The sequence below is a fragment of the Hypanus sabinus genome, chromosome 9 (assembly GCF_030144855.1).
Source record: "Hypanus sabinus isolate sHypSab1 chromosome 9, sHypSab1.hap1, whole genome shotgun sequence".
Lineage (NCBI taxonomy): Eukaryota > Metazoa > Chordata > Chondrichthyes > Myliobatiformes > Dasyatidae > Hypanus > Hypanus sabinus.
Window position 1 is genome coordinate 30582965 of NC_082714.1, and position 144179 is coordinate 30727143.

The 144179-nt window shown below is 41.4% G+C and overlaps 1 protein-coding gene across 1 annotated transcript; it reads right to left on the bottom strand.

The window, feature by feature from the left end:
• Positions 1-28145: 28145 nt before the first annotated feature.
• Positions 28146-97186, bottom strand: gpr139 (G protein-coupled receptor 139). The gene is made up of 2 exons (XM_059978646.1): positions 97060-97186; positions 28146-29080 (listed from the first exon to the last, which is right to left on the bottom strand). Exons 1-2 carry the CDS (start codon positions 97184-97186, stop codon positions 28146-28148), a joined length of 1062 nt encoding a protein of 353 aa, XP_059834629.1.
• Positions 97187-144179: the final 46993 nt, after the last annotated feature.

Sequence of the window (144179 nt, forward strand, 5' to 3'; positions counted from 1 at the left end):
CAGCTATGACAACCTGAAGGAACCAATTTTGATTTTATTTGATGCATAATTCAATTAATTATACATTGTGAAATGGAACTCAATAAAACCTAAATTTATGGTCATGATAATGCATATCACCAGTTAAAGTTTATCATTTTGGGGGAATGTTGGTCTTGAAGAGGTGGGAAAGTAATTAGTGACAAAAAGAACAATTTAAATTTTGAAATCCTTCGACCTGCTGAATTTGAGTTGTATTTTGACCTAAATGATTATCCATTGCTCTGAAGAGGTATGAAGTGGGTGTCTGTCGGATCCTGCCCCATTATGGATACAGTAGGCCTTTCTTCTGACCACTCATTTAATGCCTTATACAAACAAATGCAAACTTTTCCTTTGTTAAGTTTTGGTAACTTTTTCTGATTGACTCATGCTGACACAAAGATTTTGTATTCCCTTGCACTGATCTGGTTTTGAGACGAGCACTTTGGTATGAATAGATAAACCAATGCTTAGAGGAAAACATTTCTATTATTCAGAATATTGATTATACTAATAAAGCTGAATATCTATTACAGAAGTGTACGAATTGCCACCTGGATTATCATGTGCAATAATAGTTATAACATACACATGGCCTCAGAATGTCACCCCGTCACTTTTGTTCCTATTATAACTTTCCTCACTTTACAGTCCAGTTACCTTAGGTATCCTACTTGCATCTTCTCTCACCGATCAAATACTATTGCCCTTTATTGCTCTCAGAACAAGATCATTCACCACATTAGAGAGCAATCATCTCCAGGAGCTGATCCAGTAAATATCCCTGCACTACCTTCATTCGAAGATATAGTTTGTCGGAACTTTGTCAGAAGTATGGTATCGGCGGAGGTTGGAGGATAGGCTTGCAAGTTTCCCTCCTTTCAATTTCTCATTTAAATGTCAAACTCAATGACATGCATGACAGATTGTTTCTGCTTTCAGACACCAACCATCTATCTCGGCTTAGACATATGGTCAAATGCCAGCTCTTCCTCTTTACTCTTACATGTGTCAGGACAGCTGAACTCCAGTTCATCACTTGGACAGGAAAGCATGGAGTCACCTTGGTCATTTCAGTGGAAGTGGTTTTCCATCTCCCGGGTTGTTACACTGTAGGAAAGGTAAATCAGGATGCAAACACTGTAGGCTTGTGCAAATGGCAGCTGTAGATAAATGATAGGGTGTAACCATTTGTGACATAAAGTCTGCGGGAAACATAAATGTTCTGTTTTAGATTGCTGTCTGTAGTAGGCAGGTGTCGATCCCAGGGGATCATGGATTTACGCCTCTGGTGGACTGTGTCCTCTCCAGGGCTCAAGCCTGGGGGTGGTGGGGGGAGGCTTTTGAAGGACCGGCTGTTGCCCATGCAGGTGGCTCCCCTTCTCCATGTCACTGATGTAGTCCAAGGGAAGGGCAAGCACTGATATAGCTTGGCACCAGTGTCATTGCAGAGGTTACCAGGGTGAAGTTGTAAATGATATCAAACTGCCTTAGGGACCCCACCTTCGGCAATCTTCTTCAGGGTTTACTATTGAAGCCTTTCCCATGGGTGGATATGGCTGCAAGGCAGCAGAGGTTTAAAATCAGAGCTTTCCTTTTCCTAGGCGGACTGCCATCCAAGGCTGACTAGCCCCATCTGCCCAAAGCAACTGGTTTTGAGGTGCTAATGGTCCACCTTTGCCCCTTCTCTTGTCAGTAGAAACAGTTCCGCTGGGCCCAGTAGCTAAACCAAACATGAAGGCCAAGAGTTGGACTTGGTTGTCAGAAGCTGTTAGAGTTGCACTCTTGTTAGATTCTGTTAGATTGCTGTCCAGGAAGACCTTCTTCATTGCTGCTGCTGTGAGGTCCGGGACTCTGCTGGGAAGAACAGGCCCCCAGTCCTCGGGGTCGCATTGCCAATGGCCGTTGGTGGCCGTTGGTCTTAATACGCTCGGCAGAGGATGGTGCTCGGAGAAGCTGTGCTGGAGGGGATGGTCGTCGGCTCGGAGGTTCGACGGACTCAGAGTCCGCTGCGGTCAGGTTGCTTTCATTGTGTGCTGCGTCTGCGAGGCTGGGTTTGACGGAGTTTTCGGTGTGTGCTGCGTCTGCGAGGATGAGTTTGATGGAGCTTTTATTGTGTGCTAAGTCTGCGAGGCTGGGTTCGACGGAGCTTTCGGTGTGTGCTGCGTCTGTGAGGATGAGTTTGTCGGAACTTTCATTGTGTGCTACAGGCGGTGCTGTGGAAGCCCATAGCGGGGGTATTCCCTTCTGCTGCCGGTGTGGGATGGCAAGTCTGTCGGGACCCTGGGGACTTGCAGAAACTGTGTGGTGATTTCATTTGAACTTATAGTCCTTTAACATCTTTGGACTATTTTTACTGTGCCCATAGTCTGGTTTTTTTTATCAATTATGCTATTGTTTGCACTGTTGTAACTATATGTTGTAACTGTGTGGTTTTGTGCAGGTCTTGTAGCTTTGGTTTTTGTTCTTGTTTGTCTGGTGGATTTGGAGCTTCTTTCTGGGGAACGCGCTAAGATGGTAGCGCGATATTAATGCACAGCAGCCTCTCCGGACTCTGGATTTGGGGATTGCCAAATGTTATGTGGATTTTCTAGTGTAGTCCGTTTTGTCATATGCTTTTGTGATATCATTCTGGAGGAACGTTGTCTCATTTTTTAACTGCATTGCATTTGTGGTTTCTAAATTACAATAATCTGAATCTGAATCTGAATCTGTAGTTCATATAAATCATTTAAATTAGTGTGGTCTCGCTGTAGGACATTTGATTGCATTTTATTCTGTGCAATTTCTGAAGAACTGGAACAAAATAAGACACATCTTTGAGAGCTACCTCTCTTCCTTATGTATTATTCTGTATGTTACTTCAATACAGGTTATGGATACACAATATGTCATGCTGGTGACCAGGATGGGATGGCAAAGAATTGAAACTGCATGAAGTACAAACTGGACAAATGTTGAAATTGTATAAAATGCTGCTAAGGCCGAATCTGGAGTACTCTGTGCAGTTCTGGTTACCTGCCTTACTACAGGAAGGATCTAAATAAGGTTGATAGAGCAAATGATGTTGCTGGGCCTTGAATTATAAGGAGAGGTTGAATAGATTAGGAGTTTATTCCCCGGAGCAGAGGAGAATGAGGTGTGATTTGTTAGAAGTGTACAACATTATGAAGGGTATTGATGGGTAAATACCAACAGGCATTTTCCACCTAGGTTAGGTGAGACTAAAACTAAAGGTAATGGGTTCAGTGTGAAATGCGAAATATTTAAAGGGAATCTGAGGGGGAGCTTCTACACTCGGAGGGAGGTGAGAGTGTGAATTGAGCTACCAGTGAAAGTGGTGCATGCAGCTTCGATTTCAGCATTTGGATGAGTACATGGTTGGAAGGGCACGGAAGACTATGGTTCAGGTGCAGATTGATGGGATGAGGCAGAGTAATAGTTCAGTACAGACCAGATGGGCTGAAAGGCCTACTTCTGTGCTGTAGTGCTCTGTGACTGTATGTATACTTTGATGGTGGGAGGAGTCTGAAATTCCAACAAGCAGATGTGAGGCAGTGGCATTTCCAACAAGGACAAGAGAGCGAAAGTGCATTGCATGCTGATGAGCAACTTTAAGCCTGTAAATTAAGAAGGATGCAAAAGCGTAGCATCTGAGTTGTTGGGTGGTTGTGTAGAACAGACGGGAATTTTCTACAGGATAAACAATGATTAAAACTGTGGATAAGGATGAATGTGTGTCTGTTAAAGCTGAAGCTAGAAAAGAGTGTGCAAAAACATTTTCTCTTAGAGCAAGGATCGGATACTTATGCTATTTGAAAATATGTTACATAATACAATACAAAGATATTTAGATATTTCATTTGATGAAATGATAGAGAGATTGCAGAGTTGACTTTAATTTGGTACCTGCAAGGAATTTACAGGTGCCTTATGCTCAGAATTTGAAATCAGATGAGACCATTAATGATTAAATAGCAATTCTGATGACACCTTAACACTTTAATTTTGACACTTTCCTGAATAAAGCATTGTAAAACAAGTTTGCGTGCAGATTAACAGATAAGTAAATTCAGTCTAAATAATACTTTCATAAGATTAACATTTGACCTTTGATGCACCATCAATAACTCTTGGAGACGTGAGGCAAGATATAGGCTTTTATTGGTTGGAAGAAAGAACAAGCAGCAATTGACCACCACACTACATCCTGGAGACTGAGGGCAGGGCTCAGGCCTCAATCGCCTTTATATTGGGGTCTGTGGGAGGAGTCACAGGAGCAGTCAGCGGCAGGGGGCGGGGGGGCGAGTCCAGACAGGTATATGTAGTTCACCACAACCTTGTATGTAAAATCCCACTTTGATGGGGAGTGGCTTCCAAAACTACAAAATACTTCTGGTGAATGTCTAATATCAATATTAATGTTGTATACGGGAAAATGGCAGGAGCCAAAGATGGGAACTCTGATGTTAACCCTTAATGACATGAATGACGTTGGTACAAAAAGGGAGGCTGGCAGGAAAAGTCTACTTGTTCATTTGGCAGTCAACACATTTCACTGGTATGTCTGTGTAGGTATGATCTCTGTTAAAACCGTAATATTTTCAGTGCATAATAATTACAAGCCAGTATAAAGACAGCCAAGTAAATTCATAATCTAAGGGTATTATTTAAGATGGGGAATATAAATTGCACAATTTTGAAACTGATGAGCGATGAGAAGAGAAAGGTTTAGTTAACATAAATATCACATGCGGTAATAATGGAAAAGTAGTGATTTTAAAATCAAAGTGAAAGAAGCACTAATTCAGCTGATAACTGCTGGGTTTTGAGCATGAGTATGTACATCAAGCTAAGCCCGATTAATGTAAAGCAGACTGAATCTGAAGACACATTCTAGAAGTCAACAAAATTCCCACAGATATGTAGTACCTCATAATGGTAAATAAAATGAAATTAACCATCATAGTAACTGACCAAATAAAGAAATTGAACCCATTAGGAAAAGATTGGCTCGCAGAATCAAAATTAGATTAGAAGAATGTGCATAGCGGAGCTCTTTACAAACTTGTGTAGACAAATTTGCAGGATGTTAAACGGATATATTCAAGTGTTTGTATGCAAGAACCGGAAGTCTACATTCACATTAATCTAAATGTCAATCTAGTTTACTATAGATCAGACCATACAAGGTCTTTGTATGGTACTTTGTCTAAGCTGTTTGTCTACTAGAGGAGGAGTGAAACAGGTCCAAGCAACACTGTTTTGTTCAAAGCTGCACATGGGGAATTAGACTGCACCTAATGTTGAATTTTGAGCATATGAATTGCATGACACAGCAGATGCAGTATCAGGCTTACCTTAAGAAGACACGTATCAAATGTAGAAAAAGTAATTATCACCCTAAAGATAATAGAGGATGTTATTCCTGTACACAGTAATGCAAATAATAGAAATTATGCAGGAAAATCCAGTATTGAGGCTGACATTGATTTTCAGTTTCACATTTGGATAGAAGTGGAAAGACTTGCCATTACAGATGTCCACAAATCAAGACCACATCATAAAGGACCATGAAGTAGGATAATGGGGCTACATACCTCTCATTATGTAGGCATATTAGCATGATAGCAGTGGCTGGTGGCTTTATCTAGTTTATAGCATTGACAAAGATCTTGAAGAGCTAGCCTGCGAGTACAACTTCTTCCAGAATCGCGGATCAGAGATACTTAGCACATCTTTTCAACTGCGAATGTCTCCCATAAGACCATTTGCCTTGTGGATCAACTTAATTCCATTCCACATGGAGCAAGGTCTAGAAAGCACTTGTGGATCAGTTAATACAGTAAGTGGCAAGTATTGTTTGTGTGACAAAACTTTCAAGCAATGACCTTTTGCCACAAAGAGATTCTAATCTCTTGACATTACCATTACTGAGTTCCCCAATGTGAACATTTTGGGATTCACAATTGCTCAGAAACTTAACTGGACCTGCCATATAACTATCACATGGTAACAAGAATAGGTTTGGCTATCCTATGGTAAATGACTCAACCTGTGAGGCCCCAAGTCTTTTCATCATCTCAGACACAAGTAGGGATTGCGAGGGAATTGCCTGGATGAGTGTAATTCCCTCAACTCTGAAGAAGCTCAACATCATCTCAGTCAAAGTAATCCACGATTGGTACCCCAATCACCAGCCTAAACATTTATCTCATTCACCATCAAAATACTGTGGTCACATTAGATGTCACTGACAAGACACATGACAGTTACTTAGACTAAGCCGACACCATCTCCTAAAGTCATTCCTCTCACCACCAAGAAGGGTGAGGTAAACAGGTGCAGTGTCAGACAACAACCTGCATGTTCCCCTCCAGGTCACACATCATCCTGATTTAGAGACATATGATAAATTGGTCTTTTATCATCTCTGTGTCTAAGTCCTGCTGCAGTTCAAGGTAAAGGCTCACCACTACCGTCTCAGAACATTTAGGATTAGAACATCCAGATCCCATAAAATGAATAAACTGGAAAATAAGTTTTGTTCTAGGTGAAGTTGTGGTGTGACAGATTGAGAGATGCATTGTAACAATGTGCTGACACCAGGATGCAGTGACTCATATGTGGGCCATTTGGTTAAAATCATAGCATAGTTTAACATTTATCGAAGTATCAATGACATAGTCAAACATTTTTGTGATATCAAGACAAGCCAGTCGTAGTGGTGGATTGCCATTCAGTGAAGTTCACATCTAGTGTGCCACTAGTTGGAAAGAGATCACACTGTGATTGCAGCCCTCTGCTTCTGAGGAGGACTCAGGTGATGACATTCCATGTAACAGACATCAAACAGATCTCTGCTATTTCATAATCTTATATGTGTCCTTCCCTGAAGATGGCATGATTACAATATGTCTGCGATCTCCTCTTGTCAGGAATGGGGAAGGAGGTAGTGGCAGTATTTTCTCTCAAGCAAGCTATGAACCTTCAACAAACATAATGCTTGCTACCATAGCTTTGTTGTTTTTCAGTTCAGGAACTTTTTCAACTTCTTGCTGCTTGCGATGTTGCTAAGCATGAACTAGATAGCCTGCTGCAGAATGGAGTGAAGAGCCATGGCTGGGAACTTCTTCGAGATGTTCTTTCCAGACAACATTGGCTATTTTTCAGTCACTAATTAGTTCACCTGTATTCTTGACTCTCAGTGGAGTGGCCCTTGGCTCGTCCCTTATATCTCATTTTTTTTTCCAATTTAAAGGGAGACCATTCAGTCCATTGAGAGATTATTGGCACTTCGATATTCCCACTAATTGATCTGAGGGCAAGATACCCAAAAGCAAAATGAGATAGTGAGCTTGAAGTTGCTTCCAAACTAAATCCTAGGGTTTTTGAAGATAAAGCACAGGACTGAAGAAAGTGGAGAGGTGACACCCACATCAACGTCATCCGTTGAGTCTCCAAAATCCACACAAATAACTCCAGCCAATTTATGAAAACTGAAGAGATTTAAAAGCACTGTGAATTGGCTAAACTTGTAAACTTGTGAATGTTGCCAAGCTAATTTTATTATTTCTATTCTTTTAAAGGGGAAAGCATTGTAGCATATGAGAATCTCATGACGTATCAGACTATGTATTGCCTGTAGTCGGAGAAGGATTTTGAGTAAGCATCTATAGTTCTAATTGTTTTTGCATAATACTCTGCATAATCTACTTCATTGTGGATCATAGGCTCCGAAGAGGCACTGCTGAATTTCATAATGTGATAGAGGAATATAATGGATTATGTGGAAAGGATGGAACGTAGGTGGTTTGGGTAAGAAAAGTTTTGCTTGGGAGATTGACTCTCTTTACAGTCTTCTGCTTTCCAGTTCCAACATAGTGTTCCACAGATTCTTCCTCATCTTCAGCTTTCACTTTCTTTTTATTTTCCTGCTCAAGCTATTCCACCTCAGGCAACTTTCATTTGATTGGGAAACTGTTGGCCATGCAGATAAACAACATCAAATTTAATTCTTTGCTTCATTTACAGAGTAGCTCAGGCAACAGATCAGTTGCTCCAGGACATTTATGTTATATTTAATCAGAGCGTTTGTTGTTGCCTGTCACTCAGAATTTTGTTACTCCACATTTGTGCCCATGGTTTTGACAGGGTGAGGGTTAATGAGGACATGCCTTGCGATCGGATGTGTGTTGATCTGAGTGGAGCACAAGGCTGTATGTGGTTTGGTACTCTGTGAGAGCCTCATTGCCTTCTGGAGACACAATCTAGACAAGCATTCAGTAAATGGAAGCTACTTGTGTTGCAAAGCAGAGCTGGTTCAGGATTAGTAACCTATTACCACCCAGTTTCTTGGAATCAGAATCAGAATCAGGTTTATTATCACTGACATACAGGTAGGTCGTGAAATTTGTTGTTTTGTGGCAGAAGCAGAGTGCAACACATATAAAAAAATTACTATAAGTTACAATAAGAAATACAGTAGATTCTGGTTAATTCGGCCATTGATTAATCAGGGCATCTGCGTATTTGGGACAACACTTAAAGATCCCAAGCCAGTCGAGGAAGTAGATGAGATTCCATTCGTTTATTTGGGATATAATGCTGCTTAATTGGGACAGTGGACTGTTGCAGAACAGTTTCTAAATAATGTCACTTGTGTGGTTGTTAGATACTACATCCTGCTTAGAGCGAACTGTTTTTCAATTGCATCAGTTGTATAGATTTGGTTCAAAAAAGCAGTGAATTTTGTCACTGATAGCTGGTGAGAAATAATCAATAAGACAATTCAGAACTGTTTTGTTCACTGCAGTGTCAAACATTCAGGCTGGAGATGTCAGAAATGCCCAGGAGTGAAAATGAAACCATTTCAGTACTTCAACAAGTTAGGAACTATGGAGAATTTGAAAGTATCTTGAATATTACAACAAAAATGAAGATTTGGAGGATGCAATCATTGAAAGTATCGTATGAAGCAGTCCATTATCTGCACTAGGTGTCTGTGCTGATTTTGGTCATTTTAGAATTTTAGAATTTATCTAAATCTTACATCCATTCCACAGCATGAGTGAGTAAAAATCTTTGTGTTATGACACCATTGCAATGTACAGATATGTGAATTTAAAAGTCTAATGGCTTCTAGAAAGAAGATCCAGACAATGCAAAGAACATGGCAGCACACACTCGATGGGTTCCTCTGTTGATAGCTATTAGGAACTAATACACAGTTTTATAGTGCATTTGTAGTATTGCTAGTGTTCTAGTTTGTTATGCATTTCATTTCATTTGTTGCTCAGTTAAATAGTTCTTTGTCTTTCTTTTATAACTTTTTCACTATTTCCATGAAACTTTGGCCAATTGGAGCAGCTGCTTAATTGGCCAAAATGTACAGCCCCCGATGTGTCCCAATTTATTGGAATCCATTGTACATGTATATAAAAAATAAAGAAGCAATATAAAAAGAGAGCAAAAGGGTAAGTAGTGTTTGTTCATGGTCTGTTCAGAAATCTAAATGTTGAGTGTGTACCTTCAGGCTCCTGTACCTCCTCCCTGACAGTAGCGATGAGAAGAGGGCATTATCCTGGATAATGAGGATCCTTAACTATGGATGCAGATTCATTCTCCCCACTTCCCCTACCTACCCACCTCCCCCTTCACTTGGTTTCCCCTATCATCTCAACACACACAAAATGCTGGAGGAGAATGAGGAGGTACCTGGTGTCCCTATCCCAGTTGCTTCCACAACCATGAAACACTCTCTCCACTGCCTCCAATGGACCTATCTGACTCGTCCAGCATTTTCTGTAGGTTACTTTGATTTCCAGCATCTGCAGACTAGCTTGTGTTTGTGGTTTACAAGATCACAAGACAAAGGAGCAGAAGTAGGCCATTCGGCCCATCGAGTTTGCTCTGCCACTCCACCATGAGCTAAACTATTCTCCCGTCTAGTTCCAATTTCCAGCTTTTTTTCCCGTCTCCCTTGATAACCTGACTAATCAGATACCTGTCTACCTCCTCCTTAAAACCATCAATGACTGGGCGTCACAGCTGTATGTGGCAACAAATTCCATAAATCCACAACCCTCTGGCTAAAAAAATTCCTCCTCATCTCTGTTTTAAATGGGTACCCTTTAATTCTAAGACTGTGACCTTTTGTCTTGGACTCACCCACCAAGGGAAGCAGCCTTTCCACATCTACTCTGTCCAACCCTTTCAACATTCGAAATGTTTCTATTAGATCCCCTCTCATTCTTCTATACTCTAATGAATTGTGGTGAACTATGTGCCTGTCTGGACACGCCCCCTGCTGACTGCTCCTGTGGCTCCTCCCACAGGCCCCTGTATAAAGGCGATCTGAGGCCTGACGCTCGGCCTCAGTCTCCAGGACATGGTATGATGGACACTCATTCCTGGTTCCTTCTTCCAGTCAATAAAAGCCGATATCTCGCCTTACGTCTCAGTGTGAGTTATTGATGGTGCATCATGAATACAATCCAAGAGCTGATAAACGCTCCTCATATGTTAGTCCCTGCGTTCCAGGAATACTTACAATCATACCTACAGTATGATCTGCTTACTTGTACTCTTCCCCTCCCCACCTCATCTTGCTTCCTCCTCCTTCCTTTCCAGTCCCGATGAAGAGTTTCGGCCTGAAATATCTACTGTTTATTCCTCTCCATTGATGCTCTCTCACCTGCTGAGCTCTTGCAGTATTTAGTGTGTGTGTGTGTGTGTGTGTGTGTGTGTGTGTGTGTGTGTGTGTGTGTGTGTTTGACTGCCATTGACTTTTTTTTAAATTGACTTTTGTTTTTAATGCTCTTGTGTTAGAAAGCCTAATTTATTTTCCTTTTGTGGTGAACTACGTGTGCCTGTCTGGACACGCCCCCTGCTGACTGCTTCTGTGGCTCCTCCCACAGACCCCTGTATAAAGGCGATCGAGGCCTGGGGCCGGCCTCTCAGTCTCCAGGATGTAGTATGGTGGTCACTCACTGCTGGTTCCTTCTTCCAGTCAATAAAAGCCGATATCTCGCCTTCACATCTCAGAGTGAGTTATTGATGGTGCATCACCTTTCATTCAAAACATTGAGGGCCTTTGCTGCAGCAATGTTCCTAATTTTCGAGTTTCAGTGGTAAGTACTGCAAAATTTAGTGACTCAGAAAGAAAAGTCCATGAAACAAGCATGGTACCACACAAACTCTTAATACAAATGTGTTAACTGAACAGTTGATGAAGCAATGCCAAAGGTGGATCAAACATTCCTTATGGATATACCTTAAAGGTGAGAGCATTCTGTTAAATACCCCTCGTGAAATTGCTTGCTAATTGTTCCCATCATTATTTCTCTGTCTGCATTTCTCCTGCTTGAACACTTGTATCTAAATAACTCGGAGAGGGAACATACAACATCAGTTGGATAAGAGCTCACTCAACTGGAGTGCATTGTTGAACTTGGACAACCTTGTGATGTGATTTCACTTTTCCTTTCAAAATTCTTATATACATTTGAGTTGATTTAAAGAAGATCATTCAATCAAATAGAAAATATGAGAACATAATGGTCATATATTTCAAAAAGAGAACAGACAGTTTCTCCATGAAATTAAGAATTGTGAGGCAAGTCTTAGAAAGAGATTATTGAAATGCACATACGTAGGTATGAAGTTAATGCCTTTTTAATTGTAGTGCAAGGATCTTATTATCAGATATAAATAACATTTCTGATTTCTGTTAGTAACTATTGCAGGTGCCTACCAAGAAATGATGTCTGGCTGTGGGGTATTCATTTTATACTCACTGTGATCCAACCTCGTGTTCCTCAAGTATATTGATGTGAGAGAAAAAGAAAATAAAAATATTAAAAGTGACTGATTCTTATCACTAAAATTTCCAAATATGCTATTTACCTATTGAAAATATTGTTGTCAGATAGATTGAAATGTAATTTTGTGTAAAATTTGATAATTTGTTTGGCACGGACTAGAAGGGCTGAGATGGCCTGTTTCCATGCTGTAATCTGCCTGGCACTTCCTCTCAGCTAATTTCTGGCCTTCAGCTATTTAACTTCTGCATCTGGTCAAGGTTCATTGAATCAACAGATTCATTTTCAAAGACCTGCGAGATGTCCAATGTTCCTAAAAGAGGTCAAATTTTAAATATTGTCATGGTACCACCATGCCTTGCAGAGGTTCTTACTCAGACTGTGACAGCAGTTTGGTCACGTAGCTGGTGGAGAAAATTGGCAGTTTACCAAATGTAAATGAACATTCATGTTTATTGTTACTGTAATTAATTGTGACTGAATATTTTACAAATGAAGTAGATCAGGAGTGATTGTGTGGCAAAAGCATTTTTCTTCAAGATGAAAATGACATTAGTATATTTACTCAAAATTGCAATCATAGGTGTGTGATAATAAGACTTAAATGACTATGTTACTATTTTATTCCGAGAATGTAAATATAGAATTAGGTACCCTTCTGCTAAGATGTTTCATTTGACTTTCATAATTTAGCTGAGACCTTTCTAAAGTTTCCAGAAGGTGTTTTGTGAAGCCAGCCCACTTAGTGATATTATAATGGAGGAAGAAACAGGTCAGTGTACTTCTTTGTGCAGAATGATCTACGGGTCCTTTGCTACCCTGCTGCGAAGATTGTCGTTAAAAGTCTTAGCTTCTGCATTGGGCTTGACTATGTAGCAAGGAGGTCAGTGAAAAGGTTTAGTCTACTTTCCAGGGAACTATGTGGAGCTCTCTACAACTTAAGAACGAGATCAGGAAAGGTCTGCACACATGAGATCACCGACGACAGAAGGACCCACAATATTAAGCTTTTAGCCAAACTGCAGCATTTAAGACAGGTGATATGATGGCTTAATAGATTTTCAAAAGATTCAGTTATGTCCTCAATGGCTTCTATGACTCCAAAGAAGTGAGCACATAGGTCCTTCTCAACCATGTGAACAGAAAGGGATCTTATTCTATGCAGATGCTATTGTGACACCACTCAGAAGATTGGTGCACCTTTGAACTTTTTTATTATATTTAAGAGATTATTAAACTAGAAAGAGTGCTGAGAAGATGTATGAGGATACTGCCAGGAGTCGAGGTCCTGAATTACAGGGAAAGGTTGGGCAGGTTAAGACTCTTTTATGTGAAATATATGAGACTGAAGGGTGACAATTTAGAAATGTATAAAATGGTGATGGTTGTATATCAAGTGGACACTTTTATTGAATACCTTGTTGATATCAAAGCAGAATATTAAACAAATGCAGAGATACCTGCCTAGGTGAAGTGGTTAAGGGGAACATGAGGGGAAACTTCTTCACTCAGAGGATGGTGAGAGGGTGGAACAAGCTGAGAGCGTAAGTGGAGGATACGGGTTCATTTTCAACATTTAAGAGAAGCTTGGATAGGTACATGGATGAGAGGGGTTTGGAGGGCTACGGTCCAGGTGCCCAGGTTGATGGGACTGGGCAGAATAATAGTCTGGCATGGACTTGCAGGGCTGAAGATCCTTTTTCTATGCTGTAGTACTTTATGACTCTATTACACACATGTTCCTTTTTCACAGAGAATGGAAGGATTTAAGAGGGGTTTGAGGAGAAACCTCTTCACACAGAGAACAGTGCATGTATAGAATATTGTGAGCAGGTTTGAATCCTTTATCTAAGAAAAGCTGTGCTGACTTCAGAGGGAGTCCAGAAGAGGTTCAAAAGAATGATTCTGGAATGAAAGGGTGAATGTATAAAGATAATTTGACACCTCTGGGCCTGTACCTGCTGGAATTTAGAAGAATGACAGGGGGATCTCTTTGAAACTTATCGAATATTTGAAGTCCTAAATAGAGTGGATGTGGAGAGGGTGTTTTCTAAAATGGGGGATGGGGTTTGGGACAAGAGGGCACAGACTCAGAATAGAAAGACATACCTTTAGAACAGAGATGAAGAGACATTTCTTTAGCCAGAGGGTTGTCAATCTGTGGAATTCATTGCTGCTGGCACCTGTGGAGGCCAAGCCATTGAGTATATTTAAAGCAGAGGTTGATAGGTTCTTGATTAGTCAGGACATCAAAGATTTCAGGGAGAAGGTAGGAGAATGGGGTTGAGATATATAATAAACCAGCCATGATGGAATGATGGAGCGTACTCAATGGACCAAATTGAGTAATTCCCTCCTATGTCTTATGGTCTTACATGTGTAATGAGCATCTAGGGAAAGTGATTTTCAGTGATTAGAATATTTTAAAGATATTTGGATAAATACATGAATAGGTGTTTTGAGAGATATGGACCAACCATAAGCAATGGAATGGCTTGATATGCAACATGGATTGGCACTGACAATCTCCTTTTCTCCATTTTTGTATGTTTACATCAATGGTAGAAATATGTTTGGAGAATGGACAAGCTTCTCTCCCATGCCCTCTTCCCTTTCCCCCGTTTTCCTCTTTCTATCTCATCTGAAATCATCCAGAGTCTTTGTCTAGTGGCATCTGCTGATCCAAACCTCAGCTGGCAGGGCTTTGGCAATGATGTTGGATTTCAGCGGCACAAGCTAAGTTTGTGACGCTGTTGAAGATTAAAGAGACTGCAGAACAAAAATGGAATGCTGGAAAAAACCAGGAGATCAAACATCAGCTGAGGAGGCAAAAGGTGCAGGGTGACATTTCATGTCGTGTCCTTGCCTCAGGATTAGATGTGTTGTCTTGACCTGAAACATAAACTTATACAGCTGCTGCCTCATCCGCTGAGTTCTTTTTTTGTGTTTGATATCTAACTCTTGTTGTCCAGCAGTCATTTTTCTATATATGCTTTCTAGTTCAAAGAGATCGGGGGACTGGACAGAGGCATTACCTGCCCAGGACTCTCATGCACAGCTACATAAAGAGTCTTATGGCTGTACAGCAGATGTACATTAAAAGTTTGTAAGCCCTTGCAGTTGAGGAATATCCTTATTATTCTGAGGTTGCCTGGCCTGGCTTATATATGGGGTCAATGACACCCTATGGAAAGCCATCTTAAGGGCCCATTTATTCTAACTTGCATGTTTACAGGTACCAATCACCTGTCAGATTAGTTCTGTACATTGACAAGTATATTGTAGATAAGTCGGTCAGAATCCTCAGAGGTTCTGAAGCTGCAAGCTGATAGGTGGGTGAATCTTCACATTCAATCATCAAAATTTGTCAATTCAACTCTAATAGTTCTTTTCATTGTTGTTATCCTACAGATTACATAGAAAGACTAATGCGCACCAAGCTCTCTAACTTCAGCCACAACTCACACACTCATCGTTTGTTTTGTGCCTTGTTGATTTCAAACACTGCTCACTCTGGTGATCACTTGCAGAAGTCTGTTTCCATGTCAAACAGATGATCATTCCATCCACATTTCCCTTGCAGTTGCTGAGGTTTAATTCTTCAAAAATCTCTACCTTGGAGGCAATGCTCACTGGAGGTATTTGTAACGGAATATATTAACTTTTGAAGGATTGGAGAATTGAGGGATATGCAGAATTGGCATGGAACAGGAATTAGAGCAAGGGCACGATGACATTGAATGGGGCATGACAAGGATAGTGTGGATGGTGTTGGTACAGGTGGTACTGGCTTGGTCTAGGTATCCTACTTCTGCTTTTCTTTTCTTGGGCATACTCTGAACCTTTGTAATTTATTTTCCCACAATAATATAAGGCCATAAGATATAGGACCAGTATTAGACCATTTGGCCCATCGAGTCTGCACTGCCATTTCATCATGGCTGATCCATCTTTCCACTCAGCCCCAGTCTCCTGCCTCTCTCCCATATCCCCTCATGCCCTAACTAATCAAGGATCTATCAACCTCTGACTTAAATATACATGAAGACTTGGCCTCCACAGCAAAATGTGACAAGGAATTCCCCAGATTCACCACTCTTTGGCTAAAGAAATTCCACCTCATCTCTGTTCTGAAAGGACACCCCTCTATTCTGTGGCTGTCTCTTCTGGTCTTAGACTCTCTCACCACTCTATCTAGCCCTTTCACCATTCCATAGGTTTCCATTAGGTCACCTCTTATTCTTCTGAATTCTAGTGGATGCTGGCCTAGAGCTCTTCATATGACAAGGCATTCAATCTTGGAATTGTTTTCGTGAACCTCCTTTGAACCCTCTTCAGTTTTAATACATCCTTTCTAAGATAATGGGCCAGAAACTGCTCACAATACTCCAAGTGAGGCCTCACCAGTGCTTTATAAAGTCTCAACATTACGTCCTTGCTTTTATATTTTTGTTCTCCTGAAATGGATGCTAACATTGCATTTGCTTTCCTCACCACAGACTTAACCTGCAAATTAATATTTAAGAAATCCTGCACAAGGATTCCCAAGTCTCTTTGTGCCTCAGATTTTTGTATTTTCTCTCCATTTAGGAAATAGTTCACCCTTTCATTTCTTCTACCAAAGTGCATGACAATACACTTCCAAAACTGTGTTCCATCTGTCACTTCTTTTCCCATTCTTCTAATCTAAGTCCTCTGTAGCCTCTCTACCTCCTCAAAACTACCTGCCCCTCCACCTATCTTCATACTGTCTGCAAACTTTGCAACAATGCCATTAATTCCATCATCCAAGTTGTTGACATATAACATAAAAAGAATCAGTCCCAACACAGACTGCTGTGGAACATCACTAGTCACTAATAGAAAAGGCTCCCTTTATTCCCACTCTTTTCCTCCAGCCAATCAGCCACTGCTTTATCCATGCTAGAATCTTTTCTGTAATACCGTGGGCTTGTAACTTGTTAAGCAGCTTCATGTGTGACACCTTGTCAAAGGCAAAGTGCACAACATCAACTGATTCTCTTTTGTCTATCCTGCTTGTTATTTCTTCAAAGAATTCCAACAGATTTGTCAGGCAAGGTTTTCTTTTGCAGAAACCATGCTGACTACTGCCTATTTTATCATGTGCCTCCAAGTACGCCAAGATCACATCCTTAATAATCAACTCAAATATCTTCCCAATTACTGAGGTCGGACAAACTGGCCTCTATAATTTCCTTTCTTTTGCCTCTCTCTCTTTTTGCAGAGCAGACTGACATTTGCAATTTTACAGTCTTCTGGAACCATTCTAGAATCTAGTGATTCTTGAAAAGTCATTACTAATGCCTCCACAATCTCTTTAGCCACCTCTTTCAGAACCCTGGGGTGTACACCATCTGGTCCAGGTGACTTATCTACCTTCAGACCTTTCAGTTTCCCAAGAACCTTCTCTCAAGTAGTGGTAACATCACACATTTCATGAGCCCTGACATTTGGAACTTCCACCATACTGCTAGTGTCTTCCATAGTGAAGACTGATTTATTCCATTCATCCTCCATTTCATCATCCCCCATTATTACCTTTTCAGCATTGTTGAAAAACTAAGATATATGTCAGAGTTACTTTTCACAGAGAGTGATAACTCTTCAGAAATCTCTACCTTGGAGGTAATGTTTACAGGAGGTATTTATATTGGAGTAGACTAATTTTTGAAGGGTGAGGGCTATGCAGAATTGCTATTGAGGAGAGATTGGACCTAAGGTAGACCAGTTGCGATGATATTGAATACGGGATGACAGGGATAGTGGGGATGGTGGTAGAAGCTTGAAGGTCCAGGTGGCCTGCTTCTGCTTCTGTTTTCTTGGGTGTTCCCTGAGCCTTTGTAGTTAATTTTCCCATAATAATATAATAATAATAGTGGTGGTAAAAATGCTGTCATGTAATCCTTAATTGTCATCACTTTCACGAAAGAGGCTGATATCTGCATTGATGCATGATTTTCTTTTCCTTTTTGACAATAGATCTGTGTTTGGAACTGTTTTAAAGTGCTGTTAGTCTCATCAATAATAGGTAACTCACTGTCCTCTAAAACAGTTCCCAGGGCTCCATTCCAATTCTCCAATTTGCAATATGGTTTATCTCGAAGGAAAAGATGAGAAACAACCTGAAGTCCCCTAAGTTGATGCTGAAGTTAGGTTTTGGCCACTAACATCTCTTTTCTTCCTATAGAATAGGAATCTGCATTCTCCCAACCTCTCCATCACTGCATCCCATCTGAAATAATCAAAGAAAGTTGAAGAGTAGATTTACCTATTTCTATATTTATTCACTCTGTTGTTCCAAAGCATGCTTTGAACTATAGAATCTGCTGTGCTCTGATTTCTGTTCCAGAGCTCAGAGAGAAATCAACATATACAAACAAGCTGGATGAACTCAGCAGGTCGGGCAGCATCCGTTGAAATGTGCAGTTAACGTTTCGGGACGAGACCCTTCGTCAGGACTCTTGGCCTCTTGTTTGTATGTGTTGATTTGACCACAGCATCTGCAGTATACTTTTTGTTCAGAGAGAAATAATGTGAGCCTTTAGTGTCAATACTTCACGATCACATTTTTCTTATATACTAGAGTAACCTATAGGGAATAAGAAGAAACAGAAGAAAATATCTGAATTAGAGGCAGTTTAAAAGTTCAGAAAACTGAGGATTTTGAACACCAGGATGAACAGCCAGGGCAAGAAATTTTTTTAATGTAACCTATTGAATCACTGAAAACATTTTCCAAAAACTGTTGTCGTCATTTTTTTTTCTCAGCAACTGTCAATTACACTATTTGCAATACCATTTTAATGTTCACTAAAATTATTGATTTGCTCATTAAAAACTCTGCCTGTTATATCATTGTTTGCTTTATCCATATTGTATGTAATGCATTTTTTTATTTCAGAGTATCATATTAAAGCAGCAGGCTATGTTGTACTTCATGCAAATCAATGTCTTTTTCACTGGTTTGTGGAAAGATTAAATTAAAGTTAAGTGAGAAGTAAAACTTGGTTGCCATGGGAGATGGTCTTCCCATTGTAATTAAGTTCACAGCTTTTATCTTGAATGCATTTCCCCATCAGCAATCATCAATTAATGTAATACACTTTTTAGAGTCATAGAAAAGTACTGTACAGAAACAGGCTCTTTGGCTAATCTAGTCCATACCAAGCCATTTAAATTGCTTACTTCCATTGACCTGAGCCCGGACTATAGCCCTTCAGACCCTTGCCATCCATGTACCCATCCAAACTTCCCTTAAATGTTGAAATTGAGCTCACATGCACCACTTGCACTGGCAGCTCATTCCACATTTTTACCACCCTCCGAGTCAGCCATTCTCAACGGGGTGTCCTGGCACATTTGAAGGGGGCCACCAACTGAAAACTGTGAGAAGGGGAGCCACAAGTGTTTATGGGGGCCCTGGTAACTGAACCGATGAAATACTCAAGCAGCAACCTTCATTGGAGTCAATAGTTTCCCTCCTATTTATAATATCTTTCCAATACACCTGGTAAACTCATTGCTTAAGCTTCTAATATCATGAAACTTGCAGAAAAGCAACAAGCTCAAGGATTGCATTAGGCCTGATAGATACTTAATTTCATACAGTCTTTTTTAAAGTTTTGTCCAGTATGTAGGAAAGTTCAAGTTTTCTTGGTGCTCAATAATAAAAGATTTTCTGTCTATCTGCTCGAGTTGTATCCCTGTTTGAAAGGGGTGCCCTGGAACCTGAGAAGAGCTCCTAAGAGGGCTGTGGCCAAAAAACGGTTGAGAATCACTGCTCTAAGTGATGAAGTTTCCCCTCATGTTCCCCTTAAACTTTTCATCTTTCACCCTTAACCCATGACCTCTAGTTGTGGTTCCACCCACCTTAGTGGGAAATGCCTGCTTGCATTTACCCTAATTGTATCCCTCATAATTTTGTATACCTCTATCAGATCTCCTTTCAATTTTCTACATTCCCAGGAATAAAATCCCAACCTATTCTATCTTTCCTTCTAATTCAGGTCCTCCAGTCCTAGCAACATGCTTGTAAATTTTCTCTGTACTCTTTCAACCTTATTTACATCCTTCCTCTAGGAAGGTGATGAAAACTGCACACAAAATTTCAAATTAGGCCTCATAAATGTTTTATACTACTCCAACATAACATCCCATTTCCTGTACTCAATATTTCTATTTATGAAGACCAACATAGCAAAAGCTTTCTTTACAACCCTATCTACCTGTGCCACTACTTTCAATGAATTGTGGATTACTAATCCCGGATACTCAGGGCCCTACTGTTTACTGTGTAAGACCTATCCTGGTTGGTCCTATTGAAGGGCAAAACCTTGCACTTGTCTGCATTAAGTTCCATCTCCAGTGTTTCAGTTTATTGTTCCAACTGGTGGAAATCCTGCTGCAAGCTTTGATACTTCCTTGCTGACAACTACACCGAGTCTTGGTGTCATCCACAAATTTACAGATTCAGTTTACCACATTATCATCCAGATCATTGATATAAATGATAAACAACAATGGACTCCAGCACTGATTCCTTCAGCTCTCCACTAGTCACAGGCCCCCAGTCAGAGACACAACCATCTACTACCACTCTCTGGCTTCTTCCACAAAGCCAATGTCCAATCCAGTTTGCTACCTCATCTTGAATGCCATGTGACAGCAAATTGTGACCAACTTTCCATACGGGACCTTGTCAAAAGCCTTGTTGAAGTCCATGTAAACAACATCCACTGCCTTGCCTTCATCAACTTCCCTGGTTACTTCCTCAAAAACTCTATGAGATTAGGCCATGACCTACCATGCACAAAGCCATGTTGACTATCCTTAACCAGTCCATGTCCATCCAAATACTCATAGATTACCTTCCTATAGCTTTCCCACCACTAATGTCACGCTCACTGGCCTATAATCTCCTGGTTTATTTTTAGAGTCTTTCTTAAACAGTAGAACAATATTAGAACATAGAACATAGAAATCTACAGCACATTACAGGTCCTTTGGGCTACAATATTGTGCCGACCATACAACCTACTCTAGAAACCGCCTAGAAATTCCCTAGTGCATAGCCCTCTATTTTTCTAAGTTACATGTACCTATCTAAGAGGCTCTTAAAAGACCATCTTGTATCTGCTTCCACCACTGTTCTGGCAGTGAATTCCATGCAGCCACCACTCTCTGTGTGACAAACTTACCCCTGATATCCCTCGGTACCCATTTCCAAGCACCTTAAACCTATGCCCCTTCATGTTAGCCATTTCAGCCTTGGGAAATCAATACAATCAATGCCCTTCATCATCTTATACACCTCTATCAGGTCACCTCTCATCCTCTGTTGCTCCAAGGAGAAAAGGCCATGTTCACTCAACCGATTCTCATAAGATACACCCTCCAATCCCAGCAACAACCTTATAAATCTCCTCCATACTCTCTCTATAGTATCCACATCCTTCCTGTAGTGAGGTGACCAGAACTGATCACAGTACTCCAAGTGGGGTCTGACCAAAGTCTTATATAGCTGTAACATTACCTCACGGCTCTTGAACTCAATACCATGGTTGATGAATGCCAACACAACACATGCCTTCTTAACAGCACTGTCAACCTGCGCAGCAGCTTTGTGTATCCTATGCACACAGACCCCAAGATCCTCCACACTGCCAAGAGGCTTACAATTAATATTATATTCTGTCTTCAAATTGGACCTACCAAAATGAACCACTTCAGACTTACCTGGGTTGAAGTCCATCTATCATTTCCCAGCCCAGTTCTGCATTCTATCGATGCCCCGCTGTAACATCTGACAACCCTCCAGACTATCCACAACACCCCCAACCTTTGGGTCATCAGCAAACTTACTAACCCATCCCTCCACTTCCTCATCCAGTCATTTATATAAATCTGAAAGAGGAAGGGTCCTGGAACAGATCCCTGTGAAGTACCACTGGTCGTTGACCTGCATGTAGAATACGAACCATAGCTATCCTCCAATCCTTTGGTATCTCACCTGTTACAAAGGATGATTTAAATATCTCTGCTAGGGCTGCTCAACTTGCCTCCTTCAGATTCTGAGGGAACATCTGGTCAAACCCTGGGGATTTATTCGCCCTAATTTGCCTCAAGATAGCAAACACCTCCTCCTTTATAAACTGATTAGGCTCCATAATCTTGTTGCTGCCTTGCTTCACCTATAGTTTCTGTGTCCATCTCCTGAGTAAATATAGAAGTAGATAATCCTTTGAAGAGCTCCCCATTTTTCTTTGTCATATTTTTCTGCTTGTGTAGAACATGGCAACTTTGGATGCAGAGGAGTGGGTTGAATAAGCTCTCCCCTGAGCCAATTTATGTGATACCATACCCAGGAGGACTGGAACCTTTACTATGCCTTTGTCCAAGAAGAGATTGGTTTACAGTAAGGACACGGATTGAAGCCCATGGATTTAAAAATTCTTTTATCTTCAGAGAATATGTAAATAAATTAGTGTGGAGGATGTTTATGTAGCATTTGGACACTGCTGTAGGTGACTCAGGACAAATGGCCTTTTCCCTGCTGTGCACAGGATGTAAGGATAACCTTAATGTGATTTAGCAAATTAACCTGCTGCATCCTGGTAACTTTATGTTCTTTGTCCATCTAGTTCATGGCAATCTGAGGGGGTAGGAGCTGCAAAGTGTGTGAAGGCAATGAATGAGTAACTAGCAGGAAGAGGAAGATGAAGAGTCTGCTCACGGTCAGTGAGAGGGCACACAGTGCACCAGCTGAGTACAGCAGGTGGCACCTCATCCACAACCACATCCAGAACACTCTTCGATCAACGTCAGCAGTAGTGGGACATCTTCCAATCACATAAGTGTAGTGACATCTTTGAAGGATTTTCTATGAAGACTTGTGCATGCCAAGCACAGGTTTATATGTCAAGCAATAAAAAGATTATTCTAGTTAATAAAACAGATTTGTAAATGACTTAAAATAGTTCACTAACTTTCAAAAGTTATTTTCAGGTTATTTAAAAAAATATACCCTGTTCACCCTCTCATGGCCAGTTCTTAACTTAGACCCTTTCTTGATCTTTTATCATGGCATATATCTGATATAACATTGGTCTCAAATGACTGTTGACCCTCCTCATTGTCATGTCTTTTCACTGTTGCCGCAATTTAAATCAGTGATGGAAGAAAATCCATTTCACAGCATTCACTACAACTTGCTCTGCTTCAGCAGCTTCTGGACTGATTTTACACCTAAATCACAACAAACAAAATGTATAACCAATTCTATTCCTATTCTGTCAACCCTTCCTGCATTTATTTTCATCCCTTTTCCCCAGTATCAATAGGCGTTAGTTTCTGGTCCCTGATTTTTTGCTTATCTCTACTTTCTCCATTTGCTGTTGCTGATTTTCACTTTCAGTTTCTCTCCATCCGGTTGCCGTCTGAAAGAGGTGAACAGAAAAGACTTGTGGAAAAAAATTGAAATCAATTTAATGTTCTTATTCTTGGTAAAATGGGAAATATTGCAGCAGAGAATACAATGCTTTCTGGCGTTGATCACCTAAGGAGGCACAGCGATGGTTTATTAATGTTGTGATGAAGTTCTCCTATTCATTTATAATGATTTTTCTGAAAACTGTTATAATGAGAAGAATTCTATTATCAGTAGAGAGATGGGAAATTTAGCTTAAAGCTATAGCTGAAACCTTTCTATTGAAGCAGGTCTAACATTAGGAAAGAAAGGAACAGCAGAGGCTGCATTCATGCATCAGCCCCTGGCTTACTTCAGACGCTAATGCAGCATTTCTATTGTTTTGGGTTAAGCCTGGAATTACATAGAAAATAGTACATACAGAACAGTTCAACATAGTCGTGGCTTTTTGGCTCACAATATTATGCCAAAATTTTTAACCTACTCCAAAATCAACCTGACCCTTCCTTCCTGCGTCACCCTACATTTTTTGTTTATCATGTGCCTTTCTCATAAATGACCCAAATGTATCTGCCTGAACCACCACCCAGCAGAGCGTTTCATGAACTTACCACTATATATGTAAAAAACCTATCTTTGACATCCTTGCAATGATTTTGTTCAGTCACTTATAAACTATGCTCTCTTGAATTAGCCATTGCTGTTCAGGGAAACAAAAAAGATGCGGTATGTCTACTCTATCTATGGCTCTTATCATCTTATTCACCTCTAACAAGCCATCTCTCATCCTTCTTTGCTCCAAAGAGAAAAACCCTTGCTCACTCACCTTTCCCTCATAGGGCATTCTCTCTAATCCAGGAGCATTGTGGTAAATCTCTCTAAAGTTTCCACATCCTTCTATAAAGGGACCAAAACAGAACACAATATTCCAAGTGTGGTCTAACCAGTTTTATAGAGCTGCAACATTACCTTTTGGCTCTTCAATTCATTCCACTGATTTATGAAGGGCAACTTTCCATATGCCTTCTTAACCACCCTATCAACTTGTAACTCAGCTTTGAAGGATCTATGCACATAGACCCCAAGATCTTTCTCTTTCTCCACACTGTTAAAAATTTTGCCATTAACCTTATACTATGCCTTTGTTTGAACTTCCAAAGTGAATCACTTCACATTTTTCTAGATTGAACTCCATATGCCATTTCTAAGCCCAGTTCTGCATCCTGTCAATTGGTACAAACACTGTACTGATTTCACAACGTACAGATGCACTTCCAAGCACTCCACAGCTCATGTTCTCAATTTAATCTATCTACCTGTTTTGTACCATTGACCTTCTTTTGCCCATTGGCTGTGTATCAGCCTTTGTGTGTAGTTTTTCACTGATTCTTCTGTATTTCTTTGTCTCCTGTAACTGTCCGCAGGAATCTCAAGGTAGCATATGGTGACATATATGTACGTTGATAATAACTTTACTTTGAACTTTAATCTATATTCTGTGGTTCCTCAGTGACTACACCTACAAAATTCTCCTTTGGCTGTAAAAAGTGCATGGAATGCAGTGGACTTTGAAGGCTTACTCATGAATAGAAATTCAGGTTACATTTGGACATCATGGGACATGAAAGGCTTTGTAACTACATGAAGATGTGAAAGGTGTTAAAAAGATACCACACGTCCTCCTTTTATTTTACTATTTAATGCACATGAAGTATGATAAAGTACAAACAACACACACAAAATGCTGGTGGAACACAGCAGGCCAGGCAGCATCTATAAGGAGAAGCACTGTCGATGTCTCGGCCTGAAACATCGACAGTGCTTCTCCCTGTAGATGCTGCCTGGCCTGCTGTGTTCCACCAGAATTTTGTGTGTGTTGTTTGAATTTCCAGCATCTGCAGATTTCCTCGTGTTTGCTGTCATGATAAAGTACATATGTATTAATTCTCCATCTCCTTACCATTCCTGAAAGCCAAGACCAGGATAGACAAACATCGAAATACCAGGGTTGCCAGATGGCAAAAATATAATCACACTTTTCTGCAGAAATCCACAATAAAATTAGTTTTGAAAAGTGAAACTGAATGTTTTGAACATGGTTCTTCCTTCATTATCACAAAGAAGGATGATGTGACTATTTAATTGTACTACATGGATCCCACTGTGCTTAAACTGACAGCATACATTACAGTGGGAACTAAATTCTAAATAGTTTGTAAACTGCTCTGAGATGTCGTGAAATTGTAAAAAGATGCTTTAAAAAAGGCAACTCAATTCCTTCTTTCCAGCACTTTATTTAAAAAAAACAATATCCATATATTCTACACTGTAAAATACAGAAGCATTAAAGACATATACAACTGTCAAATATACTGTATTCATAGTTTAAATCAATTCAATATTAAATGTTCACATATTTTGTTTAATGCACAAGCCCCACATCTTAGTCTACTGACATTTTTCAATCAGTACGATTTTTATTCATAACAGCATGTGATAATAAGAACACAGTAATTTAATTCAAAGACTAATTTCTGTAAAATGCCTGTCTGAAGTATGCAGGAGCAGCAATGTTAAGTAATCCACAGAGGAAGGAATGTACATAGAAACATAGATACGTTCTATTGAATCTGTTTTGTTATGGCTCTTCCTTTTCTATCTCTATTATTGATATTTAGTTTAAAATTTACAACAGTGGAGTCCCAGGCAATTGGAGGATCCAAGAATAATCTGGCGATACCTAGCTGTTATTGATATCTATAGATGTTGATATCCTAATGATATACATCATCTAATGGGATCCTAAAACGATGTTAATAATATACTTTCTGTAACTGATTAATATTGAAAAAGTTCACAATTATATTTTATGCCCTTTTTTATATTTTGCAATCAACTTTAAATGTACTCTTTCGGCAACAATTGGAAAAGTCTTTTGTTCATTGATGCCAGTACCTTGAGATAATGCAATACAGTATAATACTAGCCATTTCACATTATATTCAATACATCCACAGTATAAAATATGCAAAACATTTAGATCCAAGCATATTGTTATAATGTATTCTGTAAATATATGAAATTTTAAACAGATGATTTTAATCATTTAGAAAAGAAGTTCACTAGTGATTTGCCACGGGGAGTGTACCAAATTCCAGGTTTTGTTTTAAAATTAAAATGCATACTCCCATTCTGACTGGAAAAATTTCTCTATAAACACAATAGCTAGGTTAGAAAGTAAATTCACATATTCAGTCCTGATCAAGTTTAAAATGTTCCCAGACTGAAATGATAGAGCTCCATACATGAACAAAAATAGATTTAAGTGCCAGAGAAGCATAACCAAACAAAAGCAATTAACTCCGATTGGGTGTAATTTGTGAAAGAGTAGGCTTTGGTATCTCTTAACAGCAAAAATGTAGCTTATGAGAATCCTATTTCCAAATAAAAAAATGTTTACAATTAAGGCAATAAAATCATTTAAATTACTAATATTAGCCTCTAGGCAAAAAATTAACATTTAGTGAATATATAAAATCTTTCAGCTACCATTCTTTTAAATTTATTGTGCAAATTGTCATAAGCAAGAATAATAGTGTTCAACAATCACAGTGCATTCACATTACAACTATCATTTACTTTATTACAATCAAGTTTTTAAAGTCTTATTCTCAATTTATGGATGGTGTGAGTAAGGGAGAGAATATACAATCTTTTCATCATGTGCAGAACTAAATCCTGTACTCATTCTGCACAATTTCAACCTTTTAAAAATAAGATTATTGGATTGTTATTTAAATGGAATATAGATGAGTGTGTTGCAGCAGACTGGAACTACCATTGAGCTCTTTTATTTTCTAATTATAAAATGAGCACAAATATTATACTTCACTATTTTGTAAATAACACGATTGCAAAATTTGTACAGTAAATGTCTGAAGTGCTGCTAACAGATCATTCATGTCTCAAGATTTCGAAGTGCAATTGGTGTTTGCTGACAAGCTGTTCCTTATTGATTGTTACAAAAAGTTCAATAAACTCCTGTATTCAGGATAAACAATCAAAGACAAACTCTTTGCCTCTATGTAGAATGTCGACACAACTGTTAAAATACATTCTCTGAAAATGAATCATTGTCTTTGTAAAACAATAGATTGCAATAAATTGCTGTGCACTGCTCCGTGAGCAGCTTTCAACTGTTACTAATTTGCTTAACCTTTCAGAACACAAATTGTAAATGGCTCTGCGACATCCCTTTATATAATTAATTGTTAAAGCAAATTTCTCTGAATTTGCAGAAAATACATGTTTAAAAACTCAAATTAAAACAGACCAGGCAACACTTTAAAATTTACCCAAATATTTCACCTGAGTGCATCCCTAAACAATTCAAATAATAAATTGACTATATAATACATTAGCAGAAAGCATTCTCCTATATCTGCATGGTGGATCTTGACAATTTTCATCAGTCTAAATTGTACTATAAAATCCTTAGCAACTCTACAGAATACATAGCATACAATCTTTTGGTATATGTTTGTAGATTACGATCTAAGTAAGTTTATGCAGTCTTAGTTTGCAAGTATTTTTGCTACCTCTTCCACACATTTCTTTTTTGCTCTGTTATTCATGCAAAGATCTCACAGTGACTTCCTGTCAATGCAAATTTGTTATTAATGCCAAATGTGTAGAAGTTGTTAATAGCTCAAAGGTGCACCAAGTTGTGTTATAATGGTGGAAGAGGTAGAAGTTGACATTAAACTATACAATCATTTGAATTTTAAATGATTGAATACTGTGATCTTCAACCAACAATTCAGATTAGTTTCCCACGTAGACAGCAACCTTTCAGCTCATGGAGATATCTTCAGAGGCTTTCCATCTTTATCGTATTGGTACACAAGCATCTTGATGCAATGGGAGTTGGCAGGTGAGATCCATGGACTGCTGGTGATTGAGAAATTATGGTTTGTATAAAACTGCACCGGCTGTTTCTGGCACTTAATGAAGGCCTTTAGAGTTCCAGCTGCCATCGTGCGGAAACGTTTACTGATGAAGCAATATAGGAAGAAATTGATGGCTGTATTCAGGAAAGCAAGCATGTTGGCTATGTCTGATACTATGTGCACCAACCATCCATTGTTTATAGGCAAAACGTAGAGGTGGTAGAGAATCATCACCATTCTTGGGGCCCAGAGTATTGCAAAAATGGTTGTTATAGTGAGCAAAATCGCTGTTGTCTTCCCTGTGGAGTAGCCCCGCATGCGAAAGTTGCTTTTCCTTTTCAGTTTGTGGATAATGATTGAATTCAAAACAAAGAATATGGAACATGGGATCAGGTATACGGTAAAACAATGAACCCAAATCAGAATTTGATGCATGGAAGTACTTGTATAGTTCTCAGTCCAAATATTTGGCCACCAGTAATATGGAATACTGGTCAAAAAACATGTGACATAGACACTCATTATAACTTTCCGGGTGCGTGCAGGATAAGAAACTGTATGATATTTAAGTGGGTGACATACGGCAATATATCTGTCAATGGTTAAAGGAACTGTTATCCAGATAGATGTGTGATTAGCAGAGAACTCCAGGACTCCGATAATCTTATCCAGAACTTGAGGCATCTGCTGGCCGAGAATGAAGTCTTCAAGTAGAAAATCAAGAAAGACAATGAAGAAAAGGATGAATATGTCAGCAGCAGCCAGAGCCAGCAGATAATTGTAGGACGACTTCTGTCTCCGAGCCACCAAGCGAGAGAGGATGATCACCGTCAGTATGTTAGCTGGGGAAAGAAACAAAAAAAAATGTTTATTTACTCATTCATACACTGCTATATAAATTAATATTTTAAAGATTTTACTGCATTGTGATTGCTCTATTTACCTGAAGAGGAAATAAAGGGTTAAACGTGAAATGTGTGCATTAAGATTAGAGTGTTTATCTTTGTTTCTGCAAATGGAATTTCAAAAGTAGAATTGTGCTTGCAAAACTGCATTAAAAAGATACATATAAAGGTACATATCAGAAGGTATATTAAATATATTTAATATAAATAGTAAATATATTACATATATTAAAGGTACATATCTCTACTTTTGCTTTAAGGTAATAAAGTTTATTTGGCTGCTCTCTGAAACTGCACACACTACAAAGCTAATAGTGGTATTAATTTCTGGGCCCAATGTATCGATGCAATTACAAGGAGGGCACAGCAGTGGCTATATTTTCATTAGGAGCTTGAGGAGATTTGGCATGTCATCAAATACTTTAGAAAATTTCAAGAGATGTAATGTTGGTCTAGCTGGTCGCATCACCATCTGTTGTAGATGGGCTACTGTGCAGATTGGATAAAGCTGCAGAGGGTTGTAGTCTCAGCATTTCCATCATGGGCACTAGCCTCCCCACCACTGAGGGCATTTTCATAAGGTGATGCCTCAAATACCAGCATCCATCATTAAGGACACCCACCACCTAGGACATGCCCTCTTCTCATTGCTACTATCAGAAAGGAGGTAAAGGAACCCGAAGACTCGTACTCAACAAACAGATTCTCCTCCTCCTCCTTTAGAGCTCTGAATGGACAATGTACCCATGAACACATCATCATCATCGTTACCTCAAGATTTTTGCTATCTATTAGTACTTATCTTTTTTATATATATTTCTTATGATTTCTCACAAATTTTATATATCACACTGTACTGCTGCTGCAAAGCAACAAATTTCACGATGTGCATTAGTGATAATACACCTGATTCTGGTATTATTACCATGAGTGCTTTGGAATATTGGCCCTTTTATTTGTGTAGGTCGGCCTCATATTTTTGGAAATGTTGCTTCAGTTCTCGCTTGCTACTATAACTAACTAATTACCCTCATCCTAGAAATAATTGGTGTAACAGCTAATAATATAAGAAAAAAAAAGCTTAAGCATCATTGGTACAGTTATTTCTCTTGCTTGGACAGTCCCAGTAGGACCACTGGAATCCAAACGGATTTGGTTACACCTCTCTTAATTAGGTGTAAAATATCCAAAGTTCCAACAGATTCTACTGATTTCTCACTGACCCAAAATACCTGAAAGCTTTGATGAAATTCAGTGCAAATTGTTACATTAGTTTACAAAATGTCTTGTGGTAGTTTGAAAAAGAAATTGGCTTGTAAATTATAGCACTGGCCAATTTCCCAGATGTAACTAATGAATTTCGGCTAATTCCCCACAATTGTGCTTCGTCATAGTGCCTGAAAGGATAAGCTGATTTTCCTTGGGCACATATTTATATAAAAAAACAATGGAGTATTATTTTATTTTTATCTGCTCTCAGAATCTGACTGTTGTAAACTCATAACATGCAACTAATCCTGTATAGTGTTATAAAGTCATTTTCAGTTACCTAATTCAACTTCCATTCAGGAGTGTCTAAACATTTTTTGATAAACTCATTTTAGCTATATTAACCAAACTACACCAAAGTAATACACTTAGTATAAAGAGGAATTTTGTTTTGCAGATATTATATTCTGAAACAATAGCCAGGAACACTGGATTGCAGTGGAATTTGTATCTGGTGATAACGAAATTGAATTTGAATGGAAACAAGCAATAAAACCACTTATTTTGGGCGCAGTTGAAAATTAATTAGTAGTTAATAACTAGCTTACCAATGGTAGCCCAAAATGAAAACATTGTTCTGGTGAAGGAGGACTCGGGGCTAAGGATCCTGAGCATAAATTGAATTTTAAATGGAAGCATCAAAAATATATCTCCTAATTTTTCTTTAACAGTTGCATTGGCAAGACATAAAGAATTTTGCCAAAGGCACCAAGAGTATCAATAGAAAAGGAATCATTAAAACTGAAACTTGTAATTACTGATTAGCTTTGGGTCTGACAGATTAGCTCTAGTTGACAATTTGCTCTCAACAGCAATATATAATTTATTACCAACAACCCTAGTGACAGAATTGTGATTGAAGATATTTATTTGACCGACAATCCAAGTGATCTTTTAGTGTTAGTTCAAGATGAATGTGGAGACTGAGAGAATTGCAGGGAGGGAGGGGTGAGACAGGACAGATATTATAGTATGATCATAATATTAACTAGGTCCAAGTGGGGAAGTGGTGCTGTTGTTAGAGGGTTGGTGGTCTGTGGAATGGGATGAACGGAAGGTAGGATGATCCCTTTCATTCTGCATTTCTCTGGCAGAAGACTGGGACCAGGAAAGGTATGCATAACTCTTTTTTTCCAAAATGTGCAGAACTGGATGTAGATCAATATCAGCATTTAGAGCTTTATGTAGATAGTCCAACAAGTGGACCTGATGTCAGTTAATGAGCCTGGACAGGTGACTGAACTTTCAGTGGTAGAACAGTTAGGGAACAGAAATCACTACTCATTAAGTTTTAAGCTGACTATAGATAAGCATATGTATGAATCTTGCATGAAAGTATTAAATTGGAGCGGGGAAAATATGACATTTTAGGCAGGAAATGGAGAGAACAAATCTGACATGTGGATGGTGTTTAAAGACCAACAGCACAAAGTACAAGTCAGGAATGTTCCAATAAGAAGGAAGTACAAGGATGGTAAGGTAAGGGAACCTTGGAATTTAAGACAATCTAACCTGGATCCACACCTCCTCACGAGTCAAAATAGCACAGTAGCATCTACAGTTTCTAAGGAGACTGAGGCTTGCAAGGCTCCCCACCCCCATCAGTTAAATGACAATAAACTTGACATGACTTGATTTATGAGGTTTTGGGAAATCCTTGCCTAATTAGGAACAGTCAGCATGTCTCTGTGCAGGGAAGGTCACATGTTACTAACTTGATTAAGCTCAAAGAAGCATTGGTGATTGGTAGAAAGTAGAACTGCGCAGGCAGAAAGGATTTGTTTGGTTGGCATTTGATTATTAATTAATGAGTTCTGCATAGCATTGTGGGATGAAGGTTGGTTCCTGTGCTATTCTGTTCCATGTCCTATGTACTAACAGAACTGAAGGAATGATAATTTAGCAATGCAATTTAGGGCAATAGTCTTCCATATTGGCAACACAGATTCAAACTGCTGGCTCTGTGTTGGTGAAGGGTGATAGTGGTAGGCTTTGAACTTACCAAAAACTCCGAAGACTACCATGACCACCTTTTCCCAGAATTGAGTACGAGAATTACCCCTGAGAAAAGCAGGTGATGTTAATAGAGTGGAATGCCATCAAACACTGTGGAGAGAACAGTTACTACTGCATGAAAATTCCATCGAGTATCTTCACTCCATCCCCCACAACAGGCAGGCTTTCCCAGTGGCTATCCACTTTGATTCCCTTCCCATTCTCATTCCAGCATGTCAGTTCCCTACTGCCACAATACGGCCTCTTTCAGGTTGGAGGAGCAACTCCTCATATTCCATCTATTCATTTGCCAACCTGAACATTAATCCCTCTAACATCTGGTGTCCCCTTTCTTTTTCATTTCCCCATTCTGGCTCCCCGTTACCCCTTCTCTTCTCCTCACCTGCCCATCAACTGCCTCTGCTGCCCCTCCTCCTTCCTTTTCTCCATGGCCTAATCTTCACTCCTATCAAACCCCTTCTTCTTCCACCTTCTACCTCTTCCACCTCCCATTTTCTCATTTCTTGCCCACTTCTCCGTACAGCCACCTTCACCCTCTCCTGGCTTCACTTATCACCTGCCAGCTTGCACTCCATACTCCACCCCCACCTTCTTATTCTTGATTCTTCCCCCTTCCTTTCCTGTCCTGGAGAAGGGTTTTGACCTAAAATGTCAAATGTTTATTCCTCAAAGACGCTGCCTGACCTGTTGAGTTCCTCCAGCTTTTCATGTGTATTGCTCCGGAGTTCCAGTATGTGCAATATTCTAGCAAACACAATTTCTTCTCCTCTTTTAGTTTAGCCCTTCCAAGTATTAAAGCAGCACTGGAATTTGGGCACAATGGTAACTTAGCGGTTATTGCGATGTTACTACAGTTCGGGATTTTCCGGCGTTCAGAGTCTGTAAGGAGTTTGTACAATCTCCCCATGAAATGCGTGAGCTTCCTCTGGGTGCTCCAGTTCCCTCCCAGAGTCCAACAACAGACTGGTTAGTAGGTAAATTGCCCTATGATTAGGCTAGTTTTAAACAGGTGAGATGCTGGGTGGTGTGGCTCATTGGGACGGGAGGGCCTGTTCTGCTCTGTATCGCTAAATAAATAAAGAATAAATTAACTAAATTAAGTTTGTGCAATCAAAAAAAGCTGCAAGTGCTCAAAATCAGATAATACAAGAAACTCTCAGCAGGTTCAGCTCAGGCCGCATCTGTGGGAAGTGAAATGGAGGTAATACTTTGGACTGAAGGCTATTTGTCAGAGGTGAAAGGAGACAAAGGGACTTTGATGAGCTGTAACTCAGAATCAGAATCAGGTTTAATAACACTAGCATATTCATGAAATATGCTGTTTTGTGGTAGCAGTATATTGCACTACATAAAGAACTATAAATTACGATAAGGAATTATATATATTGAATTAAATCAGTAGTGTAAAAAGAGAACAGAGTAAAAAGGTGAGGTAGCGTACAAGGGTTCAAATATAAGATGGCGGAGGGGAAGAAGCTGTTCCTGAAATGTTGAGTGTGTCTTCAGGCCCCTGGACCTCCTCCTTGATAGTAGCAATGAGAAGAGGGCAGGTCCTGGATGATGGGGGTCCTTAATGACAGATGCCACATTTTTGAGAGCCCGATGAACAGTCTTGGACTGAATCACTGTCAATTGACACTTCATTCATTTCCATGAATGTCACCTGACTGGCTGTGTTCCTCTAGCATTTTGCGTGTGTTGATAAGCTGCAGCTTTCTGCCTTCCTCCATTTGCCTCCTCAACACCCAAGTTTGAATATTTTTGTTGCAATACCAAATCTCTCTTCAAACCCCTAATGAAGTACAGTTGCCGTCTTGCCTTCCTTATAGCTGCATCGATATGTTGGGAACAGGTTTGATCCTCAGAGATCTTGACACCCAGGAGCTTGAAATTGTTCAGTCTCTCCACTTCTGATCCCTCTAAGAGGATTGGTATGTGTTCCTTCATCTTACCCTTCCTGAAGTCCATAATCAGCTCTTTCATCTTACTGATGCTGTGACATATCTCACTCCCGTACACCCTCTTGTCACCACCTAAGATTCTACCAACAATCGTATAATCAGCAAATTTATAGATGGTATTTGACCTATGCCTAGCCACACTGCCATGGGTATTGGCAAATGTAGGAAATGCAAAATGCAAAGCAGGAAACCATGCTCAGCCGGTCAGGCAGGGAATGTCCTTCACTTCCAGAAGAAACAAAATATGGAAAAATCAGAACTGGTCACATTGCAGCCTCCTGGACTTTATATTGGGTTCTCTAATTACAGGCAGCTTGATTTCTTTGTCTTCTTCAGTTTATCTGTGATGTTGATTTAGATTGATTTGTTTACTCCTTTTTTTCAATCTGAGAATGAGAGACATGATCTGTCTGACCTGCCAAGCAAGTCCTCCTGCTCTGCATTTTGCTATTCCTACGTTCTTTTGTCAATGTTCTCTCACACTCTCTCTCACAGCTCATAGTCACTCTTTGACTAGTTCATCTGCAAAGTTTTACACTGTCCGACATCTCACCTTCTTCTGTCCTCTTTGCAGCTTTATACACTTCTATTCTTTCCTGGAAATGATTAGCTGCTGGAGGAACTCAGTGGGTCAAGTAGGAACTATGGGGGCAAAAGAATAGGATCTCAGCCTGAAAATTTGATTACCCCTTGCTCTCCACAGATGCTGCCTGACCCGTTGTTCTTCCAGCAGATGTTTTTTCTTTGCTCCAGATTCCTGCATTAATGGTCTCTTCTGTCTCTTTTTCTTTAGCCTCCTTCCCAGTTTTAATCAAACATCTTCAACTTGAAATACTAACTTTATTTCTCTTCTGACAAATGCAGCTGAGTATTTCCAGCATTTTTTTTTTTTTGCTTTTATACTTGAATTAAGAACTAGTGGAGATGGCAGACACCATATATTAGGTGTCTGAAGAATTTAATTGCAAACTGCTTCAAAATAGTTCCATAAAAATGTCAACCCAGTTCTGTACCAAGTGATTTAGATTATTTGCAACAGGATTTAGAGAATAATAGATGTTTAGCAGGGAACAGAAGGCACCAGTTTGATTGAGCTGTTCAGATGTTCTCATAAACAATTGTGTAGTGTTGAATCAATGTATGAATACCAGTTCAGCTTTTGGTTATTACTGCTGTAGAATGGTTTGCAACATGCGCTATTCAATTTCTTCAAACTCTTTTAATTACAGTGGGATTAGTTTGGCACAATTTGCATAATAGTGGCAACATGGAAACAGTCCTTGGCAGAACCCTGAAGTATATAGCAATGCTAATATTTAAAAATCTTGCCTGAAGTTTCTTATACAGCTTTCAAAGTGCAGTTGACATATATCGTATAGCCAGTGAAAAGCCATCAGTCTGAAGTAAATTCACATCCATGTCTCACAGCGTGTATATACTGCTAAGTATTCAACTGTGTTATTTATATCACCCAGATATATTGCATGACCTCATACTTAAAGGCCCAGTGAGCAAACAACTAAAGTAACAGACAAAAAGCACTAGAGGATCTTAGCAAATCAGACAGCATCTATGGAGGGAAATAAACAGATGACATTTCAGCCTGAGACCCTTAATCTGATGACCATTCATCCTATGATAGGTCTCAACTGTTTATTTCCCTCCATTGATGCTGCCTGACCTGCTGGAGTTGCTCCAGCATCCAGCATTTCCTTCATCTGCAGAATCTCTTATGTCTTTGCCAAACTAGAGGTGAGACAGAGAGATAGGATATCCATTTGTCCCCAGATGTTCTATGCTAGTATTGGATCTCCAATAAATCTGAGCTGCCAAGCCTAATTTTTTTTTTACAGAATTTATTTCTGCTATGGATTTGTGTTCAATTTTCCAGACTCCAGCTCATTTCTTGCTACCTTGACAAAGAAGGAAATAAAATCATAATAATCTAAATACCAGAATATTCTACTCAGTAAATATTTTAATTAAGAGCCTGAAGGTCTCCTAAACATTCAAAATATCTTAAGTAGTTGAAAACATGATAGCAAATGAAAACTTAGCAATGAAAATGTGAATGTATACAATGAATACAATGAAATGTATATCTAAGGCATACCCTTCTCCCTCACAACCATTCCTCTCCATTCCATGGACGAGCTGTTGTAACGTCAGTTTTGTGGTTTGATCCCCAGCGTAACTGAGTGTTTGATCAGGATGCTTGGGACATACGTGGCTTAAATCTCCTGATGAATGGCATCAGTTCGATGTAGAATGGCCAATATTTCCAAACATGTTTTGGCAATATGTTAATTGTACTTAAAAAATAAGAAATGCCCAAGCATCAATATATTGATACATTTCCATTTAAAGTTCATTAGTTAAAGGGGGAGGTCTATCCCAGGCATGGGCAAACTACGGCCCACGGGCCATATGCCCGTTAAGCTTTTTAATCCAGCCCGCAGAATGATGAAATTATATTAATAAACCTTGTTAACGTTTTTCCCCCGCAATTCTGGCGTTTTCCCAATAGATGACACATTCTATATACATTTGTGGCGACCCATGTCCTGGCACATCCGAACCGGCTCACAATTAGCCAGCATTCCGGCTAAGGGAGATAGCCTGCGGGGATTTGCGAGCGCAGAGCTTTGGAGCCTCTGCGCAGGGGGGCAGGTTGAGGGAGGCTTAAAAGTGAGGCTGGGGATTTCGAATAAAGTTTTTTTCTTCGACTGCAGTTACCAACTCCGTGTTGTAATTTTAGCGCTGCATGTAGCACACTGCTACACATTGACCTTTGTTGAGGTGCAGCGTATTACTCCACATTTGCACTTTACTCTTTGTTCGGCTCGACCTATTTGTGTGAACAGGCGTTCAGCGTCATGAACATCAACAAAGCCAGCCACAGATCCAAGTTAACTGACCAACACCTCAGATCCATCCTGAGAATCGCCACAACAAAACTAAATCCAGACTTTGATGCGCTGGCTAAAAAGGGAGACCAACAACACTGTTCCCACTGAAATTAAAAATAAGTTTCTTCGTTGTGTTATGTAAAAAATGCATTTGAAAATATTTTTTTCAATAAGCCTTACATGTTACATGTCATTTCTGTTAAGTGATGGACATGAGTAGTGCACAGGTGCACGTACGTTCTCAAAATAAAAAATGCGCTCCAGATCAAATAACACGCTCCGCATACTGGCACGCTCTCACTGTTCTGTCATTGTGCGGGTCGTTGTTGAGTTTTGGCACAGGGGACAATTGAATAAGAAGGAGCAGGACAAGTAGACCTGCATCTCCTACCGTTTTTGAAATAAAGACAGTCAGGAGGAGAGTGATGATGATAATATCTTGAAGGATAACAGAATTTTCAGTGCTTTAAAATAATAACTGTTACTATTAAATAAAGCTGTATTTTATTCATTTAATTTTCAGTGTTTTAAAAGTCATTTCAATAAATAGCTAAATACCATGGGACTTCAAAGACAGATATTTTGTTGTAATGCATTTGTTCATTTTCAATTGAAATTAAAGCACATGTTTTCTACATATCCCATGATATTTTATTTTCTCTTATAAGGTGTATTACCAAAACACTCCGTCCATCTGCTCCTTGAGAACCCTTTGTGGCCCTCAAGTCAAAAAGTTTGCCCACCCCTGGTCTATCCTGTTACGTTCCTCTGGAATCAATTTCAGTAGTTTCATACCTGGAGATGGACTGCAGCCACTCTAGAATCAAGAATTATACAGACAATAAAGAAACATTGTGGTTATGTTATGAGACTATTAAACAGACGTGTGGATGTAAAGTCCAGCGATATGAGCCAAACGTAAATCCCATAATAACATCAGCAGCATTTAATTCAGTTGATTATAAATAAGGGTCTACTTGCCAAGAATTAGTGTATATCCTGACTGTTATCAATCAGTGGACTGTATGGTTACATGGATGCATTGTAACGTCACCAAAATATTTAGCTTTGAAGCCAATGAACTGAATTTTAAACACAGAGGACAATTCGCCGAGGATCAGTACTACAAACCAGAAATCAATTTCTAAGCAAATATCAGCGATGTTGACTATGAATCTAGGATATTGATGTGAAACAAGGACAGGTCCCTTGATAGTGGAAATCTCAGTCATTATATGAATCCAGGCCTGTAGCAAAGAGATGAATCAGAGTTGCAAGTCATTCAGTTTATGAGCAGCTATGGATGGCTGATTGTTACACACCGAAGAACAAATAGGAGGAATTGCAGCTCATCCTCCCTTTCCTGCTTTTTGAAAGTCAGGCCCAACCGTGCCCATTTTATTTCTGTTTATATGTGTTACATAGAGTGTAGAATAGTATAGCACAGTACAGGCCCTTCAGCCCACAATGTTGTGCCGACACTTAGACCCTACCTCCCATATAACCCCCCGCCTTAAATTCCTCCATATGCCTGTCTAGTAGTCTCTTAAGTTTCACTAGTGTATCTGGCTCCACCACTGACTCAGGCAGTGCATTCCACACACCAACCACTCTCTGAGTGAAACACCTTCCTCTAATATCCCCCTTGAACTTCCCTCCCCCTACCTTAAAGCCATGTCCTCTTGAGCAGTGGTGTCCTGGGGAAGAGGTGCTGGCTGTCCACTCTATCTATTCCTCTTAATATCTTGTATATCTCTATCTTGTCTCCTCTCATCCTCCTTCTCTCCAAAGAGTAAACCTTAGCTCCCTTAATCTCTGATCTGGTTACAAGTGAAACTCATTCTAATGTTCTTGCAGGCAATTTACTCTGATCTATTAAACAACCACTGTTCAGGACAGCACACACTAAAGTAATTTTCTATTGAGTAGAGCCACAGAGATGATCTTTTTTTTTGAGGTTCAACCTGTTACATAGACTTGAGTGATAAGGCTGGCCAAATTAGCATGCACCTGGGCAATGCACAACATTTTTCCTTACTTAGTGTGAAGAGGGATTTAAATAAAGTTGAAGTAAATAATGTTTGATGTAGCTCCAATAGTTTCTAAGCTAAGTTTTTTATATAGCAGTATAAATGTGCCAAAAGGAACATATTGCTCAAGTCTCTGCAATCCTTTAATGAAGCTTTCAGCCTATTCTCTACCAACTGTCAAATTCACTTATCCTTCATCACAATTATCACCCTCAAGTAGATTCCTGTATCTTCACATCACTGATCCATAACAATTGTATTTCACCTTGACTCATCAAGGACAGTTCGCAATTATAATCTTTTATGGGCATCCTGCTGCTGACTTTCTTAGGAAGTGCTAACTGATCACTTGTCCTGACCATTGTCTGCCTGTAATTTTCCACTATTTATTATTCTTCACGTACACCTATTTCTCTAAAAGTCAAACAGTTTTAATTGCTTACTTCAAAGTTCAAAGTAAATTTATTTTTAAAGTACATATATATCACCATATACAACCCTGAGATTCATTTTCTTGTGGGCATATTCAATAAATCCATAATAGAATAATAACCATAATAGAATCAATGAAAGACTGCACCAACTTGGGTGTTCCACCAGTGAGCAAAAGACAACAAACTGTGCAAATACAAAAAGAAAAACATGGGTGGGAGTGATAGTAGAGCACTTCGTAAATTGGGGACTGCTCTAACTATCCTGTTATACCTCTCATTTGGTCTTGAGCCCTTTCAAGAGAAGCTCAAGTACTCAGTGACTCAGGCAGGACTCTTATTAAACTACACATAGCTATGATATACATACACTCATTGGACACTTTATTAGCTACACCTACTCGTTTATGCAAATATCTAATCAGCCAAGCATGTGGCAGGAATTCAAAGCGCAAAAGCATGCAGACATGGTCAAGAGATTCAGTTGTTGTTCAGATCAAACATTAGAATGGGGAAGAAATGTGCTTTTGACCCTGGAATGATTGTTGGTGCCAGACAGGGTGGTTTGAGTATCTCAGAAACTGCTTATATCCTGGGATACTCATGCATAACAGTCTCTAGAGTTCACAGAAAATTGTGCAAGAAAACAAAAAACATCCAGTGAGTGACAGTTCTGTAGGCAAAACGGTGTTAATAAGAGAGGTCAGAGGAGAAAGGGCAGACTAGTTCCAGCTGACAAGAAGGCAACAGTAACTCAAATAACCATGTATTATAATAGTGATGTGTAGAAGAGGATCTCAGAATGCTGAACTTTGAAGTGGATGGACTACAACAGCAGAAGACCATGGACGTACACTCAGTGGCCACATTATTGGGTACGTAAGTGTGAGATCTCAGAACAATCTCAACCTTAGACTATTCTGTCTCTGAACTGTCCTTGAGGGAATCCAACAGATAGCACAACAGCACAATGCCTTGATCGACACATATATTCTGCAAGCTCCATCTGTATTGGGCATTGATAGTCTTCAGAAGTGATCTTACAGCGACTGATGTTCAATCCTCCTAAAGCAGTCAGGAGATTTTTTTCTCTAGCCAACAGCTTTTTCCTGGTTCTCTGAAACTGGAAATGAGATCTCTTTCCCTTTCTCTGCCCTCTGATGACAAACAGCTCCATGGTACTGCTCATCCATAGTGAGCAACTTGCTGGGAGATGGAGCTGAATCTTAGGTTTCTGAGATAGCATGCCTAGATAGCTGGCACACCTGCCCATTCCCAAGTGGTTGTCAACACTTCCTTCCAATTGATTTACAAATTTTCATGAGTATATATTTATCTTCACGCATAACTGAAAATTGGCAGCCCATTTTGTATTTTCCCTGAATTTGTTTCACATTTATTTTCATCAAGCTGTGTGACTTTTTGCTAGTGCACATTCACACTGGATGAATATGTACTTTGCTGGAACACGCCTGACATGCAGAACATCTTTAGACATTTGTTTATTATTTTTCAATTTTTTCTGTTTTGAAGGTTAGAAATTCTGCTTCTTTGGGCTTATGCATAATTAGGCTCAGCTGTCTTCTGTGTTTCCAACAAATGGCACAGCCTTTAAACATCCCTGTCACAGCCAGTTTGCCAGGTTAATATGGTTGTTAAAGGTTGTTGGTTGGCAGTCAAGATTATAACTCTTAAAGGGGAAGAAATACCTCGACTGCTGGAGAATAGTTGATCTTTTGGGTCATAACCCTTTATCAGGACTTTATCCCTTTACCTCCACAGATGCTGTTCAGTTCATTGAGTTCCTCCATTAGCTTGATTTCAGCATCTGCAGCCCATTGTGTCTCCATTATAAATCTTAAAGATGCCTCGTTATTTTTTGAAGTTATTTTGTGGCAAGAAATGGGCAGAGAAATACTCTCACATTGTACAATGATTTTATGCTCCACTTGAGTCAATTTTATCAGAAATCTAATTTATGCACCATGACATCACTCATGCGACTGTTCAGCATATGCTCGTACTAGTGATGTACCTGCATTGACTTGACTCGGAGCCTATGAGTCAGCCAGAGGAACTACAACTTCAATCATTTTCAATGTTCCAGAGATCATGCATGTGGAAGTAAATGAATCAATTACTTTAGCTATTATTGGCCTGGAGGAGGGATTGCAGGTAAATGATGCCCATAAGCATGCCTGCCTCTTTCAGCAGAAGCTCCTATTTGCTGTACAATTTTTGCTGCAGGTGTACGGTGTACGGGCGTCATTTCACCCTCACTGCAAAGACTATGGGCAGCTCTGTCCCAGAATAGCCCCACTGGTTAAACCAACTCATTGCTGGAATCCAAGCTTAGAATAAAATCCATGGTGGGAGCTTGTGGGATCATTTTTTGTGCTTCTATTCTCTTTTGTGTGATTAGCCTCTGGGATTTGCTGATCTAGCACCTACAATGTGTTGTATATTATGTGGGGTAAAATCTTGTGCCTTCAAACCAGACTGGTGTAGGTTTCTCTTATGGCACAGCTTTCAAGGCAAATTATTAAGCCATGGGGAAGTGCAGCAGTTATAGTGTTTGACAATCTGTGATAAAAGGGATGTTAAATGTGGAGTCATGTCGCCTCTATCTCCCATTACACATTCAACTCGATCCGTGGGCTCTGTCTCAGCAATGTAGCAGAGACAAAGGGAAACTATTGCCAAATGATCCAGTACCAAAAGGCTGGTACACATTCTGCAGGAGTGGTATAACTACCCCCTTTTTCAAAGTAATGATAGCTGACTATTGACTCTGCAATTCTGCATTTCATGCAAACAGTTACTTGGAGCCCTGGGTGAGAGCTGGGTGGCAGGTGGGGATCAAAACTGGACGAGCTGCCTCTGGGTGGAAGGTGAAAAGCCTATCACCAGAGGTGCTTCCCCTCCCTGGACATCCCGCATCCCAGTAAACCAGGTGAGGGTAGCAGGGAACCTCCAGCCCCAGTGAGATCGGGACATGCCTACTCCAGCATGCAAAGCCAGTTGCGGCGGAGTGGGCGGATGAGATCAACCACAAGATCCAACGGCTAAAGAGGCGGTGCTGCAACGCTTGGTGGAGACTGAAGGGCATGGCAAGGCCCAGAAGGTGTCATGGCTACTCACTGCAGCCAAGGAAGTCTCCAGTCATGGTAGAGGCAAGTAGATTAAAGGCTTTTCAGAGATATTTAGATAGGCATCTGAATGTGAGGAAGATGGAGGGGTAAGAACATTGTGTAGGTAGGAGGGATGAGTTATTTTGGGGATGGGGTTGATTTATTTTTTGGCTGGTTTGGCACAACACTGTGGGTCAAAGGGCATGTTTGTGCGCGGCACTATTCTATGTTCTATATAAATAACCTAGATGAGGAAGTGGAGGGATGGGTTAGCAAATTTGCTGATGACCCAGAGGTTGTGGTGTTGTGGATAGTGTGGAGGGCTGTCAGAGGTTGCAGTGGGACAACGATAGCATGCAAAACTGGGCTGAGAAGTGGCAGATGGAGTTCAACCCAAAGTGTGAGGTGGTTCATTTTGGCAGGTCAAATATGATGGCAGAATATAGTATTTATTGGTAAGACTCTTGGTAGTGGGGAGGATCAGAGGGATCTTGGGGTCCGAATCCATAGGACACACAAAGCTGCTGTGCAGGTTGACTCTGTGGTTAAGAAGGCATACAGTGCAATGGCCTTCATCAACCCTGGGATTGTGTTTAAGAGCCGAGAGGTAATGTTAGAGCTATATAGGACCCTGCTCAGACTCCACCTGGAGTACTGCGCTCAGTTCTGGTCACCTCACTACAGAAAGGATGTGGAAACTATAGAAAGGGTGCAGAGGAAATTTACAAGGATGTTACCCGTATTGGGGAGCATGCCTTATGAGAATGAACTTGGCCTTTTCTCCTTGGAGCGGTGGAGGATGAAAGGTGACCTGATGGAGGTGCATAAGATGATGAGAGTCATTGATTGTGTGAATAGACAGAGGCTTTTTCCCAGAACTGTAATGGCTAACACGAGAGGGCACAATTCATGAGAGGAGATGTCAGTGGTAAGTTTTTTTACACAGAGTGGTGAGTGTGTGGAATGGGCTGCCGGCAACGGTGGTGGAAGAGGGAAATGATAGGGTCTTTTTAGAGACTCCTGGACAGGTACATGGAGCTTAGAAAATAGAGGGCTATGGGTAACCCTAGGTAATTTCTGAAGTAAGTACATGTTCAGCACAGGATTGTGGGCCGAAGGGCTTGTATTGTGCTGTAGGTTTTCTATGTTCAATGTTCTATGTAACACGTGTGGCACCTTCTAATTCTGTTGGTTCTATTGAAGTCAACTAAGAGTGATTTTTAACCAGAAGTGTTAATTATTGCTTCCATTTGGCTGACCTGCAACTCTTCCTCTGTTCTGCCAGCTGAACTTGCACCTTCTAAACAGAGAGGCTGAAATAATTTCCAGTATGAAATTATTTTAGATTTAATTTTGAAATATACAATGACTTTGTTCCCATATTGATTAGTATCCAAAAGAAGAATTTAATTTGATGAAACATGAGCAGAATTAGTGGGTTCTAAGGATGTACTTTGTGTCAGACAATTTGGGTTAGATAATAGCTATACAAATCTGCTGGAAAATGTTACCTAATGTATTACTAGTCAGATGCTAACCTCTGTGACAATAACATCTTAATAATTTCTTTCCAAGGAGGGTGATTAAAATGTGTTTATTATTTATCTATGGATGGAACACGATTTTCTTTATCATCCAATAAAAATTTTAATACAGCAAAAGCAGAAACAGTTTCAATGGATCCATTTTAAATCTAATATTGTAAAAATAAAGTTAAGAAATTAACAGTTCTCTAAGTGTTAGATTCTATTTGCCTTTACTAACTGTAGTCTGGTCTCTTATCATGAAACTCAGTTCCAGGCTTTCATATCTTTTCAAAATCAGCTGGTATCTTGTAGTTCTGAGGAAGTAAATGAGTCTGCATATACCTTGGAGTTATCAATCCCCCCTCTCTCTCTCACAACAGGACTGAAATCAATACAGTAGATGAGCTTTATGAAACACTCATCCTGTGCTGGAATAGCCTATTTAATTTTATTTGTGAGAGCCATTCACATTTCCATTTCCCTCCTCCTTCTGCCCCCATCACAGAAGTCTTGCTCACAGTGTGTGGCTTGTCTGTATGGATCACCAAATGTACTCCTAAACTTACCTGAGATGAATCACACTGATTGTTATCTTTTCTTTTGTACAGCATTGTACTGGTCGATAGTTCAGCCAAAGAGGAAAGATTCCTCAGTCTTCCCGAATTCATTGCCTACTAAGTTATCAAATAAATCCCCATTGGTTAAGCCAAATAACATTTTTGATTTGAATGTTGTTTTACTGTAGAATGCTTAGAAGTTTTTGCATTCTTCTGTTTTGAATTTTAAAAAAGTTATTCTGAATTACTAACGGAACACAGGGAAAACTTTATGCCATTCGGTTCGTATAAATCCATGTGTAAGAGAATAGAATATTTTTTGAAAGGCAGAGATATGCAAATGAAGAAGCTCAATAGTTAGTCAGGTATGATGATGATTTCTTATTTTTGCACTGTAATTTTAAATGATAGTTGAGCTGATGTGTAATACAAGATAAAAACAGGCCCTTCTGCCCACTGAAGTTGCACTGACCATAAAGTATCTAGTTACACTAAACCTACCAGTTCGGCTTTATTCAGCTGCAGATTCTATTCACCGACCGGAAGCCTGTGTTCATTTCTGAACTAGGGTGTTCTCTGTATGGAGGCTGCGGAGTCTCCCTGTGACAATGTGGGTTTCTATTTGTAAATGGATGGCTAATGGTTGATCTTCGACATGGACTCAGTTGGCTGAAGGACTGATTTTCATGCAGTATCTCTCCCTACTATACTGACTTACACAGTAGAAGCAGATTACAGTGGGTAATTAACCCACCGACTAGCATGACTTTAGCAGGTGGAAAGGAACATCATGCAGGCAGCTCCAGAGATCAGGACTGATTATATGAGTAAGAAATGCACACAAAATGCTGGATGAACTCAGCAGGCCAGGCAGCATCTATGGAAAAAAGTACAGTCAGCTCAAAACGTCAACTGTACATTTTTCCATAGATGTTGCCTGACCTGCTGAGTTCCTGCAGCATTTTGTGTGTGTTGCCTGGATTTCCAGCATCTGCAGATTTTCTCTTCTATATGAATAGGAATAGGAATAGGTATTTTGTTATTCAAATTAAAATTAATAAATTCATGTCACCCAGTAGCTTAGACGTTCAATTTTATAACATTATGTTTTTCTGGACTATGTATTTGAAAATCTTTTAAAGTAAAATGTAATCTTGACCATTTCTGGCCTGGATCACATCACCGTTCCTAGGATAAGCCACTCTTGCACCCTCCATGTGATCTCTGGGTTGAGGATATGTTAAGTCTGGAGAGCCAAGAAGATTTCAGGGTCAAGGGGATTGAAAGAGATGCATGGAGTGATATGATTCTCTATCATTTTGAAATATTGTGGAGGTGTTCAGATTAATTTATCCCAGGATAGCTAGGGCCTCTTAATACAACAATGGAGTGGGAGTTAGAACCTGTCTCTCTATCTTAGATACTGAAAGGCAGTGATTCAAATTGACAACAAGGATATTTTAGAAAATTTCACCACGAAGTACAGTTGTAGCTCAGTTCTAGGTTGGCATGTTGTTTCTGCCCAGAACTACTACCAATCTTGAAGAGATAGGCACCCAAGGTTACATAATCTATATGTACTCAGTGACTGCTTTATTAGATAACTAAGTGAATGTTTATGGTCTTCTGCTGCTGTAGTCCATTCAGTTGAAGGTTTGACATGTTCTTTGTTCATACGTGCTCTTCTGCACACCACTGTTGTAATGTGTGGTAACTGAATTACCGTCGCTTTCCTGTCAGGTTGAACCAGCCTGGTCATTCTCCTCTGATCTTTCCTATTAACAAGACATTTTTGCCAACAGAACTGCAACTCACTGGATGTTTTTTTTTTAATTTTTTGTATCATTCTCTGTAAACTCGAGACTGTTGCACATGAATATCCAAGGAGTTTAGCAGTTTCTGAGATACTTACACTATCCCAAATGGCACCGACAATCATTCCACAGTCAAAGTCCATTATATAACATTCCCTCCCCATTCTGATGTTTGAACAACTGAACCTCTTGACCATGTCTACATGTATTTATGGACTGAATTATTGCCACATGATTGGCTGATTAGATATTTACATTAACAAGCAGGTGTACAGGTGTACCTAATAAAGTAGCCACTAAGTCTATAATACAAGACAAATTTACGTTTATAGTTTAGCTGATCTCCACAATGAAGAGGTTCTGAACATCATTTGATGTTGCTCTTAACTCTTGGCAACCTGACTTTGACCCAGAACTCTCCATCACCCCAGCTCTCCCGTTCTTCCAAACTTCCTGGAGTCACTGATTCAGGGATCTCTCAAGGCCTTAATCTTCATCACCAATGCCTAAACCCTCCTTAATTCATCACCATACTGGATTCAAACAACAGATCCCCCACAACCTTGCCCTTCTAACACAATCTACTACAATATGTTGTTACTTGTCGTTATCCTACATCTCAGATCATGGAAGTGACAATGATAGATTTCCTCTCCTCCTTAATGAGCAGACCATCTCTTCCCATCCATTGACGCAGGGTTTTGATTGTACTCACCCCAGACACTTCTTCTCAGAACATGACCTCAGTTCCAATTACCTGACAGCTGAATATGAAAATATGCAATGCAAGTTCAATTCCAGTATGACCATTAGTGATGTTCTTTGAGAAATCAAGTGCTTTGGGATATTACTTTTAACCACAGGAAGAATGATGAACTCAGTTCAATAAGGCATCCAAAGATAACATCTCCAGTGGACAGCAGTGGCAGTGCAACAGAGAACCAGAAATTCTGCTTAAGTGTCCAGAAAGGTACTTAAACTTGTTAACCGGGGTAAATGTCATACCAACTGAGTCGTGGCTAACTATAATTACTGCAGACTAGAATTCGTATTCAAATAAGGTAAGTTAGTTCATATTTTTTACAGTACAGCTCTTGCGAAAGGTCAAAAAAGAGCTTCATACAGTATATAGTGAGGTAATTGAAATATTTAAATTACTGTGATTTCGATTAACTCAACAGTTACTTTGCATGATAATTCCATGGCATCTATATTCACCTGAACAACTGGACTGTAAAGATAGCAGATTAGTTAAAAGACTGAAACCTGTCACTTGAACACTGGAGTATTCACTCAGAGATGAAACTCACTCACATTTATCATATAAAAGTTTTTATATATTGATAAATTAGTACAGAATAATTTATTAATATAATAGCTTTTTAATGCCGATTTATTGGTATAGCATTGGTATCTACAGAATAAAGCAATGATTTCAAATTCTAAATAATGTGAACTATGATGGATTATGTCCCACCTGCTTTGAACATCTAGAGTGTCAATTACTCTATACATTTGGAGACTATCCATGGAAATCCTTTCAAAATATATGCTTCACCAGTTACTTTTTGAATGTTCGAAGAGTTCTAAACCATTAATAATCCATGTTTGCTGTAGTTGACTGAATCAGAAAGTCAGGAGGAGTTTTATCTAATGGATATCCACCTACTTTATGAGACTCCTTGCAGTAAGAAACTTCAAACTTTATTTAAATATACATTTGTTGATGTCCTTCATGAGTATATTTTTCCTAATGGCTAAATGTACAGAATTTCAGTTATATTAACTAATTGCACTATCTATGATTTCATCTTTCCTCTGGTCTAGAACGGGTACAAGTCCCACAACAGAGGCTCAAACTTAAAATTTAAGCTGTCACCTTAATAAGCAGTAAGTATTACACTGATGGAACAAGATGATAAACTGAAATCCTTAAAGAGGCATAGCAGTCTTTTGAGAAGGACAAGGAGATCTATTCCTGGTCAATTTTTATCACCCATTCAAAGACATTGAAGTACCACATTAATGTTCCAGGACCTTGCTAAGTTCAACTTGCCAACTGTGCATCCTGCGACTACATTTCAAAACAGTGCCTAGTTGGCTACAAATGCCCTTTGAAGTGCCCTGTGGTCATAGAGCACTCACCAATTATCAATGGCCTCCCGTATCTCGAGTCAAAAGCTGAGAATGGACTCAACCAAATAAACACCACCTTACTGTGCACTGCCATACTGGGCTGAGAGACCTCTAATGAGATTGCTAACAGGACTGCTCAGACACTGCATCCTCTCGCGGATCCCTAGGCTACATCAATCTTTATTTATATATACTCTTGTTGATGTCCTTCATGACATATACAGAAAACTTTTTTTCTTGCAAAATGATCAGGGAATTTGTGTAATATAAATATAATCACGTTCGCAGTGAAATTTTGATAAATAAAGAAAAGAATGGGAATGGCTGCACTGAAGGATATCACTAATTTTACTCTGATTTTTTTGGGAAGATTTCAGCCAATCATTACATAGTTATTGTGCCTAACCCACTGTAATGAAAATCTGGAATTAGCCACACATCTCCACATAATACAAAGAATTATTGTTTATATACAACGGAAAGAAGCTCGAAGTACATCATAATTCAATATGAAGACTATATTTGTCTTACTACTGTTGTATTGCTACTTAATAAAGATTGATATAATAAAGAAAGGTACCCAAACAATGCTACAATCTGGAACAGGGGTTCCCAATCTGGCATCCACAGACCCCTTGGTTAATATCGGGGTCCATCATGATCTTGGGTGAGTCTTTAGTTTTGGAGCACAAGATCATTTTCAGATGAAGTATTGTTGCTGCTGTAGGTTTTCACATGTTTCATGCTACTTTATATTGCATTCAGCTGTTCTGCTCTGCTTCCAGACTCCAGACAGTGAGCTGCCTACTGGGTTTCATGCTCTCTGCTTATTGTTCATCAACTGCAAAACAATGGGATCTCATAACAAAATCAATAGTATCAACACTCATTCCACCCAGCTAGCTGATTAACATGGTGCATCAAAATCAACCCTGCAACATTATAATCAAGAACCTCACAATTAGTGTAAGATTGACTTATACATCTGAATTTATATGAAAAAATAAAAGGCAAAGTAACAAAAATGAATTTCAGCAAAACTGCTTTTTTCCCTAAGGGCATAAAATCTGTTACTAGCAATGTCAAATAACAATTAATGCAATGTTTGAATCTTACCATGATTTTAGTGAAACTTTGTTTGGTGCCAAAGTATTCAATTTTATTTCAGAAACCAAGGTGCATACTGCACATTTAGCAGGTTACCAACTAATGAGTGAGAGTGATAATCTAAAATTTTTGGATAAGCAGCTGCATTTCTACGCCAATGAAAACCTGGCTGGGTCTACAGTCAGAGAAAGCGAAAACATAAAAATGTTCTAAATCGCACTTTTGGCCTAGGTATGAGGGTAGAGTCAACTCATAACATAGAGGTAGGTGTATGACAAATAAACTCTTCTCAGGCTTCCAGCCAGGTAAAGGTATTGATTTTAAGCAATGTTTCAAAGACAAGCTCTGCCATCTTCATCAGGAATGACATATGTCTAGACTGATAGTATTTATACCCTCATTGTCCATTCCTCCTGATTGGTTAGGCTGTCCCACGTTGTTTGCAATCAGCTTCCAGTTCTTACTTAGTGTGAGGCCTTCATCTTTGTTAAAATACTTTCCCTCCAGTTTTATTTCACGGCTTCCTTTACCAGGCGGTCCCAAAAGCCATTGGAGTGGCACTGTAGTTTTGTGCCGTCGAAGTCAATCCTATGGCCATTGTGAGTGCAATGTTCTGCTACTGCTAATTTCTCCAGGTAAAGCAAAAGGTGCGTTCCGCCTGGCTGACATATGATGCTCTGCTCTCACAGAGAATCCTACAATTGCCATTTGTCTTGAGTCCGGGGTCATCTTTGACCTGCATAAGCTTATGCCAATACACTTCCTCTCTGGTTTTACATATTTATTGGCTAGACAGGACGCATGGTGGAAACCTGCATCAAGAAGCATGGGAGGTGTATCTGTTTGGGTTACGTGGAGAAATTTGCAGTGGCAGAACACTGCTTTCGCAATGGCCAAAGGATTGACTCTGATGGCATAAAACTACTGTTCCATGCCAATAGCTTTTGGGAATACCTGATGAAGGAAGCCATTGAAGTAAACTAGAGGAAAAGAATTTTGACAAAGGCAAAGGTCTCGCACTAAGTAAGAGCTGGAATTTGACTGTAAACAAGGTGGGCCAGCAAAAACCTGATTGGATGTGGACTAAACAATCAGAAAGGAGGGATGACGGAGGTATAAATACCATTGGACTAGACGTGCCCAGGCATCATCCCCAATGAAGGTGGTAAAGTTTGTCATTGGTTAAAATCGACACCTGTACCCGAGAAGAGTTTATTCATCATATACAGCAGGAAAGCACTAGATCCTTTTTTTTCAAGTGATGTTTGAACTTGCACTTCCATCACATTGAAAATAATAAAAGCAAGGGACATATCATTAAGAACAGCCCTAGAAATCAAATATTCTTTATGCTTAAGGTGTGGAGAAGTCAGTTAGCACTGTGATTAGTTTTCAACATATAGTGCCTTGTTATAAAATAACAGTGAATCAGCTAAAAAAAGGTGTAAAACATTGGCCTCTTTCTTTCAACATTGCAAAATTGTGTGTGCTGTGGCGACCCACTTCCTAGCGCACTCGAACCGGCTCACAAATAGCCAGCGCGTCGGCACAAAAGCCAGACCCAAAAGGGCGCCAGGTCTGCTTCACCAACAAAGGGAAAAGCCCGCGCGGGATGGTGAATACGTGCCCCCTACAGCACCTGCGCCCGGGGAGGGCGTGATCAGGGAGGCTTTAAAGCGAGGCCACGAAGTTTGAATACAATCTTTTTGTAACTGCAGTTTACCGACTCCGTGTCATTATTTCAATGCTGCGTGTAGCACACCGCTACAATTGGTGACCCCGACGGCCCAAGTGATATTTGGGCCAAAGATGAACGACGCCACATCTGTTCATGCGGTTTCGTTGAAACTGCCAAGCTTCTGGACGCTGCGACCTCACCTATGGTTCCAGCAGGCAGGAGCCCAATTCGACGTTCGGCAGATAACCTCGGAGGACACACGTTACTACTACGTGGTGAGCTCCCTTGACCAGGACACAGCGGCCCAGGTTACGGAGTTCGTACAGTCTCCCCCAGTGGACGGCAAATACACGGACTTCAAAGCCCTACTCATAAGGACTTTCGGACTCTCACAGCGCGAGCAGGCTGCCCGTTTACTGCACCTGGATGGCTTGGGAGACAGACCTCCATCGGCTTTAATGAATGAGATGTTGTCTTTGGCCGGTGGACACAAACCCTGCCTTATCTTTAAGCAGGCATTCCTGGAGCAGCTGCTCGAGGACATACGCCTGCTGCTGTCTGACGCGGATTTCAGCAACCCCCGGAAGGTGGTAGCCCAGGCAGACTTGCTGTGGAACGCCAAGAAGGAGAGTGGGGCATCTGTCGCACAGATCACCAGGCCACGCTCCCAGCAAACCAGACCAGGCCTGGCCACGGAGCCCGCTAAACCCAGAGGCAGGGGTGGGGAGACCAACGAACAATAGTGCTTCTACCACCAGCAGTGGGTCACAGAAGCCCACTGCTGTCGCCTGCCCTGCAAGTTCCCGGGAAACGCCAGGGCCAGCCGCCGCTGATGGCTACGGCAGCTGGCCATTCGGGATAGCCTCCTGTATGTGTGGGACAAGCGGTCGGGACGCTGTTTTTTGGTCGACACCAGTGCCGAGATCAGCGTCTTACCTCCGACGAGTTATGACACCTGCAACAGGGCACCGGGTCCCACCCTGAAGGCCATGAACGACAGCACAGTAAGGACCTATGGCACCCGTACAGTGCAGCTACAGTTCGGCTCCAGCCGGTTCACGTGGGACTTCACACTGGCCACTGTAGCCCAACCGCTTCTGGGTGCGGATTTTTTGCGGGCTCACAGCCTACTGGTCGACCTGCCCAGGAAGAGACTGGTACATGCCGAGTCCTTTCAGATGTTCTCCCTGGGTGCGGCCCAGTTGCCAGCCCCATACCTCGACTCCATCACGCTGTCCGACAACAACTTCACCGGAGTCCTGGCGGATTTCCCATTGGTTCTGGCACCGCAGTTCACAGCAGCCATGCCCCGACATGGCGTACAGCACCACATCCCAACCCAGGGACTACCCCTCCACGCCGGTGCTCGATGGCTTCCCCCGGACAAGCTCCGACTGGTGAAGGAGGAGTTCAAGAGGATGGAGGAATTGGGGATCATACGGTGGTCCCCCCTGCACATGGTGCCCAAAGCGACAGGGGGCTGGAGACCATGCGGTGACTACCGTAGGCTGAACAAGGCTACAACACCGGACCGCTACCCTGTGCCGCATATTCAGGACTTTGCAGCAAACCTGCATGGCGCACGGATCTTCTCCAAGGTGGACCTTGTCCGGGGATACCATCAATTCCTGATGCATCCGGATGATGTCCCCAAAACGGCACTCATCACCCCGTTCGGCCTTTTCAAGTTCCTCCGCATGCAGTTCGGCCTAAAGAATGCCGCACAGACGTTTCAGTGGTTAATGGACGCGGTGGGACGCGACCTGGACTTCACTTTCGTCTATTTGGACGACACCCTCATAGCCAGCAGCAGTTGTCAGGAGCATCTGTCCCACTTCCGTCAACTCTACGCCCGAGTGAGTGAATACGGTCTAACAATCAACCTGGCCAAATGCCAGTTTGGGCTTGACACCATCGACTTCCTGGGCCACAGGATTACTAAAGACGGGGCAACCCCTCTGCCCGCTAAGGTAGATGCGGTCCGCCACTTCCCCCGACCCACCATGATCAAAGGCCTTCAGGAATTCGTGGGTATGGTAAATTTCTACCACCGCTTCCTCCCTTCAGCTGCCCGAATCATGCGCCCCCTGTTCGCCCTGATGTCGGGTCCGGGCAAGGACATTACCTGGGACGAGGAGTCCGCCGCCGCTTTCATTAAAACGAAAGAAGCCTTGGCAAACGCCGTGATGCTAGTGCATCCCAGAATGGACGCCCCTACCGCCCTCACAGTGGACGCATCTAACACGGCAGTCGGTGGGGTTCTGGAGCAACTCATCGCAGGTCGCTGGCAACCCCTGGCGTTTTTCAGCAAACACCTGCAGCCACCCGAGCTCAAGTAAATTGCTTTCGACCGGGAACTGTTGGCGCTATACCCGGCAATCCAGCGTTTCAGGTACTTCTTAGAAGGTAGGCCCTTCACCGCGTTCACGGACCACAAGCCGCTTACCTTTACGTTCACGAAGGTGTCCGATCCCTGGTCGTCCCGTCAGCAGCGCCATCTGTCCTACATCTCTCAATACACGACTGATGTCCGGCACGTCTCGGGTATGGACAATGTCGTGGCGGACGCACTCTCTCGCCCTAACATTCATGCCCTTTCCCAAGGGGTAGACTTTGAGGCGCTGGCAGAGGCGCAGCAGCCAGACAAGGAGATCCCTCGTTACAGAACCGCAGTCTCCGGTTTGCAGCTCCAGGACCTCCCCGTATGCCCAGGTGAGAGGACCCTACTCTGTGATGTCACCACCGGCCAACCCCGTCCCGTTGTCCCAGCAAACTGGCGGCACCGTGTTTTCGACTCCGTTCATAGCTTAGCGCACCCCTCCATCAGGACAACCGTCCGGATGGTCTCCAGCGGGTTCGTTTGGCACGGACTCCGCAAGCAGGTCAGTGAATGGGCCAAAACGTGCATGCACTGCCAGACGGCCAAGGTGCAGCGGCACACCAAAGCTCTGCCGCAGCAGTTCCACCCCACCCACCGGTGATTCGACAACATTCATGTGGATATCGTGGGGCACCTCCCCACTATCGTGGACCAGTTCACCAGATGGCCAGAGGCAATCCCGCTCACCGACACCACCTCCGAATCTTGCGCCCGGGCACTGATCGCCACCTGGGTGTCCCGCTTTGGTGTACCGGCCCACATTACCTCTGACAGGGGCGCCCAGCTCACCTCCGGCCTGTGGTCAGCTATGGCCAGCCTTTTGGGGACACAGCTGCACCACACAATTGTCTACCACCCACAGTCGAACGGCCTGGTGGAGCGTTTCCACCATCACCTGAAGTCAGCTCTCAAGGCCCGCCATGAGACTGGGTGGACGAGCTTCCCTGGGTCCTACTTGGCATTCGCACGGCGCCCAAAGACGATCTGCACACCTCGTCGGCCGAGTTGGTGTACGCCGCACCCCTGGTCATCCCCGGGGAGTTCATACCAGCCCCAAGGGGGCACGAGGAAGAACCCGCAGCAGTCCTGGGCAGACTATGCGAGAGGCTCGGCAACCAGGCCCCCATACCCACTTCACAGCATGGGCAGAACCCAAAGACCTGCAGAACTGTAAGTTTGTGTTCGTACGAAGGGGCGGGCATTGGCCACCGCTGCAATGGCCCTACGAGGGGCCGTCTACGGTGATCAGGAACAATGAGTCCACGTTGGTGCTGGACGTTGGGGGGAGAGAGGAGGTTTTCACGGTGGACCGACTCAAACCAGCCCATGTGGACGTGGCGCAACCGGTCGAGTTTCCAGCACCGCGGTGCAGAGGCCGACCTCCCAAACAGGGTCCGGCCCAGATTGTGGACATTGGGGGGGGGTGTATCACCGGTTCTGGGGGGTGCGGTTATGTGGTGACCCACATCCTAGCGTACTCGAACCGGCTCACAAATAGCCAGAGCGCCGGCACAAAGGCCAGTCCCAAAAGGGCGCCAGGTCTGCTTCACCAACAAAGGGAAAAGCCTGCGCGGGACGGTGAATACGTGCCCCCTACAGCATCCGCGCCTGGGGAGGGCGGGATCAGGGAGGCTTTAAAGCAAGGCTGCGAAGTTCGAATAAAATCTTTTTTAACTGCAGTTTACCGACTCCGTATTGTTATTTCAGCGCTGCGTGTAGCACACTGCTACAGTGCCTTAATTGATTTGTTCATCTTCGTTCATTTTTCAGGACAATTGTGAAACTTTAGGTCATTTGAATTAGGTCTGTGTGGATTTTTTGCAGATAAGGCTGCGCGATGAATTCAAAATAAATTTCAAATCTGCATATCTCAGATTAGCATGATATTATGATCATATTCATTAAGAAAGTAATGAGGGAAAAAAGTGTTAGATATTTACTGAACATCAATATGCTTGAAAGCCAGTACGTGGAATTTGTCTTTAATTTTGGCACGGTATTTAGTGAATTTAAATTATCTCAAAATACATTTGTACGTTGTTGGGACTCCCTTGCTTTCAGAGGTATGCTGTGGAGAAGGGCCCAAGTTTGGTAAATGCCTGAGTTTATACTTTAATTAGTTCCTTTTCTATCAGGGAAACCCTGTCCGTTAGTGTGACATCTTTCCTCATATGAAAGATGATGGACCAAAAAAAATTGCAGTGGTGCAAAAGGCCCCACAACAGATATTGTGAGGCTGAAACAGGTTTGTTGTGAAATTCCTACTGCGGAAGGTGATAGGTGGGAATGGGAAAAGCAGTGTGTCAGATTCAAGACTAATTTTCTGTGTAGCAGGCAATAGAGAGGTGGAAATGTAATGCAGTAGATGAAATTAACACTTGATTCTTTTTGCAATTGTAATGATATAGATGCAAATAAAATAACAAAGAGCATGGATATCTTAAAACATGAGAAAATTACTGATGGAGGCTAACTCACTGAGCTCTGAAAGGACTTGGAAAGAAATATTAATTATTTAAATCCACTTGTGCTTTTTTTAAGACATCTGTAAGTATTTCTTTGTATGGTGTGAAGCTATGCTGAGATGCAACATACCAGTCTAATTAAGGTTTCAATTGATTCCAATTGCATTGACTTTTCAAGGAATCTTTTGAGATCACCACATCCTAAAATATGTCTGGTAATTCTTCCAATGATTTTATATCTACATCCCTTGGTAACCAACTTGTCTACCACCAGAAACCATTTTCTCTATAACCACTTTATCAAAATACCTCATGAAGAGATATGTCTCAAGTTCATCATTAACCTTCTCTACACAGAGGAGATAACCTGAGTTTATGAAATTTCTCATCTCCACCACTATTCCGGTTAATCTGCTGGTGTCCCAACATGGACAGGATGCTCTGGCTAAGACGTAACCAATGGTATGGAAACCCTTAGGATAACTCTATGCATTTTTACTCAATGCCTGTTTTTATAAAGTCCCACATCCCTGTATGTTTTCCGATAGGAGTAGCTTTTCAACTTATTCAACCTATATTTAACCTATATATTATAACCTGTCTTCTCTAGATTTCTACAGTTTCTGGAAGAATTTCCAGGATCCTGAAGAAATACTGGATTAATACCATCCACAAACCTGTAAAGAAGCTCAAATCACAGCTTATGTGGGTCAAAGGTGAAGTGGGACTCAGCTCGGCTGGTATTTACAGGATTCCCTGTGAATGCAGAGCAGCGTATATCGGCCAGACAGGACACATGGTGGAAACCTGCATCAAGGAGCACAGAAGGTATATCTGTTTGGGATTCCCAGAGAAATTGGTGGTAGCAGAACAGAGCATTTGTAATGGCCATAGCATTAACTTTGACGGCACAAAACTACTGTGCTGCGCCGATGGCTTTTGGCACCGTCTGGTAAAGAAAACCATTGAAATAAAACTAGAGGAAAAGAGTTTTAACAAAGACAAAGGTCCCCCTCGAAGTAAGAACTGGAATTAGATTGTAAACAGAAGGAAACCTGATTCAATGAGGACTAACCAATCAGGAAGGATGGAATACGGAGGTATAAATACTACCACACTTGACATGCCCTAGTATCATCCCTGAAGAAGATGTCAGAGTTTGTCATTGAAGCTTAGGTTATAATTGATACTGTACCCAACTGGAAGCCTGAGACAAGTTTAATTTGTTATTTATCCATCTTCCTTTAAAATAGTACTAATTTGCCCATATTTTGTTATGCAATTTTCCTTCCAAAATACATACGTATTTGAATTAGCTCAATTGGTTAGTGATTTTTCATGACATGAAACAACATAAAACTATAAGTTTATGAGAAAGAGCAAGAAATTCGTGATCAAAGGGTTTTATTAACAAACTTAACCCTGAATATTAATTTGGATGCTTTTTGAATTGTGCATTATTGCAATAGGATTGTGCATTGATTGGAAGCTGGACAAGTTCAGTCAAAACTATTGATGTATTAATTTGTATGTAAAATTGCTGCTTTGATGGAAATACTAGAAAAATGCATGCACATAAACTGTGATCCGTACAGTTGCATTCCATAGTCAAGAGCTGTCCATGGTCAAGAATATAAAACTAAAACTGAAGTATAATGATGAGACTAATTCAGTCTGTTCCTGTCTTTGTAATAAATTATTCACCTTGGTCCTGTCAACCTGTAGATCCAAACAAAGAGAATGAACATAAACAGAATAAAAACTGTAGTATTTCCAAATGATATCAGACAGGTAGATTTCATAGTTTCGAAGTTCATTCTGAAATTGAGAAAGGGGATTAGTCAAAAAACAGTGATTGCAGCAATAAGATTTTCAAGAACTGGTGCTGATTAACAACCAAGCTGTGTCAGTCAATCTGATACTGTCACATCTAGTGCTATTATATCAAGAAACTTACTATTGACAGAAAGCACCTTCACATTAAAAACTTATCTTGTATAGATTTTACAAGATCTTATAGCACAGTAAGGAATTGGCAGGTTTGATGTTGTGGGCATCACTGAGTCATGGCTGAAAGAAGAACACATCTGGGAGCTTAACATCCAAGGATACACATTGTATTGAAAGGACAGCCAGGTGGACAGAGCAGTTGGAGTGGCTCTGTTGGTTCAGAAAAATGAAAGAAGTGGCATGGGATAAGATGATGTCAAGTCATTGTGGGCAGAGCTAAGAAACTGCGAGAGTAAGAAGACCCTGATGGGGGTTATATACAGGCTACTGAACAGGGTGGAGCACATACTTTAATGGCATATGGATAAGGCATGTAAAAATGGCAATGTTATGATGGTCATGAGGAGTTCCGATGTGCAGGTGAATTGAGAGGAAGTGAGGTTGGTGCTGGATCCCAAGAAAAGGAATTTGTAGAATACCTACAAGATGGCTTTTTAGAGCAGCTTGTGGTTGAGCCTTCTGGGGGAAAGGCAATTCTGGACTGGGTGTTGTGTAATTAATCCAGATTACATTAGGGAGTTTAAGGTAAAGGAATCCTTAGGAGTCAGTGATCATAAAATGATAGAATTCACTTTGTGTCTTGAGAGGGGAAAGCTAAAACCAGATGCACTGTACTACAGTGGAGTAAAGGAAACTACACAGGCATGGGAGAGTTGCTGGCCAAAGTTGATTGGAAGGCCAATAGCAGGGATGATAGCAGAGCAGTAGTGGTTGGAGTTTCTGAAAGTAATTCATAATGTTTAGAATCAGTTCATCCCAAAGAAGAAGAAGCATTCAAAAGCAGGAATGAGGCAACTGTAGCTGACAAGGGAAGTCAAAGTCAGCAAAAATGCAAAAAAAAAATCAAATAATAGCGGGAAGCTAGATGATTGGGAAGCACTTAAAAACTAACAGAAGGCAGTTAAAAACAGCAATAAGTGAAAGGATTTATATATGAAGGTAAGCTAGCCAATGATATAAAAGAGGAGACTAATTGTTTATTTCAGATATCCTGCATAAAGAGACAAGAGTGGATATGGAGCAATGGAAAATGTTGCTGGAGAGTTAGTACTAAGGCACAAAGAAGAGCATTAAGGCATAAGGAACTCAATGAGTACTTGGCATATTGTTGTCAAAGATAGAAATGTGGGAACGTCAGGGCAGAAGTGAGTGTATTTACTATTGCTAAGGAGGAGGAGTGTGGGAAGCTGCAAAGTCTGAATATAGATATGTCAGTTGTACCAGATGAACTACACCCCAGGATTCTGAAAGAAGTAGCCAAAAAGATTGTGGAAGCAGTAGTAGTGATCTTCCAAGAATCACTAGGTTCTGGGATAGTTCCGGAGGGCTGGAAAATTGAAAGTGTCAGTCCACTCTTTATGAAGAGAGCGTGCCAAAAGGCAGGAAATATAGAGCAGTTAGCCATATTCCAGTAGCTGGCAAGATGTTAGAGTCCATTATTAAGGATGAGGTTTAGAGGTATCCAATGAGATGACATCTGTTATTGAAGCCAAATGTTCAACCCTGTGAGTGTACGTTCACCAAATGAGAGGAGCCCACAGAGCCTCAGGGAAGCTAGAAGTAAAGTTCAGGGTGCTTGCCAATGAGTATGCAACAGTGAAGACTTCCAGTCTGCAGCACTAACAGGCAATATCAGGCATACGTATGATGACATCAGGAAAGCCCTTGGCCCCTCTCAGAGCAAGACATCTCTCCTGAAATCCATCAATGGGGAAATAATCACAGGCAGGGGTAAACAGAAGGAGAGATGGCTATAACATTGCTCTGACCTCTACTCCAATGAACAGTGTCACCACTTCAGCCCTGGACATCACTGAGTGCCAGGATTAGTCGACCCTAGATGAGCTCAGCAAGGCCATTGGCAGCTTGGATTTAGGGAAGACACCAGGCAACGATGGGATTCCCCCAGACCGGATCAAGCACTGCAAGACTACCCTACTGCACATGTTGTGTGAAGTCCTCTGTCAGGTTTGGTGGGAAGGAGCTGTACCACAGGGTATGAGGGATGTCAAGGTCATTACCCTGTACAAAAAAAGTGAGAGAAGCAACTGTTACAATTACAGGGGCATCTTCCACTTTGTTGACAGCCTTTGCTTGAGTCTTCTTGGTCCACCTACAGAAGCTGGCTGAACATGGCTACTTGGAGTCACAGAGTGGCTTCCGTGTTGGAAGGTCAACTGTAGACATGATTTTTTCTCTCTTCCAACTCCAGAAGTGCAGACAACAAAATAAGCCGCTATATTGTCCTTATCGATTTCACCAAGGCATTTGACTTGGCTAGCAGAGATGGGCTCTTTCAGATCCTCTCCAAGGTAGGATGTTCACCAACACTACCGAACGTGGTCAAATCCTTCAACAACAACACAAAGGGGACACCGCCATGCAACGGCAACTCTTCAGAATCCTTCGACATAAGCTGCGTACTCGCCCCAATTCTCTTTGGGATCTTCTTTGCCCTTTTCCTGAGGCATTTGGCACTGCATCAGAGCTGATCTGCCTGCACCCTAGATCAGGTGGCAGGCTTTTTAACCTGGCTGCCTAACAGCCAAACCCAGAGTTTGTGAGGCTAGGATCAGAGACATGCTGCAGCACCTCCAAATCTTGATGGAGTGCTTCCCTCAGGCCTGCAAGGAACACTGTCTGACTATCAGCCTGAAAAACGCAAATGTCTTGGGATAAAACACGGAGGCACTAGCAGTTATACCACTGATAACTTCCACCTGGATGTTGTTGTTAAGTTCTGGGGTCCATCATCAATGACAACCTCTCCTTGGACACAAAAATTGACAAGCACATCGGGAAGGCTGCAACAACTCGTGTCCATTTTGCTATATGTGTCTGGGAGAACTCCAAACTCTCAGTCAAAAAAATGATGGCAGTGTACGATGCTTGTGTCACCAGCACACTGTTGTATGGCAGCAAAGCCTAGTCAACATATGTTAAACAGGAGAGGAGGCTCAATACCTTCCATTTAAGGTGCCTTCATCATATATTGGGCATCTCTTGGAGAGACAGTGTGTCCAATGCTGAGTCTGTCTCTCATGCCAGCTTTCCTAGCTCAGGCAGCATAGACTGCGGTGATTGGACCACATCTGCCATGTGCAGGATGGCTGCATCCCAAAAGATATCCTCTAAGGTGAGCTGGCACTGGACGTCAACATTGAATCCTGGGACGAGCTTACAGCTGACCACACTGGTTGGAGAAGCACCCTGAAGCATTGCCTTAAATCAGGCAAAGAAAAACCCTTGAACGCTGCAGGAGAGTAACGAAGAAAAACGAAAGAAAGAAAACTGCAGCTCCAGCAGAGCTGATAAAATTTCTAGGTGGGACCTTTGCGATTGACACTGCCACTCGCACATTGGGTTCATCAACCACAGATGGCATTGCACTACCAACATAGTCAGATAGGACTCAACAGCCATAATTGATTTCAACCAATGGAAGGCCACCAATGGCGAAGGATTTGGTGAGACATCTCAAGCTGGAATGGAAGAAGGTTTCAGTATTAATGCTTCAGAGTCATACCTTGATGGCATTTTTGCAAATGTATGATAGCAAACAGATCCATGGGTTTCAATGTACACATTCACACCAGTCTAGCTGCAAGGTCAGTTTTTTCCCCACTCTCTGACCCTCTATGCTTCAGCTGAGAAGGACTGGATAGGTCAAAATAAAATGCTGTGCTATTGAAAACCATCCTAGTGGGAGGGCTATGTCAAGAATGTTTTGTGCTGAAGATCGGGAAATGGTGTGAAGAGTAGAAACCTAGCTGTAGACAATGAATGTTATCATATAACCACATAAAAATTACAGCACGGAAACAGGCCATCTTGGCCCTTCTAGTCCGTGCCGACGCTTACACTCACCTAGTCCCAGTGGCCCGCACTCAGCCCATAACCCTCCATTCCTTTCCTGTCCATATACCTATCCAATTTTACTTTAAACGACAATACCGAACCTGCCTCTACCACTTCTACTGGAAGCTCATCCCACACAGCTACCACTCTCTGAGTAAAGAAATTCCCCCTTGTGCTACCTTAAACTTTTGCCCCCTAACTCTCAATTCATGTCCTCTTGTTTGAATCTTCCCTACTCTCAATGGAAAAAGCCTATCCACGTCAGCTCGATCTATCCCCCTCATTATTTTAAATACCTCTATCAAGTCCCCCCTCAACCTTCTATGCTCCAAAGAATAAAGACCAAAGAATAAAGAATAAAGATTTGCATGCTAAACTAAGTGGATCAAAGGTATTTACAAAATTAGATCTTTACCATGTCTATGTAAGATTGAACACAAACAGAATTGGACAACAAATATTGACTAAGAACTTAGTTAAATGAGTCATTCATCTTCAATAATTCTTTATAGAGTCATGTATTTCCCAAAAAATTTCTAAACTTGATTTGCTAAAATCTTGCCATGACTGTCAGACCTTCTGTCATCCTATGTGCCTACATGCAAAAAAAAGAATTTGACCTAAGATATATTATCTTATGTATATAATCAAGAGCCTCTAGAGATCTCTGTCACAGGAGGCTTTAAGGCTCAGTTGGTGCATGGATATATTTCTTGCATTCAACATTACATTCCCAAAAGCTTTTATTGAATTCTTTCAAGTCTTTTCTCCATCAGTAGGTAGCTACCCCACATTACTATTATATCATTTCATATTCTCACAAGCACTAGCATCTGTTACATTACATTTTTCGGAAATGACTTCAATTCTTCAACCTGATTCAGTCACCATGAATGCTTTCGGGAACCGAGAAGCCTACTAATGGAGCTTAATGAGGCCTGGTCATTCTTTTCTCCACTTGTGGGCTGTAATTACCCTTTCTGCAGTAGTGTTCTCCTACCAGCTTTAATACCAGCTGGAAATTTGTTGGATCCATTGAGGTTTATTACTAGGAAAGATAATCACTTGGAATAAAAGAACTTCGCTCTGAGATAAATATTCTCTTCTGAATGTTTCTTTTTGCTCAATCTTCCATTTATTTTGGTTATTAATTTTAATTGGATGCAGTCATGCTGAATCAGGGTTGCTGGAGAATGAGCTGCTCTTTAAAATATTGGTAATCCTGCAGACTCTTTCCCAAAATCCTCATAAACAGCTTAGATTTTATTTCCTTGCCACGGTAGCTTCCTGGTCACCCATTGTCGTTTTGTCAATTAAATTACAGAATGTCAAGCCTACTTGAAAGGCTTGAAGTATATATGATAAAGTAGAAACACTTCACCAATATAAATCGGGTTGCATCAGGTTGACTGAAGAAGTTAATTTAAAGAGTATCCAAATCCTGTCATTCTAAAACAGAGGTTTTATGTACTTCTAATAACAGAGATATGAGTGAAGACATGAAGTCCAGATGATGACTTCTTGTCTGAATCTATCAAATCTTTTATGAATTTTGTGTATCGGGTAAAAATGCACATGTGGATTTTAGGGTTATCTCTTCAGTGGTTTGATCAGGGCATGACTGCACAAGTGCATGGACATTAACCAGTGAGAACAGTGAGAAGAGTCTCAAAGCAAGAAGAGCTTAAAAGGAGACGGTTATTTCTTCAGCGGTTTGATTGGGGCATGAATGTGCAAACGCATGGAAGTCAGCCAGTGAGAGCAGAGAGAAGAGTTTAAAGAGACGACAGCTTTTTCGAGCGGGAGACAGAGTAGGGGCTTAGGTGATAAAGGGTCGAGCGGAGGTAGGTTATCTGTGTAAAATACAGACAGTAAGTATGTGTGTGAGGCCGGATTTCTGTGCTTGGTGCCAGATGTGGGAGGTCCTGGAGACTCCCAGCCTCCCGGACGACCACATCAGCACCAGGTGCATCGAGCTGTAGCTCCTTAGGGACTGCATTAGGGAACTGGAGATGCAGCTCGATGACCTTTGTTGGGTCGATGAGAGTGAGGAGGTGATAAAAAGAAGCTGTAGGCAGGAATTCATGATGGGGCCTCGGGAGACAGATAAGTGGGTAACAGTCAGGAGGGGGAAGGGCAAGAGGCAGATTCTAGAGAGTACCCCAGTGGCTGTCCCCCTTAACAGTTAGTTCTCTTGTTTGAGTACTGTTTCGGGAGACAGCCTACTTGGGGGAAACAACAGGGGCCGTCCCTCTAGCACAGAGTCTGGCCCTGTGGCTCAGAAGGGTAGGGAAAGGAAGAGGATGGCAGTAGTGATAGGGGACTCTAGAGTTAGGAGGACAGACAGGCGATTTTCTGGATGCAGGAAAGAAACGCGGATGGTAGTTTGCCTCCCAGCTGCTAGGGTCTGGGATGTTTCTGATCACATCCATGTTATCCTGAAGTGGGAAGGAGAACAGACAGAGTTTGTGGTACATATTGGTACCAACGACATAGGTAGGAAAAAGGGAGAAGATTCTGAAAACAGACTACAGGGAGTTAGGAAGGAAGTTGAGAAGCAGGACCTCAAAGGTAGTAATCTTGGGATTACTGCCTGTGCCACGTGACAATGAGTATAGGAATACAGTGAGATGGAGGATAAATGCTTAGCTGAGGGATTGGAGCAGGAGGAAGGGATTCAGATTTCTGGATCATTGGGACCTCTTTTGGGGCAGGTGGGACCTGTACAAAAAGGACTGATCAGAGATAGTGTCACAGCTTCATCTGAATCCCAGGGGGACCAATATCCTGGCAGGGAGGTTTGCAAAGGTTATTGGGAAGAGTTTTAACTAGAATTGCTGGGGGTTGGGAACCAAACCGAAGTGATGGTGGAAGGGGTGTTTGGCTCACAAATAGAGAAAGCTTGGAGACAGTGTGAGAGGGAGGATAGGCAGATGATAGAGAAGGGATGTGCTCAGATTGATGGTTTGAGAAGTGTCTATTTTAATGCAAGGAATATTATGAACAAAGCGGATGAGCTTCAAGCTTGGATCAGCACTTGGAGCTAATATGTTGTGGCCATTACAGAGACTTGGAAGGAGCAGGGGCAGGAATGGCTACTTCATGTGCCAGGCTTTAGATGTTTCGGAAAGGACAGGGAGGGAGGCAAAAGAGGTGGGGACGTGGCACTGCTGATCAGAGATAGTGTCACTGCTTCAGAAAAGGAGCAAGTCAGGGAGGCATTTTCAACGGAGTCTCTGTGGGTGGAAGTTAGGAATAGGAAGGTGTCAATAACTCTACTGGGTGTTTTTTATAGACCACCCAATAGTAACAGGGGCATTGAGGAGCAGATAGGGAGACAGATTATGGAAAGGAGAAATAATAACAGGGTTGTTGTGGTGGGAGATTTTAATTTCCCAAATATTGATTGACATCTCCCTAGAGTGAGGGGTTTAGATGGGGTGGACTTTGTTAGATGTGTTCAGGAAGTTTTCTTGACACAATATGTAGATAAGCCTACAAGAGGAGAAGCTGTACTTGATCTGGTATTGGGAAATGAACCTGGTCAGGTGTCAGGTCTCTCAGTGGGAGAGCATTTTGGAGATAGTGATCACATTTCTATCTCCTTTACCATAGCATTGGAGAGGGAAGTTAGGGAAATGATTAATTGGAGATTATTTTAATTGAGGCTATCAGGCAGGAACTTGGAAGCATAAATTGGAAACAGATATTCTCAGGGAAACATATGAAAGAAATATGGCAAATGTTCAGGGAATATTTGTGTGCAGTTCTACTTAGGTACGTTCCAATGAGACAGGGAAAGGATGGTAGGATATAGGAAACGTAGTATACAAAGGCTGTTGTAAACCTAGTAAAGAAGAAAAGAAGAGCTTACAAAAGATTCAAAAAACTAGGTAATGATAGAGATCTAGGAGGCTATAAGGGTAGCAGGAAAGAGATTAAGAATGAAATTAGGAGAGCCAGGAGGGGTCATGAGAAGATCTTTGTGGACAGGATTAAGGAAAACCTCAAGGCATTCTACAAGTGTGTGAAGGATACAAGTCTACAAGGATAAGACGTGAGAGATTAGGACCAATCATATGTGGCAGTGGAAAAGTGTGTATGGAGTTGGAGAAGATAGCAGAGATACTTAATGAATACTATGCTAAAGTATTCACCGCAGAAAAGGATTTAGCCGATTGTAGGGATGGCTTGCAGTGGACTGAAAAGCTTGAGCATGAAGATATTAAGGAAGAGGTTATGCTGGATCTTTTGGGAAGCAACAAGTTGGATAGGTCACTAGGACTAGACAAGATGTACCCCAGGCTACTGTGGGAGGTGAGGTAAGAGATTGCTGAGCCTCTGGTGCTGATCTTTGCATCATCAATGACGACAGGAGTGTCAAGGTCTGGTCTGAGAAGTCCGCATTCCGGTTATTCCTTTTTCCCTTTGTTCCGTTGGGCATCTTGATTGAGGCAGCTGATCCTCTAGGTTGCCGCTATGTTTTGTGTCCAAGAAGGGTCCTGGCTCTGTGTCCTATGTCCAAGAAGAGCCCCAGCTCTGTGTCCTGTGTCCAAGGAGAGTCCCGGCTCTGTGTCCTGTGTCCAAGAAGGGTCCTGGCTCTGTGTCCTGTGTCCAAGGAGAGTCCCGACTCTATGTCCTGTGTCCAAGAAGAGCCCCAGCTCTGTGTCCTGTGTCCAAGAAGAACCCCAGCTCTGTGTCCTGTGTCCAAGGAGAGTCCTGGCTCTGTGTCCTGTGTCCAAGGAGAGTCCTGACTCTATGTCCTGTGTCCAAGAAGAGTCCTGACTCTATGTCCTGTGTCCAAGGAGAGTCCCGACTCTGTGTCCTGTGTCCAAGAAGAGTCCTGGCTCTGTGTCCTGTGTCCAGGAAGAGTCCCGGCTCTGCGTCCTGTGTCCAAGGAGAGTCCCGACTCTATGTCCTGTGTCCAAGAAGAGTCCCGGCTCTGTGTCCTGTGTCCAAGGAGAGTCCCAGCTCTGTGTCCTGTGTCCAAGGAGAGTCCCGACTCTGTGTCCTGTGTCCAAGGAGAGTCCCAGCTCTGTGTCCTGTGTCCAAGGAGAGTCCCGGCTCTGTGTCCTGTGTCCAAGGAGAGTCCCGACTCTATGTCCTGTGTCCAAGAAGGGTCCTGGCTCTGTGTCCTGTGTCCAGGAAGAGTCCCGGCTCTGCGTCCTGTGTCCAAGGAGAGTCCCGGCTCTGCGTCCTGTGTCCAAGGAGAGTCGCGACTCTATGTCCTGTGTCCAAGAAGAGTCCCGGCTCTGTGTCCTGTGTCCAGGAAGAGTCCCGGCTCTGTGTCCTGTGTCCAAGAAGAGTCCCGGCTCTGCGTCCTGTGTCCAAGGAGAGTCCCGACTCTATGTCCTGTGTCCAAGAAGAGTCCCGGCTCTGTGTCCTGTGTCCAGGAAGAGTCCTGGCTCTGTGTCCTGTGTTCAAGGAGAGTCCCGACTCTATGTCCTGTGTCCAGGAAGAGTCCTGGCTCTGTGTCCTGTGTCCAAGGAGAGTCCCGGCTCTGTGTCCTGTGTCCAAGGAGAGTCCCGACTCTATGTCCTGTGTCCAAGAAGAGTCCCGGCTCTGTGTCCTGTGTCCAGGAAGAGTCCTGGCTCTGTGTCCTGTGTTCAAGGAGAGTCCCGACTCTATGTCCTGTGTCCAAGAAGGGTCCTGGCTCTGTGTTCTGTGTCCAAGAAGAGTCCCGGCTCTGTGTTCTGTGTCCAAGGAGAGTCCCGTCTCTGTGTCCTGTGTCCAAGGAGAGTCCCGTCTCTGTGTCCTGTGTCCAAGGAGAGTCCCGGCTCTGTGTCCTGTGTCCAAGGTTGAGTGCCAGCTCTGTGTCCAAGAAGAGTTCAAGTCTAGTCAAGTCTGAGTCTGAGCTTGAGTGCAAGTTGCAGGTCATGCCAAGCTCGAGTTCCTGGTCAAGCCAAATCCGAGTTCTAAGTCAAGAGCCAAGTCAAGACCCAGCTACCTAGTCTCTGCCAAGACCCGAGTTCTCAGTCAAGCCAAGTCCCAACTCCTAGTCCAGGTTTTCCGGTTTGTTATTTTATGTTCATGTCCAGGTTGATATTTTGTCCTCGCTCCTTGGCTACCCTAGTATTCTTAATAAACATAGTCCTGTTCATATTACTTCACTGCCTGTGTCTTCCATTTGGGACTGCTCCCGACGATCACGTGTGACAGGGAGAGGTTCCACGTGATTGGAGGATTGTGGATGTTGTTCCCTTATTGAAGAAAGGGAGTAGAGATAGCTCAGGAAATTATAGACCAGTGAGTCTTACTTCAGTGGTTGGTAAATTGATGGAGTAGATCCTGAGAGGCAGGATTTATGAACACTTGGAGAGACATAATATGATTAGCAATAGTCAGCATGGCTTTGTCAAGGGCAGGTCATGCCTTACGAGCCTGATTGAACTTTTTGAGGATGTGACTAACTACATTGATGAAGGAACAGCAGTAGATGTAGTGTATATAAATTTCAGCAAGGCATTTGATAAGGTACCCCATGCAAGGCTTATTGAGAAATTAAGAAGACATGGGATCCAAGGGGACATGGCTTTGTGGATCCAGAACTGGCTTGCCCATAGAAAGCAAAGAGTGGTTATAGACAGGTCATATTCTACATGGAGATCAGTGACCAGTGGTGTGCCTCAGGGATCTGTTCTGGGGCCCTTACTCTTCATCATTTTTATAAATGACCTGTATGAGGAAGTGGAGGGATGGGTTAGTAAATTCACTGAAGACACAAAGGTTGGGGGTGTTGTGGTGTTACGTACCCATGGGTATCCTGTGATTGTCACATGACCATGATGTAATTGAGGCTTTGCTGGGCATGATGTAATGATCTTGTGATGGTAGAGTGATGTAATTTTCCTGCCAGTGAGAGGTCATGTGATGGCCTGTTTCAACAGGGTATAAAAGTAGAACCCCTCCCTGTGACGCAGGTCAGTTCGTGGTTTAATTCGTCAGTGACTCCGTTTGCTGCGTATTTGATTTTATGACGCAGTTTCGTTTTAAAGGTGGAGTTTTAATTTCTACTGTAAGAATCATTGTGTTGGCAGTTCTGAAAGTCGCTGCAGTTAAAGTCTAGTCAGAGAGTGAAGAATTATCAAGGTTCAGGAAGCCGAAGGATCGAGAAAAGTTGGTGTTGTCAGCGGTGAAATAGGTTCGACCTTATTTGATCTTCATTCAGAAAGAATTAGTAACCTGCAATCCAAGATAGCTCCTGCGTTGCTAAAAGAGCAGAAAGAGCTGGATGCAGCATTTTGCCAAGGAAAGGTCAGTGCCTTTAAGCCATTTTATTTCCTTTATCATAAATCCTTCAGGCAAGCCATATTTTGGCTGGGATCAGCAGTAACATCATGTAAGAGAGTTCATTACTTCAAGGTAAGTTTCTCCTAACTGACTGTGTAAATCATTTGGACTTTTGCATCTACTACTTTAAAGAACTGTGTTCGCATTTCTCGTTTTAAGAACTGTCCGATCTGCTGTATAGCAGCCGACTTCCAGTTAAGTTAGTCGTTTGTTTACCTTTGGGTTTTTTTTAGCAGTGTTTAATAAATGTTTTATTTGCTATTAAAAACCTGTCTCAATTCTATATTCATTATTGCCGGATTGTAACAGTGTGGAGGGCTGTCAGAGGTTACAACGGGACATTGATAGGATGCAGAACTGGGCTGAGAAGTGGCAAATGGAGTTCAACCCAGGTAAGTGTGAGGTGGTTTATTTTGGTAGGTCAAAGATGATGGTAGAATATAGCATTAATGTTAAGACTCTTGGCAGTGTGGAGGATCAGAGGGATCTGGGGTCTGAGTCCATAGGACATTCAAAGCTGTTGCCTGGATTGGAGAGCATGATTGATGAAAACAGGTTGAGTGAACTCGGCCTTTTCTCCTTGGAGCGATGGAGGATGAGAGGTGACCTGACAGAGGTATATAAGATGATGAGAGGCATTGATCATGTGGATAGTCAGAGGCTTTTTCCAGGGCTGAAGTAGCTAGCCCAAGAGGGCATAGTTTTAAGGTGCTTGGAAGTAGGTACAGAGGAGATGTCAGGGGTAAGGTTTTTATGCAGAGAATGGTGAGTGCATGGAATGGGCTGCTGGTGGAAATGATAGGGACTTTAAAGAGACTCCTGACAGGTACATGTTTGGCACAACTTTGTGGGCCGAAGGGCCTGTATTATGCTGTAGGTTTTCCCATGTTTCTATGTGTCTCAATAGATGTGGTCAGTCATTATTTCACAATGAGTACAAATTATTGAAGAGGCAGTGAAGTCTATTTCAAAGTGTACAATCAATTAAGTCCCTTTAAATCTGCAGAAAAAGAGAAAAGGAAGTTAGAATTAAAAAAGAGTGGAGATAGCAAAATTTGTCACAATTGACAAAACGAGGGAAACCTATTATCCATTGGAAGGGGTTATATTCAGTCTGTAATTATTGATCATGCACTGGAGGTATCTAGTCAATATGAAGATGCTGTAAACAAACTTTGCCACATACCAGATGTCAACCAAGGGAGCTTGAAAATTAGTTATTCCTTTTCAGTTAGGCAAGGAATTTTATGTGCCATTTTTGCCATTCTGCCTTTAGTCTTAGACTAAGCAATTTCCTTATTAAGAATGGAAACACTATCATTGACTGCATCCTTGACCTCTAGTACCAAATCAGTTTTCGACCATCATCCGCTGATAAAACAGGTTAGATGATCATGAAGATGAGATAGGATATGGTGAACACTCAGTGACCAATTTATTAGGTACACCTGTACATCTGCTTGTTAATGCAAATATCTAATCAGCCGATCTTATGGTAGCAACTCAATGCATAAATCATGCAGACATGGTCAAGAGGTTCAGTTGTTGTTCAGACCAAACATCAGAATGGGGAAGAAATGTGATCTAAGTGACTTTGACTGTGAAATGATTGTTGGTGCCAGATGAGATGATTTGAGTATCTCAGAAGCTGCCCACCCTGTGGGATTTTTACATGCAACAGACTCCAGAGTTTACATTGAATGGTGTGAGAAGCAGAAAAATCCAGTGAGCTGCAGTTCTGTTTGCAGAAAGGCTTTATTAATGAGAGATGTCGGAGGAGAAAGGCCAGGCTGGTTCAAGCTGACAGGAAGGTGACAACAGTAACTTATATAATCACACGTTACGATAGTGGTGTGCAGAAGAGTGTTTCTGGATGCACGTGTTGAAGCTTGAGGTGGATTACTCTAGCAGCAGAAGATCATGAACATACACTCAGTGGCAACTTTAATAGGTACAGGAGGCACCAGCTAAAGTGGCCAGTGAGTTACTTATTATGTTTAAAAAAAAAATAAGGTAATATTTAATAATTGCTAAATATATTTGATAATTTGTGAGAAAGTTATGTTGTTCTAAAGGATAAAGAACTATAAACTAATATATCTATATTAATGAAAGAAGGTGGACATTTACATCAAAAGGTCAATTTAACACCAATGGCAGGAAGCATAACTGAGCTTCCATTAAAGGGAACTCCAGGGATAGTTGGCATTGCTTTAACAAACCTTCTTTGATCTTTCTTTGAACTGGCGATGAAGTGCATGAGAGTAATGTCGTGGAAGCAATTTACCCAGTTTAACTAGATTTCTGAAAAGCTCTGTGTAATACACCAGAGCCTGCAGAGTCAATACAAATGGTTCGTTAGCTCACTGCATCAAGGATAGCAGAGTGCAAAACGTGAAGTGGCAGAAGATGGAAAGTGAAGTTCCTAGAAAATCCAGCCTCAGGAATCATTTTTCTTAACATTATTCAATGTGGAATCAGAAAACGTTTTTCAAATTTGTGAATCATCCCAATAAGGGTCAATTTGAGTTGGGTTCCACAGAGAAGAATTATAATGAATTACAAGATCCTCCCTTTCTATAAGACCCGTCACAAAATGATTCACCTTCCTCACAATTCATCACTCCATTCATATCTTCAACTCAGACTTAGCATTCATGAAGCAAATTTGTACCTTTTTTTCTGCTTGGTAATTGCATATAATCTATCATTACCAGTTTATTGTTGATACATTTGGTACAGATATCATGGAAAAAGTAAAATTTTCCAAGTTTTCATTCAGAGTTTACAAATGTGGAACACATTTAATATAATTTTTTGTATTAAAATCATTCTTGTAAGTAACTGTCTAATTTTAAACAGTACCTCTAGCCTTGAAGCCAAAGTTGATAGAAGAAATTCTTATGTCCAAATTCTATATACTCATGAACAAGAGAAAATCTGCAGATGCTGGAAGTCTGAGCAACACAAACAAAATGCTGGAGGGATTCAGCAGGTCAGGCAGCAGATATGGAAGGGAGTACAGTCGACGCTTCAGGCCGAAACACTTTGGCCAGTCCCGTTGAAGGGTTTTGGCCCGAAACGTCAACTGTACTCCTTTCCATAGATGCTGCCTGGCCTGCTGAGTTCCTCCAGCATTTTGTGTGTGTTTCTTTGTATTCATGAGCACTTTAAACACTTCTGTCAAAACTTCATCCCTGAACTTCTTCTGTCAACTTTTTTCTCACCACACACCTGAAGTTCAGGATTCAGATTCAGTCTTTTGATAGGATTTCTTCCAGCTTCATTTGGTGTCAGAGCTGAACAATATAACCCTGAGGTGGTCCAATAAAGGGAAGGCACAATTTAGTCATCATAATTTTAAGATTCTGTGTCAGATCTTTAACTGGGCATCCTAAAATTTAATTTGTTTTTAATATTAAACACCAGGTTTCTTGCCTACTCTGACAGCCAAAGCCCAGACACCATTTAGTTTATTTATAGTCTTGCTAGTTAATTCCACTAATTTAGTCAATCATATCATCTTTCTAACCTATGAGCAATTGTCAGTTTGGATTAAATCCATTGTAAGATCGGGGGCTTGCTTTACAAATGTAAGCAGAGCTGGTTTGATGCTGCTCCTAACTAAATACTTACCTTTATAAAGCTTTTCTAGTCAAAGAAAATACAATTGGTCAAGGAATTCTCTCCTCAAATCTACTTTATGAACTTCGCTTTTCCATTCAGAAGAACATGGATTACGCTTCATCTGCAATAAACCAGGAAACCTACATTCATTTTTGCCTGAAAATTAAAATAAATGCTACGAAAAGGTTATGAGTATAGTTGTCCCAATTCTCATTCTGAAAAGACCTGGATTAGATTTGGTGGTAAACATTCCTCTATGTCAGATTTAAAAAAAATATATATTGCAATTAAATGATTGGCTTAGGTGTTTTTATTGTGACCGCATGACTCTGTTGGGTATTGATAATGTAGAATACTGTAAGTCTGGTTCACTGGTTCATTGGCAAGACAGTTGGTGGGGGAGTTGCATTGCCTCGGATGATGCTGGGACCAGGCCCTCAGGCCGCAGGGAAGCCTGTTGAAGCTGCCCAGGAGACGAGATGCCAGAGGTGGTGTGGGAGAGAGCAGAGGCCTCTGTGGGTGTGCTGGAATCCATACTGCGTTGAGGGCTGGCCCCTCCTGTTGGTGCTGCCCTCCAGTGTTCATTCAGTGAAAGACAAGCTGGACCAGGACAACAACCCATGCACCATCAATCTGCAGGGCATGCCACTCAAGGACTTGGGTTATTTTGATTTTTTGAGACTATGTTTTTCTTCTATCGTAAATGTAATGTATGGATCTATTTCTTTTCAAACAATAAACCCCTTAACACTATGTATTGCTCTATTGTCTACGCATGTGCATTATTTTCTCTCTCTCTCTTGCTGCCAAAATGCTGCCACCCATCTACTGAAAACAAGCGACATGTTTGGTGTCGAGAAAAATGAGCATTTGTGTAGTTACAGACTAGAAAAACTTAAAGCGATGGACAGCTGTTGGCTCTCACGCAGGAGAACTTGAAACTAAAAAAAACAAACACTGGAGTGTACAGCGGCAACCGACAGGGAGTTCATGGTCAGATTGACCCGGCTGACGACGAACGTTGAAAAACTGACTAACTCTGTTGCATTAATAAAGCACCTTGTTAAATGTATGAATGTTTTAATGTCTGCATCAGTGTTATCTTGTATTTCCATACAATGTTACATTAGGCTGTTACACATCTATTGTCAGAGAAGTACTTGCATAAATAGGTAAACCACCTTCATACGAGTAAGGATAGAAATCAGAAAAAGTGAGTATACTTATTTATTCAGTAAGTTATGAGTTAAAATATTTGGTGAGTACATTTCTAACTCTTCTGGCTTCAGTCTCGTTGCCGTCTGTTCTGAAATTGTTAGGTTGTGTTCAAGAAAACAATGAAATAGCATGCTGCTGTCTGACAGCGTTTTCAAAAGTCTCCGGTTACCACATCCACACTGATCTGCTCGAGCAGCGTTTTCAAAAATACCCACCCTGGAAAGAGTTTCTGTAAAGCTCCCGTTTCAGGGGATGAAAACGCCATTTTAGTGTGGACGAAGGGTAAAAATGAAGAGAAAAAGCTTCGGTTATGGATTTATCCGGTGCAGTGTGGATGTAGCCTTAGCTCAATGGGTCCAAGAACGAAGTCTCTTCCACAACTTATTAACCCCTGCAAAGCCTGCAAACAAGACATTTGATTAAATTGTTACAATTTTACAAAATCTCATGAGCCCTCAACTGCTGGCAAAAGCTGAGATATTTACATTTTACAAAAAGAGCCAGTCAAAAGATGAAAGCATTTCTGAATACATTTAAGAACAATACAAACTTTCCGAGTACTGTGACTTTACAGATGGACTTTCTAATGCATTAAGGGACAGACGTGTGTGGCAAAAGAGGCTATTATTCCAAAAGAGACATAGAAAACCTACAGCACAATACAGGCCCTTTGGCCCACAAAGTTGTGCTGAACATGTCCCTACTTTAGAAATTACTAGGGTTACCCATAGCCCTCTATTTTTCTAAGCTCCATGTACCTATCCAAAAGTCTCTTAAAAGATCCTGTTGTATCCGCCTCCACCACCATTGCCGGCAGCCCATTCCACACACTCACCACTCTCTGCACAAAAAACTTACCCCTAATATCTCCTCTGTACCTACTCCCAAGCAATTTAAACCTGTGCCCTCTTGTGGCAGCCATTTCAGCCCTGGGAAAAAGCCTTCGACTATCCACATGATCAATGCCTCTCATCATCTTATACACCTCTATCAGGTCACCTCTCATCCTCCGTCACTTCAAGGAGAAAAGGCCGAGTTCACACAACCTGTTTTCATAAGGCATGCTCCCCCATCCAGGCAACATCCTTGTAGATCTCCTCTGCACCCTTTCTATGGTTTCCTCATCCTTCCTGTAGTGAGGCGACCAGAAATGAGCACAGTACTTCAAGTGGGGTCTGACCCAAAGTCCAATATAGCTGCAACATTACCTCTCGGCTCCTAAATGCAATTCCACGATTGATGAAGGCCAATACACCATATGCCTGCTTAACCATAGAGTCAACTTGTGCAGCTGCTTTGAGTGTCCTATGGACTCAGACCCCAAGATCCCTCAGATCCTCCACACTGCCAAGAGTCTTACCATTAATACTATATTCTGCCATCATATTTGACCTACTAGAATGAACCAATTCACACTTATCTGTGTTGACCTCCATCTGCCACTTCTCAGCCCAGTTTTGCATCCTATCAATATCCTGTTGTAACCTCTGACAGCCCTCCACACTATCCACAACACCCCCAACCTTTGTGTCATCAGCAAACTTACTAATCTATCCCTCCACTTCCTCATCCAGGTCATATATAAAAATCACAAAGAGTAAGGGTCCCAGAACAGGTCCCAAAGCACACCACTGGTCACCAGCCTCCATGCAGAATATGACCTGTCTGCAACCACTCTTTGCCTTCTGTGGGCAGGCCAGTTCTGGATCCCATGGCTCCTTACTTTCTCAATAAGCATTGCATGGGGTACCTTATCAAATGCCTTGCTGAAATCTATAGACACTACATCTACTACTCTTCCTTCATCAATGTGTTTAGTCACATCCTCAAAAAATTCAGTCAGGCTCGTAAGGCATGACCTGCCCTTGACAAAGCCATGCTGACTATTGCTGATCATATTATGCCTCTCCAACTGTTCATAAATCCTGCCTCTCAGGATCTTCTCCATCAATTTACCAACCACTGAAGTAAGACTCACTGGTCTATAATTTCCTGGGCTATTTCTGGAATTTACGGAAACTCTCTCATCCCCATTGATGATGCAAAGATCATCGCCAGAGGCTCAGCAATCTCCTCCCTCATCTCCCACTGTAGCTTGGGGTACATCTCATCCGGTCCTGGTGACTTATCCGACTTGATGATTCCCAAAAGCTCCAGCACATCCTCTTTCTGAATATCTACATGTTCAAGCTTTTCAGTCCGCTGCAATTCATCACTACAACTATCAAGATCCTGTTCCATAGTGAATACTGAAGTGAAGTATTCATTAAGTATCTCTGCAATTTCCTCCAGTTCCTTACACACTTTCCCACTGTCACACTTGATAGGTCCTATTCTTTCACGTCTTATCCTCTTGCTTTTCACATACTTGTAGAATGCTTTGGGGCTTTCCATAATCCTGCCTGCCAAGGCCTTGTCATGGCCTCTTCTGGTTCTTCTAATTTCTTTCTGAAGCTCCTTTCTGTTAGTCTTATAATCTTCTAGATCTCTAACATTACCTAGCTCTCTGAACCTTTCGTAAGCTTTTCTTTTCTTCTTGACTCAATTTATTACAGCCTTTGTACACCACAGTTCCTGTACCCTACCATAACTTCCCCATCTTATTGGAACATAACTATGCAGAATTCCACACAAGTATCCTCTGAACATTTGCCACATTTCTTCCATACCTTTCCCTGAGAACGTCTGTTCCCAATTTAAGCTTCCAAATTCCTACCTGATAACTTCATAATTCCCCTTACTCCAATTAAATGCTTTTCTAACTTGTCTGTTCCTATCTCTCTCCAATGCTATTGTAAAGGAGAAGGAGTTATGAGCACTATCTCCAAAATGTTCTCAGAATGACATCACAGGCAATGGCAGCCCAAATGGTAACACTCACCAGAGACTGGGAATAGATAAACAGATTGAAGACTTGGCCCAAAGCAGATCAAGATGCTAAAAAGTTCAAAATGTACCCTCCACAGACACCGTTACACCTGTGGGTGTGGCTGTCATCACCATGATGAAGATGTTGTGGGGCCATTCATGGAGCCTATGTTTCTGATTGCTGTGGATTCTCATTCGAAGTGGCCGGAGGTCATATCAATTACGTCAATCACCTCAGTAAAGACTGTCTCCGCTCTGAGTACTACCTTGGCCAGAAAAGTCTTAACAGAGCAAATTGTGAGTGACAATGGACCACAATACACGTAAGAAGAATTCCGACTGTCCATAAAGAAAAATGGCATCAGACATTTAAAGTCACCACCCAGCAAAGAATGGGTTGGCTGAAAAGTTTATACAAATCTTCAAGAAGTCCATTAAAGTGATGGACAAGGAGGGCATTTCTCTACAGCACAAGGTGGACAACTTCCTTTTTGTGTGTCTGAACTCTGTTCAGGCAATGACAAATCAAACACTGAAATTCTATCCAGGAGCAGGCATCTGAAATTGCACATTGACCTCCAGAGGGAAGTAGAGAATAAACTGTTCAGCCAGTTTCCAAGTGAAGCACCAAGGAGTTTGGAGATTGGACAGGAATCCCTAGCACATTATAACTGAGAAGACAAGTGGACACCTGGTAGGATAGCTACAAGAACTGGACCAGTGATGTAGAGAGCGGATGTTGGAGATCAGACACGGAGATGTCATGTGGATATTGGATGTTCAACTGAGGAACACACCTCTGTGAATGAATCCAGCAGGACAGACTTTGCAGTCATTGGACTAAACTCTCAGTGATGATGTCACCAACAGCAATGTGGCACCAGAAACTGAGAACATTGTCTTAGACAAGACATCTACTAAACCTGATGTCACTCCACAGGTCCAGAGGCTCTATCCTACGAGAAACAGAGTGCCACTCAAAACACAGAATCTTTAGGACTGTGAAGTTAGTTATTGTGATTGCTATTGTGGAAGTGTGTTTATGTGGAATATGGGCTTATGAAAGGGAAATTGAATGTATATATACAGTTTTATGTTGCATTAATCTGAAGGGGGAGGAAGTGTAATGTATGGATCTATCTGTTTTGGAGTAATGACCCCCCCACCCCACTACATATTGATCTGTTGTCTGTGCTTGTGCTGTTGTCTACACACGTGCATTGTTCTCTCTCGCTCTCACTGCGATGTGAATGCACCAGTAAAAGCCATCTCCCACGTGTGTGCCTTTATTTAATTGATATGTGGTTGTGTAAATATACATGCTATGTGTGCTATGTGCTGTTGGCACTGTGTTTTGCACCGGGGCCCTGGAGGAATGTCACTTGTCTAGCCGTATTCACGTGTGTGGTTGAATGATAATTTAAACTTGAACTTGCACTTGTAGCTTTGTCAATATATGTCAAGGCTGGGGATTGCAGCATAGCTCGTTTGACTCGATAATAAGTATGATTCGGACCAGAAATAGCAGGCATTTAATGTTGTAAATGGAGGCTTAGTATCCAATTGATGAAATCTAGGAAGGGAAAGTGGATTTCTTCTATGCTTGATTGTGGTGAACTACATATACCTGTCTGGACACGCCCCCCCGCTGACTGCTCCTGTGGCTCCTCCCACGGACCCCGGTATAAAGGCGATTGGAGGCACAGCCCCGGCCTCAGTCTCCAGGATGTTGTGTGGTGGTCACTTGCTGCTTGTTCTTTCTTCCAGCCAATAAAAGCCTATATCTCGCCTCACGTCTCCGAGAGTTATTGATGGTGCATCACTGATACAACAATGTGACTGTACAAAGTTGGATTTTGCAATATGGTTCATTGACTGCAACTCACTACACTTGCAGTGATACTCTCTTTGTTAAATAAAGATGTATATATCCCCTGCCTTGTCCAAATTAAGTTTAACCTGGTCAAGTATTTACACCGTAGAAGGAAAACTGAATGTTTGATAACTTTCAGTAAGATCTGGTGCTCGCTGTTAATATTTAATGGAAGCTGATATTGCTCACCAGATCTTATTAGCACTCAGCATCCAGACCAGGATTGCCAAGTGGCCACAGGACCCGAGAACTCTCCTTGACTTAAGCTTATTTCTCAGTGAGCTGGTGATGTCTTTATACAGAAGAAGTACAAAGTTAAATATAATTTTTCTTTGTGTTCTCAGAAAGCCAAATTAATGTAATAAATTATAGTTATACCATACTTCATTTTCCTGCCCATTGATCCAGCACATTCAAAAGTTTACTAGTCTCAGAAAGTAAAGTGTGAGGAGCACCAGAGGGAGAGAGGTGATATGCTGGTAAGGAGATAAGGTGAGAGGGAAATGGGAATGGGGAATGATGAAGGGGCGGGCATTACTGGAAGTGTGAGAAATTGCTGTCTTCCTTAAACAGTGTTTGGTAGATTAGGCACTGATGTTCTGCAATAGGGATGGACTAATGAAAGAATTATAATTGGCATATTCTAGCAGATATAGGTGATTAAAACATGCAAAGATGACTAAACTCTATTAGACATCCATTGGAAACATTGATAATCATAATCTTTAAATATATGGTGAAATTGTGAACCGCACAAATGATGCTTCTGGACAAAGGACATCTCACATCATCTGTGCCTATGCTTGTGCAGCAATATATCCAGTCATTTGTGGAAGGAAACAGGAGAAGCCGTCCTATGAACTTAGCCCAATCCTAAATAAAACTGAAAATAATATTTGCTTGGCTTTATTTTTGGAAGTTTAAGCATTTGTTGACTTGGTTATTGTCTATTCATTGTGACTTTACTGCTCCCGACCCCCAATGGCGCTCTATTGATGTGCTTCTTCTGTTTCAATGTATTGGCCTTTAATGGTTAAATGGATCTTTATGGAGTCCTCTATTTAAGAGACCTGGTGCCAATTGATGAGGTTGTCACTGTGTGGTTAGATTCCAGCAACCAAAGGTTTTAGTCACAAATAATCCCTACAATCATATACTTCTCCATTTGGTGGTGATGTAATCAGACAATAGACAATAGGTGCAGGAGTAGGCCATTCAGCCCTTCAAGCCAGCACCGCCATTCACTGTGATCTTGGCTGATCATCCACAATCAGTACCCTGTTCCGGCCTTCTCCCCATATCCCTTGACTCCGCTATCTTTAAAAGCTCTATCTAACCCTCTCTTGAATTCATAATCTACCCATAGCGCTAAGGCTCTGGAGTTTAAAAAGTATACAAGTCAGAATAGAAGGGACAACAAAGACATTCAATACATCAAGCTACTTCTTTTTGGCACCTGCAGTATATTTTATATCCAATCCTCATATGTTTAATTTCCTGAGAGTGATGAAAACATTAAAATAGAAGATTATTTGAAAATTCTCTTCTGACTTCCTAAAACATGATCATCTGCTGTATTATATTTTATATTGAAGGTGACTTTTTCATCTCACTTCCAGGTCTGGAACCTATGCTGTTTCATAGATCATAGATATCCATGTGAATGATTGGTTATTCTAATAAACCTCAATCATTTTCTTAATCAGATATTGACCATCATCTTTTGTAAATAAATAATCAACATGCAATTCTTTTCATGTGGATCTGTTCTATATACCTTTCATTCTTGTAGGGAGAAAAAGACTGCTGCCTGAGATCCCTTTTAAAATTAGCTTGTTAAGTATTCAGTCTTTTTAATGCTTTATCAAAGTTTAACTTTAGTATCTTGTTTACATCTGCATTATCCAAACCGCTTAGCATTTAAAGACTTCAATCATTGGTTTTAAGATTTGACCTTTTGTTCTCATTGCAAGCCCATTCCCACATTTCTCTGAGCATTTAATCATTTATTCATGTACTGCTGTTGCGTTATATAGACTTAATGCTATTTATTTGTATTTGTAGTTTTAATTATTTTTTTAAAAGCACCTGAATCATGTCTCCTCTTCATCTTTTCGCCAACATTGAAAAAGGATCTCAATTCTGTGAAGTTATTGTGACAGCTCATGCATGGGAATTATCTGTGGGATACTAACAAAAGGTGTAGTCAAATCACATTAATTCTCTATCCCACCTGCTCTGACCTCTAAGTCTGTGCCCTTACTCAATGTTCAAATGAACCTCACCAATAACTTGAGGAAATGCACCCCATTTTCTGTCTGGGCATGTTGCAGCCTTCACAACTTGATAATGAATTTAACAACTTTCGATAGCTAGCTTTTCCAGGTTTCTGTCAGAACTGGCCTCTTCTGTTTTAAGACATTTATCTGTTATATGTATTTTCTTCTCTCTCTATCACCCTCTAGCTCCCTGTCTCTGTCTATCTCTCTTTATCTCTCTCTGTCTCTATATCTCTATTTCCAGGTGCTACCCGATCTGTTGGATATTCATAGCAATCTTCATTTGCTATCAACTCTCAACCCTCAATAGATCCCTTAAAGTTTCTGCACATGTTGCTAGGGTGGTTAAGAAGTCATATGGCATGTTATTCTTCAATAGTCGTGATTGAGTTGTGTCTGCCTAATTGATTAATGCTCATGAAGAAATCATTAACTTGTGTTTGACTTCCTACATCAGCTGCCTCTGTGGTTTATCTCTTCTGGTGATTAAAAGTGGAACTTCAATTATACGAACCCCTCTAGTTTGTGTTTGATTAATTCCTCCATCTCCTTATCATGGTTGTCAGAGCACTTCTGGTTTTTCTTGGTAAAAGAGAAATAGATCTGTTTTCAGTGCCAACTACTACAAGTTTCAGAGTGGTTGTGAACATTTGGTGACGCATGTGAGTGGGGACCACAGGTCGTTCATTGAGTGCTGTCTTATATCAGCTGCCTTTGAGAGGTCTTTGCAAACTTTGACATTGATCTTCTCACAGCATCACTCACATTGAGGTTGATATTTTAAGGCGAGCTGGAACAAAATAATAGGGAGGATGACCAGACCAGCAGTCATTGGTGCCTCTCAAGGTGAAGGCGATGAAAATAGCTGTGGGTATTTGCTCAGATAATGATGTAATCTAGATGTGACAGTGTAAGGGCCTGGTGTGTTGCCATGGCATCTTGAGCTTGCTCCTCCAGTGAAAAGGAGTGTGTACATGGTCAGGTATATTTTTAAGGAAAAAGACTCAGTTATTGTCTTCACTATTCCTTTCTGGCTCATCATGTCATGCCATGGGTTCATCCCTTTCCCCCTTGATTCTGAAGTCGCCCAGGAGGATTGGATTCTGAAACTACACCAGGTTCACTGAAAGGATGTGAAGGATAAGCTAAACAATGACAGTGTTGTCTCCCAGGCTACATCCTCAGTTGTCAGTCTCTGAGGCCCTGGTTACTGACAAGTGACTACATAGGACTACATTAGGCTGACCACATCATTTGCATGCCCATCGCAAGGCTCCCGACACCAGCACCCCACCCATGAGCTCTTACAGTGGTGGAAAGAGAGAAAAATAATTTAAGGATGTGTCAAAGCATTCTTGTAGAACTATAACACTGGCACCAGCTGCTTGTAACCTCTGGCCCACGACAGCTCAATGTGGAGAAGAAGCCTTCAGAATGGTGAAGAGAACATTGATGCCAAGCATCAGGAGGACACAGTAAGCAATGGAGGGAGTTACCGCCTTCCATGTTAACCACGTACTCACTACCAATCAGCCATCTTCTACCCCATCTGTGAAGAGTGCACATCGACTCATCAGCCACATCACTGCCCACAAAGCTGAAGTGGAAGAGAGTCACCCTCTGTCCTGAGGGATTGCCTGAGTAGAAGAACATCAGCTGCTAAGATCTCTACTTTGACCTCTATATTGTTCTGCTTTAAAAATGACTTGGGGTCTCCTTGATGATTGGAAGAGAATGCATAGATAGAGTAGTAAAGGGCAAGGAGCATGGCTAGGCCTAGAGTACACATGTGGCCCTCCCTCCCTGTGTATTTCAGTCTCTGTATGGGAATCGCAGTTAATGAATAGACAGTGCACTTTCAGGTTGATACTCACTCAGCTATGCATCAATAAGCCACTCAATTAGCATCAAATATGAGGCAACTGTTAGAAATTGCATAAATCTTGTTTAGCTTGGCAGAATAGGGGAAAATGGTTCCAATAATAGTTGAAGTTTAATTGGTCTCAGTGATTTTTAGCTACTATCTGTATCATGACTTTCCTTAGTACATGTCATTTGTAGAGGCCAAGAAACATAAGTTAAAACTGAATTCATTTCTTAATTTGTTCATATAAACTCTGTGATAGTGAGTTTCAGTCTTGGAGAGTGAGCAGTGAATTCTACAAGGACAACTTTTTGTTATTCAAATGGCTGTAACATGGAGGTTGCCTGTATTAGACTTACAGATCATGCATCTGAATACACAGATTGTTCAGCAGCTTAGAACTCTGCAACTGCTCATCCTCAGGATAACTTGTATTTATTTTTACTTTTCATCCCAATCTAGATTTTCCCCATTTCCCACATTATCTTCATTTTGTAAGATATTTGCCCTTCACTTAACTTATCCATATCCTTTAACAGTTGCTTATCTTCTCTTATGTCCTCAGCAAATTTATCGACAACCCCTACAACTGTGAAAACTTGAGGTCTCAGCACTGGCCACCCAGAAAGATTTATCAAAGAAAATATTCATGCCAGAGGTAATTCTAGGCTCAGTATTCACATGGCCCAGAATTAATTCAATATGCTCTGGGATGAATCATTAATTCCTTTTACAATATGCCTGAAATACTCAACAGTTTCAAATGATAAATATTGCATTAAACAACACTTCTTCAAAAGTCCATTAGATCAGTCTGAAGCCATGGGGGTAGACTCGTTGAGAAGTGGTCCTTGAGCCATAGTGACTGATCATTTGGAATGGGGCTCATGGTGTGGGTGAGGAATGACAAACCATGTTATTGTGGAGTTTAGATAGGGCTGTCCCAATTCTCTAAAATCCACATTAAATTATGTTAAAGGAAATTGATTACCAGTTCTCAAGATACCACAGCAAGTCATGATAGAAAGTCCCGGGGATCTGGAAAAACAGTGCACACAAAATTTTACCAAATTTGACACAGACCTCCAAAAATCAAACCTAATTGACCTGATCTAAATTGGTGTACAGGACACTAGTTAGCCAATTTTATCAGCCAATGCACATATTCCCTCTGAACTCTTAAAAAAAACTCATTTAATATGTTTTTTGTAATAATCAATTCTTCTCCTTTTGGTCATAGATTTCATGTTTCCTTTACTATGTTATTGCTTTTATAATTAAAATTCATCTGCCTTTTCTCAGTCCTTTGCCTAATTCCTCTGAGGCAAACTAAGACAATTCATCATTATCAGCATTTTTTAACGGTATATCAATCTTTGATTTATTTATTTAATTATTATTAGTGGGCTTCAGTTGTCTTAAAAACCCTTAAATGCAGACATTTATAAAAAGACCTTTGTAAAGTTCAAGTACATTGTAAACCAGATAGAGTTAATTGAATAACAGCTATTCTCCAAAGAGCTTTCATTTCAGAAAGTGCTCTTTCAAAATTGTTGCAACCTATACAAAAGAAATAAATAAAGGTAGTGTTTTTCACAGGTTCAGCATATCTACGCAGTCAATAAAACACTTTGATGTGCAGTCACTGAGGTGATGTAGTTAAACATCACCTGTGGACTCCAAGAAACCACAAACAATTAAAATCATTGTGAGCAGAAACTATCTTTGACCACAGAGGTTCAAAGATAAATACGAGTATAAGACTGGAAAACTTTCATGAGCTCCTTTGAAGTTGTGAGGAAGGATCTATTAAATCCATGCAGCTCATCCAAAATGCTGGAGAAACTCAGCACCTGCAGCTTTTCTCTTGTTTCTATTAAATCCATGAACAGTTTAACTTCTTCTCATACCTTGATACTACCCCTGGTAGTTCAGCAGTATCCTAGTACTGCACTGAGTTGCTTTTTTTAGAGATGCAGTATAGTAACAGCCCCTTCCAGCCCAATGAGTTTGTTCTGCCTGATTACAACCATGGGACCGGATAATCTAACTCATATGTCTTTGGAATGAGGGAGGAAACTAGAGCACCTGGAGGAAACCCATCAGTCATGGGGAGAACCTACAATCTCCTTACAGACAGTGGCAGAGTTGAACCCAGATCACTGATGCTGTAAAAACATTACACTAACCACTATACTTCTGTGCTGCCTCCCCTTTAACTTATACTATTCAGTAAAATACTCATACACGTTCCTCCAAATATCAATATTAAGGTAATCTGTTTTCATAAAATTGTTCTTTAACCCAATTTCATTTTTGATCACAACTTAAGCCAGAAAAGCTGTGGATGAAATGAAGTTAAGAGGACTCTCATTCCATATTATGCAAATACACGCACATCCTTAATGTTGTTTACTGCCCCCGGCTGAGAAATCTGTGCTTTTGCATATCCGTATTATTTATTTATTTATTTAACGATGCAGCGCAGAACAAGTCCTTCCTGCCCAATGAGCCGCACCACCCATCAACCCTTCTATTTAACCCTAACTTAATCACAGGGCAGTTTGCAATGACCAATTAACCTACTAACTATTGTGTCTTTGGAATGAGGAAGCAAACTGAAGCACCCGGAGGAAACACACACGTTCATGGAAAGGACGTACAAATTCTTTAGAGAGGCTGCAGGAATTGAACTCTGAGCTCTAACGCTCTAAGAGCGTCAGGCTAACTGCTACGCTACCGTAGAGCCCATTTATATAATAATGTCGTGCTAACTCCAAACATGCCTGAATTTATCTTTGGGACAGGCATATGCAGATGGAAGGTGCATCCATGAAAGGTGATAATCAGTGGTTAACGTATATCTTGGAAACAGACTTTGCTGGTGGTTTTACTGGTTCAAGGAGAGCTGGGATGAATGTAAGCTAGTGGCACCGGAAATGAGAGACACCTAAAATAAGATCTCAAGCAAGACAGGAAGCAAAGAGTGGGAGTAAACGGGACCTTCAGACAGGAAGCAAAGAGTGGGAGTAAACGGGACCTTCAGACAGGAAGCAAAGAGTGGGAGTAAACAGGACCTTTTCAAAATGGCAGGCAGTGACTAGTGGGGTACCGCAAAGCTCAGTGCTGGGACCCCAGTTGTTTACAATATATATTAGTGATTTAGACGAGGGAATTAAATGCAGCATCTCCAAGTTTGCAGATGACACGAAGCTGGGCGGCGGTGTTAGCTGTGAGGAGGATGCTAAGAGGATGCAGGGTGACTTGGATAGGTTAGGTGAGTGGGCAAATTCATGGCACATGCAATTTAATGTGGATAAATGTGAGGTTAACCACTTTGGTTGCAAGAACGGGAAAACAGATTATTATCTGAACGGTGGCCGATTAGGGAAAGGGGAGATGCAATGAGACCTGGGTGTCATTGTACACCAGTCATTGAAGGTGGGCATGCAGGTACAGCAGGCGGTGAAAAAGGCAAATGGTATGTTGGCATTCATAGCAAAAGGATTTGAGTACAGGAGCAGGGAGGTTCTACCGCAGTTGTACAAGGCCTTGGTGAGACCGCACCTAGAGTATTGTGTACAGTTTTGATCCTCTAATCTGAGGAAAGACATTCTTGCCATAGAAGGAGTACAGAGAAGGTTCACCAGATTGATTCCTGGGATGGCAGGACTTTCATATGAAGAAAGACTGGATCGACTAGGCTTATACTCATTGGAATTTAGAAGATTGAGGAGGGATCTTATTGAAATGTATAAAATTCTAAAGGGATTGGACAGGCTAGATGCAGGAAGACTGTTTCCGATGTTGGGGAAGTCCAGAACGAGGGGTCACAGTTTAAGCATAAAGGGGGCCTTTTAGGACCGAGATGAGGAAAAACTTCTTCACACAGAGAGTGGTGAATCTGTGGAATTCTCTGCCACAGGAAACACTTGAGGCCAGTTCATTGGCTATATTTAAGAGGAAGTTAGATATGGCCCTTGTGGCTACAGGGATTGGGGGTATGGAGAGATAGCAGGTACAGGGTTCTGAGTTGGATGATCAGCCATGATCATACTAAATGGTGGTGCAGGCTCAAAGGGCTGAATGGCCTACTCCTGCACCTATTTTCTATGTTTCTGTGTTTACTCTTTGAAGTATTTTGGGGTTTTCACTTTTGCTCTGTGCTCATTCTGAAATCTAATGAAACAATAGATTTCTGACAGAATAGAAAAATTCAATGCTTTTTTTTATTGAACATGAGAAACGAATCTTCAGTTAAATACAGACAGAGGTTTTCATGTCACAAGTTTCTACAATCACTAATTCCTTAGTGTATATGTGAGTTCCGATGAAATAATATGTTTTCATGAGAAGCATAAACAGGAAGTTCTAGAAAAACTCAACAAATCACACAGCATCTATGGAAAGAGAAGCAGCCAAAATTTCAGATCTGTGGCTTTTGTCAGAGTTGGGAAAAAGAGAGACGCATGTAGCTTTGCAGCATGAGGGAAGATAGGTGGAGGGATGTGTAGAACAAAGGGAATGTCTATGATAGAATGAGAGTTGAAATGGCTTAATGGGGGCAGTCATTAGCGCATAGCTACTGCTTTTCGGTACAAAACATTTGGTATGTGAAATTCTTTTAATCGGATACTTTGAAATGACTGAACCTAATAGATAATTTTGCAAAATATGTTTTTTTCCCTAAGGAACTGCGTACTTGCTAGAGATTCAGTTGCAATGCTCTTTGAAGGAATGGTGAGAGATGAGTGCTGGTTGAAGGCTCCATATCTACAATTTTCCTTTTACTGTCAGCATTTTCAAAAATAGACATGATGGTGCTGAAATTTAAAGGGTGTGTGAGTGTGTTATTACTTGTGTAACCTGTCAGTTTTAGTGTGGTTGTGTGAAGTCCCTATCAATCTTAAGCCTAAGATGAAGAAACAGATCTAGACTGCAGGAGTATAGTCTCACAGGGTGCACACTTCCAACCTGTAAGGAAATATCATTGACATCCATCTGTTCAGAAAATCAATGCCAGAGAGTTCCCTCTGTGACAAGAGGCCCAAAAGGAATTTCTGCTTTTCTAACAAACTAAGAAAACTTCTTTTGGAATGTAAAAAAAATCCATGAAAGATCTACTTTATTGCAGTTCCTCTTGTAGCAGCCTTCACTTCCAGGTGTGAGATCCACTGAGACCCATGGCAAATGTAGAGGGCAGAATTCCTCAGGTAACCTGGAATTTCCACCTTGACCAATTGAGTTGAAGATCTGCCCACAAATTACTGGAATGTAGTAGGCCACAGTCAATGGGTAGAATTCTGATCTGAAAATTTGCTGGACTAAATTTTATGGTATAAAGACAGAAAGTGGTTATTCATTTCTGTCCAATCTCAGCAAAGCAAAAAACTGTGACTGCTAAAAAGGTGAAAAAATACTGGAAACACCAAGAAGCTCTGCCAGTGTCAGAGAAATGAGAGACAGTTTCATGTTGGTGACTTTTTTACGTCCATAACTTTAGGCCTAATATTTTGGATAGAAGAAAAAACCTGTTTCAGATGTTTCAAATTTACCTGTACTTTGATACCTTTCACTGATTCTCTCAAATTCCCTTTAGAGAAAATTAATGAATCTACTTCAAGCACAGTTTATGTTTTGGAACCTGTCACAGTTTTCCAACTATCTGAACCCTTCCCATCCACAACAGGCTGGTAGTCAAATACCTATCTTCATAATATTTTTGAAGCAATTTTTTTTCCCGTTGAAGTATATCTATCTGATTGCATTTCTGTAAAACAGTGTTAATGTCTTTTTTTCTTTCTACCACAAAATCACTTCCTGTTATCCCAACGGCATAAGATATTTTCTTCCAATTTATTCACCCGGCACTTGTGTTGTACGACCTGACTAGTCTGACCACGACTTCGCAGTCAGAGAGTCAAGGCATGTCATATCAGCTTTGTAAGGAACTTCAGTTTTGGAGATGATGCCCTGACATCTGATTTCCATCCATTCATGAATTCAAATCACATCAGATTGCTCATGATAATTAACCTGATAATATTTCTAACATTACTAAATTTGAGGCCTGAATGTTAAATCTATCTGTAACTCCTGGAATGCTTAAAGCAAACTCTGAATCATATGTAGATTTTGACAAGTAGCACGACCTCTGATTAACCCGCACTTCTGAATTGTTCTGTGTGCTCTTTATTTTCATCACGGTATTTGAGAATCCTGTTTACAATGCTAATGAGTCTGTCACTACTATTGTATTCATACTCATGACTTTCCTTCATAGATAACGCAGAAGATTAAAAAATCTGCTGAGGCTAGAAATGTAAATTGAAACCCAACTAGTTGGGTGGTATTGTTTCGGATTGAAAATCCCACCATTCCTTCAAATTTCTTTTATTTCCTTTTCAATTCCCAAAAAAGATCACCAATCTGAAATGTTAACTCTGAATTTTTACCCTCAGATGTGGCCTAACCTGTTGAATATCTACAGAATTTTCTGATTTATTTTAGTTGTTGCTGGGCCATTGCTTACAATCTTCCTCTCGTTCATTCTACCTTAATGATGTCCTGAACTGTAAATTCATCCAACATCATCAGACCTCAACCTACTGATTGTGTTTCTTGGGCTGTCTCTAATTGAGTGCTTCTGCCTACGTTGAATAGGGGCCTCCACGTTCCTCTTCACTCATGTGTGTTGTACATTCCATAAGCTCAGAAACTTCAAACTCAATTCAGTCCATTTCCAGATATTTCTAATCTTTCTCTGTGACTGTCTAGAACATTTCACAGAATAAATATTCATAAAGTAATGAAGCTCAAACAATCTCAAATATCACAGAGTTAACTGGATTCTGTATCAAACACCATTTCAGACAAAAGTTCTGTATTTACCCAGCTGTCTTCTAATTCTCCCATCTTGAACATCTATCTCTTACTTGTACAATCTGCTTCAACACTTTTGAAAGAATGGCTAGCATAGACACACCCTTTCCTGCTCTTAAAAACTTAGTCAGCTCAAATTCAGGATGTACACTGAGTGGTCACTTTATTAGTTAACCCCTGCATCTAACAAAGTGGCCACTGAGTTCATGTTCATGGTCTTCTGCTGCTGTCATCCACCCACTTCAAGTTTTGTCATGATGGGCATTCACAGATGCTCTTCTGCACACAACTGATGTAACACATGGTTATGTGAGTTACTGTCACCTTACTGTCAGCTCGAGCCAGTCTGGCCTTTCTCCTCAGACCTCTCTCATTAACAAAGTATTTTTGCCAACAGAACTACTGCTCACTGGAATATTTTATTTGTTTTTTGCACCACTATCTGTAAACTTTAGAGACTGTTGTGTGAAAATCCCAGAGCTTTTGAGAACCTCAAACCACCCTGTCTGGCACCAACAATTATTCGGCGGTCAAAGTCACTTAGATCACGTTTCTTCCCCATTCTGATGTTTGACGTGAACAGCAACTGTTCCTTTTGACTATATCTGCCTGCTTTTTTATGCATTTAGTTGCTGCCACATGATTGATTGATTAGATATTTGCATTAACAAGTAGGTGTACAGGTGTACCTAATAAAGAGGCCACTCAGTGTGTTTCTCTCAGCAATGGCCATTGGTAATACTCCACAATCTGCTGCAAGCTTTGTAGAATTGACACACACAAAATGGTGGAGGAACTCAGCAGGCCAGGCAGCATCCATGCCAAAGAATAAACAGTCACCATTTTGGGCTGACCAGAACTGAGAAGAATTGGAGAAGATACCAGAATCAGAATGTGGCGGTGGGGGAAAGAGACTAGCTGGAAGGTGATAGGTGAAGCCAGATGGGAGAGAAAGATCAAAGGCTGGAGAAGACAGAATCCGACAGGAGAAAGTGGACCAGAGGAGAAAGCAAAGGAGGAGGGGACCCAGGGGGAAATAATAGGCCGGTGAGAAGAGGTAAAAAGTCAGAGCAGGGAATAGAGGAGGGGGTGGGGGTGATTTGTTTAATGCTGACTGCTGAAGGAACTCAGCAGTTCCGGCAATATCTGTGGAGGAAACTACTTGATAGCCCCCTTTTCTTGAAGAAAAGTGAATAAAAGAGCTATTCAGACACAACGCACCACAAAACAATGTCTGATCCTACCCAATGTTCCTGATGGGAGCCTTTCCTGCAACCGAACCCATATTCAGCCACATGACATTAAAAGAGTTTCAGAGTAGGTGACGTCAAGACCTGACAGGCTCTCATCACACCAAAGCACTCTAACCAGTATAGAAATGGCACGATTCACCCTATATTTTATGTGTAAAGTATATGTTTCACCTGGAAGAATGATGTGATGTGGATGTAGTGTACCTGGACTTCCAGAAAGCTTTTGATAAAGTCCCACATAGGAGATTAGTGGGCAAAATTAGTGCACATGGTATTGGGGGCAGAGTACTGACATGGATTGAAAATTGGCTGGCTGACAGGAAACAAAGAGTAGCGATTAACGGGTCCCTTTCGGAATGGCAGGCTGTGACCAGTGGGGTACCGCAAGGTTTAGTGCTGGGATCGCAGCTGTTTACAATATACGTTAATGATTTAGATGAAGGGATTAAAAGTAACATTAGCAAATTTGCTGCTGACACAAAGCTGGGTGGCAGTGTGAAATGTCAGGAGGATGTTATGAGAATGTAGGGTGACTTGGACAGGCTAGGTGAGTGGGCAAATGTATGGCAGATGCAGTTTAATGTGGATAAATGTGAGGTTATCCACTTTGGTGGCAAGAACAGGAAGGCAGATTACTATCTAAATGGAGTCAAGTTAGGAAAAGGGGAAGTACAACGAAATCTAGGTGTTCTTGTACATCAGTCAATGAAAGCAAGCATGCAGGTAGAGCAGGCAGTGAAGAAAGCTAATGGCATGCTGGCTTTTATAACAAGAGGAATTGAGTATAGGAGTAAAGAGGTCCTTCTGCAGCTGTACAGGGCCCTGGTGAGACCCCACCTGGAGTATTGTGTGCAGTTTTTGTCTCCAAATTTGAGGAAGGACATTCTTGCTATTGAGGGAATGCAGCGTAGGTTCACAAGGTTAATTCACGGAATGGCGGGACTGTCATATGTTGAAAGATTGGAGTGACTGGGCTTGTATACACTGGAATTTAGAAGAATGAGAGGGGATCTGATTGAAACAATAGACAATAGACAATAGGTGCAGAAGTAGACCATTCGGCCCTTCGAGCCTGCACCGCCATTTTGAGATCATGGCTGATCATCTACTATCAATACCCAGTTCCTGCCTTGTCCCCATATCCCTTGATTCCCCTATCCATAAGATACCTATCTAGCTCCTTCTTGAAAGCATCCAGAGAATTGGCCTCCACTACCTTCCGAGGCAGTGCATTCCAGACCCCCACAACTCTCTGAGAGAAGAAGTGGAAGAAACATGTAAGATTATTAAGGGATTGGACACACTGGAGGCATGAAGCATGTTCCCATTGATGGGTGAGTCCAGAACTAGATGCCACAGTTTAAGAATAAGGGGTAGGCCATTTAGAACAGAGATGCGGAAAAACTTTTTCACCCAGAGAGTGGTGGATATGTGGAATGCTCTGCCCCAGAAGGCAGTGGAGGCCAAGTCACTGGATGCATTCAAGAGAGAGTTAGATAGAGCTCTTATAGATAGTGGGGTCAAGGGATATGGGGAGAGGGCAGGAATAGGGTACTGATTGTGTATGATCAGCCATGATCACAGTGAATGGCGGTGCTGGCTAGAAGGGCTGAATGGCCTACTCCTGCACCTACTGTCTATTGTCTATTGTGATTTCATAGCATTCAGAAAATGAATGCTAAAAATACCACTCTGTCTTTGAAAATTCTAATTTCTTTTAAAACCACAATTGCTTTTAACAACTATATTTCAGTAAGTGACTTTCAAATAGTGACGTGACTACAAAGTGTAAGCATTAGCTTTAAATAGCAAATCCGGCAACTATCACAATTTTGCCCATTCTATAATCTGCTTTATTCTAATTGAAGAGTGATGTGAGAAACAAAGGCTGTGTCCTATCTTTGAAGGAAATCTGCAGGTCTGTGGTGACTCATCAGTTTTGGATCATCCATTGGCCACAGTTATGAGCAGATATGAAGTGTGTAGAAAATTAAAGGAACTGAAAATCAGTTTGGGACCACAAGGGTGCTTGTTGATGGCTGGGGACAGACTGGAATTCATAGTTGCTTAGAAGGTATATGCAGCCACTTGTCTGTCCTCTATATTGAGGTCCAAATTGCCTGGGGTGGGAGAATACAAAAATATTAGCAATAATGAGTGATAAAATAAAACAAATTGAATTAATTTTGTATCCAATTTTTACACTTTGTGCCTTTCTCAAGAAAGACAGAGATAAAAGAAATGTAATGCCTTGATGGAATTGAACTTTAGTAAAATCAATGGTAGACAATATTCCTGTTAATTTAGTAGTTCTTTATGCTTCATGATGGAAGCAATTTTAAGGGAAAAAGCAAATACTCATTAGGAACTGAATATTATTTACTGTGTGTTTAATGCTAAGGCTAGTAAGTCTTCCCATTTTTTCACTAGTGACCAGTGAATGCTTCAGCACCATTTCAATAACCTTATCTACTGAACAACTAAAAATAATTCAAATTCTGGAAACCTGAAATAAAAACAGAAAGTAATGGTAGAGATGAATTGTTTTGATGTAAGACTTTTTTAAGCCGTGGACCCTAATCATTAACTGACGGGTGGGAAGATAGAGCCAGAGAAAGACGTGAGATTACGGTGAGAGATTGAGCATGTGTCCATAGTATTGAGGAGTAACCAGAGAAGTCTGTGATAGGTCAGACTCATGGCCTCAGCTCTGATAGGTTTAGTTTCTAACCAAAACATTCATTTCCTTGTAGTGATCATAGTTTTGGTGATGGAGTAATTTTTCTTCACAGCCAGTGGCAATGGCAATGGAAAAGGTGTAAGTTTGTAATTGGGAAAGGATTCCTCTCAACGTCCGTGCGTGGCTGGATGTTTAGGGTGGTATGCACTTACTGGGGTCTCTGCAAACTGGGAGACTTCTCCTCTCTATTACATTTTCAATGTTTCCCTACTTCTTAGATATTTGGCTAGCCTATTTACATCTCAGCTGGACCAATTCTACTTTCCTGTACATGTCATTTTGCTGTTCCTTCACTCCATTCAGTCATGTTCCATCATTACCTCAGTCACTTAATTCCTCCTGCCCTCTAACCAATCATAGACCTTCCCTTTTTGAAGATGAAGTACAGCTTTGCAGCAAATACAAACCTATCCTTTCTCCAGATGTGCAGTTGCTATGAAGCTATACCTCACCAGTTCTTTTCATTCCCAAAGGAAGATCTTCACAATGAAATACTGACGGCTGAAGCAGTTTATTGCTCAAGAATGGAGCTAAGGTACTTCAATGTGAGAAGGAGAATGTAGGCTTCAGTTTTAAACAAAACTGATTCATTGTTCAGGAAAGAAATTATTTAAATCCTACCAGGTAATAGAGGATTCAATTTTTGAAGCATTTAAAAGTCTTTTGAATAATGAAGGAAACTAATCTTATGTATTCATAATTATATGTCTTCTTTGCCTTGGAAAAACATTGAAAAACATATCCATATTGGTGAGGGCTTTTCCCACTTGCAGTAATTCATAATTCTTTATCTTTTAAGATATGATAAAATACACTGGAAGAACGTAATTTTCATTTTTGCAAATACTGACTTGGGTCATTTATATATCAATATATGAATTGCCCATAACAACTACATATTGAACACACATCTTTTTTAAAAAAAATAGAACAAATACATTTAAATACTAATTTTATTTTCCATGACTATGTTGGTCCAGATAAAGTTGAAGTACCTTTTCATTATAAATAGCTTGTAAGTAAAAATAAGCCTAAGGAATCCATGTGGATCAGGGTTTTATCTGCATGGATCCAGTACAATTTGAATCACCTGCTGAGCAGATTCCGTGCCTTGGAACTCTCCACTTTCTTGACATGAAGGAAGTAAATCATAAGATTATTTTTTTTTTTGTGTGGGGAAAGATTCTCTGAAATGGAGTAATATGAGTCCTTCCAGCTCTGGGATCTTGCATCATCGAAGTGGTGCATTCCAGCCACTCACCTCCATCCCACTACACCTGCTCCCCAGTTCGTAAGTCCCCATAGCCTTCAGCTCCATCTTCTCAAGGGACCAGCTAGACGCGAGGCACATTTGCACGTAAAGTCCACTCTTCGGAATGAACAAAACCTCAGGCGACCAACACAATATCATAAAATTAAGGTAGCAATGAAGGACATCATTCAGCCCATCAATTCTGTAAAGGCTCCTTTGTGGAGCAATCCGGTTAGTCCCACTTAGTGTTTTGTTTTCCATGTACTGCAGTTACTTTTCTCCCTTTCTCCATGACTTGGCTGACCAATTCTATACTGAAAAGAACTATTGATTCTGTATTCTCAATACTATGAGGCAGTCCATTTGGAATTCAAGTACTTGTGTGAAGAAGATTCACTCAGGTTCCGCAGTTCATCATTATTAACAGGTAAACTGCCTGGGTGTTAGAATGCATCCCTTAACACCATTGTGTCCGATTAACCAATAAAGTATGTTCAAGAAATAACAATATCTGCCTTCTCTGAAATTAACTACTTAAAAAAGGTAAACACAAATCATCCCTTTGTACTGACCTCTGGTGCTGTAGAATTTTAATATTAAATGAAGCCAATGAAATGACGATCAATTTCTATGTCATTATGACTATACCAACAAAATAATCATGTAAATGATACCAATTACATTTTAACTCTGTTTTTACTAATGAAAAGATCAGATTCAATACGCTGTGATCAGCAATTCATGTCACATCTCCCAGCCTGACGGATGCTAGAATTATTAAAGCTTTTCTCTGTTTTACACTGATTGCCACCTTTGCCATAAATTACTTTTACATATGTCATCTTTCATGCATGAAAACAGAGGGTCACACTCCCAAAAATGTCTAAATCTGAGGCACATTGTGCATTTTTTGTTAAGCAATTATTACCATTCATGAATTAAATTAATTGCATGTTCACTATTATTCAGTCTACGTCTAGAATTTTGCAGTGATTTGAAGTACCTATGTACTAATTCCGCAATGTGAAATGTTCTCTCTAACAGTGAAAAGAAAAATGCATCAATAAATGGCAATTTAGATCATGCTGGGACTTTTGATTTTCAGAGATCTAAAAGAAAACCCTGACCTTTTATTAAGCTTTGACATTTCCTTTTAAATCTTCAGTTCATTAATCGGATTAGATTTAATTGAAAATGTAGGGCTTTTTGTAACCTTTTAGAAATGATTTTATCCCACTTAATGATTTCCAATTTAAATAAAATGTTCATATTTTATAAGAAATAAAATAGAGACTGACAAGCATATTTTATACATATATTTCAGACCATTAGTAAATACAAGTTTCTATTGTAAAATAATGGATTTACAATCTAAATCACAATTTCTTGCAAAGGTATAATTCAAGTAAGTGTTAGCACAGTAAGGCAATGTTATATGTGAAGGCTCTTTTGCAGAGACACTCTTCCCAATCAGATAAAAATGTGCACTCACCTGGCAAACCTAAGCAGAGAAGAAAACTGTAGTAGATAACACGCACATATCCTAAACCACAGCCGTACAGCTTTCCATCGTGGGAGAGTAGAGTACTGTTGATGGTGAAAATGTGATTGTGCTCCATGGACTTTTCTTGTCAGCTGGCTCAGACTGAAGAAGAACATAGACAATGAGTGCCGGCACTTTCGCTCAGCTTCTGTATCCAGCCTCAACCTCTATCCTTCAGCACATGTTTATCTTTGGATTCTTCCACCTGCTGCTTGCTGCTAGTGTGGCATAATTAGGAGAAAGTGCAATGGTTTAGCTGTCTCACTCTTAAGGGAACTGCATTGAAGTGTCATTAAAGAAGGCAAATTAATAAATTAAAATTTGATGATGTATAGTCACTTGGCAGCATCTCTGGAGTATAATTCATACAGTGCTGAAGCAGTACCTCCTCATCTTAACTGGTTTGCTTCTTAGTAAGCTACACAGTACAGTAATTGGAATACGGGTTGTGGTTTAAAAACAGTTCATTCATTTCCTCTGCTGCTACAAATGCTTTTAACTGAAGCACTTACCTTAAGGCAGTGAAGTAGGCACTGAATGTTTATAAGAAAATAACCATTTTCCTTAAAACAAGTGAAATGAAATAAATCTTTCTGAAGATTGTAGGGCTATTATACATTGCCTACAGCAACAGTAGACTTCTATCAAGTGTCATTCTCACTGTGTCTTGCCTATCCACGTGACAAATGGTTTGAGAATGGTAAGCATGAAAGATTACAATGACGTACAACAGAGGCACGTTGCAGCTGCAGATAATAAACTATATGCTTGTTTGCACAATTTCTGTGGCCACGACATATAGAATAATTAAGAGTAGTCACAGCATTCTTTGGCCCTGATTTATACTTAAGACTGGAATAAATGGCAGAATCAACATGAGTTAGATGGATCAAAAGTTCTTAACTTTATTTTTAAAAATATGAATTTTGTCACTACAGAAATATTCTGGAAATGGAATTGGCAGTTCTCATCCCACCACGCTTACCCTCTCAATGTTTGACAGTAAATGTGTAATGGAAGGAAAGAGGCATCTATTTTGTGCCCTTGTGTTATGTGGATTCTCACTTGTGATGGTTTTGTGACAGTAATGTGGGGCTGAACCTGTCTCTGATTTTTGTAACATCTTCTTTTAATGTAAATCATTAAGCTGAGTGTTAGGACTGGTTTTCAACCTCTGTGCAGATACTAATGTAGAAACATGGAGTTAGGTATTTTGGGGATAAAAGGGATTTTTTTTCTCTCTCTGCGGTTTTGATTTCCTAGCAACATTGTACAAATAGAAGCTTCTAAGATTTATGGATTTTTGAGTATAACATTTTGTTGGCAGTAGGCAGTTGAAGTCTGGCAGAGTACTTCATCAGCAGCAATAAATCTTTAAAGTGTTTCAGGTAGCTAATTGTCTGCTCAACTGGTATAAAGTTCATTAGTTCTGATGTGGCGTGCACATGCTATTGCTGACAATGCTTCAGTGTCAGCTAGAAAAATTCTGACTTTTACTGAGGAGTCCCTATATGAACTAGTAACTTCTGCTGCAAGGGAAAAATGAAAAGAAGATATACATGCTTCCTAATCATGCTTTATATCCCTTTCAAGACTTCCTAAAGAAATAGGGCCATTTTTACAACGCAGGAAATACAGCAGTCAGTTTTCATACAACAATCTCCTGCAAGCAACAACATGGTAACAAATAGAAATTATGCTATAGCGATGTTGAATGAGGTCAGAATACTCAGCTTAACTTGCCTGTTCTTGGAAACAGTTCCATGAAATATCTGTGATCATTTGAGCAAGCACAAAGTTAACAGCTCACTCAAAAGTTCCCAATTATGTGTATCATATGTTCCACTCTGTTGAAAAATTGTCACTTTGAATAGGTCAATAGGGTGACAAGGTGGGAATAAAAACAAGCAGAAACACTGCAGAAGGTGGAAATTCTCAATAAAACAACTGCTGGGAAAACTCAGCAGGTCAGTCTGCATCTGTAAGAAAATAAACCGTGTGAATGTTTAAGGTTAAAGATCCTTCGTCTGGGGGAATGAACCATTTACATATTGAACTACATGTCAGCTACTCGATAGAATGAGATATTTGACTTAAAGGAAAACACAAAGGTACAATTTTGACATTATTTACTCTAAACATGTTTTATTTACTCTATACATATGTCCTGTGATCCTCCTATGTAATAACATATAATCACTTGGTTGTGATGTACAGTTATGCAAATCAAGAAGGGGGAGATAAGTGTAATTCCGGGTTGAAACTCTGCATACCGCCATAACCACAGTCTCCCTACCCCCCCATCGCCCACCAGCCTCTCTCCATCTGCTTCTGCCTAGTAACTACCAGCCTCCATTTCACCAACAGCCACCCCTGCCCTGTACTACTATACACTGGCACTCTTTACTCTTCCCTCGCTGAGGTCTTGATCCAAAATGTCGATTTACTCCTTTTGCCTCCCGAGATTGTGATTTATCCGCTTAGTCTTCCAGCGTTCTATTTTCTGGTTGGGTGCAGTCTTGCCGGCTTGTGTGTGGGAATGTCCAGGCCAGTTGCTGCAGAGCTGTCCATATTTGTTAGCACCATGTGGCCTCAGCTGTAAGTGTGCATCAATCTGTATTTATGCAATTGTTTCAAAGCAGAACAAATGCCCAATGCTCGCCATTTCTGTATTATCAGAAATACAGTATAGCGAGTCGTGGAATTTGTTAACAAATATAGAATACTTGGTCTTAAAAAGTAGATTTCCAATGAGATGTTAAACAAACATTGGGAAGGTGAGAGTGCACTAGAATCAGGGTTATTATCTCTGTCTACAAGTGCTAAATTTGTTGTTTTGTGGTCGTAGTACAATGCAAAGACATAAATCATTATAAATTACAGAATAAATAAATGGTGCCAAAGAAAAGGAATAACAAAGTAATGTTCATGAAACATTTAGAAATCTGGTGCTGGAGGGGAAGAAGCTGTTCCTAAATTATTGAACCTCCCCATTGACAGTAACATGATGGGGTCATGTTCTGGATGGTGAGGGTCCTCAGTGATGGATGCTGCCTTCTTAAAGCACTGTCTGTAGAAGAGATCATTGATGGTGGGGAGGGTGGTGCCATTATGGAGTCTGCTCAGTCTCCAACCCTCAGCAGCCTCTTGTGACCTAGTGCTTTGGAGTCTCTGTGCCGGGCTCTGTGAGGAGTATGGAGAGTGAATTCTAAACCTGGGCCGTTGCAGAAACCTGAGACAAAGAGGATGGCATGAGTATGGCGGGAGGGGAGAAAACACATGTATGGTGCAGAGGCTTTGCAGACTTAAGAGGGGATTGCAGAGGTAAGGAGTTTTACAAAATTAGGGGAAGGGAAAAGGGTGGATTCTGTGCAGGGCTGGGCTTTAAGCCATGATGAAAATAGCACAGAATCCTTGCATTTATAAAGCAGCTTTTTAACAGGATGATTCAAATCTTTAATATCTTTATTGTTCCCTTTCAGGGTTCCTTTGAAGACCCTGACCTGGAGTTACACGCTGACTTTGGTTCTTTGTGGGAATGGGACTCGCCCTCGGGGGTTTCAGGACCGGCCGTTGTTCAGCACGCCAAGGGCTTGACGTGAGAGTCCGGCTTGAATTCGGAAGCCTAAGATCTCGGGGCTCTGGGGACGGGTGGATCGAGGGTTGGTGTCACAACAGGAGACCCGTGTGTTGTCGGGGGAGTTGTGATATCTGCTGTGGGCCTGAAGACCTAAGATCTTTGTGATCTTCAGGCACAGAGCTCGAAAAAAGTGATGTAACGGACTTCTTAACATTGTAAACCAGTGAGTTGTTTGTTATAAATGGAGACACCTTTTTCTCCATTATTAAGGAGAGAGAGAATCTGTGGTATGTTGAATGCTGGGTGTAACATGAAGTCTTTGGGGTAACTGCAAGTCTGTGTCTTTGCTATTGCTTTGCTCATGCTTGAGTGCTTGCTTTTTTGGGTGGTGGCGGGAGGGGGGCATTGTTGTTCACTACCGCTTATGCAGAAGGGGAGTGGAGCTGGGGGGGGGACTTTTGGGTTCTTACGTTTATCTGTCATTCATTCTTTGGGACACCTCTGTTTTTGTGGATGTTTGCAAAGAAAAAGCATTTCAGGATGTATATTGTATACATTTCTCTGACATTAAATTGGACCATTGAACCTTTGAAAGTGTGGTGCAGTCTTTGCTTTAACATGTGATGACAGATTTGGACAGGAATAAGATGTTGATCAAGTAGTCTATTTTTTATTACGTTGGCTGAAGGATAAATATCAGGCAGGACTAATTTCCCTGTTCTTTCATCCATAGAAAAAAAGTGTTACTGAGCCAGCTAAGAGAGAAGTTAGGACCTTGGTTAAGAGTTTGATTTGAAAAGAAATTTTTAGCAATGCTGTACTCTGTGATTACTGGCTTCAGTGCTCAGTTCTCTGGAGAAGGGTTAGACCATGCAGAGATTTGACTTGGAGATGAGAGAACTACCAAGTGAGTCCCAGCTGACACCACTATTAAATGTGAAGCACTGTAGGGAAGGGAAGATATACTAGTGGGATATGACTGTGGTGAACTATGTGCCTGTCTGGACACGCCCCCTGCTGACTGCTCCTGTGGCTCCTCCCACAGGCCCCTGTATAAAGGCGATCTGAGGCCTGACGCTCGGCCTCAGTCTCCAGGACATAGTATGATGGACACTCACTCCTGGTTCCTTCTTCCAGTCAATAAAAGCCGATATCTCGCCTTACGTCTCAGTGTGAGTTATTGATGGTGCATCAATGACACAGACAGCAAAAGTTTAGATGAGATAATGTTTACTAATTGTAACAGGTAGGACTCTGCCAGGAGAGTGAGTTACAATTGTTAAATTTGAAAATACTAAAAGTATAGGTGGGGGTTTTAGTATCAGATGAACTGAGCAGGACAGTGGGGATGATTACAGGGATAGTCTCACTCATTGGGAGCATATGAATTTGGAATCTCTGCTCTGCATCAATAAAAAATGTCAACATTGCAAAGATTCTGGTTCAATCTAAAACAGTGATAATTGGGGAATGAAGTTACTGATAATGGATAATAGTGTAATGTTTATGTCAGGGCAGTAATTACAGCTATTTTTTCATTTGTTCATAGAAAATTGGTTTTGTTGGCAAAGGCAGGAGTTAATTTCCATTGTTAATTGTTCTTGAACTGAGTGATTGGCTTGTGTTTGTTACTGTGGGTTTAGTATCACAAAACCTGAAGACTTACACTCATTGTTTTAGTAACAGCTTATTCCCCTCTGCCATCAGATTTATGAGTGATGCATGAACCCGAATTCCTCTTCAGCACTCTCTTTTGTAATTTATAGCAATTTTATGTCTTGCTCTGTACTGCTGTCACATAAAAACATATGTCGATGATTATAAACCTGATTCTGATTCTGATTCTGACATGGAGGTGAAATGAGGCAGGGACAGCAAATCCTCCTCACCTCCCCAGAGAACGTAAGTGAATAATAATCCAGCATTTCATTCATGATTACCATTCCAAATTATATTTAATTAACTCAATTTAAATGCATTCATTAAGATAATGGGATTTGAATTAGTTTTTCTAGGTCATCAGTTCAGACTATTTCCATTGCTACTAGTTGAATAATTTAACTATGCTATTCTCCAATTGGGTTTTCCATTGTTTACTAGGAAACAATTATGAGTTATAAAATGCTGACTATCAGATAATCAGAGCAACAACAGGGAGCAGTAGAGAGCACAAAAATCCTGGGCATTATAAGTGTTACTACATGGATATTTATCACTGGTCACTGGTCAAGCTAAATGCCCTAGACGTCAGGGAAGTCTTCAACTGGGCCAGCTTGAAGAATTTGCACCAACATGTTGCCTGCAGAACCAGAGGAGCCAACACACGCAATCACTAATATACACTTTAATAGGTACACCTGTACACCTGCTCATTAATGCAAATATCAAATCCACTAATCATGTGGCAGCATCTCAATGTATAAAAGCATTCAGACATGGTCAAGAGGTTCAATTGTTGTTCAGACCAAACATCAGAATGAGGAAGGAATACGTGACTTTGACCATGGAGGTATTATTGGTGCCAGATGGGGTGGTTTGAGTATCTTAGAAACTACTGATTTCCTTGGATTTTCACACACAATAGTTTCTAGAGGTTACAGAGAATGGTGCGAAAAATCAACATTCAGTGAGCAGCAATTCTGTGGGTGAAAATGCTTTGTTCACGAGAGAGGTCAGAGGAGGGTGGCCAGAATGGTTCAAGCTGACAGGAAGGCAAAGGTAACTCAAATGATCACGTGTTACAGCAGTAGTGTGTAGCAGAGCATTTCTGAATGCACAATACATCGAACATTGAAGAGAGTGGGTTCCAAGAGCAGAAGACTCAGTGGCCACTTTATTAGATACAGGAGGTACTTAATAAATTATCCACTGACTGTACGGCCATCAAGAATTCTCAGCTCACCTGTACTTTGACAAGTCTGATCACCTGCGTTTACTTCTACATGCTGCAGAGACTGGAAGACCCCAGGCCCACGGTGAGCACTGTGATCAAAGGAGGTGGAGGAACGTTTACAGGACTGCTTTGATTTGGTGGACTGGACCATATTCAAGGATTCATGTTCAGTTCTGAATAAGTATGCCACAACCCTCATCAACTTCATCAAGACCTCTGTGTGACTTTGAGAACATATTGAGTCTTCCCAAATCAGAATCAGTCTGCTGAGGGCTAGATTTGTGACACTCAAGAATCCAGAATCCTATAAGAAGTCTAGATATGATAGTGAAAAGGCAACTCTGAGTGAAGCTGGATGCAGATTCACGTACATGGCAGCTGTGACATGTTACTACTTTCTCTAAGGCAAGATCTAACAGCAGAAATGGCATTGATGTTTCATTCTCTGATGAGCTCAGCACCTTTTATGCACACTTTGAAATGGAAAATAACCACTACACCTGTACAAATCCCCACAGCATCTGGTGACCCTGTGATGACTCCCTATCCAGAGATCAGAATTGAGGTAATTTAAATCACGTGGCTGTGTGTTTGACGGGCCTTGGTTACATCAACTGAGTGAGGTGTTTTCTTGAGGCTATGAGCCATAGCTACATAGCAAGGAAAAATAACCTCTGGAGTCACTTTGGCATTTCAAATAATGTTAGTAGCTTTGGCTGCTGACGAATAATAGGAAAGCAAGCACCCATGGCTCTGATTCTGTTCCCTTCGGTACAAACTCTGTATATCAATGTAATTGTATTCTTTTTCCATAATGAATGGTGTACTATTCAGATTGGAGGGCATGTAAGGTCCTATGAGTGCAGTCAATTATTTCCTACGCTGATGATAATTCTACCTTGCAGCGGGGGTTCCATGCAACAACAGTAAAACCAAGAAACTGATTGTGAATTTCAGGAAAAAGTTGGGAGAACGCACACCAATCCTCACTGATGGCTGAATGGTGGAAAGGGTGAGCAGCTTCAAGTTCCTGAGTATCAACATTTCAGAAGGTCTATCCTGGACCTAGTGCACTGGTGCATTCATATCACTGACATGTTAGAGCTGCCAATATCATGGCAAGAATTTTACGCCTTTGCACAGCACTGTAGCCACAAAACAACATATTTCATGTCATATGTCAGTGATAATAAATTTGATTCTGAAATCAGCTCTTGTACTGTGCCTCAGAAATTTTCGAAGTAATTCCTTTATTTGGCTAGTTGTGAAAACTGAGAATTCTCTTCTTTGGAAAGTCATAGACAATCAGTGTTCTAGTTCAGAGGTCAGAGGATCTCTTAACACCAAATCAATCAAAAGATAATGGACATAGGGGACAATTGGATGGAAAATTAACTTGTGAAAATGAACTGCCTTGGAATTGTCTCAGAACTCTTATATATCTAGTATATTTGCTTAGAAGCATGTAAAAAAGTAAGAGTCTTATTAGTGTTTATCATATTTGCTACATATGTTATGGTATTAAATATGTTATGGTATTACATCTAAATTTTTGCTTTTGTGATATTATTATGAATACAGTAAGTAGATTCTCTTTCTTTGACTTGGTAGTAACGTGACCTGGTGACAATGCAGGAAGAACTAATGTCTTCTCCACCTTCCATGTCCTTGCCACTTTCACCTGCCACACAATATGACACTTAAGAGCAATTGGAGTCACCAGAACACAGACCACTGAACGAGTTCAATTCAGAGTGATTTAACTATCTGGCTGCATGGGGCCTGGAATGCCTTTGAGTTGTACTTTATAATCTGCATTTATTATTCAGCAAGTAAGCCTCACACCACTTGTATGCATAAGATTAAGTTAGTACCGAAATTGCAGATGTATATATTGATATATATTGATGAGCTGCAGTCCGAGCTTCAGACACTGCGACACATCAGGGAGGGGGAGAGTTACCTGGACTCTGTGTACCAGGAGATAGCCACAATTAATAGATTAACTAATGTAGATTGCAGTCAAGCACAGGATGGTGTGGCTATGAGTGAGGAAAGTAGGGGAATCCAGGAGGTAGGGCTGGAGGAGATGCAGGTCTTGCTCTTGTCCAACAGATTCGAGGTTTTAACTCCCTGTGAGGGCAGGAGTGGGGACTGTGGGGAGGATGAGCAACCTGCCCATAGCACCGTGGAGTGGGGGGGCCATTCCAGAGGGGGGAGTCAATAGAAATGTTGTAGTAATAGGGGACAGTATCGTCAGGGGGATAGATAGGGTTCTCTGCAACCGAGAGCGAGAGTTCCGAAGGCTATGTTGCCTGCCTGGTGCCAGGGGTAAGGACGTCTCTTCTGGGCTGGAGAGAAACTTGCAGTGGGAGGGCGAGGATCCAGTTGCCTTAGTACACGTCGGTACTAATGACATAGATAGGACAAGGAAGAAGGTTCTGTTACAGGAATATGAGCAGCTAGGGGTCAAATTAAAAAACAGAACCTCAAGGGTAATAATCTCTGGATTATTACCTGAGCCACAAGCAAATTTGGCTAGGTTAAATAAAATTAGGGAGTTAAACGCGTGGCTCAAAGACTGGTGTGGGAGAAGTGGGTTTTGCTTCTTGGGACACTGGCACCAGTACTGGGACAGGATAGAACTGTTTCAGAGGGACGGGCTTCACCTGAACCGGGCTGGGGTTAGTGTCCTGGCGAATCATATAACTAGGGCTGCAGAGAGGTCTTTAAACTAACTAGTGGGGGGGGGGGGCAGAGGATTCTAGAGAGCAAATAATTAAAAAGACAATGGAGAAGGTAATGGATGTAGGTAAAAGTGGAGGAGTAAAAAGACAGAGTGTGTCAGGAGGGGAAAGGATGTACGGAGACAAGCGTAAAGTTGTACAAAAGGAAAAGGTAGGAAATAAGTGTCAAACATATTTGAAACTCCTTTATTTGAATGCACGTAGTATTAGGAATAAAATTGATGAGTTGACGGTACAAATTAATTACGGATGGCTATGATATTGTGGCAATTATGGAAACATGGCTGCAGGGTGACCGGGACTGGGAATTAAACATACAAGGGTATTCGACAATTAGGAGAGACAGGCAAGAAGGAAAAGGAGGTGGGGTGGCTATGTTAATAAAGCAAGAAATCACTGCAATAAAGCGAAATGATATTGGCTCAAAGGATCAGGATAATGAAACAATTTGGGTAAAAATAAGAAATAGTAAAGGGAAAAAAACAGTGGTGGGAGTAGTCTATAGGCCTCCAAACAGCTGTGACTCAGTTGGTCGGAGCATAAATCAGGAAATAGTTGGGGCTTGTAATAAGGGAACAGCTATAATTATGGGGGATTTTATCTTTTAAATTGACTGAACTAATCAAGTCGGACACAGCAGCCTTGAAGGAGAGTTTATAGAGTGTATTCGGGATGGGTTCCTTGAACAATACGTTACTGAGCCGACAAGGGGGCAAGCAGTCTTAGATCTGGTCCTGTGTAATGAGACAGGACTAGTAAAAAATGTCCTAGTAAAGGATCCCCTTGGAATGAGTGACCATAACATGGTCGAATTCCATACTCAATTAGAGGATGAGAGGGTTGGATCTCAAACAAGCGTACTGAGCTTAAATAAAGGAGACTATGATGGTATGAGAGCAGAATTGCTTAAGATGGATTGGGAAAATAGATTAAAGGGTAGATCGGTACTTGATCAGTGGTGTATATTTAAGGAGTTATTTTACAACTATCAAGAAAAATATATTCCACTGAAGGAAAAAGGGTATAAAAGAAAAAATAGTTATCCATGGCTAAGTAAAGAAATAAAGCAAAGTATACGACTAAAAAGAAAGTTATATAAGGTAGCTAAATCTAGTGGAAAGATTGATGATCGAGAAGCTTTTGAAGATCAGCAGCAAATAGCAAAAAGATTGATTAAGAAGGGGAAGATAGATTATGAAAGTAAATTGATGAAAAACATAAAAGCAGATAGTAAGAGTTTTTATAGTTACATAAAAAGAAAAAGGGTGGCTAAAGTAAATGTTGGTCCCCTAGAAAATGAGACCGGAAAATTAATGATAGGGGACATGGAGATGGCGGTAACGCTGAACAAATATTTTGTATCAGTTTTTACAGTAGAGGACACTCAAAATATCCCAACACTGGATAAACAGGGGGCTCTAGGGGGAGAGAAGCTAACTATGATTCAAATCACCAAGGAAATGGTACTTGATAAATTAATGGGACTGAAGGTGGATAAATCCCCTGGACCGGATGGCTTGCATCCTAGGGTCTTAAGGGAAGTGGCGGTCGGGATTGTGGATGCATTAGTGATAATTTTTCAAAACTCGCTGGACTCGGCAATGGTCCCGGCAGATTGGAAAAATGCTAATGTAACTCCTTTATTTAAAAAGGGCAATAGACAGAAGGCTGGGAATTATAGGCCAGTTAGCCTAACATCTGTGGTTGGCAAAATGTTGGAATCGATAATTAAGGAAACAGTAACAGGGCATTTGGATAAACATAGCTTAATAGGACAAAGTCAGCATGGCTTTACAAAAGGGAAGTCATGTTTGACAAACTTGTTGGGGTTCTTTGAGGACATAACATATAGGGTAGATAAAGGGGAACCAATGGATGTGGTGTATTTGGACTTCCAAAAGGCATTTGACAAGGTGCCACACCAAAGATTATTACTTAAAGTAAAAAATCATGGGATTGGGGATAATATTCTGGCATGGGTGGAGGATTGGCTTTCTAACAGCAAACAGAGAGTTGGGATAAATGGTTTATTCTCAGACTGGCAGTTGGTGACTAGTGGTGTTCCGCAGGAGTCAGTGTTGGGACCCCAACTCTTTACAATCTATATTAATGATTTGGAGAAAGGGACTAAGTGCAACGTATCGAAGTTTGCTGATGACACAAAGATGGGAGGGAGTGTAATGAGTGCGGAGGACATTGAAACCCTGCAGGGGGACATAGATAGGCTGAGTGATTGGGCAGACATTTGGCAGATGAAATATAATACTGACAAGTGTGAGGTCTTGCACTTTGGCAGGAAAAATAATAGAGCAAGTTATTATCTAAATGGAGAGAAACTGGAAAGTGCTTCTGTGCAAAGGGATCTGGGGATCCTGGTGCAGGAAACACAAGAAGTTAGTATGCAAGTGCAGCAGGTGGTCAAGAAGGCCAATGGAATGCTGGCTTTTATTGCTAGGGGGATGGAGTATAAGAACAGGGAGGTCTTACTGCAGTCGTACCGGGTATTGGTGAGACCACACCTGGAGTACTGCGTGCAGTTCTGGTGTCCATATTTAAGAAAGGACGTACTGGCTCTCGAGGCAGTGCAGAGAAGGTTCACTAGGTTAATTCCGGGGATGGGTGGGTTGATGTATGATGAGAGGTTGAGTAGATTGGGACTCTACTCATTGGAGTTCTGAAGAATGAGAGGCGATCTTATTGAAACATATGAGAACGTGAAGGGGCTTGATCGGGTGGATGCGGGGAGAATGTTCCCAATGATGGGTGAAACTAGGACTAGGGGGCATAATCTTAAAATAAGGGGATGCCGTTCCAGGACTGAGATGAGGAGAAATTTCTTCACTCAGAGGGTAGTGGGGCTGTGGAATTTACTGCCCCAGAGAGCTGTGGAAGCTACAACACTCAGTAAATTCAAAACAGAGATAGACATTTTCCTGGATAAAAATGGCATTAGGGGATACGGTGAGCGAGCAGGTAAGTGGACATGAGGCTAGGTTTAGATCAGCCATGTGATCTCCTGGACCAGTTTTCGATAGCCTGGATGGGTCAGAGAGGAATTTTCCAGATTTTTTCTCCTCAATTGGCAAATCTTTTTTTTTTCCCCGGGTGATCACATGGGTTTGGACGGGATGAATAATAAAATAAAATGGGTGGCATGGTGCCCTGTTGGTTGGCACTGTTGGCTTGTGGGATTCGGTGAAAACTAGAGTTAAGACTGGATCAGCCATGATCTTGTTGAATGGCGGAGCAGGCTTGAGGAGCCGATTGGCCTACTCCTGCTCCTATCTCTTACGTTCTTATGTTCTTATACAATGTGAAATTTAGTGATTTCTTTAAAGTTAGTACAAAGATACTAACTTATACCACTTTCTATAACTGAATGTAACAAGTAATTATTCAAATTTAATTTTTTTTTATATTTTCTAATCCTCGAGATACTGTATTTAAATAATGCATGACACAATTTATCATTTCTTAATTGTTTTACTGTACTGAAGTGATGTGATGAATTATCTATATGATGCATTTCCTGAACTGAAGTGATTCATATTGAAGATAATTAAGTTCTGACTTTATTATAATTGTAGTTGATCTTTCCAGAACAAGGATATAAACAGGGTGCAAGAATAGTTAATTTGACAAAGATTCATTTGGATGATCAATAGCTCTGCTCATTTCCCTATTTTGATGGAAAGCAAATGTTCTGTTTGGAGTGGTCTTCTAATGATTAAAGTTAAGAATTTCATTATAACTTGGAACGCTGGCGTTTTTCACAGTGAGGATGCACTATGCTATCAAAAGAAAGGGCAGCTTATACCATATAAGCCATGATATTAGCAACTCCAATGTGTCAATGATCTGAAAAATGCTGTTGTTCAAAGATTTCTCACCAGTTCTTCAGGGAATGATTAGGAGTGGACATGATATAGTGTAGAAATACGCCCTCAATCATATGCTGTACACTGAATTGCAATGTAATTACACCAGCTGAAATTTCATTGTATTGACTACAATAGAGCTAGATTTCAGTACAGAGTATAATGTGCTAAGTATCTTTTTCATTTAGATAACCCAAATGTGGAAAAATTCTACCTTATTATATATTCTATTTGTTGTACTATGTGTGTCTTTTCCCTGAATCATCTGTTAATCTGCAAGCTGCAAGCGGAAGAACACTTCCAGCATCGGAATGACTGTCACAAGCTGTCAAGGTTTAAGTCTTTTCCAACTGTATAGTGGCAGACTGCAGTCAGGATTAACCTTCAGTGTACCGATGTAGCAGACCAATAGCTGGCACATTGTCTGTCAAAGGGCAAGGAAATCCCCCACACTGAGAGCTTCAGAGTGATATACAAGACCAGAAAAGACCAATTTGATTCATCTAGCCAATGTCAGTTCAGAAACTGAATACAAGCTTCACCATAATTTCCAGCAGCCAGCGGTAGGAACCCCCGCTGCAAGGTAGAATTATCATCAGCGTAGGAAATAATTGACTGTGCTCATAGGACCTTGAATGCCCTCCAGTCTGAATAGTACACCATTCATTATGGAAAAAGAATACAATTACATTGATATACAGAGTTTGTACCGAAGGGAACAGAATCAGAGACATGGGTGCTTGCTTTCCTATTATTCGTCGGCAGCCAAAGCTACTAACATTATTTGAAATGCCAAAGTGACTCCAGAGGTTATTTTTCCTTGCTATGTAGCTATGGCTCATAGCCTCAAGATAACACCTCACTCAGCTGATGTAACCAAGGCCCGTCAAACACATAGCCACGTGATTTAAATTACCTCAATTCTGACCTCTGGATAGGGACCTGATAAGCGGGACCAAGAGAGGCTGCAAACATTCCAGACCTCAGCACTGCAGTTCACAGGAGCTTTAACCTCCTTGGGCTTTATTTCATTAGTATCTGTTTAGTTTCATTCCCTAAATGGTGGAATGTTGCAGAAGGCTGCTAGGATTTTGCAAATGGAGGAATGATCTTGTTGATTCGTTTATTGAGATACAGCATGGAATAGGCCTTCCCGGCCCTTTGAGCCGTGTTGCTCAGCAACTCATGATTTAAAATGACCAATTGACCCATCAACCTGTCTTTGGAGTGTGGGAGGAAACTGGAACATCCAGAGGAAACCCAGGCAGTCATGGGGAAAATGTACAAATTCCTTACAGGCAGCGATGGGAAATGAACCTGGGGCACTTTGTACTGTAAACCGCTGTGCTATCCACTACACTACTGTGCTGCCCCCTGCAGCATTTAGAAGATAAAAGGGCTCAGCATTTACTCCTGAATCAGTAGGTAGTGGGAGACTTGGGGCAGTTTCAGGAAATCCTCAAAAAATGCTAATCTTTACTTGTGTTGGGGTCACATCCTTCCTCTGGATGGCCTGACAAATAAAGTTCAAACAGATGAAGTTGATCTCATAGTATTTTCTTTGCCTAGGACAAGGGTATTGATAATGCCAAATTAAACGAATTAAAATGCCTGCCCATTGGTTTTGCAGGCAGAGTCAAACACATTGCTTATATCTGTATCACCAAGCATTGGAACCGAAGTGTCATTGCTTGGACCAATCATGCATGTGCTATATTACGGGCTGGCTGTTACTGTCAGTTGCTTCCAAGTCAAAGCTGAAGGAAAAAAAACACATCAATGTACAGAAAGGACAGCAGGGAGGCAGAGGAAAAGATGAGCCAAGCACAACCAGAAAGTACTGTCTGCACAAGTGACTGCAGTCAACAGACAAGACTGAGCAGGTTGTATTCTCCATGACACGTCTCTCCTTGGTTAAAGGTCAAGAGCGCAAAGATGCACTCAGCAGCATCCTTTTACTCTAGATGCTACAGTATACACAATCCAGATCAGCTAGAATCCATTTGGTAAAGTATTGGTGTGTTTTTCCCTAAACAGCCACCACAAGCTTGCAGGAAAAAAAGCAAATTATTACATTACGTTCACCCTCTAATTTTTTGATCTCTACTCCCCAACATAAACTAGAAGTAACATTAAGGACATGTTGCCAGTGCTACCCAAAGGGATTATTCACTACTCATCTAACTGCTTTGTTATTTTACCACTGATTCACTTTCACAGATTCTTTGCAACTCGTTCTCAGTATTATTTTTGATTTGCATAATTTTGTCTTCTTTTGCACACTGCATTCAGATTCAGATTGAGATCCATTTCCTTATCACATGTACAGTGAAATCTGTGGTTTATGTTGGCAAGCAACATACCCAAGGATGTGCTGGGGTGGGGCTGCAAATGTTGCTACACCTTCCAACGCCAACATAGCATGCCCACAATGCTCGGCAGAACAAAACAGAACACAACAAGCAACACCTGCAAAACAAACCCCTTTCCTCCCTCCTACTCACCCACCCACACACACACAGACAGTACTCTTAGCCTAGGCCTCTGTGCCTTCAGTTTCCAGGCTTCAGTCATTGAGATGTCGATCTTTGGGCTTCGATCTTCAGTATTGACCCCTGGACTAGCTGATGATGGGACCCCAAATTCCAGGCCTCTGCCTCACTAGTTCTCATCCCTGTTGTTCACATGGACATCTGATTGCAGGACCCACTGACCTGACATACACAGATGTCCTTTGTCCCACGTCACTGCCCTTTGTGCACAGAGCAGACGCCTGGACTTTGGATCTCCTTTGTCACCCATCCACATACTGGCTCTAAGCACAGAGGGTAGGCCTAGACATTGGATCCATGTACTGGCCTTCGAGCACTAAGCGTAGGCCTAGACTTTGGATGCCCTTGGTAACCCATCCACGTACTGGCCTTCGAGCACAAAGTGGAGCAGCAAAACCAAGAACGCTGGTGTTTGACATTGGTTGTTGCTTCTATGTTGATTTTCATAAATTCTATTGTATTTCTTTATTTAGCTGTAAATGCATGCAAGAAGATGAATCTCAAGGTAGCATATGTAAACATATAGCATATGTACCTGATAATAAACTTACTTTGTGTGGTAACTTCTACTTTACAAAAAGACATCTCGACAACTTGATGGCCAAAGGAGCTTCTTTATCTGGGACGGCAAATGATATTTACAATACAGAGGCTTCCAGGTACCTCGTGCGGCCTGGGTGGAGGAACTATATACAATGCATACTGGGAGTAAAAAGAGCGGAAGTAAAAGCCAAAATAAAGACCCTGCCAATCCCGGATCCCACCTCTTACTACCAACAGCTTCCTGATTAGTATTAACTAATACTCACATTACAACACTTCTCCCCCTTTAAAATCCAACATTCCCCAAATATAGAAGAACTGGGAAATAAAAACAGTGGTATCACTAGCAACAGGTTACCAATACAAAAACAAAAACACCTAAAAAAAAATGGCAAATTCAACATTCAATGTAACAAAAAAAGAAACTATCCAATCAAAGATTCAGTCTGTCAGGAGGTTGGCAAGGGTGCTGTGATCTACACACTACCCCTGGTGACCCAGCAGGCGCCGCTGGTGAGGATGCTTTGGATGGATCTAGTGTTGGGGACACGAGAGGGGTCTGAGTATCCAATGAGAATGTCCATCCTCTTTCGGGGACTCTGCCCCCTCTGCCAGTGTCCCTCCCTCTAGCAAAGTCACTGGTGGACATGCTTTCCTGGTATGCATTAAGTGGCCATTGGTCCTTAACTGTTTTGGACTACTGAGCTTCTTTGAAATCGGTGGCAAGCTATTCTCAGCATTATTGGGGTAAACGGCATCTGCAGGTTTGCCACCTAGCTTGGAACACACTGAAGCAGGACCGTGGCTCAGAATAGACCCGATTGCAAATTTTTCATAGAGTCCCTTGTTGTAACTTGGAACTATCTGGAGTTCAACAGCAGGAAATCACAATGCTTTTCAGAAAACCTCTTGTGCTTGGACAAAGGTCTTGTCTGTTAAATCACAGTCATTGATTTTTATGATACATTCATTCTCCTGGAGAGGTTCTCTTTTCTTGAACGGCTGTTCTCTTCAATACCATGAATATTCAGGCCAAGGAATCTTCCGCTCAGCGTAGAGTTAAAAGGCATCACATGGATTCCCAGGGGGCCGTTGTCTCCAGAAAATTCTACTTTCTTTGTCAAATCACTTAGAGTGCTTTCTGAATGCTTGTCTGGTGGTCCTGGAGGCTCTGTTCTTACATCGTCGGTGGGTGCCCAGTTTGCTACTATTATGATTGGCTTCACATGCAGGTTCCTGTTAGCGGGATCATCAGGCTGAGATGCACCTTGCTGTAACTGTACAAGAGCTGGGTCATGGCTTTGCCGTGCTAGAAGTGGCGTGCTAGCTTTCAGTGCTGAGGGGGTAACTTCAATTGCTCCTGTAATAGGCTGTAATAAGCTGTGCTGCGAGTTCACTCTCAAATGTGTCTGGACTATGTCTGTCATTCACATTGCCACTGACGACTTCATCTGCACGCTACACCTCACGCTCTTCCGTCATGTGTGCATATTTAGATTCATGCCAATTGAGCCGGATTTTGCGAAGTCAACTGCAGCCCAGAAGACTGGGCCCACTGCCCTTAGCTATCACCAGCCTGGCTTCAGCCTTTTGGCCCCCAGCCGAAATATCCACATATAACACCCCTAAATGAGGTATGGGCTGACCCGTATAGGTCCTGAGTTGGAGCTTAGATGGTCTGATGGGAGGCAGGTTGGATCCCCTTGTCCTCTTGTAGGTCTCCTCACTAATGACCGATGCAGTAGCCCCTGAATCAATCTTGAACTTAATGTCCTTTCCCTTGACAGTGACTGTGGCATAATATGGTTCAGTTGGTCCCTCACCCCAAACACGTTGTTGACACACGCTGTCTCCTCGTCTGCTTCTCCTAGGTGTGTGGCTGTGAGTCTGCTGAGCTTTCCCCTGCCCAGGCTTAACCTTACCCTTTAAGCTCCTGCACCTTTTAATGAAATGTCCCTTCTTGCTACAAGCATGACAGTTAGTGTCTTTGAATTCACAAACATTTGCATAGTGCGTTTCTCCACACCGAAAACATTCCACCCACTTTACCTGTTTACCAGTCTCCCTCCTGACTTGGAGCACTGCCGTCGACTGCGACCCCCCATATCTTTTCTGGATATCCTTGGCGTTATTGGCAGCCATCTCCATGCCTTGAGCAATCTCTAGGGCTGTCTTGAAAGTCAACGGTGGGATTTCCCCCAACAAGCGGTGTTGTATGGCAACATTATTAATGCCACATACTAATCTGTCACGGAGCATGTCATCCAACACGGCTCTGAAATCGCAATGGTCCGCTAGCTGCTGAAGCTCAGCCACAAAATCACCCACAGACTGACCTGGCTTCCGGACGTGGCTGTGAAACTTGAACCGTTGAACTATCACTGAAGGCTTCGGATTGTGGTGGTTCCCCACGAGCTTGACCAGTTTGTCGTATGGAATTTCTCCCGGTTTCCACGGTGTAGCTAAGTTCTGTATCAGCTTGTACGTCTTTGCCCCCCACACACACTCAGGAGAATAGAGCGCTTCTTAGCCTCCTCAGTAATTCCATTAGCACAGAAAAAGTGGCCCAACCTTTCCTCGTACTCCGGCCACTCCTCGATTTGCTCGTCGAACACACCGACCGTTCTGAACACAGCCATCCGAACACAAGGCTCCTCGCCCGCTCACAGCTCCTGATCGAAAACGGGGCCGACCCGTCCACAAAACCCGTTTACCTCGTCACCAAAAATATGTGGTAACTTCTACTTTAAAAAAAGGACCACTCAACAATTTAATGACCAATTTAATGACCATCTTTACCTGGGACGGCAAATGATATTTACAAAACAGAGGCTCCCAGGTACCCCGTGCGGCCTGGGTGGAGGAACTATATACAATGCATAGTGGGAGTAAAAAGAACGGAAGTAAAGACCCCGCCAACCCCTGATCCCGCCTCTTGCTACCAATAGCTTCCCGATTAGTATTAACTAATACTCACATTACAACACTTTGAAATTTGAACATTGAATTTTGCTGCGATGATACTGGTGCTTGATGCTTTCTAAAGTTGTTTCAGTTGCAAGGAATAGAGTGACGGGAATAGCAAGCATTAATGCTGCAATTTAAGGCTAGTTATCCCCTGACATGTGCAATTTCATGGACTTCCCTCTTGAAACAAAGCATCAGCTGTTAATGAGCAGAATTCATGCAGATTCAGATAAGTTGGAAGGACCATTAGCAGGAAGTCAGTTCCACTCGAGGTGTTCAGGAAGCAGAGTCCCAGTGAAGGAAGCTCATGAGGTGGCTATGTGTCCATAAGGCCAGACATACTGATTTGCCATCAGTCACAAGATTTTAAAGCAGGACAAGGACTGTCAATCTGATCACTTTAGTGAATGTTGACATGGCTGTCTCCCATATGCCCACTCATTTTTCCCCACCTAATCCTTATGATGTCACTGAAGCACCTTATTCAAAGGGAAGAACCTGAATGCTTTGCTTTTTTTCTCACGGGAAGCAGGGAGTGTGCAGATCTTTACAAGGATAAGAGGCTTTCCTTCGAGCACAATGTTGCTAATTGATGGTTTTCGCTTGGATCACTGCCAAGGGTATTGGAATCACCTGGATTTTGCACAGGGGATCTAAGAGTGCAGTAGTCTCAAAGTGTATGAAAATAAGAAATAGGAGCAGGAGTATCCGGCCCATCGAGCCTGCCCCACCATTCAATAAGATCATGGCTGATCTGTCCGTAAACTCAGCTCCATCTACCTGCCTTTTCCCCATAACCCTTAATTCCCTTACTATGTAAAAACCTATATAACTGTTTCTTAAATATATTTAGTGAGGAAGCTTCAACTGCTTCCCTCAACTCAACTGGCAGAGAATTCCACAGATTCACCACTCTCTGGGAAAAGCAGTTTCTCCTCATCTCCATCCTAAATCTTCTCCCCTGAATCTTGAGGCAATGTCCCCTAGTTCTAGTCTCACCTACCAATGGAAACAACTTTCCTACTTCTATCTTATCTATCCCTTTCAAAATTTTGTATGTTTCTATAAGATCCCCTCTCATTTTTCTGAATTCCAGAGAGTAGGGTCCCAAGCGACTCAATCTCTCCTCACAGTTTAACCCCTTCATCCCTGGAATCAACCTGGTGAACCTCCTCTGCACTGCCTCCAAAGCCAGTATATCCTTCCTCAGGTATGGAGACCAGAACTGCGCACAGTACTCTAGGTGTGGCCTCACCAGTACCCTGTATAGTTGCAGCATGACCTCCCTGCTCTTGAATACAATCCCTCTAGCAATGGAGGCCAACATTCCGTTTGCCTTCTTAGTAAACTGTTGTACCTGTAAGCCAATTTTTGCAATTTATGCACAATCACTCCCAAGTCCCTCTGCACAACAGCATGCTGCAATCTTTCACCATTTAAGTAATAATCTGCTCTTCTATTATTCCTTCCAAAGTGGATGATCTCGCATTTATCAACATTGTATTCCGTCTGCCAGACCTTGGCCCACTCACTTAACCTATCTATATCCCTCTGCAGACTCTCCACATCCTCTGCACAATTTGCTTTTCCACTCATTCTGGTGTCATCAGCAAATTTTGCTACACTACATTCAGTCCTCTCTTCCAAATCATCAATGTAAATGGTAAACAGCTGTGGGCCTAGCACTGACCCTTGTGGCACCCCACTCACCACTGACTGCCAACTGGAGAAACACACATTTATACCAACTTTCTGCCTTCTATTGCTTAACCAAACCAATCCACTATCCATGCCAATACACATCCTTCAACTCCATGCATTCACATCTTATTTATAAGTCTCTTGTGCAGCACCTTATCGAAAGCCTTCTGGAAATCCAAGTATACGACATCCACCTGTTCCCCTCTATCCACTGCACTCATTATGTCCTCAAAGAACTCCAGTAAGCTGTCAAACAGAACCTGCCCTTTCTGAATCCATGCTACATCTGCCTAATCTTTCTAAGTGTTTCGCTATTTCTTCTTTAATGACAGCTTCAAGCATTTTCCCGACGTTAAGCTAGAGGGTGATGATTTCAGTGAGGAAGGTGATGGCTGAATATCAACAGGTGGGTATTTCTACTCTTTAATTCTCTAAATAAAAATTTAAGGTGATTGGAGGAAAGTATAGAGAGAATGTCAGAGGTAAATTCTTTACCTAGAGAGTCTAGAGCTCTTTGCCAGGGGTAGTAGTAGAGGCAGATATACCAGGGGCATTTAATAAATTATTGAATAGGCACATGAATGATAGAAAAATGGAGATTTATGTAGGAGGGGAGGGTTACATTGATGTTAGAGTAGGTTATAAGGTCAGTTCAACATCGTGGTCCAAAAGGCCTCTCCATCTTCTGAGTTCTAAAAGTAAATGTAAGAGCTTCCAGTTGTAGAAGGTTTTACTCTGAGTTGAGTAACTAGTTATTCCTTTTAATTTAAAGTGCTAAGGTAATTCAAGGATAATCTACAGCAAGGGAACTCAACCATAGTGTGGGAAGTGTGTCCAGATGCAGCTAATAACTGGCCCTATAATGCATCTGGAGTTGTGGATGAATTCAGAAAGGAACATGTTGAAGACATGGCACACAGTATGTTCACTGGACTGGTGGCTGTACAATTATTGGCTGCACATGCTGAAAAAGCACTGGGTGACTATCAGCTCGTGTCATCGGCGCCAGCAGGTTAGGCAGCAGAACCTGCAGCGGCTGATCACTTCTCGAAGTGATTTTTCTTTTCGGGGCGGGATGGTAGCGCTGTAGTTAGTGTAACACTGTTACTGCGACAGCAACCTAAGTTATATTCCGCCTCTGCCTGAAAGGAGTTTGTATGTTCTCCCTGTGATCTTGCGTGTTTCCACTGGGTGCTTCGGTTTCCTCCCCCAGTCCAAAGGTGTACAGGTTAGTAGGTTAAGTAATTGGACAGGATGGTCTCGGTGAGACAGATGGGCCTGTTACTGTCTTGTATCCCTAAATAAAAAATAAAGTAAAATTATATCATGTTTTGGATACTTTGGGGGTGAGGATGTGAGGGGAGAATAACTTTCTACAGGAAAGCAACAACAGTCAAGTTTGAGGCAACACGGTCGACTCTACTGCACAGGAAGGATATCATTCCTCTTTACCTTTGTCATTAGTAGCTATATGGACCATGATCTTTGTCCTTTTGCCTTCCAGTTTAGAGAGTAAAACTAGGTGATTCCTTCGGAAAAGTAGCAGCCAGGCTTTTTTTCATGACAGCAAATGTGATTCTCAAACAGCAATTTGCCTCTTTACTGCCAGGGCCAGAGATGCTTCAGATGCTTCAGAGGAAGGCAATTAGCCAAAGATCATAGTCCATATGGCTGCCAAAAACAGATACATGAAAAGGAGAATCAGATCCTGCAACACAAAAAGATCAAGAGCTGGGTCATGAATTACAGAACAGGATCTCTGACATAGTAATCCCTGATTTACTTCCAGTGCCACATGCTAATGAGATTAGGAATAGAAACATAGATCAAAAGAATGAAGGGATAGTGTGGGAGGGAGAACATTAGATTTTTGGATCAGTGTAACTGTTTGCAGGGAAGATGGAATCTGTACAACTAGTTACTCAGTGGTAATATGATCACCAAATTCTCTGCCAACTGGACAATCACCTCTAATCTGAATCAGGAATATAAATATCATGGCTACCAGGTATTCTGCGATGAATGAAATTAGGTATGTTTTGGTTTCCCAGGCTCTTCAAACAATCTGCAAAGTGTGTCTGGAAAGTGACGAAATGTGTTGTACTTGCAAGAATTAGCATAGCTCTATAAAAGACTAGATAACATCCAGGAAAAAAATGGGCGACTTAATTTGGCAGACAATCTTACTTTCAAACCCACATGAGGTCAAAAACATGGGGCCAAGAAGAACAAGGCCAACAGGCACACAAGACTGCCATGGATTCCCAAAGAGAGACATATAATTTTGTTTTGGAAACATGGCGCCATCTGTAACATCTCATAGCAAGAACGTTGGAGATTCCTACCCGAAAGCATTGCCTTAAGAATAGCGCTTACTGTAATCTTCTCAGAGATGTTTAGGATGGGCTGCAAAATGCTGATGTTGAATTAAATCCATCACCCACTAGAAGTGAGCAAACTACAGTAAAACTGATAATCTGGCATTCTCAGGTCTTGGTGCTGCTGCACTGGCAATGATTTCAGACAACAGTATTGGATGTTACTCCATTTAATACATATTTTTAGATGTGACAGTATCATAATAAATAACTTAGCAAGGCAGATAAGTTTAAAAGAATTATGGAAAATAGGACCCAGTGACTGGAAGGGAAGCTCAGGGACTGGATATTTGCTGAGTGTATTGTATGAATCAGGGCTTGGGAGTGGGACGGGAATGTAGGGATCTGGTGAGTTGGAAGTGTCATGGAAGCCCAAGGCCAGGTGATTGTAAAGGGAGTGCGGCAAACCTCATCTAGTAGGCCAGATAGTAAATTATCAGTCCTGATGAAGGCTCTTGGCCCCAAACCTTGACTGTTTACTCTTTTCCATAGATGCTCCCTGGCCTGCCCTGAGTTCGTCCAACATTTTCTGTGTGCTGCATAGGATTTTAAAATAGTCATTTAGTAGATTATCAGAGTTTTACAGAGCCACAGTTGTGATTTGAACAGTTTTCCCCTTGAGTTAGTTTGTGACAGGTATGTTCAATAATCTGCAAAAAAAAAAGCCACTCTCAGACTGGCTCAAATTTAGACATAATTTATACTTGGAGTACAGATTTCATCCAAAACAGAAATTCAACCTGTTCATTGCATTTTGATTTTGTAATAATTACCTGTACATCAATTTGCTTTTGATTATGTTACATATGTTTTCTTGTAGGTATAAGACACTGTGCTTTACCTCCCCAATGCATTTCACTGATGTCAGTGGATTCGAAGGCAGAATTCGTCATGTCGATGTGCCTATACCAAGCTAACAATAGAGGATGATTTTTTCAGGCCACAGGGCCTTCTACTTGCTAACTCTGTACTCCTTCCAGTCCATTGTCCTGTAGCTCACTGGAAAGCTACAGCCATAAATGGATTATGTATATTACAGTTTTCATATTACTGTGAATCATTATTAATTCTTCAAGTTTTGCCATGGTTACATTTTGTTATACAGGAAAATTACAATGAGCTGGTAAGGTTCTGTTAAACCAGGTGTGAATTTTGCAATGTTCCGAGGATACTGAACTTTTACCAGTAAAGCATTTACCTTTAATAGACTGAAGTGAGTTCTAATGTTACCATATTTTGTATCGGATAATAATCGAATTACTGACTCAATCCTGTTTGAGCTGTGTAGAAGGAAGATGCATCAGCAGGTTGTACAATATATGGATTGTACTAGGAACCCTAGCCCTGCATGAGCATCATCTGACCTTATTGTACTGGTGAAGGCAAAAGTGATGGGATATAAATACTGCATGTGGAGCATAGTCACTGATTGTTAGAATGGATCAGATGATTGTCAGATTGGAACAAAACAGAGTGTTCTAAAGACCACTCTTTAAAACTATTAGTACTTCCTGTATTTTGAAATGAAAATGTGTGAGCTTGTTTAGCAGGGATCTTTAAATTTCCTCCGGGAATGCTGGTGCTTGGTTGGCTTGCTGAATGTCAATACCTGTCCCTAGGGTTTTAATCCCCTGCTCTGGCTTTGAATAGAAAACTTCACAATCCCCAAGGTAGGAAATCCCAGAGCACATATGTTCAAAAAGTATAGCAAGAGTTGAAATGATGCAATATGAGGGAATGAATGGTGACACCATGGACCCCTTGGTTAATGGTATTGGCCCATGGCATAAAAAAGATCGGGGACCCATGTGTAAATCTCTACCATGATGTGTATTGTTCTCAGGGGAATTATAAAATATTGAATATCATGCCTTCATTAATTGCAACTTCACGCAATACTTCAAGCACACACTTCTATGTATCTGAAGTTAATAAAAATAGTCTAATTTTTACCACCACCCATTAGCAGCATGTGAAATTGTGTTTGGAAAGACATAACATGGAATAATATTTGGAATTCGGTACTTGTCCCACTTAAAGCTTATGTAAGCACCACAATGAGAATACTGTGATTCAGAATTTACAGGGACCAGCTGTTGATCAAATACACTGCATCTTTTTATGATGATATCGAGTTTAACAATAAGGATTAGTAAAGGAATCTGGGAAAAACACCCTTCTATGTCCTTTGTCTTTATGTTTACCTTGCCAACTGTATGTGGGCTGTAAGGATCAGATGAAGAATGCTTTAAGGAAGTACGAGATCAGACCTGAGGACCTGGAGGATGTTGCTGCTGACCGTAACACTTGGCGACAGCTGTGTAGCGATGGGGTATTCTGGAGATGGAAAGAACAACCAGAAGACAGCAGAAGAGAGCCAGGAGAAATGCAGCCATGGTTGCCATCACTACCATCACCAATACCACATAAACATGTCCCACCTGCAATAGAGCTTGTGGGTCGAGGATAGGACTGTACAGTCATCAAAGATCTCACCATTAAAGGAGTGGATATCGTCAACGGATTCCGATGGACAACCGAAGAAGAAGAATGTGGGCTACTAATTGTTCTATGTTTTCTGAGATTGGCCATACAAGACACTGTGCTCATCACATAGTGTAAAGGAAAAGAAATAGCGACAGAGAAATTGTGTGTAGAAAGAAAGTCATCGTTAGTGTAATTCATCCCCAAGAGGAAAGAAGTCGAGCTGGATTTAATTCTAGAGAAGAAAAAAGAGTGAGTAGATTATATAGCAATAACCATGATTCCTTTTTCATGCCAGTGGTGCATCGGGTGGCATTTTTGTCATAACCATAGCTCCTTGACTGTTTTTAAAAGGCCAACTTATTAGCTCAACACTCATCCCAGCACAGATGGAAAGCGTGCAAGGAGCCAGCTGGATTTGAACTTGTCCACAAAGTCCTGTGCTGGTGCCACTACACCACCTGCCAGCACATAGAGCAATAAGGCGAGGAGAACAGGGAGAACTGAACATAAGGCAATTAGGTTTAGAATAGTTATGACAAAGCACAAGGGCAAATTCAATGGATAAGTGCTAATTTCAGGAGATCAATTTTGAGGGGTTAAAGTCAAAGATTTACAGGTAAAACTGAAAATGAGCAAAGAAAATGGCAGGTCCAGGTGCAGACTAGAAACTGTCGTATAAAGTAGAAGTGAAAAACATCCAAATCCAGAGTTCTTTGAATAATCAACTTCTCTCAGGTTAATGCAAATCAAAAAGGTATCTTATGACAAATTTTAGATTCATAACTTGGTAGAGTATTACGATGGATAAACAAAGCATAAAAGAAAATGATAGAAAGAGATAAGAATGTATATTTGAATAGATTAATCTTTTATATTAAAAATAAAACATAAAATTGTAGGCAAAGAATGCCATTCTTTATGGTCCTAGTAGGAGATATCTTACTGGAAGCAGAAGGCATGACTAACATATTAATTTAACACTTTGCATTTATATTAGCTGAAGATGATGCTACCAATCTCTTTGAAGAAAGACGTAAAGCAGCAATCGAATAATGTGGCATCACCCAAGGTATGCAGTGAATCTCTCCCGACCCATTTGGTATGTGTGCCAGGTTCTCAGCAAGGTAAATTGAAATGACAGATGCTCTGATCACAATCTCAGACCTCCTCAGTCTTGAGAGAGACATCCGAGGATCTGGAGAATTGCATATGTTACCATGCTAGTCAAAAATCAGGGCAAAAGGGATAAACACAGTAATTATAAATACTACAACCTAATGTAGATGGGAAAAAGTACTTCTGGCACAAGAAGACAGGAGAAAATGAATTGATGGCTGTATAAATATGTGTTAATACTTAAAAATCTCCTTGAAGCGTCAGAGGATGAGAGTTGACCTGACAGAGATGTTTAAGATGATGATAGGCATTGATCTTGTGGATAGTCAGGGGCTCTTTCCCAGGGCTGAAATGGCTAACATGAGAGGGCACAGTTTTAAGGTGCTTGGAAGCAGGTACAGAGGAGATGTTGGGGGTAAGCTTTCTATGCTAAGAGTGGTGAGTGCATGGAATGGGCTGCCGGCAACGGTGGTGGAAGTAGGAAACGATAGGGTCTTTTAAGAGACTCCTGGATAGGTACATGGAGCTTAGAAAAATGGAGGGCTATGGGTAAAGCCTAGGTAAATTCTAAAGTAGGTACATGTTCAGCACAGCATTATGGGCTGAAGGGTTAGTATTGTGTTGTAAGTTTTCTATGTTTCAACGTTTCTAACAGTTCTAGAAGGATGTTGAGGCTTTTGAGAGGGTACAGAAACAATTTACCAGGATGCTATCTGGTTTAGAGTGTACATGCTATTATGAAACACTGGATAAACTTGGATTGTTTGCTCTGAAGTGGCAGAGGCTAAGGGAGAGGTGGCCAACCTATGGCACATGCGGCAAAAGTGACGCATTGGATGATTACAAGCGTTGCATTGCACCCAGTGATAATAATAAAAAAATAAGCCTACTCATGCAAAAAGTATTAAACAAAAACCGATTTATAGAAAAAAAATCTATAACAGGAATTCGAGTAGCTTAGAGCTAGAAATGGGTTTTACTGAGAATAAATCTAAAACTTAGCAATTATTTTTAGCGATTTTATTATTTCGTGCACATCTTTTGGCAATTGTTATCTTCTTCCACATTAATCTGTTTTCAATTTTAAAATATGTTCAATGAGTCAAAATAGGAAAGGAGGACTTCTGTTCTGCAGTCGTTCCATAACTGTTCAATACACGTTTGATCCTGAGGAGCCAGGCATCTGCACCAGCGGTGCGTCGCAGGTTTTTGCCAGTCAGTTTACAATTGACACCCGTGTGCTACGGAGTTGTGCTTTGTTCATCCTTTGTGAACATTTGCAGTTTTGTACTTTTTCGAAAACTAAGCCTTGTTTTTACCCATCACAGTGCAAAAGAAAATGAGCAAGAGGAAAGCAAAAAGTGATAGTAAGCGTGAATTCAATGAACAGTGGCAAAATGAGTTCTTATTTATAGTGGGTCCGTCACTGTTGTGCATTGTTTGTGAAAACACTTTCTTACATAATAGAAGACAGGATCTTAATCGACACTATAAAACACAACATCAGACTGAAATAGAAGGAAACTGAAGCTGGTGCTTGGGTCTGAGTTACGGAAAGAATATGTGATTAAGAAAAAGGAAGAAATCAAAAGAAGATAAAATATCACACACCAAATGCTGGTGGAACACAGCAGGCCAGGCAGCATCTATAGGGAGAAGAACTGTCAATGGTTCAGGCCGAGACCCTTCGTCAGGACAGATAAAATATATTTGTTAAAAGTCTCATTAAGGTAAGAAATGTTTATCTTGTTTTTATATTAAATCAATATATCATGTGGAAATGCTAAATATGTCTATATTAACATATTTTTACAAGAATTGAGTGGGGGTACAAGAGTTATATGGTGCATCTGAACTCGTGTGTGAAAAAGTTGACTCATGGAATGTAAAAGGTTGGCCACCCCTGGGCTAAGGGGAGATCATGATAAGGTAATGAGAGGCACGGATAGAGTGGACAGAGAGTATCTCTTTCCAAGGGTTGAAATCTCTAATACCAGGAGGTATGCCTTGAAGGTGAGAGGGGGCAGTTTCAGAGAGGACGTGAGTTTTTTACTCAGAGAGTGGTGGATGCCTAGAATACACTGCCTCGTGTGATGGTAGAGGAAAATACATTAGAGGCTTTTAACAGACGTTTAGATAAGCCAAGAATATAAGGAAGATGGAAGGATATGGGCAATGTGTAGGTAGGTGGGATTTTTTTTTGGTGTTTTTTATTTGCTTTTTAGCTGTTTTGGCTTAACTTTGTGGGCTGAATGACCTATTCCTGTGCTGTACTGTTCTATGTTCTAAGATATAATGAAAAATGTGGAAAAGGATTTAGGACTCAGAATGTATATAAGACTCCTGGTAGAGCAGCTACATAATAGATATATTAGTGAAATTGATACCTGAAGTATTAGAAAGGTAGAAGATTATATGAAATTAGCTAAGGGATAGAAAGTAAAGTATAGGTGGATATGTTAAGTGTTCTCAGGACTCATGGTGGAGCCTTTATAGATATATATGCAGGCCACCAATAAACATCTGAGATACGGTTCTTTGTGATGTATATTAATGGTCTGCATACAGATATATAAAGCATAATTTTGAAGCTTACAGAACTTAGTAACCACTATGGATGACAGCAATAGACTTTGGAAGGACACTGAGAACAGGCCCCATTTAACCTGGGTAACTGATTCATGGGTTAATAAAAAAATGAAGATTGGCGATAGAGTATTGAAGGGGACACAAGAACAGATACCTGTGGGAGTATATATCCAAGACTGTGGAGGTGGTAGGATAAAGTGAGAAATCTGTAAAGATAATCAGTAAAATATCCATCACTTTACTAACAGAGAAAAGAGTATCAAAGTAATGAAGTTTTGCCATGTGGTTAGATATCATCAAGAATATTGAGGTCAGTGTTGAACACTACAGTTTATGTAATCTCTTTCAGCCATACATCTCACCCCTCCCCACCCCCAGACATCAGTTTCCTCTTTGACGTTTCCAATTTTAAAGGCTCTAAGAATGCTGATCATATACTCAACTACCAAATCTCTGGGCTCTACATTCGCTTCCTAAACCTACTTCACTTTTCTCCAATACAGCTCTTCTTAAAAGCTACTACTTCAACTAGCTTTTTGTTATTTTTCTGAGTATTCCTTCATCCCTTTGTATAATACAACATTATCTTTTGTTTGATGACACTGCGATTTTGCAGCTTGTGAAGATTTACTAAGGTGAAGATGTCATAAGAATAAATCTTGTGTAAAACAGATAATAGTTCAATATTGTTTTTCAATTCTCTCTATATTTATTTGACTCAGAATAATTAGTGATGGAGTCTAGCCTATATTTGAGTCTGACCTCTGACATCTCTGACCTTAGAACAACATGCACATGATTTGAACATAGGTTGGAGGTCAAAACAAAAAATGAAATCTGCAGATGCAGGACATCTAAAACAAAAGCTGAATCTGTTGGAAGCACTTGGCAGATCAGACAGCATCTGTGGAAAGGAACAGTTAAGGATTCAGATCAAGGATACTTCATCTAACAGTCTGTGTTGTGTAAGTTACCTTGGACATTATAGAGAAGAGTTTCATTCAGTTGTGATTCACATAAAATTTTCACCTTTATACTTGCAAAGTCATAGAGGTATGGCCATGTCTTTAGAAATATTATTAATGCCAAATTAATTTTAATGTACTATATCTTTCCAATGTATTCTAACATTTTCACTTCCTGAAATAATAATAAGGTTTTGGTATGCCTAGCAGACATTCCTTCCTGTTTTCCTAGTTCTTTGATATTTGTTTTCTTTGAAGGCTGCTTTCTACTGAATGCATTACCTCAATCAACATTCTGTATACAACTAATTCAAACTCAGGCACTTCTGTGAAATCTACACATGGCACATCTACAAATGACTACAAGCTACACAGCAGAATTCATTGAAAATTATATGCAAGGACACAGAAATCCAATATTACAACTTTTGACATTTTTTGCACAAATTTCTCTCTTGTGTTTTGTTGGTTCAGCATTTTTAACTACTATGATAGCAATTTTATTAAGCTTGGATAAAATACAATAATCAAAAATGAAATTCAGCCAATTAACTCAACTATATTAATCTGTAAAGCCGGTATGCCAATGATAATTTCTAGTTCTGATGTCAATATTTATATCTTTGGAACAAATAGAAGACTGATATTTAACTATTAATAATTTTACAGAAAAGAGTTTAAGAGTCGCAAGGTAATGATGCAGCTCTATGAAACTCTGGTTAGGCCACACTTGGAGTTCTGTGTCCAGTTCTGGTCGCCTCATTATAGGAAGGATGATGAAACATTGGAAAGGGTACAGAGGAGATTTACCACGATGCTGCCTGGTTTAGAGAGTATGCATTATGGTCAGAGATTAAGGGAGCTAGGGCTTTACTCTTTGGAGAGAAGGAGGATGAGAGGAGACATGATAGAGGTGTACAAGATATTAAGAGGGATAGATAGAGTGGACAGCCGGTGCCTCTTCCTCAGGGCACCACTGCTCGATACAAGAGAACATGGCTTTAAGGTAAGGGGTGGAAAGTTCAATGGGGATACTAGAGGAAGGTGTTTTTACTCAGAGAGTAGTTGGTGCGTGGAATGCACTGCCTGAGTCAGTGGTAGAGGCAGATACACTAGTGAAGTTTAAGAGACTACTAGACAGGTATATAGATGAAAGTAGGGTGGGTGTTATATGGGAGGCAGGGTTTAAGGATTGGCACAGCATTGTGGGCCAAAGGGCCTGTAATGTGCTGTACTATTCTATGTTCTATGTTCTATCCATTGTGTTGAATAATCACTCCATCCACCATCAACACACCATGGTTGTATTATGTTTGATCTACAAGTCCCCCAGCTGCACCTCCACATAGTTTCCTTAACAATATCTCAGAGGCACATACACTTTAGTACTGAGAAGGATGAACGCTAAAAGATTACCTGCAAGTTTCCCTCCAAGTCACAAAACATTCTCCCCTCCAAATAGGTTTGTTATCTTTATTACATTCATACTGGTTGAATATCCTGAAGGACTACATAATAACAGCTTGGGAGTACTCTCACTATACATACTCATTAATGTGTTTACGTTGGTGGAAATTAACAATTAGCATTAAATCATGACTTTGCTGACAAAGGCCACACCCCATGAATTAAAAACAGAACTTTATATTGTACTTGTTTTCAGTACTCCTGCTTTAATGTACAGTGGATTTTGGTTTACTGAGGCCAGTACGTTTTGGCCCAAATAACCAAATTAACCAAATAACCAAATTAACCAATTAGCTCCCCTAATTAACCAAAGTTTCATAGAAATAATTTAAAAGTATAAAAAATACAAATTATCATTTGACTCAGTGACAATTTATGTATTTAAATGAAATACAGAACAAATTAGAACAGTACCGACCCCTCGACACTACTATACAACTGTGTACCAGTTCCTAATAGTTATGGATGGAGGAATTCATCCACCATGTTCTTATGATGGACTGTAAGTGAACAGAGTCAGTGCAGGCACCTGGTGCAGATAACGGATTGCCTTTGTACAATGCTCTAGATGATTACATCATCCAAATTCTTCATAATTCCTAACTTCTTGAAATTGTGAACTTGCTTCATTTTCTTTCCCGGCCATTTCTAACATCTTCAAGTGTGAATACTTGAAACTGAAGTGAACAAAACAGCTCTGAATTGTCTTCCTGCTTATTTTTTACCAACCATCAGTGACAAAAATCATTTGCCTTTTGAACACAAACACGTGTGACCGACACAATTTATAAACTGATCACTCTAAGCATGGAGCTATGTGTAATGGCCATGAAAGTGCACGGGACTGATGCGACTTACAAACTGCTCGGCAACGGTGTACTGCTGCAATTAAGTGGCATTGTGTCCCAAATGGATGATGGGAATTTTCTCAATGTAGTTTTTATTCTTGAAGAGCTGTCCCAAAAAGATGGCCACAGTGATTGACGAATGGTCCAATTAACCAGAATCCACTGTATTTATTTGTTATTTAGAGGTGCAACAGAAAACAGGACCTTCTAGCCCAATGAGCTGCACAAGCCAGCAACCACAGGACAATTTACAATGATTAATTAACTGGTACCTCTTTGGATTGAGGGAGGAAACCAAAGCACCTGGAGGAGACTCAAGTACTCATGGGAAGAACATGCAAATTTCTTACATACAGCATCAAAACTGAACTCCAATGCCCCAAGCTGTATAGCGTTGTGCTGGCTGCTACGTTACCATTATTTGAATTAGGCTACCTGGTTACCTGGGGAAAATCATATAGTCTGAGGTGAATAAGAACTCTGCACACAGATGGCACCAGAGGTCAGGAGTGAACCTGGAGCATTTACTGCTGTCTTGCAGCTTTCATCTTCTAAGTATTTCTTCAAATATGGTTAACTAGGACCTAGAAGATCTTTCGGAGGAGCAAGCATTACCAGGTGATTCTAGGTTGTATGAACGGTACCTTCTATGGATAGTTCAACAATTTGTTTGTGAAGTGAATTTTGACAACTGACATAAAAGCAGGACCCCCCCAGTACCTCCTCCACCCATTGGCATGTAACTTAATGGACAGAGAAGGATGTATCACCTTCCTAGTTCTTCCTGAAGAAGTACCTTTATCTACAAGATTAGGGAAAGTATTATAGCTTATGTTTTTCCTCATCCATCCAGCCTTACTTTAAGATTAGAGTTAGACAATACCCCATCGGCAGCAGTATGGAATATTCTATTACTCCTATAAAGCATTGAGCACAGGTACATTTTATCCAAGAGTCAAAACAAAGTGGGAAAAAAACTATAATTATCATTATTTCATTCCCTGGGAAACCCATCTTTAAAGAAATATGATGAGGCAATTTAATCAGAATTTCTGGTGGGTAGAGAAATAATGTCAACTGCTCATGAAATGATGCTATTGTGAACTCCAGCTTCTTTGCATCTTATTAGCCCGTGAAAACTATGGCAATCTTCTCTGCCAGGTATTCATTGTATGGTCTTGACCTTTTTTCATGATTAATAAGAGGCATATTATATCACTTTTAAATGGCTAAGTCTTCACAGTTCTAAAGGCTAGCAAGCGTTTTAGAGAAAATTTGTTTGCAGCACTTCTATATGCCAAAATGCAAAAAGTTCATAATGCTTACATGCATTTCATGGTGAAATATCACCCACTGGAAATCAAACTGGACCTGATACTTCCCAATGCCACTATCACTTCCCCACAATATTTTGTAAATGTTATAATGCCATCAGTGTGCCAGTTTACTTGATGATGAAAATGGGATCAAATTGCCATGCTTTAAGCCTGTGTGTGTGTGTATATATAAAATAAGAAATCTTATCAAGCTGAAAGTAGTAATACCTGCATAATTTAAATATTCAGGAAATAGTTCCACTTGTGCATGTTTATTATGTATATATTGCTCATAAAAAAACAAATTAAAATCAACGAACCAACAGATGTTGGAAAGCTGAAATAAAACCAGAAAATATTGGAAAGCTCGGCAGGTAAGACAATATCTGTGAGAAGAGATGCACTCAATAATTTGGGTCTATGATCCTTCTTCACAGACCTGAAACATTGACTGTTTCTCTTTCAACCAATGCTGCCCAACCTGCTGACTTTTTTCCAGCATTTTCTACATTTATCTTTCATAAAATGACAACATCTGCCTTGCTTGAGAAATTGTACACGTTTCTAGTAAATATTCTGTCCACTTGAAAAGTCAACCAAGCACTTTCGGTTGTTATTCACCTTGGTGTACATGCCTATTGCATTTCCTGCACATGAAGATATCATCAGTGGGCATAGCTAACTTCAGGTATTTGATTGGATCTAAATGTCATGATCTGCAAGATTTGAAATTTACTCTCAATAGAATAAAGTGACCACCTCCTGCTGAGAGTGCAGCATGACTGATTTAAAGTGGCCCCATTCTTAATAATTTCTCCCATTCCAATTAAATACTAAGTGACATTGACAGACTTTGTAAAGAGGCTTACAAGAGTCAATAAATATGGTTGTTAAACCTCTTGAACTGGGGAATGCTTTGGCTAAAGCTTTTCAAGGAATTCGGGGGGAAGCTGTAATCACAATGTACCATCAGGAATGAACATTTCAGAGAGATTCAAACCCACTCCACTCCAATTTCCCATCTATTGCCTTTTTTCCTTGATCTCCCTGCCTCCCCATACTTTGTTCTCCATGGGAACCAGCTACTCTACACTGGAATGAAGCAACTACCATCTAGTCAGGCTTTAAGGCTCTTAAAGAGGAATATAAACCATGATGACAACTTCTTGAAACAAGGATATTGTTCACTCATAAAAGGTAGAAATGTGTCCTGGAGCTAACATACCTTTGGAATTCTCAACATTAACCGAGGAACCCACAAAGTCCCATGACATATGTCGAATATGAACAAGGAAACTTCCTCCTGATTACCACATATAGGCATTGAACAATTGTTCCTCCATGTTTTATGGAACTTGGAAGAAACTATGAAAGTAACAAAATGACAAAAGGTTCTCTGAGTTGGGGAACTTCCATTACCGAGAGTATGTTGGTAGCAGCACCAAGTGAACAAGCTGACAGAAGCCTCAAGGACATGATCTATCATGTTGGGTCTGCAGTGGCAATGTCTGAGGCAATACAAAGGATAAATCGACTTGGCACTGCCCTTGCCGAGTGTCCTGTTGCAGATGCATCTCAAAGACAGCATTGGTGACAAAGTCACATCTTTACACTAAGGTTGCCATCGAGGATTTTGTGTGGCTTTACAATCATGCTAAATCTGGCTGCTGAGAAATCAGCATTTACAGTTGACCTGCTCAGTATTTTGAGTGCTTTCTATTTCTGTGGTCAGTCGTGATTCCACGAACTCCCCGAACCCGACCACAGCTGCTGCCAGTCGCAAGCCCGCACAGTGTTACTTCTGCGGACTTGAAAAGCACCCCCGAAAACTCTGCCCGGCCCGAGAAGCTACCTGCTCCAGCTGTGGGAAGAAGGGCCATTTCGCCAAGGTCTGTAAGTCTAAACCACGAGCAGGGTCGGGCAGCGCTGCGTGTGAGGCATGGGGGCTGCCATCTTGCCTGCCCGCCTCGTGCGAGGCATGGGGGCCGCCATCTTGCATGCCCAGATGGAGTTGGCCATCTTTGTCAGCGCCACCTCGCCCCGCCCCCTACCCACTGGTGCTTACCAGGCACCAAGAGGGCAGTTCAACTCTGGCCTCCATAACCCTCGACCAAAGCGCTCCACACCAGCTCGCCAGGTCAATGATGGACATCCTGGTGGAGGGGCACAGGACCAGCTGCTTGTTTGACACAGGCAGCACTGAGAGTTTTATTGGCCTGGACACAGTACAACGCTGCAGACTTGTGGCACGGCCGGTAAGCCAGAGGGTCACCTTGGCTTCTGGGTCACATTCCACAGACATCCGGGTGGGTTGTGTAGCAACATTGGTGGTCCAGGGCACAGAATATCGGAACTTTACACTACTGGTCATGCCTCAACTGTGCGTGCCTGTGCTATTGAGGCTGGACTTCCAGAGCCACCTCGAAAGTGTGACTATGCATATGATGGGCCCCTCCCACCACTCACTGTTAGGAATCCTTAGTTTTGTGGGACCTCGCCATATACCCCGCTACTGACCACACACACACACCAAACCACACACCCCACCCAGCACCATGCCGACAGCTTTGCTACTGACACCACTTGCAGCCTCTCCACCCTCAAGATCCCTCCCCCACCACTGTTCGCCAACCTGACCCCCAACTGTAAACCTGTGGCAACTAAAAGCAGGAGTTACAGCGCGAGGGACAGGGCCTTCATTCAGTCGGAGGTGCAGCGGCTGCTCTGGGAGGGGATCATTGAGCCAAGCTCAAGCCCTTGGAGGGCCCAGGTGGTTGTTGTTCGGACCGGGCAGAAAAATAGGATGGTCATGGACTATAGCCAGACCATCAATAGGTTCACATAGCTTGACGTGTACCCCCTACCACAACCAGATAGCTCAGTACAAGGTGTAGTCGACAATAGATCTGAAATCCGCTTATCACCAGCTCCCCAGCCACCCAGAGAACCGCCCCTACACCGCCTTCGAGGCGGGCGGCAGGCTCTATCACTTCCTGCGTGTCCCATTCGGTGTCTTAAATGGTGTCTCGGTCTTCCAGAGGGAAATAGACCGGATGGTGGCCAGTGCCAACTGAAGCCCACATTTCCCTATCTGGATAACATCACCATCTGTGGTCACGACTGGCCGGATCACAATGCCAACCTCCAACGATTTTTCCAAGCGGCCAAAGCCCTGAACCTTACTTATAATAGGGACAAGTGTGTGTTCGGAACCATCCGACTCGCTATCCTTGGGTATGTTGTGGAAAACGGGGTCATTGGCCCTGATCTTGATCCTGTTAGAACTCCCTCTTCCCACCACCCTCAGACGGTGCCTGGGCTTCTTTTCCTATTACGCCCAATGGGTCCCCCATTACGCAGACAAGGCCCACCCCCTGGTCAAGTCCACCACTTTTCCCCTCTCAGCCGAGGCCTGCGGGGCCTTCAGCCGCATTAAAGGGGACATTGCCAAAGCAACGGTGCATGCGGTGGATGAGACCATTCCCTTCCAAGTAGAGAGTGACGTCTCCGACTTCGCGCTGGCTGCTACCCTCAATCAGGCAGGCAGGCCAGTAGCATTCTTTTCTCGTACCCTTCAAGGCCCTGAAATTCGGCACTCCACGGTGGAGAAAGAAGCCCAGGCCATAATGGAAGCTATTAGGCACTGGAGGCACTATCTTGCTGGCAAAAGGTTCACCTTGCTGACCAACCAGCGCTCAGTTGTGTTCATGTTCAGCAACCAACAGCGGGGCAAAATCAAAAATGATAAAATTTTGCGGTGGAGAATAGAACTCTCCACCTACAACTATGATATCCTGTACCGGCCTGGAAGGCTCAATGAGTCCCCGATGCCCTATCCCGGGGAGCTTGTGCCAGCACACAGTTTGACCAGCTATACGCCCTCCACGCACACCTTTGCCATCTGGGGGTCACCCGATTTTACCATTTCGTGAAAATCCGGAACCTGCCATACTCCCTTGAAGACATCAGGACGATGATCAGTGTCGGCCAAGTCTGCGCTGAGTGCAAACCACACTTCTACCATCCTGAAAAGGCGCAACTTATCAAGGCCACCCGCCCCTTTGAGCGACTGAGTGTTGACTTTAAGGGCCCCCTTCCCTCCGCTGACTGCAATATCTACTTTCTCAATATTATCGACAAGTACTCACGGTTCCCCTTTGCCATCCCCTGCCCCAACACCACTACCACGTCTGTCATAAAAGCCCTGCGCCAGCTCTTCACTCTGTTCGGATATCCCTGCTATATCCACAGTGATAGAGGGTCCTCCTTTATGAGTGACGAGCTGCACTGGTACCTGCTGGCTAGGGGCATTGCTACTAGGCGGACCACGAGTTATAATCCCCGGGGAAATGGACAGGTGGAGAGGGAGAATGCCACAGTGTGGAAGGCCACACTTTTAGCCCTTAAGTCAAAAGGGTTGCCGGTCTCTCGATGGCAGGATGTCCTCCCTGAGGCACTCCACTCTATCCGCTCCCTGTTATGTACGTCCACCAATGCCACCCCTCACGAGCGCCTATTCTCTTTTCCCAGGAAGTCTGCCACTGGGACCACCCTACCAGCTTGACTGATGTCCCCAGGGCCAATGCTGCTCCGGAAACATGTGAGGAGCAATAAATACTCCCCGCTGGTCGAGAGGGTTCACCTTCTACATGTGAACCCCCAGTATGCTTACATGGTCTTACCTGATGGGTGGGAGGACACGGTCTCCGTCTGCGACCTGGCGCCCGCAGGTGCAGCAGACCACTACCCCGAACACTCCACGGTAACTATGAACCCTGTACCCGAGGTGACACCGTGCACACCGAGCCCTACACAGACTCCTCATGACACTCCTATACTGGGCGTCTCGCACGTGCATATACCAGGCGCCTCGCACACGCATGAGGGATCACTGATGCCTAGTGGGCTGACACCTCCAGTTAGGCCGGAACCAGCACAACCACCGTCTCCAGTGCAAGCACCACCGGCTCCTGTGCAATCACAGCCGGTGCTACGTAGATCGCAGCGACAGATTCGACCACCTGATAGACTTAACCTGTAAATATAGTTGTCAGAGACTTTGCCACATGGGGACTCTCTTTTAAAACAAAAGGGGGGGGGGTGAATGTGGTAAACTACATATACCTGTCTGGACACGCCCTCTGCTGACTGCTCCTGTGGCCCCTCCCACAGACCCCAGTATAAAGGCTATTGAGGCCTGAGCCCGGCTCAGTCTCCAGGAGGTAGTATGGTGGTCAACTACTGCTTGTTCTTTCTTCCAGTCAATAAGAACCGATATCTCGCCTTCACGTCTCAGAGAGAGAGCTATTGATGGTGCATCAATTTCTCAGATTTATTGAGGCTTAGTATGATATGTATTGCCTGTTGTAACGTTTTGTTTGTTTCATAACTGAGTCTGCAGGTTGTATAGATATTGAAAATGATCAGTCTATGTCTGTGACATAATATTAGAATTTCTATCATATGCTCAGTACATCCTCTTTCCCATCATACAGCATTTTGTACCTTTTAGCTTTAATCATCCCTCAGAAACTGATTGGAAAGCTGAGCCTACTGGGCCTGAACACCTCCCTCTGCAACTGGATCCTAGACTTCCTGACTCAGTCAGTCCAGATTGTGAGCAGCATCTCCAACACCATCACACTGAGCACAGGGCTGCGTGCTCAGTCCACTGCTGTTCACGCTGCTGACCCACGACTGTGCTGCAACACACAGCTCGAACCATATCATCAAGTTCGCCGATGACACGACCGTGGTGGGTCTCATCAGCAAGAACGACGAGTCAGCTTGCAGAGAGGAGGTGCAGCGGCTAATGGACTGGTGCAGAGCCAACAACCTGTCTCTTAATGTGAACAAGACAAAAGAGATGGTTGTTGACTTCAGGAGGGCATGGAGTGACCACTGCCCACTGAACATTGACGGCTCTTCGGTAGAGATCGTAAAGAGCACCAAATTTCTTGGTGTTCACCTGGCGGAGAATCTCGCCTGGTCCCTCAACACCAGCTTCACAGTAAAGAAAGCCGAGCAGTGTCTCTAGTTTCTGTGAAGGCTGAGGAAAGTCCATTTCCCACCCCCCATCCTCATCACATTCTACAGGGGTTGTATTGAGAGCGTCCTGAGCAGCTGCATCACTGCCTGGTTCAGAAATTGTACCATCTCAGATCGCAAGACCCTGCAGCAGATAGTGAGGTCAGCTGAGAAGATCATCAGGGTCTCTCTTCCTGCCATCATGGATGTTTACACTACACGCTGCATCCGCAAAGGAAACAGCATTATGAAGGACACCATGCACCCCTCATACAATCTCTTCTCCGTCCTGCCGTCTGGGAAAAGGCTCCGAAGCATTCGGGCTCTCACGATCGGACTATGTAACAGTTTCTTCCCCCAAGCTATCAGACTCCTCAATACCCAGAGCCGGGACTGACACCTTGCCCTATTGTCCTGTTTATTATTTATTGTACTGCCTGCACTCTTTTTGTGCACTTTATGCAGTCCTGTGTAGGTCTGTATTCTAGTGCAGCTTTCTCTGTGTTGTTTTTTTTTACATAGTTCAGTCTAGTTTTTGTACTGTGTCATGTAACACCATGGTCCTGAAAAACGTTGTCTCATTTTTACTATGCACTGTACCAGCAGTTATGGTCAAAATGACAGTATAAGTGACTTGACTTGATTTAAACTCATTTGTTTCATCTTCTTTATGTAAGTGAAAAGCAATCAATCTACTCTAAAGATGAAATCGATCCCTCATTTGTTTCAGACTGGCCATTGTAGGATCATCTTAAACTAAAAGACTTTCATGCCTATACAAAGGGCTTTAAGCTCTGGAGTCCATTATAGTTCACAACTTCAGGCTATCATTTCTTCTTTCATCAATGGTCTCTCCAACATTTGGTATATTTTTTCCATACTTAACCTTGAATATGACTGATTTTATTTTCATAGGCAGTCTCTCACCCAAAAAATAAAACCTCAAAATAGCATACCTATATTATCCACTGCTCTTATCATTTTAAAGGATTTGAGGAAGTTTGTCAAGCAGAAACCACCCCTCTGGATCTATACAGGTGAATGCGTATTCAGCATTGTCATATAGTGAATGCTTCAGCCAATCCTTCATAATGTTTCAATTATTTTACCCACTAATAATCTTCAATAATTTTCAGTTGATCCATAACCTTAATCTTATAATCCTTAAAGTGTGAATTTAGCGCAGTTGGTAGCTCCATCTTTTAGAATTGCAACAGGGCTGGAACATACCCTATGTTGCCAGTGTTCTCTGATGAATTCATGTACTTCATAAAAGCCTTTAAAATAACATTCTGCCTGGGTATGCTCGTAGGTAGAGATTTGCATGGCATTCTTTGAGCAGTAACTGATCTTCTTTATATATGGCACAATGTTCACTTTCCAACTATTTACATCAAAACCCCTGATTTATCTTATTATTGTATTTTACAACCTTGCTTCATTTTAAAGTTAATAAGATAGATACAAAATGCTCTTGAATGTTCTGGGAAAATGAGGGGTGTTAAACAATTCCTTTTTTCTCTTTTGTGAGGAAGACCAACTACTACATCCCATAGTTAAAATGTGCAATTACAATAATGGCCAGTCATGCACTTGTTATATTTTGTAAACAAATATAATCCTGAACCATGGAGATAATCATTGGGAGAAGCACTGATGCCATTTCTCCCGTTCAACTTCAGACACTAACGGCAGCTGAAAGCATGGTTGACTCCTTTACCTCCTGGAGCTTCAATCCAGACTTTATTTTTGCTGTGGAGCACCATTTTTGCTGCTGGTTTAAAAATTTTTATATTTGTGAAGGTTTGAGATCATGATGATCAGATATCATTGTATCAACCTCTGCAGCTGTTGTTCATATCCCTTTAACTTTCATCCAGATGCCATCTTCCTCTCCTACCATTAATTTTCTCTTTGAGTTATGAAGAATTGGAATGTATTGCTTTTTTTTATTGTCTAATGATAGGTGCTATTCCCATGAATAAGTATATCTATTATCCAATGACTAGAAGAAGATCTTCTCCAATTGCTGATATATTATTTGTGGTTTTCTGCCATTGCCTGTAGCAAATTTGATCATGTTTTTTCCAAACATTAGGGATACTTATGCTATGATGTACACAATAAAGGTTGGAGCTTTATGCTGACTGAAATGTTCACATTTATTTTTATTGCCATTTGATATCTATGAATCAATATGTTTCATTACTTTTATTTTGAAAAGTATCAGTTCATATATATGCTTTATCACTGTTACATCAGCAAGAGAGTATAATTGCTTAAAATAGGCACTCTAGATCCAATATCAACTACACCAACAGCAAGTTTATGCATAAAGTGTAAAATATCCTAAAGAACTTCACAAAAGCCTTATCCAGAGAAACCTAACATTGTTCGGACAGAAACAGGCAAAAATTGTTCTAAGAGCCATGTTAACAAAGGAGTGAAGTGTGGAAAAGTAGAGGAAGCTTTAGGTCACAAACTTCAGTCTTCATTTGAAATGATTACGTGCTATGAATATAATTTCCTCTGTTAGACAAATATGAATTGATCTTATTCAGATCCCTGATGTATACATTTGGAAATACACACTCAGTGGCTATCTTCTGTACCTAATAAAGTAGCCACAGAGTGTATGTTTGTGATCTTCTGTTGCTGTAGGCCATCCACTTCAACATTTGACACATTGTGCATTTTCTACTCCGCTGTTATAATGCATGGTTATTTGAGGTACCATCACCTTCCTGTTAACTTGAAGCAATCTGGCCGTTCTTCACTAACCTCTCTCATTAACGATGTGCTCTTGCCCACAGAACTGCAGCTCACTGGATGTTTTATTTTTTCACATCATTCTCTGTAAACTCTAGAGAGCGTGTGTGAAAATGCCAGGAGAACAGCAGTTTCTGAGATGATCAAAGAGCCCTGTCTGGCACCAACAATCATTCCACGGTCAAAGACGCTTAAATCACATTTCTTCCCCATTCTGATGTTTGGTCTGAACAACAACTGAACCTCTTGACCAAGCTTGTATGCTTTTATGCATGGAGTAGCTGCCACGTGATTGGCTGATTAGATATTTGCATTAACGGGCAGGTGTTCAGACACAACCGTAGGATTCCACGTTTGTGAAATTACTTTGATTTTCATTCATAAGGGTATGTACAGAAGGTCCTGTAAATTCTCAGAATGAGAAGGCCACATAGAGAGTGACTGAGATTATGGTCAAATGGTGCCAAGACAATCTCTCACTGATCGTCACCAAAGCAAAAATCTGATTATCGTCTAGAGGAGGGAGAAGTTGGAAGTCTATGATCCAGTCTTCATTAGGGGATCAAAGGTAGAGAGGGTCAGTAACATAAAATTCCTTTGCCTTGTCCTATCAGAGGATTTGTCCTGGAACCAGCACAGAATTGTCATCATAAAGAAGGTGCGACTGAGCCCATATGTTTTAAAAGTTTGCATAGATTCGGTATGTCACCTAAAACTTTGATAAACTTCTATAGCAGCACAGTGGAGCATATCCTAACTGGCTGCTTCATGGCCTGATATGGAAAGCCCAATTTCCAGGAATGAAATAGACAGAAAGTCGTGGACACAGCCCAGTACACCACAGGGAAAACCCATTCACACCACTGTGCACATTGAGCACTGCCCCAAGTAAATAGCATCCATCATCAAGGAACACTGTCATCCAGGTCATTTTCCCCTCTCACTACCCTCGGACAGGAGGTACAGGAGCCTTAGGTCCCACACCACCAGATTCAGGAACAGCCATTCCTCTACACCCATCAACTTCCGAGTAGAAGGTAACCTTATTTGCCACAACTCTGAACTAATTCTACAATCTACTAAGACTCATTTTCCAGGACTCTCTAACCCATGTTCTCAGTATTATTTTTTAAAATTGTATAATTTGTCTTTTTTGCACATTAGTTGTTTGTAACTTTTTAATGTATAGTTTTCAAGATTCTATTTTATGTCTTTATTATCCTGCAAAAGCTATTTTTCATGAGCAAGATGGTGCCTGTGAAGCATGGCGATGTGTTGCAGGCTGCTTACAAAGCGTCTAGGTATACCTCTCCTGAGCTACTCTCACTGTAATCCCTCTGAACACACCAGATACATCGATGAGACCGAAGGCTCCTTGATACACAGGATGGACCAATCTGCTGAATCAGAGAAGTCAAAAAAGCTGGGGTCTGTGTTTCATGATAAACTCTTGGTGATACTCTGACGTGACGGTTTTATCATACTCTTGTAAGGGACAGGATAAGGAATTGGATAATACTTACCTCAGAATGCTGAAGGAGAAGAACAAGGGGAAGATGATGGTCAAGGTCATGCTGTGACCACATGGATTTCCTCCAGATGCTCTGGTTTGCAGCTATAAAGAAGGCACGACAGCAGCTATATTTCATTAGGAGTTTGAGGAGATTTGGTATGTCACCAAGGACTTGCAAATTTCTGCAGATGTACTGTGGAGAGTATTCTGACTGGCTGCATCACCATCTGGTAAGGGGGAGGGGCTATTGTGCAGGATTGAAATAAGCTGCAGAGAGTTGTAAACTTAATCAGCTCCATCATGGGTACCAGCTTCTGTTGTGTCTAAGACACCTTCAAGGAGTGACGCCTCAAAAAGGGGCATCCATCATTAAGGCCCCCCCCATCACCCAGGCTTGTTCTCATTGCTACTGTCAGGATGGAGGTACAGTAGGTACATGCTCAATGATTCAGGAACAGCTTCTTGCCTTCTGCCATCCGATTTCTGAATGCACAATGATCATATGCTGGTAAATTAAATAATTCTGACATCTGGACTGGGAATTTTACAAGAGTGAGAAGTGAGAGAATAAAAAGTGAATAAGTAGAAAATTAGTTACAAAGGACAACTGACAAGTCATATCAAAACAAACAGCCAAGGAACTTATGGATCTACTGTATAAAAACAGAAGAGTTAGGACAAGTGTTAAATCCTTGGAGGGTCAGACTAGGGAGTTTATGATGGGAAACAGGCAACTGGAAGGTATGTTGAATCAATACTTTGCACCAGACTTCATGGCTAAGGACACTGCTAATATTCCAGAAATTGCTGATGAGCTAGTTTGAAATAATATCAAAGTGTCAAGAAATGTAGGGAAGTGTTGACCCAAATGCAGAGGAGCAGAGACAATTCAGCAGTGAATGGTAACTTTAATAAAAAAAACAGCAAAACAATAAGTCACAAGGGCTTCAAAACAAGAGAGAACTGATAACAAACACAACAGACAACAAGGGCAACAAGGAACTGAAAGCTAGGAGCAACTGGTTGAAGCTGGCTGGTTCAATGGGTAAATACCAACAGCGACTGAGAATTGGGTTTAAACAGGCTGCAGGTGATAAGTTGGAAATCAGTGACAGGTGGAGAGAGGGACAGGCCTGTCTGTTCAGGCCTGACAGGAAGAACTGGTGACAATCACTGTCAAGAGGGATAATGGGGGCATACAAGGGTAGGTATTGAAATGTCCTCTAGTGGGAGAATTTCAAGCGAGACAACATAGTCTCAAGATTAGGGGAAAGCCATTTGTAAAAGAGGAGCTTATAGAACACATCAGTTATAAATAAAGGCGATACATCTCTGGAATTTTCTGCCCAAGAGAGTTGTGAAAGCTAGATCACTAGGAGTATGTAACGAAGAGGTAGGGATTTCTTTGGGGACCTGGGAACTGGCAGAAAAGAGACAGTGGAACTGGAATGGATCAGGAAAGATTGCACTGAAAGTTGAGGCAGGCATGATGGGCTAAGTGACTATTCCTGCTTCTCATTTCTTATGTTGTTATGTTCTGGCAATGCTGTTCCAGTCTCCCCATAGCAGCAGGACTACTCGCCTTCTCATTCTCAGTTGAGGCTGTGTCGTATTGATTTATCACGCCATGCTTTTACACAGGAATTTGTTAAAATGTGGATCATGTGGCATAGGTCCTAGTTGAAGTAGCATTTCTTTCACTTAAAGATATCCAATAGTTGTTTGGGGAAAAAATATTAAAGAAGTGGACTTTGAGCAAGAAAGCAAGTTCAGACTTAATAGCCTACATTAAAAATAATCTCACTGCCCACTCAGCAAATGAAAACACTATTTACATGATGTAACCGTTTAAATCCATCTCTGTTGTAATCTTCAAATGTATTAATTCTCAGATGCAGCAAAAGATTATTCACCATTGAAAATATTTGCGAACAAACCTGTTGACAATGGCTTTCTTTTTCTGGGTTTTATAAATCTGCTTGAAGTGCCTTTTCCTCTCTGTAAAGTGCTTTTCTAGCTGCATCCTGAACAAATTAATCCTGAAGTTTCAAACTGTATTTCAATATGAGCATAAGATATTCTGCAGATGCTGGAAATCCAGATTAACACATACAAAAGCAGGCCAGGCAGCATCCATGGAAATGAATAAAAAGTCAACATTTCAGGCTGTGACCCTTCTTCAGGACTGGAAATGAAGACAGAAGATGCCAGATTAAAAAGGTGGAGAGAGGAGAAGGAGAGCTAGCTAGAAATTGGAGCACCATGATAACGTAGTGGTTAGCCGAACACTGTAACACCTTGGGGCATTTCGGAGATTGGTGTCCAACTCTGGCGCCTTTTCTGTAAGAACCCTCTGTACATGTTCCCCATGGAATGCATAGGTTTTCTCCAAGTCCTCTGGTTTCTTCCCAAAGTCCAAAGGTGTACCAGGTAATTTAATTGGTCATTGTAAATTGTCCTGTGGTTAGGTTAGGGTTAATCAGGTTTATTAGGGGTTGCTGGGGCAGCATGGCTTGAAGGGACAGAATGGCCTACACTACACTGTCTCACTAAATAAATAAAATAAATACATAAATAAGGTTGAAGCCAAGTGGAAGGGAAAGGTAAAAGGCTGGAGAAGAAGGAATCTGATAGAGGAGAGTGCACCATGAGAGAAAAGGAAGAAAGAAAGGCACTGGGGGAGATGATTGGCAAGTGAGGAGAAGAGTTAAGAGACTAGAGTGGGAAATAGAA

What these genes read in the sequence shown, in the direction of transcription:
- gpr139 (XM_059978646.1), bottom strand. Translation starts at nt 97,186, where the DNA reads ATGGAGCACAATCACATTTTCACCATCAACAGTACTCTACTCTCCCAC. An exon ending in TCTCTGCTTAGGTTTGCCAG is followed by an intron (nt 29,081 to 97,059) that starts GTGAGTGCACAT and finishes TTCTTTCCCCAG; the next exon opens with CTAACATACTGACGGTGATC.